General features: G+C 35.6%; 4 protein-coding genes across 5 annotated transcripts; 2 read left to right on the top strand and 2 right to left on the bottom strand.

Annotated features, from left to right (window-relative positions):
- Positions 1-35,180: 35,180 nt before the first annotated feature.
- Positions 35,181-37,201, top strand: LOC123553427 (uncharacterized). Its single transcript, XM_053542434.1, has 2 exons — positions 35,181-35,504; positions 36,130-37,201. Exons 1-2 carry the CDS (start codon positions 35,231-35,233, stop codon positions 36,720-36,722), a joined length of 867 nt encoding a protein of 288 aa, XP_053398409.1. The 5' UTR covers positions 35,181-35,230; the 3' UTR covers positions 36,723-37,201.
- Positions 37,202-37,904: 703 nt separating this feature from the next.
- Positions 37,905-43,173, bottom strand: LOC123551947 (uncharacterized). Its single transcript, XM_045341264.2, has 3 exons — positions 43,060-43,173; positions 42,579-42,750; positions 37,905-42,282 (listed from the first exon to the last, which is right to left on the bottom strand). The coding sequence occupies exons 2-3, from the start codon at positions 42,722-42,724 to the stop codon at positions 37,905-37,907; spliced, it is 4,524 nt and encodes a 1,507-aa protein (XP_045197199.2). The 5' UTR covers positions 42,725-42,750; positions 43,060-43,173.
- An 8,574-nt stretch (positions 43,174-51,747) lies between these two features.
- Positions 51,748-115,727, bottom strand: LOC123551946 (uncharacterized). Of its 2 annotated transcripts, XM_045341262.2 has the most exons (9): positions 115,382-115,727; positions 76,270-76,505; positions 67,712-67,835; positions 61,923-62,081; positions 59,789-59,932; positions 56,476-56,640; positions 55,035-55,160; positions 54,325-54,423; positions 51,748-54,071 (listed from the first exon to the last, which is right to left on the bottom strand). In XM_045341262.2, exons 1-9 carry the CDS (start codon positions 115,470-115,472, stop codon positions 53,758-53,760), a joined length of 1,458 nt encoding a protein of 485 aa, XP_045197197.2. In that variant the 5' UTR covers positions 115,473-115,727; the 3' UTR covers positions 51,748-53,757. The 2 variants fall into 2 exon arrangements, with proteins under 2 accessions (XP_045197197.2, XP_045197198.2); XM_045341263.2 differs by lacking the exons at positions 76,270-76,505; positions 115,382-115,727 and adding an exon at positions 69,123-70,504.
- Positions 115,728-118,020: 2,293 nt separating this feature from the next.
- On the top strand, positions 118,021-133,985 carry LOC123553426 (protein AMN1 homolog). The gene is made up of 7 exons (XM_045343139.2): positions 118,021-118,169; positions 122,698-122,830; positions 123,932-124,076; positions 125,329-125,546; positions 128,236-128,292; positions 129,804-129,915; positions 131,058-133,985. The coding sequence occupies exons 1-7, from the start codon at positions 118,102-118,104 to the stop codon at positions 131,135-131,137; spliced, it is 813 nt and encodes a 270-aa protein (XP_045199074.2). The 5' UTR covers positions 118,021-118,101; the 3' UTR covers positions 131,138-133,985.
- Positions 133,986-134,897: the final 912 nt, after the last annotated feature.

The raw sequence follows: 134,897 nt of genomic DNA, 5'->3' as shown, positions 1-134,897 counted from the left end.
ATATATAAGAGTGACCTCTACTTTATTTTGCAAATGGCGTCAATTGACCGAGTAACTTCGGATGTAAAGAAATAGCGCCGGTATGAGTGAACATCCCTTTATTTTGCAAATGGCGTCAAAGGGACAAGGGGAGGTACGAGTGACCTCCCCCTTATTTTGTAAAAAATAGGATCGGTTAGAGTAATCTCCCTTTTATTTTGCAAATGGCGTCAAGGAGACTAGGGGAGGTAACTTCGGATGAAAAAATAAGGTTGGTTACAGTGATGTCCCCATTATTTTGCAAATGGCGTCAAAGGGACAAGGGGAGGTAACTTCGAATGTAAAAAAAAATAGTCGTAAGACGGACCTCCCTTTATTTTGCAAATGGCGTCAAGGGGACAAGGGAGGTAATTCGGATGTAAAAAAAATAGTCGGTAAGAGTGACCTCCCCTTTATTTTGCAAATGGCGTCAAGGGGACAAAGGGAGGAAACTTCGAATGTAAAAAATAGTCGGTAAGAGTGACCTCCCCTTTATTTTGCAAGTGGGGACAAGGGGAGGTAACTTCGGATGTAAAAAATAGTCGGTAAGAGTGACCTCCCCTTTATTTTGCAAATGGCGTCAAGAAAACTAGGGGAGGTAACTTCGGATGTAAAAAAAAAAATAGTCGGTAAGAGTGACCTCCCCTTTATTTTGCAAATGGCGTCAAGGGGACAAGGGGAGGTAACTTCGGAAGTAAAAAAAATAGTCGGTAAGAGTGACCTCCCCTTTATTTTGCAAATGGCGTCAAGGGGACAAAGGGAGGTAACTTCGGATGTAAAAAAAAAAAAAATAGTCAGTAAGAGTGATCTCCCCTTTATTTTGCAAATGGCGTCAAGCGGACAAGGGGAGGTAACTTTGGATGTAAAAAAATAGTCGGTAAGAGTGACCTCCCCTTTATTTTGCAAATGGCGTCAAGGGGACAAGGGGAGGTAACTTCGGATGTAAAAAAAAAAAAATAGTCGGTAAGAGTGACCTCCCCTTTATTTTGCAAATGGCGTCAAGGGGACAAGGGGAGGTAACTTCGGATGTAAAAAAAAAAAAAGTCGGTAAGAGTGACCTCCCCTTTATTTTGCAAATGGCGTCAAGGGGACAAGGGGAGGTAACTTCGGATGTAAAAAAATATAGTCGGTAAGAGTGACCTCCCCTTTATTTTGCAAATGGCGTCAAGGGGACAAGGGGAGGTAACTTCGGATGTAAAAAAATAGTCGGTAAGAGTGACCTCCCCTTTATTTTGCAAATGGCGTCAAGGGGACAAGGGGAGGTAACTTCGGATGTAAAAAAAAAGTCGGTAAGAGTGACCTCCCCTTTATTTTGCAAATGGCGTCAAGGGGACAAGGGGAGGTAACTTCGGATGTAAAAAAAAAAAAATAGTCGGTAAGAGTGACCTCCCTTTATTTTGCAAATGGCATCAGGAAAACTAGGGGAGGTAACTTAGGATGTAAAAAAAAATAGTCAGTAAGAGTGATCTCCCCTTTATTTTGCAAATGGCGTCAAGGGGACAAGGGAGGTAACTTCGAATGTAAAAAATAGTCGTAAGAGTGACCTCCCCTTTATTTTGCAAATGGCGTCAAGGGACAAGGGGAGGTAACTCGGATGTAAAAAAAAAGAAGTCGGTAAGAGTGACCTCCCCTTATTTTGCAAATGGCGTCAAGGGGACAAAGGGAGGTAACTTCGGATATAAGAAATAGTCTGGAAGAGTGACCTCCCCTTTATTTTGCAAATGGCGTCAAGGGGACAAGGGGAGGTAACTTCGAATGTAAAAAAATAGTCGGTAAGAGTGACCTCCCCTTTATTTTGCAAATGGCGTCAAGGGGACAAGGGGAGGTAACTTCGAATGTAAAAAAAAGTCGGTAAGAGTGACCTCCCCTTTATTTTGCAAATGGCGTCAAGGGGACAAGGGGAGGTAACTTCGGATGTAAAAAAAATAGTCGGTAAGAGTGACCTCCCCTTTATTTTGCAAATGGCGTCAAGGGGACAAAGGGGAGGTAACTTTGGATATAAAAAATAGTCGGTAAGAGTGACCTCCCCTTTATTTTGCAAATGGCGTCAAGGGGACAAGGGGAGGTAACTTCGGAAGTAAAAAAATAGTCGGTAAGAGTGACCTCCCCTTTATTTTGCAAATGGCGTCAAGAAAACAAGGGGAGGTAACTTCGGATGTAAAAAAAAATAGTCGGTAAGAGTGACCTCCCCTTTATTTTGCAAATGGCGTCAAGGGGACAAGGGGAGGTAACTTCGGAAGTAAAAAAATAGTCGGTAAGAGTGACCTCCCCTTTATTTTGCAAATGGCGTCAAGGGGACAAGGGGAGGTAACTTCGGATGTAAAAAAAAATATAGTCGGTTAGAGTGACCTCCCTATATTTTGCAAATACCGCCAAGGGAACAAGAGGAGGTAACTTCGAATGTAAAAAAAAAGTCGGTAAGAGTGATCTCCCCTTTATTTTGCAAATGGCGTCAAGGGGACAAGGGGAGGTAACTTCGGATGTAAAAAAAAAAAAAAGTCGGTAAGAGTGACCTCCCCTTTATTTTGCAAATGGCGTCAAGGGGACAAGGGGAGGTAACTTCGGAAGTAAAAAAATAGACGGTAAGAGTGACCTCCCCTTTATTTTGCAAGTGGCGTCAAGGGGACAAGGGGAGGTAACTTCGGATGTAAAAAAAAAAAGAGTCGGTAAGAGTGACCCTCCCTTTATTTTGCAAATGGCGTCAAGGGGACAAGGGGAGGTAACTTCGGAAGTAAAAAAAATAGTCGGTAAGAGTGACCTCCCCTTTATTTTGCAAATGGCGTCAAGGGGACAAGGGGAGGTAACTTCGGATGTAAAAAAAAAAAAAGTCGATAAGAGTGACCTTCCCTTTATTTTGCAAATGGCGTCAAGGGGACAAGGGAGGTAACTTCGGAAGTAAAAAATAGTCTGGTAAGAGTGACCTCCCCTTTATTTTGCAAATGGCGTCAGGACAAGGGGAGTAACTTCGGATGTAAAAAAAAAAAAACAGTAAGAGTGACCTCCCCTTATTTTGCAAATGGCGTCAAGGGACAAGGGAGGTAATTCGGTAAAAATAGTCGTAAGAGTGACCTCCCCTTTATTTGCAAATGGCGTCAAGGGGACAAGGGAGGTAACTTCGAATGTAAAAAAATAAGTCGGTAAGAGTGACCTCCCCTTTATTTTGCAAATGGCGTCAAGGGGACAAGGGAGGTAACTTCGGATGTAAAAAAATAGTCGAAGAGTGACCTCCCCTTTATTTTCAAATGGCGTCAAGAAAGGGAGGTAATGATGTAAAAAATAGTCGGTAAGAGTGACCTCCCCTTTATTTGCAAATGGCGTCAGGGACAATAGGGAGGTAACTTCGGATAAAAAAAGGTCGGTAAGAGTGTCCTCCCCTTTATTTTGCAATGGCGTCAAGGGGACAAGGGGAGGTAACTTCGGATGTAAAAAAAAAAAAAAGTCGGTAGAGTGACCTCCCCTTTATTTTGCAAATGGCGTCAAGGGACAAGGGGAGTAACTTCGGATGTAAAAAAAAGTAGTCGTAAGAGTGACCTCCCCTTTATTTTGCAAATGGCGTCAAGGGACAAAGGGAGGTAACTTCGGATATAAGAAATAGTCTGGAAGAGTGACCTCCCCTTTATTTTGCAAATGGCGTCAAGAAAACTAGGGGAGGTAACTAATACGGATGTAAAAAAATAGTCGGTAAGAGTGACCTCCCCTTTATTTTGCAAATGCGTCAAGGGACAATGGAGGTAACTCGATTAAAAAAGTCGAAGATGACCTCCACTTTATTTTGCAAATGGCGTCAAGGACAAGGGGAGTAACTTCGGATGTAAAAAAAATAGTCGGTAAGAGTGACCTCTCCTTTATTTTGCAAATGGCGTCAGGAAAAGTAGGGGAGGTAACTTCGGATGTAAAAAAAAATAGTCGGTAGGAGTGATCTCCCTTTATTTTGCAAATGGCTCAAGGGGACAAGGGGAGGTAACTTTGGAAGTAAAAAAATAGGTCGGTAAGTGACCTCCCTTTATTTTGCAAATGGCGTCAAGGGACAATGGGGAGGTAACTTCGGATTAAAAAAAATAGTCTGGTAAGAGTGACCTCCCTTTATTTTGCAAATGGCGTCAAGGGACAAGGGGAGTAACTTCGGATATAAAAAATAGTCTGGTAAGAGTGACCTCCCTTTATTTTGCAAATGGCGTCAAGGGACAAGGGGAGGTAACTTCGGATAAAAAAAATAGTCTGGTAGAGTGACCTCCCTTTATTTTGCAAATGGCGTCAAGGGACAAGGGGAGGTAACTTCGGATTTAAAAAAATAGTCGGTAATAGTGACCTCCCCTTTATTTTGCAAATGGCGTCATGTACAAGGGGAGGTAACTTCGGATGTAAAAAAATAGTCGGTAAGAGTGACCTCCGTTTCATTTTGCAAATGGCGTCAAGGGGACAAAGGGAGGTAACTTCGAATGTAAAAAATAGTCGGTAAGTTTTCTCCCCTTTATTTTGCAAATGGCGTCAAGGGGACAAGGGGAGGTAACTTCGAATGTAAAAAATAGTCGGTAGAGTGACCTCCCCTTTATTTTGCAAATGGCGTCAAGGGGACAAGGGGAGGTAACTTCGGAAGTAAAAATATAGTTGATAAGTGACCTCCCCTTCATTTTGCAAATGGCGTCAAGGGGACAAAGGGGAGATAACTTTGGATAAAAAATATGGTGGGTTAGAGTGACCTCCACTTTATTTTGCAAATGGCGTCAAGGGGACAAGGGGAGGTAACTTGGATTAAAAAAATGAGTGGTAGAGTGACTCCTTTATTTGCAAATGCGTCAAGGGGACAACGGGAGGTAACCTAGGATGAAAAAATAGGGTCGGTAGAGTGACCTCCACTTTATTTTGCAAATGGCGTCAAGGGGACAAGGGGAGGTAACTTCGGATGAAAAAGGGAAGGTCGGTTAGAGGTAACCTCGGATGTAAAAGGTAATGTTGGTTAGTGTACCTTACCTTTATTTTGCAAATGGCGGCAAGGGGAAAGGGAAAAGGGAATGTCAAGTGGGTGGGGAAGTAACTATGATGGACAAAAGCCGAGTAGGAGAAACCTCAATACATTTTGCATGTATCGTTAAGCTAAAGACGCATTAGGTGACAAAGTATAAGTTGGCAGGAGTAAACTGTCCTGTATTTTGCAAATTGCGTCAATGAAAGAACTCTGTATTTTGAAATAACAAGGAAGTATAACCAACTGACCAACTGGACACACACCTGCATTTTGCAAATGCTATAAGGAAGTAATCTTACTAAAGGAAAGTCACATTTAATGTCTGTTAAATTTCAGAAACATTAATATTTAATGCAATTGCATGGCCTTTTTATTTTTTAATAAAGTAATCAACACAACTGTATGGCATTTTATTCATGTTTCAAACAGCAATAAATAGCAAAAATGACACTGTAAAGCAAATATTTATAGTGTTAAAGTTCTGAAAATTATTTTCAACATTTAATACAAATACAAAAATGCACTGACTTGAACTATGTTCTCACCTCAAACATAAAACTCCTTGTGAAAAAATTGTAAGCTTACGAATATATCTAAAGTTCTGTCATTAAATGTCATTAAAAAAACAACCAGCGATCAGAAAAAAATATACATTACTATAATACAAAAAATAAAATGTGTATAATTAATATTTCTGCAAGATACACGTGGTTGATAGATAAGACTTGGAAACAGTTAATTTTTAAATGTGAAAATACACTTACCTAGGATTATAAACCAACAATTGTGCAGATAATGAAATTTCGACAGTCATTTCAAAATACATGTAGTAAATTTTCAATTTTCTTGGGATTATAAAACAAGAAATATCTAACAACAGTTACTAGTGTATGACTTCTGCCCTAGGTTGTGTCAACTTATTTTTAGTTGTTTTTCCTCAAAACATGCTTATCACCTACTACTGCTGTTAAAAGAATAAACATAAATCTGGTGTTCCCGAGAAAAGCAAAAGTTCAGTATTACACGTTCTTTTTAATTCTTACATTAGTTGGTTAAAGAGCTCATTCAGGGCCATGCTGTTTTGTTTTATTTTTAGTAGAGTTTATTTTATTTATTTCATCTTGTCCAAATGCACAATGCGTAACGTCACGCTATATTCAATGACGTAATAATGCTTATGTTGAAGGAAAAGTTATAAAGATCTACGAGATGTATATGTTTCTTTAACATTTTAATGTTTTGATGTGTATTTTAGTATTTTTCTATGCATCACTATACATCTTTGCCTTTTTGAAGCACATTTCTAGTCCTTACAATTCATATCCTTTCGTGTTAACGTGTAGTTCCATACTAGTGAAAATCGTATTTGGATTTCTCTCTGTTTGAAACAGTTAGTTTAGTTTAACACGTTATAATCTAATGTTATATTGCAGTAATCCTTTAAAAAGCGCGTATTAAAAACCTAAAATGTCCACAATTCTACTAAACTATTGATCAGCGCATCTTTTTACCTTTGAATCCTAAAGATATACCAGTATATAAAAGACATGTCGCTTTAAAAGTCATTTCAGCCCTAAGTGTAAATGTTAGTGCTCAGTTAGGTGCTAGTTTAGAGTTATGTCAGTGTAAAGTTCAGTATAAATGAAATGAGGCCAAAATGACTTTAAAAAGCTACATCTAGACGACCCAGTCTAAGGACGGTAGAATGTGTTTAAATAAAAGAGCTGTGATTTTATCAGTATATGTTGTAATTAATAGAGTATGTAACATCATGTCAAGCTTTCCAAGTATTACTGAAATATAACTATATTATACCTTAATAAACCCACTGTTTAAGAAACGGAAAATCCAAATACAATTTCCACTTGCACGTAACATTAATTTAAAGAGAATTCCTATAGCTTTTTTCCTTTCATAGAATTTTTTTTAATTCACATATATGATAGGAAATTTTGTGCTGAAAACAACGAACAAATAAAAACAATAGGTCACCAGGCTTGTTTTTGTGAAAAATTGTTTTGAACACACCCACTGTTGCTGAAACTGCCAGCGATTTTTCAACATTTTCATAATTTTCTGCTTTTTTAAAAATACCAACCAAAATATACATCAAGACAGCACAATACGGTTTTTTCTTTTTACAGATTTTATTATATATTTATTTGATATCATAGTCATACTTTTAATACTCTATCTTTACAATAATGGGTACAAATGAATAAAAAATGTTGTTTCATATTTACTTTCGTGAACTTTTTCAACGAAAAATTCCCATAGTGAAGAATATTTTTTTAAATTTTGAAAAAACTCTTTCATAGAATTTTTTCCTTTTTTTCTTGTGTATAGACAATTGTATTGTGAGCATAAAAACGGCTAAAAATGTATGGGTCACCAGGCTAAATTTTATGTTAAGACCGCTAGAATACAACACCTGTTCTGACGGAAATGACTCGAACCTGGCCAAATTGATTACATGTATGTCTGCTAAAACTTAAAAAAAAAGTTTTAAAAATTCTTAATTCTTTCTATAATTGAATACTAAATAATCTGAAAGGTTAATTGTCTTATCAGTACTAAGTCAATTATCTTATATTATATGAACAACACTGTCTTTGTACTAAAATGCGATGTGAAAACACAACCACAAAAATAGCAAGATACCTGTCAGGCATGATACTTGTCAATACAACATAAACCAGTATCAACATTTGATTACTGATAAAACTTATCAAAAATGTTATTTCATTCAAGATTCCTCATATTTAAGATTGTCTGTAACATGTTTCAACAAATTTTGACTTCAGTTCAGTTTTCCATAGAAAGTGTCGGCTGCGCAGAAAGATGCGCATAAAAAACTATAGGAATTCCCTTTAATGCGAAAGAATATGAAATACATATAATGGGATAGTCTTTTAACGAAAAAAAAAAGACATTAAAATAACTATATACTTAAATGTAAAAAAATTCAATTTCGTAGAACACTATATAACTTTTTTCCAACATAAAAATTGCCATTAGAGTAGAGTAACGTTGCGCATTGCATGTGACTTTACGCTGGTAAAAGGTGTCAGTTTAGTTCACAAATACTTAAATGCATTAAATAAAGATTCTTTTATTTGTACGTAAAATCTAATTATTTCTTTCACGAGTAAACACTAGAATTTACATTTCCCAAAGCTGCATCTACAACGATTCGATAGTAACCTATTTCTGCTTCTAAATTATATGATGTTAATTTATAATGTTTAGTGTATGTTATGCTATGGTAGGTAATGTATTGATTAGTTATGTTCAATTATTTAAGTTGTAATATGTATTCTTTTTTGTCTTGGCCATATTTGTTTGTATGCTTTGTAAATGGTCAAATGCATTATTATGTGCAGATTAACCAATAAATGAAAGGAAATGAAATGATATTTCGACCTTGCACTGAAACAGACAAATATCAGAACTAATCTCTTGTCCCAAAGTTTATTATTCGTGAAAGTGGATTTTTGTACAAAAACGGATCTTTTAAAACTACCCCAGTCCAGTTTAAAACAATTATTATAAAGGGGTAAAAAATTTAAACGCTTTAGAATTAGTGAACCAAATCAGTATTCTGTGTGTCTTCTTACATATATTGGCTGTCCTTGAGTTTTTAATCATTAAAGTTAAACGTGAATTTTTAATGATAATTTAAAACAAACAAAACTCCGTTAAAATATAGATGCATAATTTCACGAAGAATAAGAACTCAAGCTAGAAATATTCAATGTGTCTAAAATAGTCCAACTGTTTCAGTGTTCCGAAAAAAAATCCTTATTCTTACTCAAGATAATTATCTTAAAATTAAGCAAAAACATGTCAAATAGTTTATACACTTATGCAAATCATACACATTTCGGTCGCTTTAACATGATCAATTAGAAAGAGTTACTACTGAATGCGATTAATACCCCTAGTCGCCACTTTGACAGAAGGAAAGTCAAAAGCTTTGATAGTAACAGAGATATTTGATTTTATAAAAAACTTTAACAAAAAATAATAAGTTAAAAAGGCGTATAACTCTGTCAAAATCAAATCAGAGCTATGGCGATTGTTTCTCCTGGTGTAGACTTTTATAGTAATTATTTTAAGTTTCAAGTCAGAAGCTTTGACAGTAACAGAGATATTTCACTTTATATAAGAACTTTAACCAAAATAGTCTAAGTTAAAAAGGGGCATAACTCTGTCAAAATTCAATCAGAGTTATGGGGATTGTTTCTCCTAGTGTAAACTTTGATAGTAAATAACTATTTTAAGTTTCAAGTCAATAGCTTTGATAGTAACAGAGATATTTGACTTTATCAAAACTTTAACCAACGGCGACGCCAATGCCAGCTCTACGTTTTCTTCAAAAAGTCGAGCTAAAATGTTTCTGGGTAGATGTAGGGATGGGGATAGAGGAAGTGTGGGGCTTAAACGTGTGGGGTATGAGGGATACCATTTGTATATAAGACACATTATGAGGTTTAAGTCAAATTGCGAAGTGTTCCAAAGAACTTTAACCAACAATGTTACAAAATATGGCCCCAATGACCTTGACCTTTGAACTACCTGACCCTTAACCAAAAGATTTCTGCCCCTTTCTAAAATCAATCCATATATCAGGTTCAGTGATTATAGGGCAGTAGTTAAGAAGATATACAGTAAAATTTAGAACCTAAAAATAAACTTTAACCAGCACTATTTCAATATTTGACCCCAGTGACCTTGACGTCTAGGATGCTTGGCCCTAAAGTTATAGATGTCTGCCACTTTTCAAGACCAACACTTATTGGAGTTTTGATGTTAATAGGGGCAGAAGGTAAGAAGATTTAGTGACACTTAGTAGCTTGTCATACATTTTCAACTTGAATGCAACGGTGACAGTGGCGCCGACGCCAGGGTAAGTACAATAACCCTCTTTATTCTTCGAATTGTCGAACTAAATATCTTCAAAGCCATGAAGTTAAGCTATTTGACCTTTGACCTCCAAGAGCAACCTTAACTTTGGGCCTAGTGACCTGGGTTGTGCGCTCTAAACATCGTTTTAATGAGGTTAATAACAGATGCCTATTTTATGAAAACCTTCTCAGCGGACATGACTGACTGATAAACGGACCGGCGGACATGCGTGATCCCAATATAGCCCCATATACTTTGTACGTGGGGTATTATATACATGTCAACTTATGCCTAAATTGTTTAACTATGCTTGTGTCAGGGCGGCCGTGGTAGTGTCCTGCTTATATGCTTGTACCAGGTCTGTCGTGGATTCATCATACTTGCCTCTTCCTTCTACAGATATGTCTCACTTGTGTGTTTGAAATCAATCTGTAAAATGGTGATAAATATTTTTAAGACACAAAAAACTTGAATTAAAAAAAATTTAAAAACAAAAAAAGGAAAGGATGAATCAGATCAAACTAAATCTTATGGCTAAAAAAATAATTATTAAGACTTGAAATATTTTAAAAGGACAGTATATTAATAGTAATAAATAATGTGACGAAGAGTAAACAAATAAACTAGATTACAGGTGTGTTTCAAAAGCTCTGTAGTCATGTACATACTTTGCAACAGCTCTGTACGTACCTTTCAACAGCTCTGTACATACCTTTCAACAGCTCTGTACGTACCTTTCAATAGGCCTATATATATATGTAATTACTGCAGGCGTCTTTGCAGACCTTTTTTACAAAATGCAGACGAAAGTATATTAAAATAACCTGCTTCAAAATGCAACTAAACGGCTGGAAACAATGAATTAAAACATGTAACAAGAGGGTCATGATGACCCTGGATCGCTCACCTGAGTAATATGAGCTAAATGTTTCAAATGTCAAACTGATGATAAAATATTAAGAAAGTCAGTAAGTCACATTCATGGTCAATGAAATTCAGTTTTACGATTTGTGTGCAAAACTGTGTATGTCATCAAAATTTCAAGACTGTATCTTAAAAAACAAGAAAGTATGTCAGTAGGTCAAGGTCAAAGTCAAGTGACATCATATTACTTGGGGTCATCAGGTAATTATAATTAAACAGTCTTGGAAATAGGATCAAAGATTTTTTAAGTAATTTTCCTATTTAACTCACATAATAACTAAGTGACCCCAGGGCGGGGCCCATTTAAACCCCAGGGGCATAATTTGAACAATTTTGGTAGAGGACTACTAAACAATGCAGCATACCAAATATCAAAAGCCTAGGTCGTATGGTTTCAGACAAGAAGATTTTTAAAGCTTTTTCCTATGTAAGTCTATATAAAACTTGGGACCCTCAGGGCAGGGCCTCTTTTCACCCAAGGGATACAATCTGAACAATTTTGGTTGAGGACCATAAGACAATGCTAAGAAGATTTTTAAACTATTTAAAATTTCCTATATAAGTCTATATAAAACTTGGGACCCCCGGGGTGGGGCCATATTTAACCCTAGGGGAATAATTTGAAGAATCTTGGTAGAGGACCACTAGATGATGCTACAATCCAAATATCAAAGCCCTAGGTCATGTGGTTTTGTACAAGAAGATTTTCAAAGTTTTCCTTATATAAATCTATATAAACCATGTGACCTCCGGGGCGGAGCCATATTTGACCCTAGGAAGATAATTTGAACAATCTTAATAGAGGACCACTAGATGATGCTACATCCCAAATTATCAAAGCCCTAGGTCATGTGGTTTTGTACAAGAAGATTTTCAAAGTTTTCCTTATAAAAGTCTATATAAACCATGACACCCCCGGGGCGGGGCCATATTTGACCCTAGGGGGATAATTTGAACAATTTTGGTAGAGGACCATTAGATGATGCTACACACCAGATATCAAAGCCCTAGGCCCTGTGGTTTTGAACAAGAAGAATTTTAAAGTTTTTCCTTTCGGTTGCCATGGCTACCAGAGTTCTGCATGGAATTCAATTCTTTGAACAGTTTTGAAAGGGGGGCACCCAAGGATCATTCCTGTGAAGTTTGGATGAAATCGGCCTAGCGGTTTATGAGGAGATGTCGTTTAAAGTAAAAGTTTACGGACGGACGACGGACGCCGAACGAAAAGCGATCACAAAAGCTCACATTGTTACTCCATGACAGGTGAGCTAAAAACAAGAGCATCGCCTTGCGGGTGCAGATGCTCATCTGTTGGTGTTTTTTTTCTGTTTTGTTGTTTGTTTTTGTCGGGGGTGTGTGGCGGTTGTTGTTGTTGTTTTGTTTTGTTTCTATATAGTAGAAATATTATCCTACCCATGATTTTCTAAGTCCAAAAGGGGCCATATTCTTGCAAAAAGCAATGTAGAGTTACGGTATTTGCTGTGCAGAGTCAGCTTTTAATGACAAATAACTGCTCCAAGTTTTTAAGCAATAGCTATGACCATTAAGGAGAAAAGTTGACCTATATGCAAAACTTGACCAAGAAATCTAATAAAAGTCCAAAAGGGGTCATAATTCTTGCAAAAAGCAGAATGGAGTTATATGTCTTGTTGTACAGAGTCAGCTATTAATGGTGAACAAGTGATGCAAGTTTTAAAGCAATAGCTTTGACAGTTTAGGGGAAACGTTGACCTAAACTTTAACAAGAAATCTGATTTTCTAAGTCCAAAAGGGGCCAAATAGTAATTTTTGCAAAGAGCAGGATGGAGTTATATTTCTTGCTGTACAGAGTCAGCAATTGATGGTGAACAAGTGTTGCAAGTTTTAAAGCAATATCTTCCATAGTTTAGGAGAAAAGCTGACCTAAACATAAAACTTAACCATGCAAGAAATGTGATTTTTTTCTAAGTCCAAAAATGGCCTATAATACTTGCAAAAAGTAGGATGGAGTTAAGTTTCTTGCAGTATAGAGTCAGCCATTGATGGTGAACAAGTATTGCAAGTTTTAAAGCAATAGCTTTGATAGATTATGAGGACAGCTAACCTAAACATAAAAAATAATCAGGCAACGCCAACGCCGACGCTGATCAAGTGATGACAATAACTAATCATTTTTTTTTTAATCAGATGAGCTAAAAACGTTCAGATTGCATAAAGAAAATGGTGCTTTATATATCTGACAGAATGTAATGTAATAACAAACACAGTTGTGTGTATCCATTTTTCAAATTCAACACTGAATAACAAGAACCCGCTCCCCTCCTCCAACAACAACTATATATGCAAACGCTCGTCTGTATGTGTTTGCCATAAGCCAATATTCAAGAAAAGGTGTACGGTTTATGACCTACCTTTTCAGCATAAGATAATGAACAAGAGCTGTCGGAGGACAGCTACACTCGACTATTCAACAGCATTGTCATTAAAGACAGTTAACTGAATGAATACATAAGCCGAAAAAGGCCCATGCTTTTGTAAAAATGCAAAACAGTTGTGGAACCTGTACAATGCATGTCAGCTCAACACAGTGGACAGTTATTTGGAATTTCAATCCATTCACATATGTGGGTACTGAGAAAACAGCTTATATACAAAAACAACCAAATATGGCTAAGCCGAAAAGGGGTAATAATTTTGTAATAAAGCAAAAACAGAGTTATAGAACCTCTTCATTGCAAGTCATTTAATTTCAATTAAGCTTCATAGAAGAAGTGTGTGAAGTGTCAGTCCATCCCCACAAGCGGTTACTGAGATACCAGCTTGACCAGACTAGGATGTGAACCCCGACGTGGACACAACGATGAATATTGGTGCAAAAGTTCTACCTATTTTTCGAATTGTCGAGCTAAACAATGTATATATTTTCAAATCTATAGCTTAGAGTATTCAGGGAAAGTGGACCGAATCAAACATTTTAAACAAGAAATTTCAGTCTTCTAGGTACAGTAAGTACAATAATTTTGACACAAAGTTTCAAAACTATAGCTTTTATAGCATTATAAAATAAAAGGCCTAATCCAAGAAATTTCAATTTTCTCACTATAAAAACGGCCATATTTCTCACAAATCGCAAGGGTTCCCTGTCCTGCTTACTAACTAAACGTATGATGATTAACAAACATACAAAGTTCCAAAGCCAATGCGCAGAAAATGTGAACCTAAACAAAACCCTAAATCAACGTTAAGGATCAATCTGGTAGATTTATTTAATGAAAATGAAAACACCACCGCCTGCTCGTTCAAATGATCGTCTTAAGTGTAAGACAAGGCAGTCTGAAAGACAACTAAATCCCCCGCCACTGTTATGGATGGTGAATGGTAAACCTTTGACCTTGAACTGTGACCTTGACCTTGAACTGACCCATGAATTCAGCACATCGTCTTGATGAGATGATCATTTGACCCAAATTTCATGAAAATCCTTTAAGTGGTTTAGGAGATACAGAGCTCAAACCTTTGACCTTGAGTTGTGACCTTGACCTTAAGTTGACATGGCTGACTCATGAGTTCTTGACGAGGTGATTATTTGACCCAAGTTTGATGAAATTCCTTCAAGGGGTTTAGGAGATACAGAGTGGACACAAAATGGAAGGCTCAAACCTTTGACCCTAAGTTGTGACCTTGACCTTGAGCCGGCATGGCTGACTCTTAGGTTCTGCACATCGTCTTGATAAGGTGATAATTTGACCTACGTTTCATGATTATCCTTCAAGGGGTTTATAAGATACAGAGCGGACACAAAATGGAAAGCTCAAACCTTTGACCCAGAGTTGTGACCTTGACCTTGAGCCAACATGGCTGACTCATAAGTTCTGCACATTGCCTTGATGAGGTGATCATTTGACCCAAGTTTCATGAAAATCCTTCAAAGGGTTTAGGAGATACAGAGTGGACACAAAATGGAAGGCTCAAACTTTTGACCTTGGGTTGTGACCTTGGCCTTGAGCCGACATGGCTGACTCATGGGTTCTGCACATCGTCTTAATGAGAAGATCATTTGTTCTAAGTTTCATGATTACCCTTCTATGGGGATTAGGAGATACAGAGCGGACACGAAATGAAAGGCTCAAACCTTTAACCTTGAGTTGTGACCTTGACCTTGAGCCGGCATGGCTGACTCATAGGTTCTGCACATCGTCTTGATGAGGTGATAATTTGACCTACGTTTCATGATTATCCTTCAAGGGGTTTAGAAGATACAGAGCGAACGAAATGGAAGGCTCAAACGTTTGACCTTGAGTTGTGACCTTGACCTTGAACCGACATGGCTTATTTATGGGTTCTGCACATCTTCTTGATGAGGTGATCATTTGACCCAAGTTTCATGAAAATACTTCAAGGGGTTTAGGAGATACGGTGCGGACACGAAATGTTACGGACGGACGGACACCATTTCTATAACCCCCACCACTCTTGGTGGGGAATTAACTAAATCAAATCCAGTAGGTAATAGGAATTATATACATGCCCTTTGAAAATGCTTAATGGAATACAATCATGAAGTCCAAGAACGGGACATAGCTTATGAAACAAATAATCATGCATTAAAATTCCGACCATATGGATATATCTATTTAAAGTTGATGACGTATCCAATGTTGCAAAATCCAAATAGGAGCATAACTAAAACATAATAATCGGACATGCGCACGCACACTTAAGGTTAATGATGTAACTTGATCAAGTTACAATTTAAGTTGGATTAGATAAGTACACAGCTACAAATGTGGTTATAATAGCTTTACCGTAAAGTTTTTAAAAAGTTGCATAACTAAAAAAATCGGACATTAAAATCCGGACAATAGACCCACATGCTCACTTTATGTTAATGACGTATACCGAGTTTTACTGAACTGGAAGGAAAGTGCACGAGGAGTTGAATGCAAAGGGTATGTATGCAGCTGTTTGATTGTTAATTTTAGAGAGAAAAAAAGCATTACGTAAAAACAACAATGGAACATGGAAGTCCCGACAATATATTCCAGAATAGCCAGACAGTGAGTAGGATAGCTCTCTATGCTATCATATAGCCGTGCTTTTAAGCAAACTATTGCGGCATAAATGCAACAAAATTAATCATACAGTACTAACAGACAGAGCCAATATCAAACAAACAAATTTAAAAGATATTACCTGGCATGTATCAGACTGTCAGATGTCGGAAACAACAAGCACAGGGCGGCATGATGATATTTGTGTTCTGCAATCGATTCTTTTTCTTCACCTTTCAATAATGTCAAATACTGTCTTCTTGCCTTTTTTAACCTGAAATAAATAATACGTTATAGACTTGAAGCTAGAATAACCAGTTCAATGGAAATATGCTAAATATTGCTTACAGACTGGCAATCGATTGTCAGACATGTCTTTTAACTGTAATTCTCCACACAACTCTTGACTATTATATATGTTGTTAAGGTCGTAAACTTCGGATCATTTACACATCCCTGCTTTGGGTTCGAGCCTTGCTCGAGGTCGTAGAATTCTTTCACTTCAAGTGTTTTCTGAAGGTTGATGGCCAATATTAAGGACATGCTTACTTTGGAATGGCTTAGTTACTAGTATTCACAAGTAAGGAATTCTGACCATTCGGATAGTTGCATATAATTCAGTTTTTAACCTCATATGTCCTAAAGGGATGCAAAAACTAAAACATTTTAAAGTTTCATTTGAATACTATATTGATACTTTGGTTTAAAAATAAAATTTGTGGTTTCAAACAGGGAGTTTATGATAAAGTCCGAGAAAAGTGTAGCGGTAACCCGACTGAAAATTAGTACCACTTTGCAATGTTTCGGTCGTATCAAAAGTACGAATTACCAGTCTTGTGCAAAATGTGCGTTTTATTTCCAGATATATAGAAAAGATGTATAATTACAAACGCAGAATTTCTCAAGACCATCTGAATCAATGTCTTTAAAACCAAGTAAACAAACTAAACAATGGAACTGTATAAATATGTATAGGTAAAATTACAGTCGTCCATAATCATCGAAAGTAAAAATAAAATGTTGTCAACATTGTATTACACATATCCCCTGAAAATGTTTCATAGAATAATACTAAAAATTAAAAATGTGGCAAAACTCCAAAAACATAACATGTGACATCGAACTCCAGAAACTTTGAAATGCATACTACTGAACAAGCTGATAATGTTGACCAAATTTTATTTGATTTGAAAGATTTGAATACACAATATTCTAATGTATTTGCAATTTTTTCGATGTCAGAGAAAGGGCCATAATGTGAGAAAAATAAACAGAAACGGAAGTTCCGATGATATCTGCATATCCACTTCATGTTTCATTTAAATTTGATGTAAACCATATGAGAAGCAATCGTGAAACATCGGGTATTTCCATATTCTCCGTATAATACACGTAGCACAAAGGCCGAGGTAATCAGGTTGTGACGTAATGCTGTGTTGCAAATATACTACTGACCGAAAAAAGGGCCATTACTTCAACAGAAAATGACATGTAATCCTGACAATATACGTATGTCAATTAAATGTTAATGGTGTATACCAAGTTTCATTTGAATTAGATTTATCATGTAAGAGAAGTTAAGTACATAAGAAAACTGAAACTGAATAATCTAATTAAACGCCTATTTTTATACAATGATATATTCAATGGCGTTGTATATAATAATAATAATTATTATTATAACAATATTAACAATGACAATAATAACAAGAGCCATGTTAGACATGGCCAATCCCCCCGCCGGGCATATTATAATTGAAGGCTGAAGTTCCTGGCAAGTTAGTGTCTGAAAGTATTCATTTTGGGACAACCTTTGAAAAACCGTTTAGTTGTGGTCCACATCAGGGGTTTTAAAGATGTGGAAGAAAGAATTATTCAGTGGTGAGGTGGTTTACTGCTAAATTTTATTAATTTTCATGAACAGTATAGCTGTATGATGTTTTTCTATATGGCTACTGTAAAAAGAAGGAATGGAAAGCTAACAGGGAACAAGAGTGCCAGAATGTCACAATATATGCCCGTCACAGCAAATTTCTTTATTCTAGCAGCTGTATTTGCAAATGGAATTTTAATTTTGTGGTTGTTTAGTAATCACTGTAAGTCTTTTGTTTTTCTAAGTCCACAAAAAAACTCCTTACCAGGTAGAGATGTCTTAAAATACACCTAAAATTGGAAAGTAACATCCAGGTTGTACAACAGAAAAGTGGTCTTGTTTTTTCCCTGTGGTCAATTATAAAAATGTTACAACATAAGTTATTTATAGTAACAACTAATGGAAGTAAATTTAAAAAAAAAAAAAAAAAAAAAAAAAAAAAAAAAATTGTAAGTCCACACAAAAATCTTTACTAGGTAGGGATTGGTCAAAATACACCTCAAAATTGGATGTAGCATGCATGTTGTACTACTGAAAAGTGGTCTTGATTTTTCCCTACGACTAGTAATGAAAAAGTTACAATAAAAGCTATTTAAAGTAACAACAAAGGGAAGTAATTCTAAAGAAGGGAACTGCGCATGACACTTCCGTCTCATGATGGTGTATAATTGTGCCAAGTTACATCAAAATCCCTCCATGCATGAAGAAGAAATGCTTCAGACAAAGTCATTCTTGTATCTGACCTTTGGCCTCTAAGTGTGACCTTGACCTTAGACCTAGGGACCTGGATCTTGCGCATGACACTCTGTTTTGTGGTGGTGAACATTTGTGCCAAGTTATATCAAAATCCCTCTATGCATGAAGAAGAAGTGCTCCGGACGAGGTTTTCATTCTTGTATTCTGTGACCTCTAAGTGTGACCTTGACCTTAGAACTAGGGACCTGGTTCTTGCGCATGACACTCCATCTCGTGGTGGTGAACATTTGTGCCAAGATATATCAAAATCCCTCCATGCATGAAAAAGATATGCTGCGGACAAATTTTTTTAAGAAAATATGATAAAGGGGAATAACTCAAAAAGTAGGCATGGTAGAGTTATTGTTCTTGCACACTGCACTTCCTCCCAATGTGTTCTATCAGTGTATGAAGTTTGAAGAAAATCCCTCCAGTACTTTTGGAGTTATGCTCCGGACAAAAAATTTAAAGAAAATATGATTAAGGGGAATAACTCAAAAAATAGGCAGGGTAGAGTTATTGTTCTTGCACAATGCACTTCCTCCCAATGTGTTCTATCAGTGTATGAAGTTTGAAGAAAATCCCTCCAGTACTTTTGGAGTTACGCTCCGGACAAAATTTTTTAAGAAAATATGATAAAGGGGAATAACTCAAAAAATAGGCAGGGTAGAGTTATTGTTCTTGAACACTGCACTTCCTCCCAGTGTGTCCTATCAGTGTATGAAGTTTGAAGAAAATCCCTCTAGTACTTTTGGAGTTATGCTCCGGACAAAGATCGTTGCGGACGGACGGACGGACGGACAGACGGACGCACGGACGGAGAGCATTTCTAATATCCCCTTCACCTTTGGCGGGGGGATAAATAACAAGAGCTGTCCGTAAGACAGCGCGCTCCACTATTCGGGGATTTGACAGTAAAATGAATATATGTCTCAATAAGAGACCTCTACTTTAAAAGGAAGATACACCATGGGGCAATATTCTGTCAAGAACACAAAGTAGAGTTATTGGGATTGTTACAACACATGCAGATGATGATGGTAAAGATATATTATGAGTTTCAAGTCATTATCTTATATAGTACCAAAGTTATGTCCAGAAAACGAAGTTTGTTAAAAAAATTAAGTATAAAAGGGGCATAATTTGGTCAAAACTACAAATAAGAGTTACGGGAATTATTACCACACATGCAGATGATGATGACAAAGAAACATTTTAAGTTTCAAGTCTTTATCTTATACTGCATTAAAGTAATATCCAGAAAGCGAAGATGGCAAAGAAAGTTTAAGTACAAAAGGGACATTATTCTGTCAAAAATATAATTAGAGTTATGAGGTTTGTAACCACATATGCAGATGATGATTATAAATTATAAACAAATATTTTTAATGTCAAGTAATTATCTTTTAAAGTACCAAAGATATGTCAATTAACAAAGCTTTCGAAAAAATTTAACATGAAAATAATTCCAAGTATAACAACTTTGTGACCTTGACCTTGGGTATAATAGGCCCAGCCCCTGCCTGCATATACTTTGTTTGTATGCTGGACAATGTTTAAGTGAAGTTACAGTAAGATATAAGCAATATTAACAAAGATAAGACAGAAAAACAAAGGTTGCCGAAAATTTTTAACCTTACAAATAACCTAAGTATAACAGCTTGGTGACCTTGACCTTCGGTATAATGGGCTCAGCCCCTATACATACATTGTTTGTATACTGGACAATGTTCATGTGAAGTTGCAGTAAGATATAAGCAATAGTAACAAAGATATGACAGAAAAACAAGCAAATTCGATGAATTGGTATCCCCCGCCGAACGGGTTTGTGGTGAGGAATGGCAAAAAGATATATCCGGCAAAAAGTTAAGGATGTTAATAAGAAGCAAATAATTTCATTAGTCAAAATCAAGTTAACAGAAAACAAATGTTTAATTAAAGAGTACATAATAAATGTATGATACTTTGATCCTGACTAAAGAATTTATTTTGAATGGGATATGCTTACTGTAATAAGCTTAGCTTTTAAAATTAAATGCAGTTAATTGAAATGTGAGCTTGAAGTTTAACTGGAACGAAATATTGTCTTTGAGTGGTTTGGCACCAGGTGTTGCTGTTTAACATGTACATTTGAACTTAAAAGAACAGATGTCCTTAAGAGAACACAGGTAAGATATCTTGAACATGGCTGAGGGCAAGGTTTGTACAGTCACAACTTAACATGTTGAAGGTTTGAACATTTAAAAAAAAAAAAAAAAAAAGGAATGGAAATATATATATATGTATAATTATATAGATATATGTATATATTTATTTTTTATGGGGTGGGGGTGCAGGGGAACGGGAGAGGAAACAAAATTTCACATGTTGATTATAAATATTGATTGAAAATTAAAAATGAAAAAAAAAAAAAAAAAAAAAAAGGGTAAAAGGGTGAAGTTGGTGGGGGGGGGGGGGACAGAGGATGCATGATCAGTGGTGGGCATGACTGGGTGGAGAAGTGAGGTGGGGGAATGGTACAGCTTGGAAGGTTTGAAAAAAATCTAAAATAAGAAATGAAAAAAAAAAAATTTTTTTTGGGGGGGAAGGGGGGTTGGGAGGGGGAGGGGGTGTGACCAAGGCAAGTGGGTGACCAGGTGTGGGTGTGCAACTTCACATGTTTATAATGAAGGTTTGAAAAAAATCTAAAATAAGAAATGAAAAAAAAAAAATTTGGGACGGGGGGGGCGGAGTGGGGTTGGGAGGGGGAGGGGGTGTGACCAAGGCAAGTGGGTGACCAGGTGTGGGTGCGCAACTTCACATGTTTATAATGAATGTTCACAGAAAAGAATGAAAGAAATTTACTGAAATTCTGCCAAATGGTAAGTTTGTTATGTACAAATATGTGGATTTTTAGACAATTAAGGCCACTAACTCTGAAATTACAAAAGAAATCCGTACAAAATTGTCTGTGCACAACCACATTATAGTGCTCTAAATTCTGTTAAAGTTTCATAGTTCTAGGTCAAATATATCAAAAGTTATGATGCAGAAATTGCCATATCTATAGATCTACAGTACCCTAGATATTAGTTAACACTAGAAACTTCTAAGGGCCATAACTCTGGTGTTACTTGGGCAATCTGTCTGAAACTTGATGGGCCCCATAACCTCATAGTGGTGAACATGTATATGAAGTTTGTTTGAAAAAAATCTAAAAAAATTTTTTTATTTTTTTTTGGGGGGGGGGGGGGGTCGGGGGATAGGGGGGAGGTGTGTGATCAAGGTAAGGGGATGACCAGGTATGGGTAAACAACTTCACATGTTTACAATAAATGTTCATGGAAAAGAATGAAAGAAATTTAATGAAATTCTACCAAATGGTAAGTTTGTTATGTACAAATATGTGGATTTTTATACAATTAAAGGGCAATAACTCTTTAATTTACAAATAAATCCGACTAAAATTGTGTGTAAACAACCACATTATGGTGATCTAAATTCTGATTAAGTTTCATAGTTGTAGGTCAAATATATCAAAAGTTATGATGCAGAAATTGCCATATTTATAGTACCCTATATAGTTAACACTAGAAACTTCTAAGGGCCATAACTCTGGTGTTACTTGGGCAATCTGACTGAAACTCGACGGGCCGCAAGAACTCATAGAGGTGAACATGTATATGAAATTTTAAATAAATATTCCCAACCATTTCCTAGATATGGCTCCGGACGGACGGACGGACGGACGGAAAGACGGAAGGACGGACGGACGGACGGACGGAAAGACGGACGGACGGACGGACAACGCCAAAACTATATCCCTCCGACTTTCGTCGGGGGATAACAAAGGTTGCCGAAAAACTTCAACCAAGAAGGGTAACGCCGACCCCAACGCCAACGCCGGGGCGAGTAGAATAGCCCCCCTATTATCCGAATAGTGGAGCAAATAACAGCCTTATTGTAACAAACAGTGAAAACCGCGCCCCTCCCCTTGAGGTCATTTTACCCCTATTGCGAATACCAGTGCTTAAAGCATCACATGGTACGCCCAGGCAAGCTGCATATAGAGGTTCAAACCCCCGGTTAATGGTGCCATCATATACTATTTAAGAAAGAAATACTACACACTACCTTGCCCATAGAGCCTTACTAACAAGTGCGTTTAATTAAACAAACCTCGGAAATATAAATGTTGAAATGTAAAGCCTTTTACAAAAAAAAATTAAGAACTATCACCTGCTGTTTTCGCATAATAAACAGATATCAAAAAAATTAAAACAATGCCGCGAAATCTCTGATATACAGTGTCTTAAGATTTTTTTTCCTGTGTCAAGTGATTTACTTTTGTGTAGTTCTAACGGCAATTCATTCCAAAGTATTGGACCAATAGTACAGAAACTTCTATCATTGAATGTTTTGCACTGTTGTATGGAACAACATAACGACATTCAGAATTTTCAGACGATCTCAAACCTTGTCTACTAGGAATATAAAAAAAGTGACTGAAGGACGTACAGACAGACGCTAATAGACACCATAAGACATATGTAACAATTTACGTCGCATCACAATCCACGGTCTGAATTTCAGAAATATTAAACTATATTTAGTCAAAACAGAATTCATTTACATAGATTCATAGAAAGAAGTTACTGATATCCCTTTTATTTTCATAATTTGCGAGCTGGTTTCCGCACCTCATCAGATACCAAGGCCAAACTCCTCTCTAACTGGGGTCAAATGATCTTCCATTATAAACACTTAGGCCAGCCTTGGTGAGAACATTGTATTAAGATTTTATGTATCAATCTAATTCATATAATACATACATGACAGAAAAATTGTTTGCCGCAGTAACATGCTTATGGAACTTTCTTTTAATATCTGCATACCAAGCAGGTAAAATAACTATGAAGTATGACGAAATATTATTCTTTACCTTAATAAAGTCTTCGTCTGGCCGGCGATCAAGGATATTCTGCATGGGGCGTGGAAAAGTGCTCTACTATCAATACGACAGTGCAAATACAGACGATATGTCCATCAAGACTTGAATTCCACTAAAACCACTCTCTCTTGTCCATCGTACAGTGCTGAAAAAAATATTTATTACATATTCAGTTATAAAATCTGTTAAGTTACAATGAAACATAAAACGTCAATACTTTTCCATTTTATATCGTCGTGTTTAAAATGTTTTTAGCGATAATATTTTCATTTTCACTCATGTTAAAACATTTATATATATATTTGTGTAGGATGCGTATGTAATAAAAACATTAGATTTGTATAGCATCAAGAAATACTAGTACACAGTCGTACGTTCACGAGCATAAAGTCGCGCAAAATTTCCGCTGCAGAACTAATACAAATCTAACAAATAATAGAATAATAATCCTACATCTGTTATTTTTTATTGCAATGTTAGAAATGGCAGTATATGATACTAAGGCAATTTTTAATCCAGCTAATCTTGTGAGTCAGTCGATTCATTAGTTGCTAGGTGATTCACTCGTTGGTATTTGTATTTCCGAAACAAACACCAGGTACAAATTTGCCTGTATGTTATACAAGCCAGAATCAGTGTACATAATGGCGACAATTACAAATGTATATTCGAACATTTTTTCGAAGTTTTATATAGGCATTACTTCCGCCACTGGTGTCGTCTGCTAGAAATTTAAATAACTACCAATAGATGTTGCATAACTACACAAATCTCTCAGTACATGTGTTATGTCACAGAACCAGAACAGCAGCTTTGAAGTGCCTGTCACATTTCACACTGTTTCAGATAAGTCAATGTGCTCAAGAAAATTGCATTAAGTTCCTTAACCATTCCAACAATCACGCGTCTACGTCAGAAACCATTCATTGTAATACAAATTCTGGCTCTAACTCGCACCGCGTAAATAGCATTTTTAAGTAAATTATTTAGTAGCATACCGTGTTGAAAATAGTTGACATAAGGGGTCCAGCACACCTCTGATGACCGGCATCGATAGGGTACATCGGAATCTAAACAGTACCAACAAGGTAGTCCTAAGGCAACTGTAGCTCCATATACTAAAAATTCTTCCTGTTAATACAATGAAATAAGTTACCATCTTGTTTTTCCTGGGGTTCTTACCAGTTCTTCCATACAACAAAGCCACTTATGGAAAGCTAAGTACTTCTTTTATTATATACCTATATAAATTCTGTAAAAAATCGGCTTGTATTTCACAATTAAATATGAACAGACAGACAAAAATTCCGTATTGTACCTCTTAAATTCCGTATTGTACCTTCCGTATTGTATGCTGCCGGACTATTTTCATAAATATGCATGACCCGACACATTTCTATAAATAGCGCACATAAAAACTTCACTAAGTTCCATTTAATATCGATATAAACATTGAAGATGTCGTTCAAGAACAAAACAAGAATCAAAATGGTAAAGGTATATAATAAAAGGGTCATTATAACAGTAGCTAGATCTGGGACTTAGTATTCGGCTCTCGTGGATTTTGCAAGGTCGGATCACACTCGGCGCTTGCGCGCCTCGTGAGATCCGATCTGGCAAAATCCACTCGAGCCGAATACTGCGTCCCAGATCAATCTACTGTTATAATAACCCTATTGTATTTCAACTTTCTTTACAAATGAAAAGACACTTTAATTCCTGCTTATTCTTTACTGACCGAAAATAAAATTTCGTGTATGTAAAACACGGGTCTCAAACTCGCACTCAGACGATCGTGGATTCGAACCTCGTCTCAGGCTGATATAGTAGCAAACACTTGCCTTATTTAGACCACATCACTGCAGAAAGTCCAATAAGATTTTCTTAACCTAAAACTACACCAATCTTGGAAATCCATGACACTTCATAGTGTAACTAAACTGAATTACCGACTTGTATTTAAATTGCGTTAAAATTATAAGCAAGTCCTTACGTGTATGGTCCAGTAAACTATTTCTCGCTAGATAGTTGGGGATCCTCGTCGGACAGTTTCTCATCACATAGTTTTGAGTTTCTTGTCCGATACATCGACTTCTATTTTCACCAAAGCCTGAAACTGTATGTGCTTTCCTACTCTCTCCGGACGGAAAAATCGACCTTTGCTTTGTAAAGGTTTAAAGTTATGCATTGCTGACTGAAAACTGGTAGTCATTATTTAACAATTAATAATAATGGGCTCAAAATAAAAAAAAAAGAAATAAAACAATTGATGTAGGCTTATGCAATAACCAGAAAATACCAAATTTGTAGTAAAATTAAATTAAACTGAATGGGCATAATTTAATAGAAAACTGCACGCCAAATGTAAAGCCACTAATTTTACAGATAAATTACTTACCTCATTGTGCCCGAGAAAAAGGACCAAACTTCACCATCCACTAAACCATTGTGAAATCAACATGACATCCTTGAACATGCTTGCATAGTCAACATCAATTAACATAGCTGCACGGTCCACGAAACCATTATGACATCCATGCACCATAGCTTCATTATCAACTCATCCATTGTTATGTGGCAGTCAACATCAACCAGTTTTTGAAAACTCTGCAGAGAAATGCACATGAAAGATGACAATATAAGTGCCAATATACATACCTGTCCATGATAAAGAGAAGCGCACATCCTGTTTGATCTGCATCTCTATATCCGTCTGCGACTTAATTCTCCAAGTACCCAAACATTCTGGCAGAACAAAAAATAGCGATACAAAAAAAAGCAATAATAAAATAGAACAATATGGCACACATTTACCAAGATGTCGTCTGCACGTTTTAATCTCTAGTCTGCATATATCATGGTATGTCTTTACAGCTATCTGAAATTGATAGGACATGTATAATCATTAAAACGCACCGTAATATTCAACTTATTCTAATAACTGTGTACAGGAATAAATCTAGTAATAATATATTGCTAATGGCAAAAGAAAATACATTGTAACGGAACGAAAGACAAAGAACCAAAAAAGACAAAAAATCGCACCAACAAACACCCTTTTAGAAAAAAAACACAAACCATATCGTATAAGACCGAGAAGACCACATTGAAGAAACCACAACCACCACCACAAACGCACCAACAAACATTAAAACATCGCAACAAACACCACCGTAGACACACAAACACCACCATAAAACCACCAAAAACACCACAACAAACACCGCAACACCACAGACACACAAACACCACCAGGTAGCCACTGTAAACAAATCCCTGACAAAACAGCAAACACCAAACACACAGTATAAAGAAACCAGGTAGACTTATTATTTATATTTTTAGTTTAAATTAAAATTTTGCATGAATTCATTTACAGATCCCAGCAAGGCTTAGACTATCTAAATCCAAACGTTTACCGCGTGATCTGTTGCATGATTTCTCTCACTGCCGTGTGTAGACTTGGACGTCAATCATCAGTCTTTATCATTGCCCAGATGAAGAGGTCAATAGCCATGGTAACCCTGTGTATAGATACAGAGAGGCATGTGTTAAAAGTGAAACAACTATCAAAGTGTTGCCCCAATATGCTGCATAATCTACTGTATAACTTTGTACATCTGAACGTCCGTCATTATTCCATTGCGTAGATATGTTTTCATGGTAAACCGTGTATAGATGCAAAATGCATGTATAAAACAGGAAAAAACATATCATTTACACAAGAAACAAAAAGTAAACATACACACCCTATATGTTCTGTTGTATACTTTAAAATTGTACATCTGAAAGTTGGCCGTTCATTTATTTCATTGTCTAGATGTAGAGGTACGTTTCCATGGTTAACCTGTTGAGTGTGGGATCTACAATATGACATCCTTGCACGTGCTTTTGAAGTCAACATCAGCCACCACAGCTGCACCATCAACTTTACCATTGTGAAAACTACAACATGACATCAATGAACGTGTTTGTAGTCAATATCAAGCACCATATATATAGCTGCACCATCCACTAAAGTATTGTTATATCTACAACGTGATATCTTCACACGTGCTTGTAGTCAACATCACCCACCATTTTGGAAAAAATCTGCAGAAAAAAAATGTATATAAAAGTTGATAATATAAGATAGAGGAAAATACAAGTAGCAATATATATACCTGTTCCTGATAAAGAGAAACGCACATCCTGTTTGATCTGCATCTCCTTATCCGTCTGCGACTTAATTCTTCTCAAGGTAGCCAAACATTCTGGTAGAAAAAAAAATAGCAGAAATAAAACAGAACAATATCGCGCGTTTACCCAGATGTCGTCTGCACCTTATGTCTGTCGTCTGCATATTTCATGCTATGTCTTTGCAGCCATCTAAAATTGATGGGACAAGTAAAGTTATTTAAATTCACTGCAATATTTAACCTATTCTAATAATTGTGTAAAGGGATAATATACATGTATTGCTAATGTGCATGTAACGGAACGCAAGACGAAGATCCCAGAGCAAGAACAATTAGCACCAACAAATTCCCTATTTAACAAAACAGAGTTATGGGCCTTGTGTAATATGATGTGGGTGATAAGGTGGAACAACTATTTCAAGTCTGAATCAAATCCATTTAGTAATAACTGAGATAGAGTGAAAGTGCATCAAAACTTAAACCTGAAATTCTAAGTAAAAAGGGGGGATAATTCATGAAATATTGGTGAAAGAATTGCGGACTTTGTGTCATATGATGTAAGTGATGATGTTGAATAACTATTTTAAGTTTGAATCAAATCCATTTAGTAATAACTGAGATAGAGTGAAGATACATCAAGACTTTAACCTGAAATTCTAAGTAAAAGGGGGGATAATTCCTGAGATATTGGTACAAGAGTTATGGTCCTTGTGTTATATGACGTGAGTGATGATGTTGAATACCTGTTTCAAGTTTGAATCAAATCCATTTAGTAATAACTGAGATATAAGTAAAAGTGCATGAAAACTTTAACCTGAAATTCTAAGTAAAAGAGGGCATAATTTATGAAATATTGGTACAAGAGTTATGGACCTTGTGTCAAGTGATGTGGGTGATAAGGTGGAGCAACTATTTTAAGTTTGAATCAAATCCATTTAGTAAAAACTGAGATAGAGTGAAAGTGCGTCAAAACTTTAACCTGAAATTCTAAGTAAAAAGAGGGGATAATTCATGAAAGATTGGTGTGAGAGTTATGACCCATGTGCCATATGATGTGGGTGATGATGAGGAATAACTATTTAAGTTTGAAACAAATCCATCAAGTAATTACAGAGATAAATTGAAATTGCATCAAAACTTTAACCAAAGTGCGGACGCGAAAGGACACCGACACTGACGAAGGGTCGAGTAGGATAGCTCTCCATACTTCGTATAGTCGAGCTAAAAATGAGCCATAATATGTATCAAATTCAACCGAGAGTTGTCTAACTTGCTTATTTAAGTACGCTTCGGCCAAATACATGCAATAGTTACTGAGATATGATCATTAACATAAGGTGTGGCGCCGACGTCAGGATGAGTAGAATAGCTCTCACTATTCTTCGTAAAGTTGAGCTAAAATGTATACTGGCGTGTGTAGAACACAAACAAATGTTACTATTAGTGTTCATGACAAAAAAGGGAAAAGAAAACACACACACACACACACACACACCCGATATGCTCCAAATCTGAAAACTTGTCGACCTACGACTTCTATATATCATTGTTTGGTTTTGATCATTGCCAATGAGACACAACCTAAAATGAAAATAAAATAAATAAAAAATATAAAAAACATGATTTTGATAAATGTAATTATCTCGCTTATCAATAAAATTGCCAAGACCTTAAAGCAATGTCCGTGGCAACATCACTTGTATGATAAAATGACTCAAAATCAAAGGTTTTCCATGACAAAAATGACAGACAAGTTACTGAACTACCCTTATGTAAATGTAAACAGACAAGTTACTGAACTACCATTATGTAAATGTAAACAGACAAGTTACTGAACTACCATTATGTTACTGAACTACCATTATGTAAATGTAAACAGACAAGTTACTGAACTATCATTATGTAATTGTAAACAGACAAGTTACTAAACTACCATTATGTAAATGTAAACAGACAAGTTACTGAACTATCCTGATGTAAATGTAAATTTCCTTGGTCATCAAGTATAAAATACAGAAAGACATGTATAAAACAGAAACAAACATATATCTTTAGGTTGCCTTTAAACAAACACGAGCTGTCTGTTGACAGCGCGCTCGAATATTCGAAGAATTAATGGAAGTATGGTGCCAAAATATTACCAAATTTGCAGAAAAAAAAAGACAAATGGATAAGGCAAACAATTCACCTGTATTTGTGGATCTGGATAAGCCTTGCACTATATGGCAATGTCTGATCGTATGTAAGCAAGTGTTCAAAGTTTCAAAGCCATATATCAAAAAAAAAAAGTTTGGACAAAATATGGATATGCGAAACTTAGCTAATTTCTATGTCAAAAAAGGGCCATAACTGAGCTGAAGTCCTTGTTGTTCTAGTTATCTAATCTTGCATACATATGTAGAATATATACGATAGTAAATAAGTGGCCAAAGTTTCGAAGCCATATGACAAACAGGTTAGGCAAAATATGGACTGGTATGAAAAATGTAACTGATTTCCAAGTCCAAAAAGGACCATAATTCAGAACAAAAAAAAACAGAGTTATGTACTCTTGCCTACAGATGGAGATCATAACGATAAACAAGTGTTCAAAGTTTAAAAGCCACGTGTCAAATAGTTTTGAGAAAACGTTGACTTGTACGAAAACTGAACCAATTTGCAAGCTCAAAAAGAGCCATAATTCAGCCAAAATAGTTGACAGAGTTAGGTACTCTTGCCTACAGATAGAAATCATGATGATAAGCAAGAGTTCAAAGTTTAAAAGCCACGTGTCAAATAGTTTTGACAAAACTGACGTAGACTTGTAGGAAGTTTCCAAGTACAAAAGGGTCATAATTCAGCCAAAGGTAGTTGACAGAGCCAAGTCGAAGGAGGCCATAATTCAGCTAAAATCCTTGATGGAGTTATGTACGCTTGCCTAAAACTGGACATGTATAGTGATGGTACATAACTGTTGAAAGTTTCAAAGCGTTATCTCAAAAGATTTTGTCAAAATGTCGACTGGTACGAAAAACTTAATCAAGGTGTGACGTCGACGCCGACGCCGTGCACAGGTGGCAGTAACGTACCTAGGATACAGTATGGATCCATGAGCCATATGCACTTAAATTTACTACAATTATAATGTTTTCTTAGGAAAAAAATGACAAAAAGCCATTTTGAAAAAAATTTTGCTCCTGTGACAATGAGCCATGAGAAAGGTGATCAAGAACAGTTTGACATGTGCACTGCTTCCAGGTCCGTATTTTTTTTTCAAAACAATATTTCCTTATCAATGGTTGGCCGCCTTTTCGGCAAAAGATTAATCTTTCAGAAAAACCTTACTTCAAAACCCAGTTCCAAACCGTTTACGCATCACAAGCGAGCAACGGCATACGAAACGATAGCGATTTCTCCACCCGAATAAATCCCACACATTTTTCGCACCGAAGTCTCCCCCGTAAAACAAATCAAGTACACCATGTCAGTTAAAATTAGCACTGCAAGCAGTCAGAATAGGCTAAATATAGGCTTACAAGACTGAAAATAAGGTTCAATTCTACTTAATTACTTACCAGTTGTTATTTATTTGAATTTGGTAAATAATCCTCGTGAGCCATCGCTGCTTGTTTATATTCGGGTACTCTTTGGATTTTATCGCTACGTTTGAAATACGTAAACTGTCTCCGCCAATGAAAACGTTCTTTACAACCACCGTCTTGTCAACGGCAATCATGGCAGGCGAAGGTAATTTCCGAAAGTGAAAATGTTAAATAGCGAATTTGTAAGTAACAAAGTAGGGTTGAACCTAGTTTTCGGTCATGTCAGTTTGTGTTTAGTCTGTTATGAACGGTTATATCGTTATTTTAAACTCGCACTGTGAGCTTGATGTGTTTTAGGGGGGAGACTTCGATGCGAAAAATGTGTGGGATTTATTCGGGTGGAGAAATCACTATCGTTTCGTATGCCGTTGCTCGCTTGTGATGCGTAAACGGTTTGGAACTGGGTTTTGAAGTAAGGTTTTTCTGAAAGATTAATCTTTTGCCGAAAAGGCGGCCAACAATTGATAAGGAAATATTGTTTTGAAAAAAAAATACGGACCTGGAAGCAATGCACATGTCAAACTGTTCTTGATCACCTTTCTCATGGCTCATTGTCACAGGAGCAAATTTTTTTCAAAATGGCTTTTTGTCATTTTTTTCCTAAGAAAACATTATAATTGTAGTAAATTTAAGTGCATATGGCTCATGGATCCATACTGTATCCTAGGTACGTTACTGCCACCTGTGACGCCGTGGTGAGTAGGATAGCTCTACTTATTCTTTGAATAGTCGAGCTAAAAAGGAAAATAACATACACAAATGATATGTAGAATAACATACACGCCTAATATGCTCCAAATCTGCAAACATCTTCGTCAATGTTCTGTTTGTTAGGTCTTCGATCTTATTTCCATTTTCCATCTGGAAAACTGCAAAAAAATAATAATAACATGCGTTTGTTAAACGTAAATGTCTCGCTCGCAATTATAGCTATCAAGGCAATTTTAAAACATTTATTTCTTGGTAATAACACTTAAAAATTTATGATTCTTAGACAATCAATAGATAGACTCAGAACCTTTGCTAAATTTAACTTCCAACAAACACTCATCGTTTTCATTTGCAAGGTAAGTATAACCTTACTAGTGACCCTAATTTAAACTAATTTTGAGTTAATTGCCTATTGCCACGGAACACCGTATTACGTGGCTTTAAAACACGGGTGTAACCTAAAGGGACAAGAGTAACAGGAAAGAATAAAACTTTAAGTCAATATTTTCAGATTAATTTTGTATCTTCGTGGGAGACCGGAAGTCTGAAAGCCAATATATGCGCTCCCCTTAGCACATTTTTTCATGGATGCCAGGTGTTGGCACGGTAAAAAAATTGACTTAAACATGTTCCCTAAAAAAACACTTACTATTAAATTACATTTGACTGTTTCCATGGCAACCTTCATTTCAGGCAATAGCAACATGTACTGCTACAGGCGATAATTCTATCACATCTATCCAAGTTGGGCATAATGATGGCATCGTCCTGTGTGTATAAAACATCTCTTCAACAATTTGAGCCGCGCCATCAGAAAACCAACATAGAGCTTTTGCGACCAGCATGGATCCAGACCAGCCTGCGCAACCGTGCAGTCTCGTCTGGATCCATGCTGTTCGCTTTCAAAGACTATTGGAATTAGAGAAACTGTTAGCAAACAGCATGGATTCTGACCAGACTGCGCGGATGCGCAGGCTGGTCTGGATCCATGCTGGTCGCGAAGCCACTATGTTGATTTTCTCATGGCGCGGCTCAATTTGTCTTTTCACTCCAAGTAAAATCCATCAAAACTATGAATATTCTCTATTAGCACAAAGAAAACAATGGTGTTCGCCATTTCTCAAAAATCAATTTCTTGCGTTTATCACAACTTGAATGATAATCACAGGAAAACTGGAAGAAAACACAAAATGAATCATTTATAAACTTAACTAAAGAAATGAGAAAAGAAAGAACGACAATAAATGAAAGAAAATAGAAAAGAAAGTACAGAAAGAAAAAAAAATACATACCATTTTAACATGTACCTCTGACAACCCACACTAGCGCTAACAATAACAATATGTAGTCATGAAAATCACGTGCTAAGTGAGCTGAACATAAACAGCGCCCCGGGAATCATGGGAATAACGTGTTGATTAAATCACAAAGGGTGAGTGAATTGTATAGGATTGTGTCAAACATGTTTTGTACGAGTTCAGTATAGTTTCCGGGTCATTGGATCCCATCGCTGTTTTGTGTAGCAATATACTTTCCCAAATGATCAAGTTGATTTTTTTTCCTTTTACACCATTTTTGGAGAGATTTCATACAAATACCAGTTAAACTCCATGAGTGATAGACTTTGACCTGTAGTTGAGCATCGCACTTAATTGCTGTATCAAATATGGCGATACCTTTGGCCTATGTCGGTGGTGACGAGCAGCCGAAGGTCACATGCACAATATCTGGATGATACAGCACTAATTGGTCAACTTCTCTTTTCATAGTTTTTTTTTTCTCTCACACCCCTTTAAGTTTAGAACTACACTGATTGGGTGTTGTAGGCTTATAAGACCCAACCCGTATCGCTCCGCCTCACCCCTTGCACCGTATTCTTTCCAAATAAGATTTTCTCAAAAATGACACCCTACAGAACTAACCGTGCCGGGTAGGGACAACTTAGGGTCTGGCTGGAACTTGGGGCTCCCGAACTTAAAACAGTGAAAACCCGCTTACAAAATATTTAAGACACGCTCACGAATACGTAAGATTTTTGGGGGGATAGCTACATATCTATCAGAATAGCTTGATGTATGGTGAAAAATTAAACAAAGTAGTTTAGGTATAGCATGCAAGCAAGTTCATTAAAATGTTGTTTTTTCTGTCTTTTTTTTTTCTCTTTTAAATAGATATGACTTTGATCTTACATTGATTGGATTTTTCTGTACATACCCTTTATGTACACAACAGTGTACCCTACTGTTGGTCGGTGTCTACTTTTTGCAGTGAGCACAATGCCAACCTCACTCGAATATCACGCTGTAGACACGTGACATGGCATCCCACTCAGTCATATTATACTGACATTGGGATGGTCCCTCTAAATGGTAGGGTTTGTTTTACTGGTAGTTGTGTTATTAGAACGCGAGTATTCCTGTTGGATAAAACTCTGCATGGTTTTCACGTCTGTTACGAAGCTGGAAATATGGAAGTTATTTCGAAATATTATGATTTCGTTGCTTTTCTATTACAAACTGTATGTTAGCCTTGTTATTTGGCATCTTTACCTATGATACGACCTGGTAAGTGTGAGCAATTTGACATTTAACCTAAATTTATACGGAAATAGTTTTCGATTTTGATATGATAAAATGATTTCACAGTTCCAAGGAGAGACAATCTTTTACGGTTTTGTTATTTAGAACAACTGGAACTACTCACAGTACAAAATTTCAGGTTATTTAGTAGCCATAGTAACGCGCTATTGGTCCAATCTTAATTGTAAAACCATGAAAAATTGCAATTATCTGCAATAGGAAATGGCCTCAACCCGCGTAACTATAAATGTATTTGCATGTTCAATATAGTTCTAATTATTTGTTCTGTACGCAAGAAGAGTTTTGTAGTACATGTTTACAGTTTGAAAATATTGATTGAAATTTATATCAATTGAAAAATATCGTTAAAAAAATTGAAATCATGATGACGTCACTGACATAGGTCAAGACAACATCCCCTTAATTAAAAAATGTAACAAAATGATGATGTAAGAATATGCTATATATGTGGCAATACATTTGCAGTACCTTTTCCCGAAACTCACAAAACCTGATTTTGTATGATTATCTAACACTGGTATCAACGCCTATTTGCAGTTTACAATCCCTAGCTCCCATAATGCTAACTGGAGCAATTGATTATTCACTTTGCATGTTTTACAGACTATTTATTTTGCAGGTACGTGCAATTCATGTCTGTAACGAGTTGTTTTAGATTTCATCAATATTATTGTTGAATTATTATGTAAAATCAATATATCCATGGTAACTAAAATTGATCTCAGCAAATGGATACGTGTTACAGCACGGCAATTTAATACGCCAGTGAAATCATCATGGCAGAAGGCGGAAATGTAGATATTGTAAATGTTGAAGACAAGGTTGACTTACAAGAATTTACAGTGAAATCTAAGAATAGTGATGTAACTTTTATTGTTGAAGACCAGCAGGTGTATGCCTCTAGGGTTGTTTTAAGCATTGCTTCGCCAGTGTTTAGTGAACTGTTTGAAAAGAATAAGAAAAAAGAGGTTGAAGTGCCTGGAATTAAACTGGGGCATTTTGTGGAATTTTTGAAATGTATCTATCCAGACATCTTGCAAGACATAAATGGTAAGGCACTATACAATAGTTTGGTATATTATTAAATGTCTTTCATTAAATTAAACTAAAGATTATCATTTGTGGAAGTGTAATATTTGCAAAAGTGTGTTCCATAATTTTAGATGATCTGATCTCGACATAATTTCATTTTAGACGTTATTCTTATCCTTTAATGTAAATGTAACGAAACAAACTATGAGAAAATAATTCCCTGACTAAATTTTAAGAACTTTTAGGATTAAACCTGACAGTACCTGTACGAATTTTCAACACATGAAACAAATTTTAGATTCGGGAATCCACTTAACTACAAAGTCAGAAATATCTAAATCAACCGAGTCAACGAAATATCCTTCAATAACAAGGGATTAAAAAGATATAAAACGGTCTACATAACAATGATATTGACCTTAAGTGGACATGGCTGTATATCGTCTCATGATGCCGAAGATTTTTTTTTTTGCCAGGATATGGAGTACGAAATTATGACTAAATTACGTTTTTGTTAAAGCACACGACCATTTGAATTATAGGGGTAAATAAAAAGAACGTTAATAAAGTGTTCCATACATCATAATATGGAATATGTTATACGATAGCGACCTCTTAAACTGTATTATTGTGTTTCTTACAGAAACTACAGTATACTGGGTAGTTCCATTGGCACACAAATATCAAGTAAAGGTTTTACGAGGAAAATGCATCCAGTTGCTGTTAAATATTATCAAGAAGAATTATGCCAAGAACGCAGAGGAACTTTACCGACACATCAAGCTCTCGGAGCTGCTCGATTTGCAGGAAGTGGTAACTTTGTGTGTTGCGATGGCGTCTGAATGTTCTCTAGACGAATTGGTAGAAGCCAACACGGAATATCCTATCCTTCATGAAACTGATGATAAAATTATTAAAATGGCTTTACGGAGGCATGAGATTGCACGTCAGGATGAGGAAATTTACAGAAGTAGATCTACTTGTAACGCATACTTAGAAAAAGATATCCATTGTTTGCTTGAAAATAAGTCATACTACCAACAATATGCAGAAGAGGACAGAGCAAAGAACTGCATGCAAGCGCTAAGACTCTGCTATCGCTATGTTTCTGGAAATAGGAAAGACAAAGCCCTGAAGGAAGTCCGAGCACTTGGACACCTGGAAGGTCCCGATATGGAAATCTACCGATTACTTCCTGAAGTAATAAAGAGAGATCTCGAAAAAAAATTAACTTAACACAATGATCTATCAATGTGTATAATTATTCGGACGAAGCCGACTTAGTAGTCTCTCCAGAAACCATATGAACAGTTATTATGGACAAATTTATCAAATATACATTTTAGTCTTGGAGAACAAAGATTAAAGAGGGATACGTTGGGAAATAGACAGTTTTACAAATAATTACAAATACTACAGTAAATGTAGAACAGCAATTTATTTTGTCCACCATGCAAAATACTTGCAACTTAGAATAAAATGATTATTTTCAATTGTTTAACGTAATCAATATATGGTTTGATAAACGAAACGTCAAGAAATTTAGTGAATTTCACATTCAAACAAGGAATAGAGAAAAGCAAAGCATTTTACAAAAATAGAAATGTTATCTTTTTATTTTCAAACGTTTTAAATTGTTTAGTTATTGACGTGTACAATACATCATGTACTATAACTATATATGTTTGTATTTCTACATGTATTGTAATAACTCACTACGAACATTTAAACCATTTATAAAGATGTTTATATAGAAGTTTAAAAATACTTGGAATATTCTATCTTTTCTACCGCTTTTAATCTGTGTGTGAACTCATTGAAACCTTTTTCCTTTCTCTATTTTTGTGGAGGCTACGTTTTGGGAATGTGGCTTTCACTGGTTGGCATTCATCCTTTTTGCATATTCTCAATACAATGAAACAATTTTTATAGTCTACAGTTCATTGCCGAAATTAATGTTATTTATTACAAATAGTTATATAAAAACTTTTTATTTAAAAAGCAAACCTAAAGTCGTATGTTCTCGATGTATGTCGCAAGGTCATCTTATGTTATAGAATACATATACATACAATACATTTTGGTATAAATAAGAAATATTCTAAAAGCATACATATACATCATAACCGACAAATAAGGCTTCCTCATGTCGAAAACAAAATGAGCCGTGTCATGAGAAAACCAACATAGTGGGTTTGCGACCAGCATGGATCCAGACCAGCCTGCGCATCCGCGCAGTCTGGTCAGGCTCCATGCTGTTCGCTTTTAAAGCCTATTGGAATTGGAGAAACTGTTAGCGAACAGCACGGATCCTGACCAGACTGCGCGGATGCGCAGGCTGGTCAGGATCCATGCTGGTCGCAAACCCACTATGTTGGTTTTTCTCATGGCACGGCTCAAATCATTATTTGCATCATTTCAGTTGCCTAATTGCAAAACTTCTGCTTCAGGATTTGCAAAGAATTCTTCTAGCTCACTGTCTGAATCAGTAAGTCCATTATTGGTATGTTCGAGATTCAGAAATGTATCTGCTTTTACATGTGACTTGTAACTTTGTGGAATCCTGTTTGTTCGGTCATGTTCTTTTTCAGAAGTGCTTTTACCACTGTCAAAGTACCTGTTTCCTTCTCGCATTTGTTTACTCTCATTTCTTGCTTTAAAATTTCTCGGAATAGTTAGAACTGTTTCCATTGTGGTTGATCGAGGTGCTGAACGCAGTGACATGGCGGACTTGGGACGTTCTCTTTCAGATGGTTTCCTAGAATTAACACTTCCGCTCAGTGTGTTGTCTTCTTTCATTCGTCTGTTCAAAAGTGTGCTTGCAGCTGTGTCATGTTTTCCAAGGACGACTGTATTTGATCTTTTATTCCTAAAAGAAGTTAAAGATTTTCTCCTTTGATGGTCAGAACTTCTAAATTGACGTCTATCAATAGGAAAATTAGGGAAATTCCTACTAAATGATTCTATGTAATGCGTTTGATGTTTTGGTTTCAATTCATCGATTAATATTTTCTTCGGAGACGTTTCCGTATTACTTTTGATAAACGTTGGGACAGGTAAAGGTGTCTTTGATCGTTTTTGCTCCAGAGGGTATTTAGGTGAACGTTCTATCTCAACAGCTGGTGTTTTTGACCGACCTTTGAACGACCCATTCCTCAAATTGAACGTGTGTCCTTTTATTGAATCATTTTTCTCGTTTTCCTGTTCTAACCTACCGTCTATGCGCGTTTCATCTTTTGACACAACATTCGCTCTTTCGGATACTTTTAGTTCGTCTTTATTAAGTGTGCTCAGCACATCTCGTTTTAGTTTGCCAGCGTGGGTTGGCTTTTTAACAGACGCACTACCGTTAATGGATGGTTTCTTTTGAAGTTCTGTATTACGAAACTGATGTGGATCTCCTGCCAAAGGACGTTGATATTTAGAATGTTCATTCAATGATGTCAGATTATTTTTGTGTGTATTTCCTTGTCTTATTTTTGCCTGTGTTTTCGAAGGTGGAGTTATAGGCCTGTCCATAGCTGATTCACTAGCGTCTTTTTTCAAGATTGGCGATAGTGACCTTGTTAGATGTGGAGGCGAGATTGTTGAATGGAATGACCGCTTCGTTTCCTTGGGTGTAGTTTCAACTCCGATGCAGTCGAACAAAGGATTACAGTTATTTCGTTCGGTACTATGTGGTATACTTGCATGTTTGGGCTGACCCAATGGCATTTTCAAACCTCCACCTGTCAAAACTGGTGTTCTGGAACGTTCATCATGAACCAAAAGAGTGTGACGGTGTTCTTTTTTTAACGATAACGTACTAGCGATTTCTCTTTTTGACAAATCAATGCGACGACTATAATCGTTAAACACTGTTGAATTTGCATATTCTGTTAGTAAAGATGTAGGCACATTGTTATCAGTTAAATGGGTTTTAGTAAATTCTTCTTGCAATAAATCTGCATTTTGGCATCTTGTTGTCTCATCTGACATGGCGTCGCGATCATTTGCTCGAAGTTCATTCAATATCAGTGTACGTGTGAACATAGGTGTTTGGCCTTGATTCATGTTAACTTTTACTGTAACATCATCTTTTATATTCACCTCTGAATAAGCTTTCACCGGTGTCATTGAAGATTCATCAGTATCACCTGGTGTATTTTGTTCTGAAACTTGTCTCTGTTCAACATTTTGATCAATAACATGCGTAGTTGGTGACGGGGACGCGGTTGTATAAAAGTCCTTAGAAAATAACAAACCTCTTTCGGACACGTGTATTTGAGCATCCTCTAACTTGTCTGCTTCATTCTCTTTACATTGAAATGTTCTTTGTTCTGTTGCAGTTCTCGTGCTATCATGGTTAAGATTAAACGACAATTTTGATTGCTTTTCAGCTTCTCCCGAAGAATACTTGTATCTACTTTGAAATATACTCGTTTCTTTGTCATCCGGTATATTAATAGATTCTACTTTATCAGACAAGTTTTGCATTTTAATATTTTCCGTGTCGTCGTATTGGGCAGTCTGATGATGATTCCCGGAAGTCTCTTGTTCCTTTTTATCATTAGAGCCAACTTCTAAACTGATCATGTCATTTGATTCCGATCTATTATCAGAAACATTTTCCTTGATGATGTTCACTACATAAGAATCATCACATTTTCTGTTTGCCTCTACCTCTGGTTGTTTTTCATTTAAATCCGTCTGTGTCAATAACTGCGTGAAGCTTTCAATTCCATCCATACTAGGTTTTGGAAAATCCAATATGTCCGTGTCCTGTAGCGTAGAGATATCGTCAGAAGTTGCTAAAAGATTTGAAGACACGATTTCAGAAATACTGTCATTTTCATTACCAATTCTGTCATGGTTTATCCCGTGGTTAGTATCTTCATGGATATTCAGACTTGCAAAAGCAATTGTCTCTGTATCTTTAGATTTTGTTTTGTCAGTTCTTTGTGGTTTGTTATCTCCGCATTGCTGACTTTGCTCTAAATCAGACCCGGTTTCTATCGTTGTTGCATTAATCTGGCTTTCAATATTACTCTCATTATTTTCGTTCATTTGATTTGATTTTGAAGTTGCAGATTTATTCTCTTTTGAGGTTAAACTGGTGGTACAAGCTTCATAAGCAGTGGGATACACATTATTTATATTTATTTTGCATGTGTCAATATCTTTTGTAAAATGTACATACGACAAATTCATTTCTTCTTTTCCTTCATCTGTAAAGATTGTTGTGCCTCCTTCATATCTTAAGGATTCTGAATTTTCTTTACCTTTGGACTTTAAATGTAAGCTTTTCGACTTCTTCAATATGCTTTTCTTTGGAGTCTTGTCAAGTGTCTTTAAAACATCAAACACCGACTCCTTCTTCGTCTGTCGTAGTGACTGGTATTTCCTTTTCCGTCGTCTCGAATATGTTTCATCTTTATGTAAATCCATTTCATTTAATGAAACTGATCTATTTAAACTAACTGTTCCACGTTTCATGACCATCCTCTCAAACTCCTTATAATTGTCATACGATTTCTCTTTAGGTTCAAAACTTTCATTACTGACACCGGTTTCCCCTTGAAAAAAATCGTGTATATTCAACTTACTGCTGTGTCTTGTTGCATTTATGTCGCCAGTCTGTTTTTGTTTTTCACCTTTATAAGCGTCGGCTTTCTCTTCCACATTCGACTTAAAAGATGACGTTGCTAATGGACCCTGTCTTTGGACGTGTTCATGTGTTGCCTTTGTTACTTTTTTCTTCATCTTGTTTTCAGAACTTGTACTCGTTCTCTGCTCAGCCTCTACGTCATGTGGGAGTTCTGAGGTCAATGTGGCCTCGGATGCTTCATTTCCTGACACAGTAAGTTGATATTTTGGAATACTCTCCTTTCCTGTAAAAAGCTTGGAATCTTTCGATGACTTACTTTGGATATTTGTTTCCTTGGCTTTTTCATTCTTTATATTTCTTTTGGTTATATCAGCTATTGGCGTATCGCCAGTATTCGGTTCCTGATTGCTTTTACCATTTCTGATACTTAATTTTGACATATTTTCATTTGCTTCATTTAAGGTTTCTCTTTTCAGCTTCTTAGAATGTCTTGAAGTGAAGTTATCAGTACCTGAATCTTCGTCATCGGTTATACAGTCTTCATCTCCACTTTGTACAAAACTTGGATCAATCGCACTCTCCTCTTCACTAGCTGTGACGACGGTTGATGTACTTCCGTCAGTCGTTTCATCGATGCTTTCATCAGTGTCGGTCTTTGGTCTGTTTAGTTTACTTTTAATCAGTTTCATATTTCTTTTCATTGCTGATTCTTTACACTTTCGTCGTCTTCTTCTTGACAACAATATCCTGCTTGTGTCTTGTAATGTTTTTGATTTTGAAACGCATGCATTTTCTGGTTTGAACGTATTAATCAAACTTTTGTTACGGTTTGTAGTTACATGTCGTTGTTTTAATTGTCGAATCCCTTCGTTAGGTGCCGATTCTTCCTTCAAGTGATTAAATGCATTTTCACTGACTGCATCGCCATGAAAGTTATCATCTGTCCTCTCTCGTTCTTCAGTTGCTAGGTCAAGTGCTCTGTTCAAATTCTCTATACCTGGTTCTCTCTCTCGTTCAGCAGATGGCGTCGAATCTTTTTTACCCAAACGGTTAATTGCTTTCTTTGGTTTTTTCGATATTTTGCTTGCTTCGTGTGAAACAACAAAATGGTCTAAGGGTTCAGTAGTGGCTTCATTGCTGTTGTTCAGGTCATTGATGATGTGACTCTTTTCTGGCTCACTTTTCGGTAAGACAGACACATGTCTTTTGCTGCAAGACGGGAAATGAATCTAGAGTTTTGAAGACATAAAATTTCGTAATTATTTCTCTATGAAAATATTGTTTAGTAATCTTATATTGACGTTTTGAAACCATTTGGCCAGGAAGACGATACTTTTTGACATTTTATCTTTTCACAAGAAGCTTTCACTTTTATGCAATGAGTCTTAAAAAGTGGTGGACAAAATGTTTTCAAATAGCATAAATTACTTTTGACAAACCATTTCTTTAAAATGTAAACGGTTTTCCTAACAGTAGACATGACAATGAGAATACTAGAAACTTACTTGCAGAGCCAACGGCAAAGAATTAGAAGTGCAGCAATGGCGGCTATAGCAATGATAGGGAATATTACAGCATAAATTATCCACACTTTTATTGTTATCGTACCACTGGACTCGGTCGTCGTCGTCGTTACCGTCGTCGTATTCATTTCCTCTGCTGCCGATGATGCTGCAACTTTAGAGTATAGTTAAATAGATAATATCAGAACATTTTATTTGAACATCTTACCATTAAGATATGTAAATTTTAGTGGATTATTTTGAAAATTTCATTAAAAATCTGTGACTCCCCTGCAATGTTATCTTGTTTATTTCATCTATTTGCAACCGAAATATCCAAAACAACTGAAAAGATCAAGCAACAACGAAGAGAACATTAGTTAAATATCCTTAACTCTAAAACTTTATGCAAATACTTTATATTAGTGTACATAAATTGTTAGAAAGTCAATATGATATAATGTGATATAAAATACAAACGTACTTGAATCAATTTACTTGATATTGTCATTTGTGTTCAGAAGCTCTTTTTTTACCATATATTTCGAAAAAAAAATCGAACTGAAAATCCAATTTTCACTTGCTGACGCCATATTTTAGTATTTTTTTCTTATATCGGGTCATTGTCACATTTTAACGAAAATCCTTTACCTCCACATAATGAGAATAATTACTGGTATTGTAATAACTCGTGTAAAGAAAAATATACTCGAACAATGTAAATATTGTATAATTATTCTAATTTTATTCTAATTGCTACCCTCCAAAGTAGAAGTAATTACGAAGTAGAGTCAGTCACATTGTTAGAATATATTTAAATACTAAAAGTACATGAAAGGTTTATTTTTATATTTTATCTTTTTTCGTGCTGTTTAGAAAAACTTACTGCTCAAAATTTGATATCGTGTCAATATCTAGTAAATATTTTAGTATAAACAATTACGAGACTAGTTTATGATGCTGAAACTCTGTTATATCTGTCACTGTTATCTGCGTATCAAGTTTTAAATATAATACTAGATCTGTCGGAAGAAATGAGTGTTCAACTTTTAGAAAATATTTGAAAATAACGCGATTAATGGATTTGCAAGAAGTCTCAATGTGGTTTCTACCATGGTATAAGCACACAAAATTTGCATTCATAAAGAGTTTACGGTTGGTTTCTTCAACAATCATTGGTTAGTAAATGCCAGCATATTGATCTTTTCAACATCTAATTAGAACAACCAAAGGAACAGTCATGTCGATTCAGTTTTGATCTTAACCATAAAAAATGGTTTAAGTTATAATTTGATGTTCTTTTTTAAATTTAGGTGACCAATTTTAAAAGAATTTTTAACGACGCCATTTTTTTAATGATTTTTGCAAATGACGTCAGTTTGCACTTCCAATTTTGCGGATTTCGTTACGCCAATGATGTTTATACGAAAATAAAATCGTTTTTCCTTTCCATACAGAACATATAGTGAAAATGCATCAAAATTAACATAAAACTAGAAAACGATTTTGTAGAAAAGCGCATAACTCCCCCAATGCATAATTATAATAGGTAAGAAGTCAATAGAGGACAGGAGCGAAACTCAAAGAGACACTGATGGTTGGCTACAATACGGACAGCCTACTTGGCATGTCCAATCATCCTATGAAATTTCACTATTCTGGGTCAAGTGGTTCTCAAGTTATTGATCGGAAACCGTGTTCAAACTTCTGTCACCTTGGCCTTTGATCAAGTGACCCTAAAATCAATATAGGTTATCCTATGAAGTTTCAATGTTCTGGGTGAAGTGGTTCTCGAGTTACTGGTCAGAAACAGTTTTCCATATTCAGACCCTCGTGACCTTGACCTTAGCTCAAATGACCCGAAAAGAGGGTCATATCTGCTCTGATAGTCCTATCATCCTATAAAGTTTGAAGATTCTGGGTCAAATGGTTCTCAAGTTATTGATCGGAAACCGTTTTCCATGTTCAAGTCCCTGTGACTTTAGCCTTTGACCAAATGACCAAAAAATCATTAGGGTTCATCTACTCTACTTGTCCAATTATCCTATAAAGTTTCGATGTTCTTTGTCAAGTAGTTCTTGAGTTAATGGTCAGAAACGATTTTCTATGTTCAGGCCCTTGTGATCTTGACCTTGATCTAGTAACCCCAAAACTAATGGCGGTCATTTACTCTGTAAGCCCTCTCATCCTATGAAGTTTGAATGGTTCTCCAGTTATTGATCAAAAATGAAGTGTGAAGGACATATGGCCCCTGTGATCTTTGATGGAGTGACCCTAAAATCAATAGGGATCATCTACTCTGTAAGTCCTATCACCCCATGAAGTTTGAAGGTTCTATTTCAAAAGGTTCTCAAGTTACTGACCAGAAATGGATTGCCATCTTCTGGTCACTGTGACCTTGACCTTTAATGATGTGACCCCAAAATCAATAGGGGTCATCTACTCTGCATGTCCAATCACCCTATGAAGTTTCAATATTCTGGGTCAAGTGGTTCTAAAGTTTTTAACTGGAAATGATTTTCCATGTTCAGACCCCTGTGACCTTGACCTTTGATGGAGTTACCCCAAAAACAATAGGGGTCGTCTACTCCATAAGCGCTGCCACCCTATGAAGTTTGAAGGTTCTAGGTCCAATGGTTCTCCAGTTATTGATCAGAAATGAAGTGTGATGGATGAACAAGGCAAAAGCGATATTTCTGGGGGAGACATAATTCTAAGTAAAAGGGGGCATAATTCATAAACAAATTGTGTCAGACATATGTTTAGTTGGATTTACCACCACACTGACACAATTACAGGTCATATGGTGACTTTCCAGCTTTTAATGGTGGAGAAAGACTACAGGTGCCCCACATGCATTACTTTATCATGAGCGGACACCTGGGTAGAACCATCAACTTTCTGAAAGAAAGTTGTATGGCTTCCTCACATGAAGAATTCAACACCCCGACTGAGGCTTCCACATCGGTGAGGGGCAAGTGATTTGAAGTCAGCGACCATAACCATTCGGCCATGGAGGCTCCCTGTCAGAGTTAATGACCTGGTGTCATATGATGTGTGATATTGTTAAACAGATATTTTAAGTTTGAATCAAATCCATTTTGCAAAAAAAAACAGGGTCATGATGACCCTGAATCGCTCACTTGAGTAATATGAGCCACATGTTTAAAATGGCAAACTGATGCTAAAATATTAGAAAGTAGGTCAGTACGTCACATTCATGGTCACTGAAGGTCAGTTTTAAGATCGATGTTCAAAACTGTACATGTCATACAAATTTCAAGGCTGTATCTTAAAAAACAAGAAAGTAGGTCAGTAGGTCAAGGTCACAGTCAAGTGACTCCTTATCGCTTGGGGTCATCAGGCAATTATAATTAAACAGTCTAGGATATGATCTGATAATTTTTGAAGTATTTATTCCTATAGAACTCATATAACAAGTGACCCCAGGGCAGGGCCTCTTTTCACTCCAGGGGCATAATTTGAATAATCTTGTTAGAGATCCACTAGGCAATGCTACATACCAAATATCAATGGCCTAGGCCTTGAACTTTCAGACAAGAAGATTTTTTTCCCCAATTAAGTCTATGTTAAATTTGGTACCCCCAGGGCAGGGCCTCTTTTCATCCAAGCGGCATAATTTGAACACTTTTGGTAGAAGACCACAAGGCAATGCAACATACCAAATATCAAAAGCCTAAGTCTTGCAGTTTCTGGCAAGAAGATTTTTAAAGTTTTTTCCTATATAAGTCAATGTAAAACTTGAGACCCCCCACCCCCACCCCCGGGGTAGGGCCTCTTTTCACCGCAGGGTTATAATTTGAACAATTTTGGTAGAGGACCACAAGGCAATACTACATACCAAATATCAAAGGCCTAGGTCCTGTGGTTTTAGACAAGAAGATTTTTCCTATATAAGTCTATGTAAAACTTGTGACCCCCGGGGCGGGGCTTCTTTTCATTCTAGGGGCATAATTTGAACAATCTTAATAGAGGACCATTAGATGATGTCACATGCCAAATATCAAGGCTCTACACCTTGTGATTTTGGACAAGAAGATTTTTTAAAGTTTTTCATTTTGGTTGCCATGGCAACCAGAGTTCTGCATAGAATTCAATTCTTTGAATACTTTTGAAAGGGGGCCACCCAAGGATCATTCCTGTGAAGTTTGGTGTAATTCTGCCCAGTGGTTTTCAAGATTTGTTTAGAAAATGTTGACGGACGGATGACAGACATTGAGCAGTCACAAAAGCTCACCATGAGCCTTTGGCTCAGGTGAGCTAAAAGCAGAGATAGAGTGACTTTAACCAGAAATTCTAAGTAAACAGAGGAGAAAATGCACAATAGTTACGGCCCTTGTGCCGTATGATGGGCCTTGTGCCATATGATGGATGATAAATGAGGAATAATTTTTTTTTAATTTGAAGCGAATCCATCAAGTTATTACAGAGATAAAGAGAAAGTACATCAAAAACTTTAACCATGGTGTGCATGCGGAGATGCAGACACTGACGCCAGGTGGAGTAGGATAGCTCTCCATATACTTTATTTAGTCAAGCTAAAAATGAGTATCTTTAAGCCTGGCAACATTAACCTGGATACCTGGCAGTATTGTTCAATTCTGCCAATAAAAGGCCTGAAATCAGTTCCGAAAAATTCCATGATTGTTCAAATAAGCCTGCAAAATGTAAACTGTATAGCTTGCAGAACGTTCTTTGCCCGTTTTTACTTGATGTACTGTCCAGGCCAGATGGCTGTAGGACTGGAAAGCACACTTAAAATATTTAACATAAAAACAATTCAACAACTAGTCCATGTTTATTGCACTTTTATTACTTATATAATAGAATATATTCTTAACAATCATAAAACCAACAGGTTTTAAAATAATATATACAGAGACACTTTGTAAAAACATGCTAGCTGATTAAAAACAGAATAATATAATAACTATTAAACGATTTTTTTCATGATATCAGAGTTTCGTTTTTTCCAAGTCAAAAACGGAATAAAAAAGTTACTTTGGCATAAAGAGGCATTTAACCAAATTATGATAATTGTATAACGTCTTGTACTCTGATAAAAGAAATGAAGAACTAAATCAAAACCAAGTCCTCCTCAATTAAGTTTTGCAAATAAGTATCTCCTTGAGTAGGTTTGTCAAAAGTAAAACTAAATCATCAATTCTAAGGTGGGTTAAGAATCAAGTAGCAATTTTAAGTTCTTTTACCCCATCAAGTCTATTTAGTCTTATATATTTAAGTCATTCTCGTTAAATTTTCATGATAAAAAGCTTGAAATATAAGCTTGGGATGTTTAAAGAAATTAATTGCGTGAAAAAAGCTATCTTCAATATAGCAAAAGATATAAATATGGTTTTGAATCATGTTGTATTAATCATTCTAACATGGCTCAAATTGATTTCCAGTTAAACAAAGAAGAAAATCAAACGCAATATATCCTGCGATAAACAACGGTTGACGCACGGACCGGTAAGAGAGCATTATGATGTCAATTTTGACGTCATGTAGCTGCCTGACGTCCGATACATTACTCCTTGCGTAAATGAATTCCAGCATAATATCTATTGAAATATATCAACGTGCATGTCAGAATGAAAACAATCAAGGCCTTCTTGTGATTTATCGTCTAATTTACCACGGTTCATCGTTCAGATGCTTCAGTATTTAACCACTCGGGCTAACGCCCTCGTGGTTCAATTCCTACACATCTGAACTCTGAACCGTGGTAAATTAGACGATAAACAACGCGAAGGCCTTGATTATTTGTTAAACATACTGAACTGAAAATAAAGTCTTTTACACTGTGTAGCTAGTTACTTCCGTGGCCAAGCAGTCTGCATTTTTGACAATGAAACGTAGAAGCCTTTCTTCAGTCTGGTTCTAGTTTTATTTTTATCATCTTTGAATTTGGTCCAAGATTATTAAACTGAGACTGCAGCCAAGTCTGAAAACTTACACATCTGATTGGTTGATTTTTAAATCAAGTCTTGAAATTGACCAACGATAAAGCTGATTTCTTGGAATGGTTTCATATAATTGCTACTATGAAAATTTCATCATCATCATCATCATTTACTTCTTTTCAGGGGGGTCATTATGTAAGCACTTATCCAGAGGTCGTGGGTTGAGTACTACAGGGTCATGACCATGACCTCTCATATGACACCAGTACTAGTTTTTCCAGGGCAGACTCGAGAGTGGTTCCAATAAGCTTGAAGCTTTCATCACAATCGAGCTAAAACAAATTAGTATAAAATTTATCATAGAATCAATGAATATCTATACCAAAGAAATAACTAGCCAGGCAGTATATGCAATGTGTTTTTATACTGTAAATATATATAAATCAACAGTGAAAGGTGAATATTAATGAAATGAAAAGCTACTGATGTTGATGCCTGTACAACAGTTACTGATGATAAACATGCTAACTTGGATGTCAGATCCAGACTTATGTCCTTGAAAAATATCTGACAAATTTCTAATGCTATATATATATAAAGCAGGAAGGAGTCATAATCAAGAAATAATTCAACTTTTTGATACAGCAAATAAAATAGCCTGATTGTGATAAGATGAAATAACAATGTGAGCAGCACCATGAGAAAATCAACATAGTGGCTTTGCGACCAGCATGGATTCAGACCAGCCTGCGCATCCGCGCAGTCTGGTCAGGATCCATGCTGTTCGCTAACAGTTTCTCTAATTGCAAAGGCTTTGAAAGCGAACAGCATGGATCCTGACCGTGCAGGCTGGTCTGGATCAATGCTGGTCGCAAAGCCACTGTGTTGGTTTTCTCATGGCGCAGCTCAATGTGGAGATGAGTTACAATTGCAAGTTAAATTTACCCGTGTTAATCCTGAACAAAACAAGCCATTTCTTTGTTCAATACGATTAATAAAATGTTTATGTATAAAAACTGCTTTTTAAACTTATTTTAAATGACAAAATATCTATAAACATCAATAATTCAGATCTATGTAAGATATACTTGTTGACAACAGTCCATTCAGGTCAGATAATCTGACAAAAAGAATTACTGGTAAAATTCTTTCTATAAAAGATATTTAACCATGACAGTCTTTTTCACCTTAACTAAAGCATGGCTTTTTAAATAAAGAAAATGAATGACCCTGACTATAACGTATATATATGTATAAAGTAATCATGTTGAAATGAACCTCCTAATGACATTTTTCTTCTTCGGTGTAAATTTACATATATTAATAATTTCACACACCGTACATATGACAATGTTTACGCGCTTGTAAGACGGGAGTGCCAACCTTGTCCCTAAAATGGTTTCTATTTTAAAGGCAGGAAATGCTTCTTCCTTTTCTCCAGCAGGAACTTTGCTAACAACAAGCAGGCCATGATGACCCAAGATCGCTCACCTGAGTGAACAGTTCTAGTAGAGGGTTTAACATAGAAAATATATGTGAAATTATTTTGAAACTGCACCATTGTTTTCTGACAGATTTTTTATTAAAGAATATTTCGTAGAGACATACATTATGACTACACCCTGTGTACTTCATGTTGGTCATTAAGCAAGTTGTTTTTTTTTTCAATGGAATGACCTAGTGACCTAGTTCTTCACCCAAGACACCAATTAACTATGAATCCTAGATTTTAAATAGGCAAACATAATAACCAAATATCATGAAGATTCAGCAGAAAATGTGGCCTCCAGAGTGTTAACAAGGCTTTTTATGATATAAGCTAGGGACCCAAGTTTTTAACCTCTGGAATACCACTTTTCAAGTTGATTTCATAGAGACAAACATTCTGAAAAAATATTTATCAAGTAGAAATTGTGGCCTCTAGAGAGTTCACAAGGGTTTTCTACGATTTGACCTAGTGACCTACTTCGACCTAAATTTCACAGAGACTAACATTCTGGCAAAGTTTTAGTAGAGAATGTGACTTCTTGAGTGTTAAGGTTTTTCTATGATTTGACCAAGACTAAGTGACCTAGCTTCAGACCTCAGCTAACTTAGTTTTAAACTTGAAATACATTTTCACAAAGACAAACATATTATGATCCAGTACAAGATAATGATGACTGCAGACAAAGGGTGATCACAATAGCTTACCTTTAGTCATGCTCAGGTGAGCTAAAAGTTACTAAAATATGTTCATGCTGCACTAAATTTTATCTTCTATTTTATCATAACAATATTCCAAATTTATCAAACCTAAAAAAGGTTATTTTAAAAAAAAAAACAATGTGAGCCATGCCATGAGAAAACCAATATAGTGGCTTTGTGACCAGCATGGATCCAGACCAGCCTGCGCATCCGCGCAGTCTGGTCTGGATCCATGCTGTTCACTAACAGTTTCTCTAATTCTAAGAGGCTTTGAAAGCGAACAGCATGGATCCTGACCAGACTGCGCGGATGCGCAGGCTGGTCTGGATCCATGCTGGTCGCAAACCCACTATGTTGATTTTCTCATGGCACGGCTCATGTAATTTTCACAAGATGATTTATTTCAATATGATTACTCACAAATGTAAACAAACAAAAAAAATCAGATCTTTGGTAAAAATAAACACCATTAACTCCATAGCCTTGTTATTTGGACTAACGTAGCAAATTAATTATCTCAGTCTTCGACCTTTACTGTTAATAATTTCAATAAAATACTGCACAATCTTTGTTGCATCTAGAGTCACAACGATACAATCTAGGTCATATGGCAACTTTTGATAATGGATGAGGTCCTCAGATTTCCTCAATCATTTCTATGAGTAGGCAGCACATGGGTAGACCACAATGGCCTTCTGTAAGCCAGCTGGATGGCCTCCTGAACCTAAAGAAAAGTTCTGATCCAACCTCTTTGAGGGGCAAGTGATTCAAAGTCAAGTGATCTAAACCGCTAGGACACAGAAGACCCCCAATTCAACATTCAAATCAACACCTGATCAAGGTAGTAAAAGAAAGAATGATATTTTTCATGTTTTAAAACCTACAGTTATTTGGAAATGTTTTATTAATTCAAAGTTTGAAAAAAGTTTGAATGAAATGAGAATGAAAATAAAACTTACTTTAAAGTTATTTTACCCTTCAATTTCCTCTGCAATGTAATATAAAATAAATTGCAAATGTTAAAAAAATTCAATTATATATAAAAAGCTCACACTGTGTAAAATTTCATAATTGCTACAATTAAAAGTTGACAATCATAGCACCTTCATACAAAATCCACACATCGCCATTGCTTCAGACAAGTTGCATGTAGAACATACATGACATTGTATATAATATAAATATGATAATATCATCTTCAATTTTTAGAAAACAACACACTCTTATAAGTCCTATATTTTTTATTTTTTTGAAAAAAAATATAGAAGACTAAATTTAAGACTGAAAATTCAAAACACTCGATATTCAAGTTTCAGAGGAGATCATTTAGAAATTTGTAAATGATAGATACCAAACCATCACCCAATACTAAAAACTCACCCAGAATCTAGTCTATTGTGAGACTTAATTTCACAAAACAATCAATGCTGGATTCACTTATTTTTCTGTATATCACCAATATCGGCAGTAATTGTAGAAGATAATGAAGTATTCTATACTGAAATTCATTTAGGGTATTTTGAATATTAACTTCATTTGTAAAATAATTTTTCATGCATTAATGAAAGTGTTGAAAATTTGGTGACTTAAACATGCACAGAGCCATTGGGCTGGATGCAGTTTTATCTTTATGTTAAAAACTGTATTGTAAACAATATTCAGGTGTAACATTTGTAAACTATTTACTTATTTACTTTAATCAAGTTAATACTTTTTTTAGATTTTCATCAGAATAACGAAAACTTGTGTAAAATACTTTGAAATTTCAGACTGCTTATCTTTTCTGACACCAGTGATATATAAAGAAAAATTGACAACAAAATAAAATTATGTCATTTCAAGCAAGGAATAAAAATCATAAATGTGTTGAACACATGCAAAAAAAATGCTATATAAATGTGGCATAATAATTTTATGTCATTATATAACAATTCTCTAACTTTTCATTGTTTTAACTATGTTGGAAATAAACAAAATCTTCCAAACATTTGTTCTGTGAACTTTAATTTGGCACCTGGCTTGTGTTGGTGGGGTATTTATTTTTATACCTTACAGAGAACATGAAAAGTATTAAAATGCATTGTATTACAAATGTCAGTAAGAAGCTCCTTTGAATGCATAGAACTCAACAAAGTAACATAATAGCAACTTTGTCTGACAGAGTTTGTTCATGGGAGGAAATGGAAAATACAACACAAATCATGTCCCCAGTTTAAGCGGAATTCTACTACACAAAAACTGAATGGACTTGATGATCCTACAGGACCAGAAAACATAACAACATTGTGTCAGTCAATAATGTATGCAAAAACATTGTAATAAGAGTATGTTGTTTTCTAAAATATCTTTAAAAACATTTTAAAAATTGCCATTTAACACTGATATGTTTGTAACACAATAACTTCATATCAATATCTAACATCAACAATATATCTGCCATTTCAGAGTATAATTTGATTAAAAGATGTATATGAATGAATAATGATTCTGTGATGCAAATTTTTAACTGAACCAAGTCTATCCAGACAAAATGTTCATGTCAACAAAAATGCATCATTAAAGAAGTCAAGTAAGTTAAACAATAAAGTGAAAGAATTTACAGATTCTAAAATGTAACTCCTTTCCGAAAAATTGTAAAAGTTTGAATTGTGTTCAAAATCTGCATTTTTTTTCACTCTGCTTCTGACCAGCCATAAACTTTTCTAATTCTTGTGGTTTGTATTTATATTTTTTGACCTCGTAGCCTGTAAAGCTTTTTTAATCTAAAACCTTTTACAATCCTGCCCACATACTAGAGAATGTGTTGGTGGTAGCATTTACTAGTAATTTTTTTTATCTGGGAAGACCATGTCAGGAGATTTCTTTGGGAATAAAATCCTCTGCTGAGAAAGCAGAAAATTAATGGCATATTGCATCATCCCAACACTGTTGAGGTACTATATCACATTTATAATCCAACATGGGAGGCAACTCTCAGTATCTCTCTTCTCTAAGTTTTCACTGTTATCCCCCTTCATCTGTATCTGCTCTGTAGCTCTTTATAAAAAACAACTTGTTTTCACTTAGAATCATCCATAGTAATTTGTTAAACTTCTGTTTCCAATATCACTTCTTAATGTACACGTAGCGAAGTCTCGACTACGCATTGGATTAAATCGAACCACTTCAATCCTATCTACAGAGTCTGTTCTCTCTAAGGTCGGAGCCTCGATATGGTTTGAAGGGGCCGGATGATCAGCGTGGGTTGGTTCCGTAATATCAAGTTTAGCTTTCGACTTCCGTTTGTTCACTATTGCAAGTCTAATTATCACAAGAAAGAGTAGCGATATTATTCCAAACGCTACACCTAGCACTAAATATAACACAGCTTTCTCTCTATTCTCTGAAATAAAACAAAAACAAATCTTTTTGAATTACACATTCCTACTGAAAATAAATATTCATTTTAACTGAAACTTGACAGCAATAAAACACAACGAATTAATATATCTGGTTCAATTAATTGTTTTATTAACTGATTAAAAGCTTAACAACAAATTTCCATCTTCAGTGGTGAAGAATTGCCTAAGGTACTTCTCAAGCATGTAAGAGAACTTGAGAGAAACAACAGCATTAGCACATGGATATAACCATACCTTTTATAAAATTAAATGCATTTAACCAGTCTGTAAGCAGACCTGTTGCAGTTGGCCCATTATGTCCATGCGACTGGTTCATACATGGAGTTGTGTTTCCTGAAATACAGATGTATACATTGGCTTGTATGCAAACACAAATAAAATTCATATTACTATCTATATTTCCTGAAGTATGTCAATATATGCCTTCCTAAATTCTCTCAATACATGCAGACCTGAAGTATCTCAATATTACTCTTCCTAAAGATTTTCAATATATGTGTTCCTAAATTATCTCAATATATGTGTTCCTAAAATATCTCAATATATGTGTTCCTAAAATATCTCATTATATGCGTTACAAAATATCTCAATATATGCGTTCCTAAATTATCTCAATATATGTGTCCCTAAAGTATGTCAATATTTGCAAAGACAGGTTAATTCTACAGATTTTGTTTACTTAAACTTTACTGAAGAATTCCCTCTTCCAAAAAATACATTTCTGATGTTTCAAAATGATCACATTTTACATCAACAATCTAATTTCAGGACACATTTCCTGGACAGTATATAACAACCTGTAATTATTCCCAGAATTTGGCACAGTACACGGACAGTTACAACAATAAATGTCCTGTCTGCATTTTGTCTCAAATACAATATAATGCTCTCCTTGGGAAATACTTTGTGTTGTTTCATTGCACTTAGTAACATGTTTAGCATACCTGTTTCTAAGGAACTGTCTTTGCCTGGTTTTAAATCATATTTGTTATTTTCCTTGAAATTCTGGGAATCTTTGCTTTTACCAATCACAGGATCGCTGGGATGCTGCCTGGCAGTGTCAGGGAAATCTGAAATATAAAATCACAAATAAAGGTCAATTCCTCAACAATACAGAGAATCAAATATACATAGCAATTCAGTCAGACAAACTGCTATGAAAAATAACTGAATGTTATATAACATATAATGTTAAGTTCCAATAATATTGCTTTAAATAGTTGTTAAGTCAGTATCTGGTGTATGTTGCAATAGATTAAGTTTTGGAGTATTTATCTGCATAGTGCCAGCATCTAAGATGTGTGTAAAAACTTTCATAAATTTTCACTCTTGACAAGTTGAGTTTTATTGAACCTGAAACAACCTACTGCAAGCTTCTGTGTAGTATGAATAGCACTGGGTGTGTTTGAGTGATAGCAATACATGCAACAGTAACAGCTTTAAGCACAATGTAGGGGCTACTTTTAGTTAATGACCCTGTGCATGTTACACGTGTTGTGTTGGTGGGGGAGGGGGGGGGGAGGGGAAGGATACATCTTTTTTATTAACTATGGGCAGTAAATCAAACTTCTGATGAATGGATTTAACAATTATTGCAAGTTCATCACACTGGTATTCCTTATGACATAACAACTTTTAAGAAAAAAGCTGTTTTTTTTAACCTTTAGCCTGCTGACAGCAAGTGATTCTGCCTTTGAAACCAGTACAGACCGAGAAGAGTCTGGTATCTTGGTCTGCACTATTCAGTCAGTAAATTTTCAGTGAACACCCCTTTAAATAATAAGTGGCACTGTCCAAATTGAAAGATGGACCAGTCCATTTTAGAAATTTAGCAGGTTAAATATGGTGTGAGCATAAATTATAGTGTTATATGTTATTGTCAATCAGTAAAAACTTACAATTAAGATTTTTAATTACAAATGTGAACTAATTGTTAGATGCAATTCTGTCAGCAAAATTATGCAAAATCATTCTAAAACTAGACATGCTTTTGAGAAAAGCGCATGTCTCCCACAACTGCCCAATCATCTGAATAGTAAGTCTGTCTTTCTATACTGTTTGTGGCCTATTGGTATTCACATGTTGGAGTAACCAGTCTATAACGCTGTATTGGTAGTGTTGGTAATTATGTTCAAGGGTCATAATTCCGAACTTCCTGGGCTAATTTGGCTAGTTATCGAACTTGGCCGAGGACTTATGGTCAAACACATTTTGTTCAAGTCTGGTGAAGACAGGATGAGAAATGTTAAAGAGTGCAGAGAAGATTTCTGACAGACACACAAACAGACAGGAGTAAATCAATATGTCTCCCACACCACTGTGTGGAGGGAGACATATGTTACTAAAGAACAAGAAAATAACAGTTCAAATATCAAAAAGACAAACCTGCTGAAGGTTTTTCAGGAGACTGGGTGGTATGAGGTGATGTTTTATTATTTACATGTGTTGATGGAATGTTTTTGTTTTTGTCTTCTACATCATTCGTCTTGTGTTTATTCTTATGTTTTCTGTGATTATGCCGCCGTAACGGTACCAGCACCCTTTTTGGAACTGAAATAAAATGCATATTAAGGTTAAACATTAAGCCTTACCTTTGACAGCAGCATAAAAAAATTAATTTGAAATTCAAAGTAAAATATTGACATAATTCATGATATATTTGAGCTGGGGTTATGGAACTTGTATCATATGATGTTGGGGATGACATATGACAACTATTTAAGTTTAAATCAAATACATTTAGTAATAACAGAGAGAGTGAAAGTGCATTAAGACTTTAACTTGTAATTCAATTAAAAGGTGGACATAATTCATGAAATAATAGTGCCAGAGTTATGGACTCTGGGTGATATAATGTGGGTGATAACGAGGAACAACTATCATTTAAACTCTGAAGCAAATCCATCAAGTAGTACCAAGAGATAAAGTTGAAGTGTATCAAAACTAACTCTCTGGTGCCAATGTCGCCAGACAGTGTATTGGTAACTTGGGGCAGACTGCTGATGTCGCCATACGGTGACAGGACATGGTATTTAACTATAGTCATTGTTAGGTAGATGGAAGTGAAACAAGAGCACCGCCTTGCGGGTGCTGACGCTCATCTGATTTTTTTTGTATAATAGAAATATGTCCTACCATGATTTTCTAAGTCTAAAAGGGCCATCACTGTGCAAAAAGCAGGATAGAGTTATGTTTCTTGATGTACAGTGTCCACTTATGATGGTGAAAAACTGTTGCAAGGTTTAAAGCAATAGCTTTGATAGTTTATGAGAAAGTTGACTAAACATAATATTCAACAAGAAAAATGATTTTTCTAAGTCAAAAGGGGCAAAATTATTGCAAAAAGCAGGATGGAGTTATGTTGCTTGCTGTACAGGGTCAGCTTATGATGGTGAACAAGAGTTGCAAGTTTTAAGCAATAGCTTTATTTGTTTAAGAGAAAAGTGACCAAACATAAAACCTAACCAAGAAATCTGATATTTCTAAGTCCCAAAAGGGGCCATAAATCTTGCAAAAAGCAGATGGAGTTTTTGTTTCTTGCTGTACAGGGTCAGCTTATGATGGTGAACAAGTGTTGCAAGTTTTAAAGGAAAGCTTTGATAGTTTAGGATAAAAGCTGACCTAAACATAAAACTAAACCAAGAAAATTGATTTTCTAAGTCCAAAAGGGGCAATAATTCTTGCAAAAAGCAAGATGGAGTTATGTTTCTTGATGTACAGGGTCTGCTTATGATGGTGAACAAGTATTCCAAGTTTCAAAACAAAAGCTTTGATAGTTTAGGAGAAAAGTTGACCTAAACATAAAACTTAACCAAGAAATCTGATATTTTCTAAGTACAAAAGGGGCCATAAATCTTGCAAAAAGCAAGATGGAGTTATGTTTCTTGCTATACAGTGTCAGCTTATGATGGTGAACAAGTATTCCAAGTTTCAAAGCAATAGCTTTGATAGTTTAGGAGAAAAGCTGACCTAAACATAAAACTTAACCAGGCAACGCCGACGCCGACGCCGACGCCGACAACCGCTCAAGTGATGACAATAACTCATCATTTTTTTTCAAAAAATCAGATGAGCTAAAAACAGAAACAAATAAAAAATCTGATATTTTGTCAAGGTCAAAGATCAAACAGATGGGATATCATAACAGAATGCCTATTCTTAACCTGTTTATTGTCAGTCTTGTTCAGTGAAAGTTTCATTACAATATTTCCTTTAGAATAAAAGCCACATCTGAGTTCATGCACTGTTTACCCTAGTATTTCCCATAAAAATACTTAGCTTAATAAGCATTTACTCAGAAATATGGCACCAAAAGAGTTTTATTCCGTCAGTGTACGCAGATGTGGCTGCAGAAAACCTATGGATTCTAGAGCTAGTAAAACAGCTCACCATATTTTATATAGTTCAGCTAACATTATTCATAATTACAAAATTATAGAGTAATTAAGGGAATTTAAAATAATCATGTATAATTAATTGCACTTTTGCCTAGCTATCAATTACAGAGATACCTGTACATCAAAATTTGCCAAGTGAGTAAATTGTGAATGAATTTATGACTTATTTAGTCTAGGGCTTGACCTTTCGTGCTTGCACATGATAAATGGCTTCAAATATAATCAATCAAGACAAACATACAACATCAATTATAAATACCTCCAAAACAAACCTATCTTACAAATAATTCATCCCAGAAGAATATCTGTAAATATGTGCCGCACCATGGGAAAACCAACATAGTGCGTTTGCGACCAGCATGGATCCAGACCTGCCTGAGCATCTGCACAGTCTGGTCAGGATCTATGCTATTCGCTAAAGGTTTCTCTTATTGCAATAGGCTTTGAAAGCGAACAGTATGCATCCTTACCAGACTGCACAGATATGCAGGCTAGTCTGGATCCAATTGCTGGTTGCAAACGCACTATGTTGATTTTCTCATGGCGCGGCTCAATTATGTGTATCTACAAAACTAGCCACTCTGCATTCCTATCTGTCAGTGAGTAAATTTATAAGGTTCTTGACTTTCAATTAATACTTCCATTTTACAATAAAAAAATCAAACCTGTAGACTGCATGTAAAACAGTCCCCTCCTAAATCTCCCGTTTTTATGACTTTAACCCCTAGATTAATTATCTTAACTATACATATTAATGGCTCATTAGAGACTGGTTCAACAATAAACAAATATTTTAGTACCAGTCCAATTATTGTTATCAGGGATATTTGACCTTTGTGAACTCAGGTGCCAAAAGATTAAAGAGTGCTTAGGAAGGTTTGTTCTAATGATGCATTAAACTGAAGATGACATATAGCTACTTCCTGCCAGACCCAATTCATTTTCATATTTCCTTCTATAGAAAATGAATTTGGCCAGGTAATATGAACAGTTTTTAAACTCAAAATTTTGATATTTCAAAAATACTATGAAATTTGTTATTTTGTGAACAGGAAATTCTATGGTTTTAGCCTCAAAATTTAGACTATTTCTAGGGGCTATGTATTTGTGGATTTCAAAAATAAAATGGATGGGAACTTTCTTTTTCATTTAGTATCAAGGATTATTTCAACCAAATCCTCACTGAATATCAATGATTTTTCACAGAACTTGGCATAGGCAACCATATAGGGCATAATATATGTATCTTTTTCTTTCACTTTTGTAGCAGATTTTGGAACTAAACAAGACTTTTATCTTACCACAGGTATATATAATATTGAGGTATTTATTGACACCAGGAGGACACGGATTTCCGAACACATATTCCTCCGCCTCTATGGTACATCTCTTCCTCCCATGACACTGCCGCAGTAACTCCTCTACAACAACTTTTGACTGGCAAGCTGGCAACGAATAAAACAACTGGTGAAAATATGCAAACGAAAATATACTTTGAACAATTTTCAATACCTACCTACAAGGCAGGAAGAAACAAACAAATTGTTGATAAACAAAATCTACTGTTACTTCCTCATTTCTTATACACCCATGAAAAAAAATATTGATAACAGAGGTAAGAAATATAAGCATTCTTAGAGCAACTGTAACATTTACTTGATAAGTTGAAATTTAACTTAAAACTGATGTTACCTGTATTCTGTAATGAATTGTGATTACATTTTATTTGTTATCACTGATATTTGTTAAATTTTCATAACTTTTGAAACTTAAACTTACTTAGTCCTATAGGACACTAAACATAGATCAAATTTCTTTTGGCCTAGCTAATGCCACTGGAGTGAAGAGTGAGCCAATCTTAACAAGGCAGCCTGAAAGACAGCTAAATCCCCTGCCATTGCTATGGAAAGTGAAAGGGTACACCTTTGACCTTGACCTTGAATTGACATGGCTGACTCATGAATTCTATACAATGTCTTGATGAGGAGATCATTTGACCCAAGTTTCATGAAAATCCTTCAAGGGGTTTAGGAAATACAGAGCTCAAACCTTTGACCTTGAGTTGTGACTTGACCTTGAGTTGACACAGCTGACTCATGAGTTCTTGATGAGGTGATCATTTGACCCAAGTTTGATGAAAATCCTTCAAGGGGTTTACGAGATACAGAGTGGATACAAAATGGAAGGCTCAAACCTTTGACCCTAAGTTGTGACCTTGACCTTGAGCCGGCATGGCTGACTCATAAGTTCTGCACATTGTTTTGATGAGGTGATCATTTGACCCAAGTTTTATAAAATTCCTTCAAAGGGTTTAGGAGATATAGAGCGGACACGAAATGGAAGGCTAAAACTTTTGACCTTACAGTTGTGACCTTGACCTTGAGCCAGCATGGCTGACTCATGAGTTCTGCACATCGCCTTGATGAGGTGATCATTTGACCCAAGTTTGATATGAATCCTTCAAGGGAATTAGGACATACAGAGCAGACACAAAATGGAAGGCTCAAACCTTTGACCCTCAGTTGTGACCTTGACCTTAAGCCGGCATGGCTGACTCATAAGTTCTGCACATCGCCTTGATGAGGTGATCATTTGACCCAAGTTTGATGAAAATCCTTCAAGGGGTTTAGGAGATACAGAGTGGACACAAAATGGAAGGCTCAAACCTTTCACCCTAAGTTTGTGACCTTGAACTTGAGCCAGCATGGCTGACTCATGGGTTCTGCACATCATCTTGATGAGGTGATCATTTGACCCAAGTTTTATAAAATTCCTTCAAGGGGTTTAGGAGATATAAGGTAAGATGTTTAGAGGTATATCAAACAAGATATCTGACAAGAAAAAAACTCCTGTTATTTTATTCTGGCTTACTAAAATCATGCTAGAGTCCTCTGGCACCAAAAGAGGAAGTTTTCAGTGATCTCAGTTAAGTAGCCAGTACCTAAACCACTAGACCATCGCTCCATTATGGTTAATGTCACTGGTATTTACTTCTTCCAGAATCTTTACATTATATCAAAGCATAATTATGTTAGAACATTAACCAAACCAAAGAATACTTTCACATTAGAGAACTATGATCTAGCTGGATTGTATCAGTTCAAGCGTCCTACCAATGTACCCAACAGTGTCTGAACTTGCCGACACGGGTATCCAGAGGTCTTCCTGCAACATTACAGCTGAAAGAAGCTTGCTAGGAGCTAGCTAGTCTGTGTTCAGACAATTTGTTTTATTCACAGGAGATAACTCCTGAGGCTATTCAAATTTTTGTATAATTATGTCCCTTTTTTTCTCAAAACACTAATCAGAGCCAAGAAAGATCAGCCAAAATATATAAGAGAAATTATTATAATTTTTTTTAAAAGATTATCTAGTAGCCAGACTAGGAGCAAACATGTTAATCAAATAAAACAAAGAAACATGACCAATACTTACTTGATTTTATAGCCGACGTATTTCTTAACAATTCTGGACATTTTTTGTCTCCTTGAGGAGTTCTACCAAACAGACCAGATGATATTGCAATACGTGTAGACCTGCTACATCGTAGTTCTAACTGGTCACCTTCACAAACTGTTTCGCTTGAAAATTCACCTGAAACAAGAAACAATTCATTAAGTTCTCGGGTTTTATTAAATATAGTCCGACTTTGTTTGCTCAAACAGGACAGGCAAAATTAGTTTGAGATCAATAGTTCTATAGCACTGGCACAATATACATTATATAGCTAGAATTTTGCCGGGACCCGATGTTAAGTTTGAGCAAGGGTGGTATTCTAATAATCAGAGGTCAAGCTATCAAAGTTCAACTGCATCCCTGTAGTCAAGAAATGACAAACAATTTAAAATATCTCTGTAAGCAAGAAATAAAAGAATTAATGAGAATATGTTGCTTACATTTTTTCAAGCTTTAATATTGCAATGGTGAAGGTACCATCTGTTGATTGAATCAAATGAAAACAATTAAAACAACCAATGCAGCTGTGAAATGCAGACCATAATCTGATTTTCTTACATTCTATGTTAAGATGTTCTATAACTTTTGAGCTACTGCACAAAATGAATAAATATAACATGAAATACAGCAAAACACTGCTCACTCAAAACTGTAAGGGGATGTGTAAAATGCTCAAGATATATCCCCAGATTCCAGCAACTCAAACATTGAAAATATCAAAATAACATATTTCCATACAACTTTCTTGAGTAAGTCCATGTGCACAAACCATCAATGCTCCATCAGCAAGCCATGTTTTGCTGTAAATAAGAAATGGGGCAATGCCCTTAACCCAGATTTGCAATGTTTGAATACAAGTGTTCGTAATGCTACCAACAGAGGATAAGCTGATAACACAATCCAGTCCCTTTCTCTCACTATTATATTAACCCTTAGCCTGCTAAATTTCTATAATGGACTGGTCCATCATTCAATTTGGGCAATACCATTTATAATTACTAGGGGTGTTTACTGAAAATGTACTGACTGAATAGCGAACAGTGCAGACCATGATCAGACTGCACGGATGTGCAGGCTGATCTTGGTCTGCACTGGTCGCAAAGGCTGAATCACTTGCCGCCAGCAGGCTAAAGGTTAAAAAGATATCTACATACCAAGTTTGGTGACAATATGTCTATCTAAATGAGCTACCAGTACCTGCAAACCAAATTTCACCAATATATCTCATTCCAAAAGCACTGAGTCCCTCACTTCCCCAAACAATAACACGCCATTCTTATAAAACGTTTCTTACAAAAATGGAACACCACAAAGGCGGGCACCATCAAAACTATCGTTCCCGTGTTCTTGACTTTCCTATACCATTCAAACTATAATATATTTTGATTGTTAAAACTAAACATGTAACATAAGCTTCTTGTAACTGCTTGTATATTTCTACAAAGAAGACAGAAAACAGCTGGAAAAGAAATCTTTTTACAGATGTGATAAAAAAATCATTCAGCCCAGACACAATCAGTTGTACCTACAGAAACTCTGCTAAGTATCAATACTGATGCAGAGATATGTCTGCCATGTATCAATACTTTATGTGAGAGAAACTGTTTGAAATCTGTAAGTATCAGCACTTATAGAACAGAGTTTGTTCAGACATTGGTTAAGTAATTCTTATAGATTTTTACATCACAGACATATCCAGAAGGACTGGTCACAGAGGAACCCTACAGGGATAGAAGTCAATCTAATTTATCAACAATATAGAGGTAATGAATAGTCTGGTAAAATGAGAACCAGACAAAAATGTGTTGTCCCCAGTGTCTCCAGAGAGGACAAAAGCAATATAGAGGTAATGAAGAGTCTGCTAAAATGAGTACAAGACAAAATGTGTCGTCCCCAGAGACGAAAACAGCAATTCCCTTTCTGTCACCAGGAAAACTGTCATTACAAAAATGGCCCTCTTGCATGATTATGTGACAGTTGTTGCAAAAACACTTCTATGAAATGTGAATAACATTTTTTCTTAATTTGAATGCAACTGTGAGTCACCATCTGGAAACAGAGTGTATGGAAAAATATTGAAGTTTCTGGTACCATTGTAACTTAATGGAGAATAGCAACAAGTATGTAATAATAGTTCTTGTTATACCCTATTTCTCATGTATTTGTTATAAAATTTTATTAACATAGCAATTAGTTATAATTACTAAATCCATTATTTTCTATTACCTCCCTTTATGGCATTGACTGCAACAGTGGGAGTAGTGCTTTATTATTCAGACTGCTGCATTATCAACTGAAAGTATTATCCTAATTTCTTTGATTTGGTTATGATATTATCTGAATTTCATTGATTTGGTTATGATATTATCTGAATTTCATTGATTTGGTTATGATCAATGAAGAGGTACTGTTAATAATGCTACATTTTCGAATATCATTATTTCTGCCTTTTCCTGATCAGAAATGCCACAAAACTTTGTTAATTAGAGACTTCAGTTTAATACCTGTTAATGTCATATAAATTTATTCAACAAAATTTCCTGGTAGGCAACAATTTTCTTGCCAAACCTATTAAAATCCCATCACATTAATCATTCATTGATTCTCAAGTAATTTGTTTATACAGCTGGTATACAGTTTACATTTTTAACAGGTCTGCAATAATATAAAAGATTACTATTTAGATGGATGAAAATCCATGTTGAAAGATTCATTTCAGCACAGACTTCTCATCATCAGCATGTGCATGTGCTGCTGCACGTATTTTACAATTTATCAGATTCTACCCAAACTTCATCTGTTTAGCAGATATCAATTACCTCACTCAAGTTTATGTTCCAAACATAACTTAACAAAAACTGACACTTTTCTTTCTGTCCTAGACTAGCAACAATTCAACTTGTCTTAAGCTGTCAATCAATTTCAAAGGCCACAGAACCGATGGGGCAGAAAACCACAGTGTTCCACCTCTGATTCATGTGGAGAAGTTGGAAGTTATTTTCAGAGCACAGGTTTGTACTAGGAACACTGGTTAGGTTAACTGCATGCCATTACATAACTGAAATATTGTTGAAAAATGGCATTAAACCCAAAACAAACAAACTGGGATAAGAACAAGAGCTGTCCGTAAGACAGCGCGCTCAACTTTTCTCAGTGATTGACTCTGAATTAGAGCTTTGCCATTAAAAAAAAATCCAAGTTAAAAAGGGACATAACTCTGTCAAAATTCAAATCAGAGTTATGGGAATTGTGTCTCCTGGTGTAGACTTTGATAGTAAATAACTATTTTGAGTTTCAAGTCAAAAGCTTTAATAGTAACAGAGATATTTGACTTTATCAAAAATTTTAACAAAAAATTCTAAGTTAACAAGAGCTGTCACTAATGGTGACAAATGCCCCGGCAGCACCTTGACCTTTGACCTGGTGACCCCAAAGTCAGTAGGGGTGGTGCACTCAATAAGTACTATCAGCATGTAAAGTCTGAAGGTCCTGGGTGAAGTGGTTCGCATGTAAAGTGCCTTCATGCAAAACGTTAACGTTGGCCCCTGTGACCTTGACCTTTGACCTGGTAACCCCAAAGTCAGTAGGGTTGGTGTACTCAAAAAGTACTATCAGCATGTAAAGTTTGAAGGTCCTGGGTGAAGTGGTTCGCGAGTAAAGTGCCTTCATGCAGAAAGTTAATGTTGGCCTCTGTGACCTTGACCTTTGACCTGGTGACCCCAAAGTCAGTAGGAGTGGTGTACTCAATAAGTACTATCTGAAGGTCCTGGGTGCAGTGGTTCGCGAGTAAAGTGCCTTCATGCAAAAAGTTAACGTTGGCCCCTGTGACTTTGACCTTTGACCTGGTGACCCCAAAGTCAGTAGGGGTGGTGTACTCAATAAGTACTATCACCAAGTGAAGTTTGAAGGTCCTGGGTGCAGTGGTTCCCGAGTAAAGTGCCTTCATGCAAAAAGTTAACGTTGGCCCCTGTGACCTTGACCTTTGACCTGGTGACCCCAAAGTCAGTAGAGGTGGTACTCAATAAGTACTATCAGCATGTGAAGTTTGAAGGTCCTGGGTGCAGTGGTTCGCGAGTAAAGTGCCTTCATGCAAAAAGTTAACGTTGGCCCCTGTGACCTTGACCTTTGACCTGGTGACCCCAAAGTCATTAGGGGTGGTATACTCAATAAGTACTATCAGAAAGTGAAGTTTGAAGGTCCTGGGTGCAGTGGTTCGCGAGTAAAGTGCCTTCATGCAAAAAGTTAACGTTGTGACTAACGAACTAACTAACTAACTAACTAACGAACGAACAGACGGACAGTTGAAAACTAATATGCCTCCCTTCGGGGGCATAAAAAGGGACATAATTCTGTCAAAATTCAAATCAGAGTTATGAGGATTGTTTCTCCTGGTGTAGACTTTGATGGTAAACAAGTATTTTAAGTTTCAAGTCAAAAGCTTTGATAGTAACAGATATTTGACTTTATCAAAAATGTTAACCAAAAATTCTAAGTTAAAGAGGGGCATAATTCTGTCAAAATTCAAATCAGAGTTATGGGAATTATGTCTCCTGGTGTAGATTTTGATAGTAAATAACTACTTTGATTTTCAAGTCAAAAGCTTTAATAGTAACAGAGATATCTGACTTTATCAAAAATTTTAACAAAAAATTCTAAGTTAAAAAGGGGCATAATTCTGTCAAAATTCAAATCAGAGTTATGGAGATTGTTTCTCCTGGTGTAGACTTTGATAGTAAATAACTATTTTAAGTTTCAAGCCAATAGCTTTGATAGTAACAGAGATATTTGACTTTATCAAAAACTTTAACCAAAAATTCTTAGTTAAAAAGAGGCATAATTCTGTCAAAATTCAAATCAGAGTTATGGGGATTGTTTCTACTGGTGTAGACTTTGATAGTAAATAACAATTTTAAGTTTCAAGTCAATAGCTTTGATAGTAACAGAGATATTTGACATTATCAAAAACTTTAACCAACAGCGACACGACGCCGACGCGAGTACAATAGCTCTACTTTTTCTTCGAAAAGTCAAGCTAAAAATTATGTTATTACTGTGTTTTAATTCTTGCAATGTCTACAAAAATCTGTCATTTATCTTACATCTTCATCAATGCATTTGAGATATAAAACTCTAAAAATCAGGTTAATTAACAAAAAAATGCTATGAAGTTTAAAGATTGGGTGGAAAGATGTGAGATAATGTTGTGGGTGTTTCAGTGATAACTTCCCTGATTATAATCTACCACAGTAATTACAGAGATGTTTTTACCTGATAAAGGTGTGCAGTGGTAACAATATATTGCAAGACTATTCCTACCATCTGATTATTTGTTATCATAATTAAGAATGAAAGAAAATCACAGGAAATGCCTGATATAGATGATTGAACTCTCTACCCCTTGAAGGGAAGTAATAAAAAAATAAATTTATTATATGCTGTCAGGTATACTTTTATCTGAAGAAATGGAGGTTTTAGGTTCAACCCAAAACTGCCCTTGACTGGATTGATGCTGAATGGGTTATACAGTGTTCCCTCTCTTCAGCGGCGCTCTGAACAACAATTCCCTCCTTGCAACAACGCTTTCTACTCCAAAATATGCTAAATGTCCCTCTGAACAACAACCAAATTTTCTGTCTCCCTAAGGCTGTTGTAGAGAGGGAGCACTGTATATTTATATATATGGACTTCCTTTAACAGTTGTAGTTGAACTGCCTAATAACAGTTTGAATTCTTACCAGACTCAACTAAAGAAAGAAGGGTTAACGTACTTGGTTTACACTTGTAAGAAACTTCGAGGTATTTCCTGGTTCCAGGACATGGATCTTGCTGGAATGTTTTTGTACTGGCCACTAGATGGCACTGCTGTCTATCCTGACACGCCTCTAATATCACCTGAAAATATAAATTAAAAAAAGTGGTCTACCAATATGTAATATGAATTTCAAGATGATTTCAGGGGGGAGGATGGGAAAGCCTCAGGCGAAGCCGAAGGCAGCTACATATAGGCAATACCCAGCAGCTGCCTTGGTGTTTTTACGACTTCATAAATTAAGAACAAAAAGTTTTTGCAAAAGCCTGTAAAGGGTCTGCTTCTGTTATTCAAGTGGCTACATCACTGGGGTGAGAGGAAGAGCAACAGTCTAAGCTATTAATTTCAAAACAGAAAAAAAATAATAAAATAATCTCAATCTGAATGTATATATAAAATGGATAGAAAACAATACAGGAAAATAAAGAAATATGCTCTTTTTTAGTTTTTCTAAACCACATGGCCACTTTTCTATCTTTGCCCCTCCTAAAACTGTTTCAGACATGAGCAATGAGCACTAAGCCTTCCTGACGTGAAGAGTTCTGCACCATGACATTTTAAACCTGTACCAGGGACATGTGATTCATATACTCAGTCATCTCCCAGACCACTCAGCCAAAAAGGACCCAAAAAGAACATTAAAGTTTTCACTGCATTTTTTGTACCTGTATTACTATAGCACTCAGCGACTGCCTTTTTTAATTTATCAAAACAGCAAAAACACACAGCATCATTTGCCAAGAAAAAAACAAAATTTATCTTGTTAAATCCATTCGAAAACAGAAATCAAGGATGAAAGATATTATAAGTCTACAGGTTCATTCAAGTAATAAGATATAAGTTTAAATGCCAACAATGTTTTCATCAGAAACTGAGTAATGATTCTTGGAAGACACTCCCGTTTTCAGAGAACTGAAGTATGTACTCCTTTAACAGAACCGTGTACTGTACAGATCGAACCGTGTCAGATCATGCATATTATTTAGTAGTCCAGTAACATACAATACAAAAGGTACAATACAGACTTTTCTGCCCATTCATATTTACTTGTGAAATAAAAGCCATATTTTTGACAGAATTTATATACATGTATATGATTGTGCTCATGTAAGCTGAAAGCCTGTAGTTAGCAAGTTTATAGAACCAATTCTGAAACAGAGAACGGTCAGAATAATGGCTGATTTCACTATCTTTATGAAAATAATCCTCAAAACATACGACAGGTAACAGTAACAACATGTTTATCATTATTTAACAACATCTAACAGTGTTATGATTGCATTAATTACTCCACTAATTCAAGCTAATTTCCAGAAGGTAAGCCTTAATTGAGAGTAATCAAAATATTGACGTAGTAATAAACTACCTACCAGTGATAAGATCAATCTCAGGATCCAGTCTCCATTCATAAAACTACCCCAACCAATCATAACTGCTCTAACTGTTCTCCTATTTTCTTAACATCTCAGAATTACATTTTACAATAAAATCACAAAATATTCAAAAGCCACTTTCTCTCAAACAGAATCACATTTCAGAATGATTTCTACTGAAGCCGTCAATATAATTTCCATGGACCACTTTTTTTTAATTTTTCTATTTGCAAAAATTCACAATTCACATTTGTTATCCACGAGGAGGAAACACAAAATGCATACACTGCTTATAAAATATGCATGTTTCATGATCTGATAGGTAATTTATTCTAAATCTTCAAGCAAATTAAAACAGTTGTCATTAAATGCCTAAATTTTATTCAATTTATGCTAATTAGCAGGTTTATTCTAACTCATTCACAGCTCTAGTATTCTGTTAAATGTTTAAGTCAATACAAGTTATAATATGATCACAACTCAGTAGAACATACTTAATACAAAATCAATTTTATTCATTAACACACATTATTTCAAGTCAAAAAGAGGCTCTAATTTCATCCTTTTTTTAAATTCAAGCTGTCATCCACACAACACTTTGCACAATATGTAATCCAAAACAATATGAATAGCTATAAGAAAAACTCTAAAAGAATCATCTGCACTAAAAACCTAAAATGTATGTCCCCACTGCACGTTATCATGTTTTAATTTTCCAAATTAGCTGGCATCTTGGTGATAAATAATTAGCCATATTTCTACATGCTCCAGTGACAATCTCCCTTTCACTGAGGTGTTACATCGCCTGCAGCAGACGCCTTGTTCCCCCCTTCATTATGCCTGTTATACCATATGATACCATGTGATATCACTGTTGTTATCATACCTGGCAATGTGCTGCAAGCATTTAATGGCCCCTGATATCTCCAGATGAAATCAACAACAATCTGTTGCTAAAATCTCTCCAATATAAACTTGCAATCCATTAAAGTTGTTTTGCTTTCAGTAAGGTACATAATTAACTGAGATCTGTCAATATTGAGTTAAAATCTCCTAATATTCAATTTAAAAATCTCAGCATCATAATGTCAATCAATGTTGTTAGGCCAAACAAACATAATAAACTTTCAGGTCTCCCAAAAGAACTTGAGATAATTCCTTGATGAAACCAGAGCTATCACAGAAGCTGATTAACAGATGAAGCTTTGATACATTCACTGTAAGGTAACATGTTGTGATCATGACCTTTGACCTCCAAGTGTGACCTTGACCTTGGACCTAGTGACAAGCATTTTATCTTGATGAGGTCAATAACTGAAAATTCTACCACTGATGTACAGACAAACTTTGACAACTTGAACTCGCAAGACCCATCAAAAATTTGTTTGAGCCACTGGTAGCAGCTCTGTATTTTTAAGTTTGGGTTTACCACAGAAACATTGTAGATTTATGACCTTTAAGCACGTTAAGTACGTTAATTAAGAATATACGAAAAAAAATGAGGCAAAAATTATTTTTTACCAATTCAAAATAATCATAATAAAGCATACAAGTAAAATAATACTTATTGTATTCGCCTCGTCTCAAATATGGGTTATTACTGCTATGTTTTCCAATAAATTCAGTACTCAATACTGTTAGATAACCTCATACCAGAGATATGGGAGTTGAGTTTGAGTAAAGGAAGGTGTTTGAGCCATGACAGTTTGAGAGAACAAAGTTTAAGACTGTATTAAATATGGTTAACATATGGACCCTTGGACATACAAACAGACATGTGCATCTTCAACATTATAAGTCTGCATATACTTTTGTATCTGGGGGTATATTAAAATATTTTGTAATATAATAAAGTTGATGACAGTCAATACTGAGAGGGGCCTTTTTGGATAGCTAATGATATAAAAGCCTTTTAACCCATTTATTAACAATTAAGAATAATCATACAGAAAATGTGCATTAAGCAAACACTCCAATTTCAAAGCAAAGCATTTAAAACTGTAACATCCTGTGAATCAATTAAGACACAGTTATTGCATAATGAAATCAATGACTGGTTGCCAGACAATTCTAACAGAAAATTTCAGTTAATCAATGGATATAACATTTCTGCAACAATCTGTGCATACTTTGATTAGGGAAATTAATTAAGTTTCCAGACTAATTAACTGATTTCCAGACAGATCTTCTCATTTCACTATGGTAACTTATTACAACATTTTATTTCAGTATGTTAGCACTTGATGAAACTTTAATAGGGGCCATCTGGCCTACCTAAGTTCCATGATTCTACCCAGGGTAAACCCATCCTACTCCATCCCCTTCTCTCACCATGCCTAAAAAATACCTTGAGGGGACAGTCCTGAGGTTTTCTCCAACATCAAAGCTCAGGGAAGTCACCATATTATCTATCTTTCATTGTGTCAAAGTAAAGAAATTATAACAATATGGATGAAGACAGGTATTACTATTCATTTTCAAACAGTGCCATCAACAAATAAAAAATATTCATAAGTAATATTTTCATTCCATATAATTCCAGATATTATTTTTTAGAAATTCCTGGTCACACAATAAAATGCATGCTGCAAACTGTCCCTTCCAGTAACACTTAGGAAAACAAAGTAACCTGTAGATGACCAACAATGTTTACAACTACATCCTGGGTCACTGAGTACATTTAAAAAAATGATAACTTCACAATTATCTATTATAGCACTCAACCTTAAACTCAACAGTTTGAAAATAGCAACTTCCTAATTTCTATATATACAGTGAAAATCACTCAAAATAGACCGCTAATGTTTCTGTTGCTTATTAAAACTGTTTCTACACAAGCTGCAAACAGTTAAAACTGACCAATAAACAATATAGTGTAGCAGACAGTTTGTCTTGGAGAAAATAATGGACTCCGCTTGACAGGCCATTATTTAGAAAGCCGTCTGGCATTCTTCTAAAGGTAACATAGGTCAAACTCATTTGGTAAGTAGATCAGAAAATGTATTCCCTCAGTGAAAGTCACATGAGATTTGTCTAAAAGCTATTTTCATGATTGAATGTTTTTGCTGTTAGAGATCATTGTAAAGGTCGATCACAAAGCTTCCACAACATTACCGAAGTTTCCATTATCTTTAATTATCGTTATTATATTTCTGACTCCACCTTCCTCATTCCATTCATTTATAATACCACAAAACAGAACAACTAATTGTTAATAATTGCCATTTTTTGGTGACAGAATATAAGGGGTATACCAATATCTCACATAGTTACAAAATGACTTGTTGACCATTGAATAAGTAGATATATCGGTATCTCTGTACAGATTTTATAGAGATCACATCACTGACATACAGGTTACTGTCCTTTAACCAACAGATACAGAACAATAGGTCATGCACTGTCTCTTGACCAACAGATACAGAACAACAGGTCATGCACTGTCTCTGAACCAACAGATACAGAACAACAGGTCATGCACTGTCTCTGAACCAACAGATACAGAACAACAGGTCATGCACTGTCTCTTGACCAACAGATAGAGAACAACTGGTCATGCACTGTCTCTTGACCAACAGATAGAGAACAACAGGTCATGCACTGTCTCTTGACCAACAGATAGAGAACAACAGGTCATGCACTGTCTCTTAACCAACAGATACAGAACAGGTCATGCACTGTCTCTTAACTAACAGATACAGAACAACAGGTCATACACTGTCTCTGAACCAACAGATACAGAACAACAGGTCACTGTCTCTTGACCAGCAGAGAGAGAACATTTTACTGGCCGCTGTCTCTTCACCAAATGACCACTCTCTCTTGACCAACAGATAGAGAACAACAGGCCACTGTCTCTTAACCCACACATTTAGAACAAGAGGTCATTGTCCTTTGACCAACAGATAGAGAATAAGAGGGTATTGCCTCTTGAGAACAACAGGGCACTGTCTCTTGACCAAATGACAGAGAAAAACAGGCCACTGTCTCTTGACCAACAGAGAAAACAACAGGATAGAGTCTTGACCAACAGGGAGAGAAAACAACAGGACAAAGTCTCTTGACCAACAGAGAGAGAGCAACAGGACAGAGTGGTTTGAGCAACAGATAGATAACAACAGGATATAGTCTCTTATAGAGAGAACAACAGGATAGAGTCTATTGACCAACAGATAGAGAACAACATGATATAGACTCCTGTCCAATAGAAAGAACAACAGGATAGAGTCTATTGACCAACAGATAGTCTTTTGACCACCAGATAGAGAACAACAGGATAGTCTACCAACAGGTAGAGAATAACAGTTCACTGTGTCTTGGTCAACAGGTCACTGTCTCTTGACCAGCAGGTAGAGAACAACAGTTCACTGTCTCTTGGTCAACAGGTCACTGCTGTCTCTTGACCAACAGGTAGAGAACAACAGTCTGCTATCTTCTGATATCAATTTTAACAGGACAGTGGTACCGTGTCAATGATATTGGCTGAAAGTGGGGAAGCATCCAAACAAGATGAAAACTACTATAAAACCAAACTATATTCCATAATACATTTGGCTGTTAATCCAGAGTCCTTCATGGAGCTTTACCCTTTACCAACTAGCTTCATCTTCCTAACACATCATCTATAAATGAATGAGCTGAAAACTGTCAAATAATTCAAAACAAAGACAGTTTCATAACAGAATGCAGACTTATAATTCTTCATTGTTCAAACTGTCAAAGCATTTTCATAAATTTACAACTTCATGAACTCATTTCCATCCAAATTAGCATTGCATTGTTTAACTGCAGCACACTGTGAAATCATATGTATTTATTTGTAGGGGATTCACTTTTCGCAGTTTTCATGGTTGTGTCTACCCAACAAATTAGATCAGACATAGAGGATATTACATGAGTGTCTTTTCATATTGAATTTATTAAACGAGTTGAATAAAATAATAAAATGCGAGGGTGTGCGGAGCATTTTATTAATTTTATTCAACGAGTTTAATAAATTCAATATGGAAAGTCACAAATGTAATATTCTTTTTATCACATGTTAGCCTTTCTTGTCGAAACATTAAAAAAATTTGACTTTCTTTTACCAAACAAATCAATTTGACCAACGTCTCCTATACTATAAATGACGTCGACGTCAAAGCTTTATTACACTAGTGTATTATCATTTTTATTCAATGGCTTTATTACACTCCCGCGACGTCAAACATGTGATAAAAATGTATAAAATTCACATTCATTTTATCTTTAAAAGTAAAAGAAATCAGTGAATTCATATCCCCATGAACTTACTCATTCGTGCTCAGTCACAAAATTTCATGGCCACAGAATAAAATGATTTCACAGTATACAATAAAACACATTTTATATAAGTCATTTGCATACTATTATGCTGACACAACAACCAAAAAGTAGCATCTGACTTCCAAGCTTTTTTAAACATCTATCATGATGATATAATTATAAACACTGTCTTACAAGTCCCTATAAGGTTAAGACCTCAGATCTGGTTCAAGTCCCTGTCGAGTAAGCGCTTTTATTATGTTCAAGTTGCACTAAGGAAAGTGTCTATTTGAGTAGGTTAGAAGAAGCTTCTATGATATATCCAGAGACTGAAAAATTCCTAACATTCTCCCACCAGTGTGCCTTAAATATCAACACTGGACAAACTTGTTTATAGCAATGAATGTGGCAAAGTCAGAAGTGAAGCTGCATAAGAAATATATAATGGACAAACAGAAGTCTTGTATGAATCAGGAACAGGTTTCTTATCACAAGGTCATTATAAGTGAATTGCCTGCACACACCTTCCTGAGTATGTAATCACAGAAACTGTAAGTACAGAGATTAAAATGCAATTACAATATCATTTCAAGCACACTGGTTGCAACATGAGTTGAACCTCTTGTAAATTCAAGGTCTTCCTGTAAAGTCTGGTACAAATTCTCCACATAAAGATAAGGAAGAGTAAGTCAAAATGAGAACAAATCTCATTTCCCAGGCATCAAAACAGGATACTTAAACTTTCACTCAAATACAGAGTAATCTATATTATCTTTACTTCCTGAAATAAAATCAAGATTATGTTCCTTGCCAATTAACTTTGAAGTAATTGAAAGTCTACAATCATGAGTATACCTCCCTCTTCATGGCAGCATTAAAACTTTTATATCCTCATGCTGAACAGGTGGTCTCTGCTAAAAGATGGACAGCCTGGGAAGGGTACTGATGTTACAACCAGCAGATTTCTAAGTATTTACAGCCAGATTTTCATGAGGAAATGGTGCTTGTGTTATATCAGGTTTACCCCTTACATCATGTCAGTACCAAACTGGCTACTGGCAAACATTCCCTAATAGATAAAATTTCAATTTATACCTCATAAAATTTTGTCCCTGCCAACATAAAGATCAAGGCTGTGAGAAACCTTCAAAATTCACTCTTTTTTTACTAAGGGGAACAACTTGTACTACAAAATCAGATCAGGTAATATATAATTATTTCCCTTAGCACACCTGAATAAAACACAGCAGGCTTTGTTTTGGTAATCCAATCTGATTAAAGTACATCTCCAATGAACACTACGCACACTTGATCTGAAGACGTGCTATTGATAGCCTCGTTCTGACGACCCTTCCGCTAGCCAATCAGAGCCTTACTTAACAACATTTTGTATGTGAAAGTATAAGTTTAAAAAATCTATATTTAGCCTGTTTTTTTTCATATTTACAATTCTTAAGACAACCACATCGCGGCTACGCCCTCGTGGTTTGAGAGAAATCATATGTCATGGTACGGACTTGGTCACGTAAAGAGTCAGACAGAAGGTTAGCTCAGTCGGAAGGGCACCCGACGTATTATTTACGGTTTCTGTTCAATATTTTTCCAGATGTTTCTTACAAAGATACATGACTAAGGTTTCTCTGTTTGATTTACATAATATAACATTTCCCATCAGACAGATTCATAAGGAAAAGTTTGTGTTCATTAAAAACATCATGCAATTCTAACAAATGAAACGAACAACAGGCAACTTATAATACAAAAAAACCTACAAAATTAAAGTAACTGACCTTTAAAATATAGAATCTGAAACATTTTATGAAATACATTTAGAATTGTGGTTAAAAGAAATTTCACATACTGTTAAAGATGTTGTTGCTAGGCAATTTGTGTCTTCCCATAAAACATTGGACCTGTAACGTCTAGAGAATGGTTCGTCGCTCTGCATATCTGGTGGGCACATCTCGGCGCTCGGAACTTGTCGCCCGTATTGTGCCGACTGAATACTGATTAGCATGCCGGGTGGGCATGACATTTTCATGGATTCTCCTTCACAACTTGTCTTTGGAAATGTTTTTAATGTACTTGTAAGTAAACCTAAAATAGAGAAAACAATTTTAATAGTAGACCTAAATCAGAACAATATTTTACAGAATATTCAATTAAATGCTTTAAAATGATAGGCACTATGATCTCTAAAACTTTGAGAAAAGAAAAAAACATAAAAGGAAAATGATATAGAGGAAAACCTGAGCCAACGTTAGGACAAAAACAACTATGTAGCTGGGAAAACATGATAGAGATGAAAAAGCTAAGCCAATGTCTGCTCAGAAAGAACATCAATCAACAATATAGAAGAAAATCCCCAGTCAGTGATACAGAGGAAAATCCCCAGACAGTGATACAGAGGAAAATCCTCAGTCAGTGATACAGAGGAAAGTCCTCAGTCAGTGATTCAAAGGAAAATCCCCAGTCAGTGATACAGAGGAAATATCCAGTCAGTGATACAGAGGAAAATCCTCAGTCAGAGATACAGAGGAAAATCCCCAGTCAGTGATACAGAGGAAAATCCTCAGTCAGTGATACAGAGGAAAATCCCCAGTCAGTGGTTCAGAGGAAAATCCCCAGCCAGTGATACAGAGGAAAATCCTCAGTATATTATACAGAGGAAAATCCTCCATAAAAGATACAGAAGAAAACCTGCTATCAGTAACAGAGAGCAAAATCATTACAGAGAAAAAACCTGTCATTAATGCAGAGGAAGAACCTCATCAATGATTAAAGAAGAAAACCCTCAGTAAACAATACAGAAGAAAAACCTTAGTTAGTAACATAGAAGTAAATTCTCAGTCAATGATACAGAAAAAAACTCAGTCAATATGTAACAGAGGAAAAACCTCAGTAAATGATACAGAGTAAGGACTTAAATCTATGATACAGAAGGAAAACATCTGAGTCATTAATACAGAGGAAAAAACCTCCGTCAATCAGAAACCTTAAGATTAACTGAAATTAAAGCTTAGTAATAATATATGGGCAAATCTTTCACATGTTTGGTTTATGATTTCAACAACTTTTTGTAACTATATCAACATTTATTACTGTCTCTTAATTCTGCAATCTATAAAACAAGTGTTGGAATAAGCAAACTGAATGTCACTGTACATGTGTAAAAACTACGCATACTATTATCCAATAGAAAAGAAGGGAGATATTTGCGTTGGTTGATAGTAAAAACCACAGAATTAATTGCAGTACAAATGCGGTTGTCCACAAAAAATGCCTGTAAACCAGTCATATAGAAAATGGAGTAATTTCATCACTTCTCATATGTGAAGCAAAATTTCTATCAATTCAATAAATAATCTTTTAACTTATAAATGTTATTTATTTACCTGCTGTACAAATAGATGTACAAATATGAAAGGTCTAATATTGTTTGTTTTGTTTTGTTGGATTTTTAGTCACACCCACACATCAAGTCATACTGGCTACTTCCAATTAAGCTTTTAAAGCTAGAGGATGACCAAAGCTGCCCCTCCAGGCACTGGTTAAGGCATTGGCAGACACCTAGCTGGGTAGAACTTAGCCAGTCATACCAAAGAATACTAGGTAGTACACTTAACCCTTACAATGCTGGACACGATTGATTCTGCCTTTGTGACCAATGTAGATCATGATCAGCCTGAACATCCGTGCAGTCTGATCATGATCTGCACTGTTCGCTATTCAATCTGTATCTTTTTGGTAAGCACCCCTTTAAACAGTTAATGATACTGCCCAGATTAAAAGATGGACAAGTTCATTACAGAAATTTAGCAGGGTTTCAACAAAGACTAGGCAGCCGAGACCCTCAACAATTTCAGGTCATCAACAAAGAAAACAATACAAAAAAACCAGTGAATATGACAAAACTTATTAAGTCATAATGGTACCCTCCCATTTCAATGTCATTTATATTACAAAAAATGTTATTCCTGAACAGACATGAGTAATATCAACAGATTTAAAACACTTGAAAATATGCACCTGCCAATGGCAATACTGTTAACTGAAATTTTATTATTCTTAATTAGAAGAATTGCAAGTAATTGATTATATGGAGCCTGAAACTGAAGTCCATCTTTAAAATGGCATCTATTAAATCTTGGGATCAAATGAACACCAAAGTATTGAACCTACCACCCTGGGATGTACAGGTCAGTCATTCTACCTCTGTAGAATCTATTGTTAACCACATTAGGCCTAAATTTACCCTAATCCAACCTATTCTAAGAGTTTTTAAAACCTAAATATCTTAACCTTTAGCCTGGTGACGGCAAGTGATTCCATTGTGATCAGTGCAGACCAAGATCAGCCTGCACACCTGTGCAGGCTCATCGTGGTCTGCACTGCTCGCTTTTCAGTTAACACCCCTATAATAATAAATGGTATTGGCCAAGTTGAATGATGGACCAGTCCATTTTAGAAATTTAGCAGGGTAAAGGTTAATATCTAACTCAATCCCCACAGAAATCTTAATTGCGAATATTAATGATTTCATGCCTGTAAAAAAAAATGAAGAAAAATTTAAATGACTTTCAACAAAAAGTTTCAATTTTATGAAAACAGCTGCAAAAATAGGTGTTGACATACCGTGCAAGGTTTTCAGTTACATTTGATGTTGGCGATAACACAAATTACATAACAGCGGAATGACCTAGGGTGGAGGTAAATACAAGCATGTGACACAAGATGACTGGTGGATGTATGCAATTTCTTCAATCATCATCGGTAACACAGGTAACACAATCTGTCAGGCAGTTTAGACACAGAGAAAATGTAACTAAAAAGTAAAATGATCTGCACGGCAATTCATTAGTCAAAATATAAAAAGTGACAACGATACTGTTAAATTTACCTGACAGATGTGAGAATGATATCATTAAAACAAAAGAAAAATCTGATTTTGTTTTAAAGGCCCACAGGAGATAATATTATGGCCTATAATTGTCAAAAAAAGATGAAATGGCAAACAAAATAAAAATGACCAAAGCGAAATGATGACCATTGTTGACCATGGTCACCACGTTTTTTTTTTATGGCCGACCAAGTTTTAACATGGTCAACCATCAAATACCATGGTGAAAACATGGTCAGGAGCATGGTCCGCAATGGTCGACCATGGTGAGAGAAGATTGGCCATGGTTGACCATGGTCAGAAAAAGACGATCAACAGTTTGACCATGGACTACTGTGGTCAACTTTTTTTCAACCATGGTCATGTTAGTAATTTTCACACATCAAATTTTACACTTGACTGCATTTTGGCTCCAAAAGTTTTCCTAGTTATAGAATAGTTTACCTGCATTTATAGTCAGATTCAAAGGTAAACTTTCATAGTCTGACTATAATTTGATATTATATCGTACCAAGTTTTATTTGAATTGGATGGAAACAGTATGAACTGAGTACACAATGTACAGTATATAACTGATGTAGTTGTAATATTGTTATGTCCCCAAAACGGCAATCATTCAAATCGCTCAAGAAAAAATAATTGGACATGAATTTTAAAGCCTTAATATAAATAGTCCGCTTTATGATGATGATGTATACCAAGTTTCATTGGATGGAAATGAGTACACAAGAGTGTGTTACAGATGGAATGACAAGACGGATGGACAGTTCAAACAGCCTGCTGTCAGCCAGTTATTCTGCCTTTGCGACCAGTGCAGACCAAGATTAGCCTGCACATCCATGCAGGCTAATCATGGTCTGCACTGTTCGCTATTCAGTCAGTAAATTTTCAGTAAACACCCCTTTGAATAATAAATGGTATTGCCCCAACTGAACAATTGAGATGGACAAGTTCATTTTAGAAATTTAGCAGGCTAAAGGTTAATATGCCATCCTAAAATAAAACACCGCTGAAACTGTTCAAGAACCAGTAAGTTAAAGAACATTTCCAAAACTCAAACACTATTAACCTTTAGCATGCTAGATAAATTGTCGTCTGCTGGAAATGTCGTCTGCTAAAATTGTAAAGTTCATTCAATTTGCTCCAAAATTGGAAGAAATATTGTCAGAGTAGCAAACAGCTTGGAACCTGATCAGACGCCGATTTAATCGGCGTCTGATCTGGTTCCAAGCTGTTTGCAAAGGCTGTTAAATTCGCCTGCAGCAGGCTAAGGGTTAAAGAACAATTCTTTACTAATCTTACAATCAAGAACCAGTATTTACAGTACCTGTGGTCCTTTCATTTTAGGTATAACAACCTATAACCCACAGCAAATATAAGTCTAGCTCTTAAGCCTGTTTAAAGAAAAATATTTTAACAAAAAAACACTATATTACATAACACTATACAGAACTTAAGGCATTTTAATCTATCTTAAATCTTACATCAAACAGAAGTTGAGATTTAAATTTAAATTGCCTACAACAGTAACAACAACATTTAAATAAGCTCCAGAAACGCTAAACCAAATTTGATACACGTTTAATTAAAAACTGTTCAAGAGAGTCCTTTAAATGCATTTTTGTACCTTAACAACTGAAGCCAGAGTTTTAAATAACAGTTTAGATTACATAAAATGTCCCAAAATACTGTTCAAATTGATATTTTTGTGAAATTGAGCAGAAGTTTTAATGCGATTTTTGGTGAGAATTTCACATTTCGTTAAAGAAGTTTTTCAAAAGCAGTTATCTATCAGATAAAGAGGAATGTTTCATCTCTCATTCATGATTTGTCATTGTCAAATTAAACTCTCGTCTTGCACTTGAAAACTTTTAAAGGAAGTGATGGCAAACCTGCGAAGCATTACATTGAAGACAGAATGGCTGAAAATTATTGTCAACTGGTTTAAATATAACAGAGAAAATACAAAACAAATATGAGGAACAAATACTGCCAAATGTAGATACAGACAGTATGGTGTAGCGTTTGAGTGAGACTTCTTGTATCTCATCGAAAACCAAGAAGCATGCCTGACCAGATGAGATCACAAGCATTATAAATAGATATGAAGGTATTTAAAAGTATATTAAATCAGTGGTCTGTCATAATACATTAATATATCTATTTATTATTAAATCAATCTTCAAGCACCTGCAGGGGGAAATGTACATAAAAAATTATGCCTAACCATACGTACATCAAGGCATATGTCTGACCAGATTTACATTAAGGAGTATGCCTGAGCAGATGTACATCAACCCTGTCGAAATTTTCATGAACTGTTTGTGAATTTATTCATGAATAAATTCATTAACTATTCATGATCCAATTAATGAACTGTTCATGAACACATTTTAAAATTTATTCATGAATAAATTCTTAAAATATGTTCATGAACAATTCATCAACTGGATCAAGAACTGGATATAGTCCCATTTTCAGTTTACGAATAATTCATGAGCATTTCATAAACAGCTCATGAAATTTTCTACAGGAACAAAACATCAGATCTTGGCAGGGGCCACAAACATTTTTTTTTTAAACTACAATTATCTAGCAGACTGACTATAGTCAATGGCACATCCTATGAAATCTGACAGCTGTATAGGTCAACAGTTGTTCAGTTAGTGGCCAGAGACAGTTTTTTGAGTCTTAATCACTGTGACAGTGACATTTACACACATAACAAATGACAGGAGTAAAACAGTAAACTCAGAGTGCGGTGTGGGGGGGGGGGGGGGGTGTGCATAATAGGAAGTAAACAATTGCTGCTTAAAATACAAAACATTAAGTTAAATAATGTATAATTTATTTTAATCTCAAGATTGAAATTCAGATACTTGCTTCAGGGTCATGAAAACTTGCAACAATTTAAGGATTCTATATTTTTTTTTAACTCAATGATAATGACAACACCATAATTACTTATTTTAATATTCAGTGTATTCCTTTTATTATAAACCATTCCTTGGTATGATAAATAGTTCCTTATTTGCTACACAAACTTCTCAAAAATTGCTGAATTACATGTGCAAAAACTTTCCCAGCATGCAACAAAATAATGGAAACTGATCATGTGACATGAATTTAATGTTCATGAAAGTTCATGAACAGTTCATGAACTTATTCATTACTGTAAAAGGTAATAAACCTAAGTTTTATGTATAATGAATGAATACTTCAATGTTCATGAAAGTTCATTAACTGTTCATGAATCAAGTTTGCTAAAGATGTTTTGTCCATGAAAATTTGTTCATGAATTTTACAAGATTGATTTTTCATGAACACATTTTATGAACTGATCAGGAGCAATTCATGAACTCTTCATGAATGCTAATGAACTGTTCATAAACATGTCATAAAAAGAAACATGAACTCATGAACATTATCTCGACTGAGAAGGAGTATGCCGAAGCAGATGTACATCAAGGAGTATGTATGCCAGAGCAGATTTATATCAAGAAGTATGCCTAAGCAGATGTACATCAAGGAGTATGTCTAAGCAGATATACATCAAGGAGTATGCCTGGACAGATGTACATGGAGGAGATTGCCTGAGCAGATGTACATCAAGGAGTATGCATGAGCAGACGTACATCAAGGAGCAGGTGTACATGAAGGAGTATGCCTGAGCAGATGTACATAAGGAGTATGCATGAGCATATGTACATCAAGGAGCAGATGTACATGAAGGAGTACGCCTAAGCAGATGTACATCAAGGACTATGCCTGATCAGATGTACATGAAGGAGTATGCCTGAGCAGAGGTAAATCAAGGAGTATGCCTGAGCAGATTGAGCAGACGTAAATCAAGGAGTATGCCTGAGCAGATTGAGAAGATGTAAATCAAGGAGTATGCCTGAGCAGACTGAGCAGATGTAAATCAAGGAGAATGCCTGAGCAGATGTATATCAAGGAGTGTGCCATAGCAGATGTACATCAAGGAGTGTGCCTTAGCATATGTACAAATAGGAGTATGACATAGCAGATGTACTTCAAGCAGTATGCCTGAGCAAATGTACTTCAAGGAGTATGCCTTAGCAGATGTACATCAAGGAGTATGCCTTAGCATATGTACATCAAGGAGTATGTCTGAGCAGATGAACATCAAGGAATATGCCTGAGCAGATGTACATCAAGGAGTATGCTTGAGCAGATGTACATCAAGGAGTATACCCAAGCATATGTATATGAAGGAGTATGCCCGAGCAGAAGTACATCAAGGAGTATGCCCAAGCAGATGCACATCAAGGAGTATGCTTAAGCAGATTAACATCAAGGAATATGCCTGAGCAGATGTACATCAAGGAGTATGCCCGAGCAGATGTACATCAAAGAGTGCCCAAGCAGATGAACATCAAGGAGTGTGCCCGAGCAGATGTACATCAAGGAGCAGATGTACATCAAGGAGTATGCTTGAGCAGATGTACATCAAGGAGTATACCCAAGCATATGTATATGAAGGAGTATGCCCGAGCAGAAGTACATCAAGGAGTATGCCCAAGCAGATGCACATCAAGGAGTATGCCTGAGCAGATGTACATCAAGGAGTATGCCCGAGCAGATGTACATCAAGGAGTGTGCCCGAGCAGATGTACATCAAGGAGCAGATGTACATCAAACAGTACGCCTGATCAGATGTACATCAAGGAGTATGCCTGAGCAGATGTACATCAAGGAGTATGCCTGAGCAGATGTACATCAAGGAGTGCCCAAGCAGATGTACATCAAGGAGTGTGCCCGAGCAGATGTACATCAAGGAGCAGATGTACATCAAACAGTACGCTTGATCAGATGTACATCAAGGAGTATGCCCAAGCAGATGAACATCAAGGAGTTTGCCCGAGCAGAAGTACATCAAGGAGTATGCCTGAGCAGATGTACATAAAGGAGCATGCTTACCACATGTACATAAACAAGCATGCCTGACCAAATGTACTTTGTCACCATGTATTGCATCTGACATAATATATCAAATATTATAAACATACCAAGTTGGTATTTTGTCTGTTTGTCAGTTTGTTTTGGGTCTAGCGATGTTTTTCAACTCTAACCAGTGTTTCCTGTTTCTGTACCCATTTACTTAAACCTTTTCTCCACAAGTAACTGTCAACTTCTCCATATAAATCAGATTAGGAGGACAAACAACTTAAGACACAATGTCTTTCATCAGATTGTTAGAAGAACATATGACCTGCCCTGGAAACAAACTCACGACCCTACAATCTGTAGATCTGTGCTATCACTATTGAGCTAATTTAGTGGGTACACAGATATGAAGAACAGTAAAATTTCTTCTTTTACAAACTAATAAAAAAAATCTGTAACATACAAATGGAACGATTTTTTTAATAAAGGTTGTCTAACTGAACGATCATCTCATAATGCTCATCTATGTTTTACTTGAATCCCAAAATGTTTTAGCCCTAACCCCACCTTGTTTTCCACAGATTTTTATCTTGATCTTGGAGATATGCTCATGACTTCTGGACACACCACACCAGTCCTCATCAAGCTTACTGTCGGAATTAAGTTTCATTTGAATCTCAACTTAGCTAGCACGCAAAGTGTGTCAAACGGATTAATGCAGAATTACGTATGGACAATGCAATTACTATTTGCCTCCCTCCGAAGGAATAAAAAATGTAAATCATCAGGAATGACTGACAAGACTAGTCTTATATCAACGGAAATAATTGGAAGCAAAAAATTCACAGTAGTAATCCAGAAGATTGATTTACCCAGGAATCTTAACCTAAGGTTATATCAAACAAACTTTATTATTAGCTAATCAATACTCTCTTCTAGAAAATATATATGAGCCGCACCATGAGAAAACCAACATAGCGCGTTTGCGACCAGCATGGATCCAGACCAGCCTGCCTGCGCATCCGTGCAGGCTGGTCTGGATCCATGCTGTTCACTTTCAAAGCCTTTTGCAATGAGAGAAACCATTAGCGAACAGCATGGATCCTGACCAGACTGCGCGGTTGCGCAAGCTGGTCTGAATCCATGCTGGTCGCAAACACACTATGTTGATTTTCTCATGGCGTGGCTCATATTGTCTTTCCAAAATGACTTTTTCCCACTGGAAATGAACTTGCTAAATGTGGTCTCTCGATTTCCTTACACTTCATTTATTTCGCATCATTACATGCAAATAATGAGTTTCATTTTAGATTCACTATTTAAAGGTAAATGGACAAGACAGCTATAAATTTATTTTTCAAAGCATTAAAGGTGTTTAAACTATTTCATAACAGAAAGACTATTATGGTGTAATTATAGGATGTACTAACAAAGTCCTATTGAAAGCGACAATACGGTCCCACAAAAATCCTCGTCTTATTTACTTTAGTGGCGGTAATCCGTGCTTGCATTTTTATGTGTTTGATTTTCAAATATTTTCACTACCCAATGAAAGATTTATCAAGGTCAGTGACTAGAAGATGAAAATGCTTGATTTTGTTTAAAATAAAAATTAAATAAAGGCATTAAAAAATATTTCATGAAAGAAGTATGCATATTTTGGCAAACTTATTATATTAAAGACATTTATAAATTATATTTGAATGTTGTAAGAATGAGGGCAATTACACAATGCACACACCTGTGCATAAATAATGAAGCTCTTTAATTAAGCTCTAGCCTGCTAAATTTCTAACATGGACTGGACCATCATTCAATTTGGGCAGTACCATTTATTATTCGAAGGGGTGTTCACTGAAAATTTACTGACTCAATAGCGAAAAGTGCAGAGACCATGATCAGCCTGCATTGGTCGCAAAGGCAGAATCACTTGCCGCCAGCAGCTAAATTTAATGTTAACATGATTTTAAAATCAACACATCTGCAAGGTACATTAAGATCCTTATCGAAGATTTAAAGATATATTATGCCCAAATTTCATATCTGAAAAAATTAACAAATTTGTGTTTATTAATAGTTTTAACATGATAAAATCTATAAGAAGATCTTTTGGAAGCGCAGAATGCTCCCAAGCAAAATTATGAATAGCAAACTCAATTTGATCGAGTCTGTTCATGAGAGGTCCAAACCAATTCGAACTAGCAGAAATTTTACTTTGGCTATCATAATATTTTACTTGGGCTTTATCATAGACCCCGTGTTATCAAATCTCAAACTTTAAATTAAAACCAAGTATACCATCAATATAATAAATATTTAAATGAAACTTCAAAGATTTGTAGTCTGTAACATCCTTTAGGGCTACAATGATAACAAACAAATTCGATGAATTGGTATCCCCCACTGAATGGGTTTGTGGTATGGCAAAGAAATACATCCGGCAAAAAGTTAAGGATGTTTGTCCTTAAGAGAGCACAATCAAGTAAGAAATCTAGAACACTGATTGGGAAATGTGTGTGTGGGGGGGGGGGGGGGGGGGGGGGGGGCAACAACAAAATATAAAATATTAATGGAAAATGACATTTCCTAGCTGAAGTGGTGAACATGTATATGAATTTTTATTTAAATATTCCAAACCACTTCCTACATATGGCTATGGACGGACAAAAGATGGACAGAAGGACGGACAATGCCAGAACTATGTCCCTCTGACCTTGGCGGGGAATAAACAAGAGCTGTCCATAAGACAGCCAAGCTCGACTATTCGAAATATTGTCACAGAAGCAGGAAATTATTACCCAAAATGTTAAATATCAAAAGAGTTTTAAGTTCAAAAGGGGACATAATTTGACCAAAATACATATCAGATTAATGGGACTTGATGTTATCAACTAGTTTTATGACCCCGAAGAAACATGTTAAGTTTCAATTCAATATCTGCATTAGTTTTGGGGATAGTAACTTGCATGTAAAACTTTAACCAGAATTTTCTAAGTCCAAAAGGGGGCATAATTTGCTCAAAATACATGTTAACAGTTATGGAACTTGACCCAGTGAGGTTGGTAATTGACCTAGAAAAAGAATAAATAAGTTTCAAAGCTATATGCCTTTTGGTAACAGCTGTATGTACTTGCATGCAAAACTTTAACCAGGATTTTCGAAGTCCAAAAGGTGCATAATTTGCCCAAAATACATGTCAGAGTTATGGGACTTGGTGCTATCAACTAGTTTTATAACCCCGAAGACACATGTGAAGTTTCAATTTAATATCTGTAGTAATTTTGGAGATAGTTACTTGCATGTAAAACTTTAACCAGGATTTTCTAAGTCCAAAAGGGGGCATAATTTGCCCAAAATACATGTCAGAGTTATGGGACTTGACCCAGTGAGGTAGGTAATTGATCTAGAAAAAGAAAAAATAAGTTTCAAATCTATATGCCTTTTAGTAATAGCTGTATGTACTTGCACGCAAAACTTTAACCAGAATTTTCTAAGTCTAAAAGGGGGCATAATTTAGCCAAAATGAAGATCAGAGTTATGGGACTTGATGCTATCAACTAGTTTTATAACCCCGAAGACACATGTGGAGTTTCAATTCAATATCTGCATTAGTTTTGGAGATAGTAACTTGCATGTAAAACTTTAACCAGAATTTTCTAAGTCCAAAAGGGGGCATAATTTGCTCAAAATACATGTTAGAGTTATGGAACTTGACCCAGTGAAGTTGGTAATTGACCTAGAAAAAGAATAAATAAGTTTCAAAGCTATATGCCTTTAAATGATAGCTGTATGTACTTGCATGCAAAAACTTAACCAAGGTGTGACGCCGACGTTCAAGAGTTACAGAGCTATCACCTTTGACCCCTAATTGTGACCTTAAAGCTAGCCATCTGAAACATGCGCTCTGCACAATGTCTCGATGTGGTGAAAATTTGTGTCAAGTTTCTTTGAAATCCTTCAAGTAATTAAAGAGTTACAGAGTGGACAGGAAACACTCATATGACCTTTGACCCTTAAGTGTGACCTTGACCTTGAAGTCAGCCATCAGAAACATGCGCTCTGCATGTTGTCTCGATGTGGTGAACATTTGTGTCAAGTTTCTTTGAAATCCTTCAACAAGGGGGTCAAGAGTTTAAGAGCGGACACAAAACACACTCACATGACCTTTGACCCCTAAGTATGACCTTGACCTTGAAGCAAGCTATCCAGAACATGTGCTCTGCACGTCGTCCTGATGTGGTAAACATTTATCTAAAGTTTCTTTGAAATCCTTCAAGGGGTTCAAGAGCTATAGAGCGGACACGAAATTGCTAACGGACCAGACTGACCGACACCGGGGGTATAACATAATACATATAAAAATCACAGTACCGGTATGAACTGGTACGGTCACTAAAGACACTGGTAGTTTTCCAACGCAAAAAGATGACAGTTACTACATAACTTTAAATTGTGATCGCAGCTGTTTAAGTTTTGTATATTTACCAAAGTTAAATATACAGCTGAAACTTAGTATCTTGAATTCCAAGAGATTGAGATAACCGTAATTTGAATTATACGATATTTTTTGGGAGTGTTTTCGGGATGGCAGTTGAAATATGAGCCGTGCCATGAGAAAACCAACATAGTGGGTTTGCGACCAGCATGGATCCAGACCAGCCTCCGTATCCACGCAGTCTGGTCAGGATCCATGCTGTTCGCTTTTTAAGCCTATTGGAATTGGAGAAACTGTTAGCAAACAGCATGGATCCTGACCAGACTGCGCGGATGCGCAGGCTGGTCTGGATCCATGCTGGTCGCAAAGCCAATATGTTGGTTTTCCCATGGCACGGCTCAACTGTATTTGATAAATAAATGATTTTCTACAACGAAAGCGAAATACTTAAATAAGAACCGAGTATGGCATATCATTAACAAAGTATGAAAAAAAAATCTTGGTTATAACTCTGGCTTCTGCAGATATGAAATGGTGGCGACACAACTTTGGAACGCTATAAGGTAGGTTTTTGTAAAGCAAGACAGCATAAAGTGTCTTCTTTGACATTTCTGACACGATAGTGCGATAACACTGAAACAGATCAGTTCATACAATATTCGTACCAGTTACGAACAATTAGATACCAATATATCCATTTTCATATTTCTTAAAGGGTCAGAACGCTCTTTTAAGGTGATCTTATATTGGACTCCTAAAAGTTCAGCTAAATGTCTATAGATATCCCCGTTAATATTATACCTGCCATTCAAATCTGTCAAAATTCACAGGTTAACCGCAATAATTCATTTTTATTCTTTTTAATCACATTTCAAACAGTAATTACCTTTCAAACCACATAATTTTATGACTGTTCCTACATAGTAATCATTACATTGTTGATAAAACTTATCGGAGATATGGTTTTTGCTTCTTTTCACTGTTTTTCCTCTAATGTCAACTGACAAAAAAACATTATAGCCTTTAAATGTATTTAAACTACATGTCAAATGGATGATTACATGGTACTGACTGAAAACTTGACTTTGATAAATCCCCTCCTTGTTGAAGTCCAAGCTATAGTTTTTTCACTCCACCGTTGAATACCTTCGGTAAACATGATGAGAAACTCAAACAAAACAAATATCTAATTGTATCATGTCCAAACCAAAATGATGCATGTTCTTCCAAAAGTCACTTAAATAAATACATCATGTCCAAAAAACATGATGCATGTTCTTCCAACAGTCACTTCCCAGTCGAAATTGATGGTAATTCATGGTTTACCATGGTAGTTCATGGTCATGGGACAATGGTTGACCATGGCTGTGGTAATTCCAGGCACCACAGTCATAAAACATGGTATCAGGCTATGGTAAAAAAACATGGTCGACCATGGTTGTGGACCACAGACAACCATGGTCGACAAGGTCCACGACCATGGTCGACCATGGTGATTATTGACTATCAAAAACTGTATAAATATGAATTTGAAAGGGTTGTGAAAATACACGACAATTGCAGTCTATATCTATTTTTGCAAGTCAGTCATTTATTTGTCATAAAATTGCTAAAATGACAACAAATTATAGTCAGACTATGAAAGTCTACCTTTGAATCTATGAAAGTCTATCTTTGAATCTGTCTATAAATGCAGGAAAACTATTCTATAACTAGGAAAACCTTTGGAGCCAAAATGCAGTCAGGCATCTTTGGTGCATTGTAAAACTTGATAAGTGTGAAAATTACTAACATGATCGACTATGGTAGTCCATAGTCAACTGTGGTTGAAAAAAGTTTTTTGTTAATCATCTATTCTGACCATGGTCTACCATTGTCAATCTTATCTCACCATGGCCGACTGTGGTCCTGACCATGTTTTCACCATGGTGTTTGATGGCTGACCACATTAAAACATGGTCAACCATCAAAAACTGTGGTGACCATGGTCATCATTTCGTCTGGGTCAAGTGGTTCTCAAGTTATTGATCAGAAACGGTTTTCCATATTCAGCCCCCTGTGACCTTTGATGGAGTGACCCTAAAAACAATAAGGGTCATCTACTACCTTAAGCCCTATCTCCCTATGACATTTGAAGATTCTAGGTCAAATGGTTGTCCAGTTATTGATCGGAAACGGTTTTCCATGTTCTGGCCCCTGTGACCTTGACCTTTAATTCAGTGACCCCAAAATCAATAGGGGTCACCTACTCTGCATGTCCAATCATCATAATTATGAAGTTTCAACATTCTGGCTCAAATGGTTCTCAAATTATTGATTAGAAATGGTTGGAATTTCACAGTTATTTTGATGAAAAATTGTTCACATTCATTCACTAGATGTTAATTTTATAGCTAGCTGTTCATTTACATAATAAAACAATAGACACCTTTCTCCTTTTTGGAATTGGGAGCCCTAATTAAAGGCCCCTTTTTTAAATATAATATTCACATTTTAACTGGCATGAAGTGTAAAATATCCCCTGGAATGAGACTCAGAAAAACTGAATGCATAATAAGGCATTAGAGTGTTTTACACACATAGCAACAGAAATATCTCAGATGTTGAGAGCCATACTAAATTATTGAATTCACTTTAGGTTTCTCATTTCACTTTTTAACTTCAAGTGATTCAAAGACAATTTAAAGCAGTGTTCCTTTTACTATGATAAATGATAGCTTTGCAATAAAACTATTCATATCTTTGAACTGGGGTCTTTTTTGAAACAATTTACAACTTTGGAAAATGAAGTTTTTAACTTCCTTCACAATTTATGAAGTGCAACTGTCCTTCAATCACTTGATTTTGCAAACCATAAAGTATTTAATAGTTTAATATTTTCAAGTGCTATACAAACTCTTGACAAAGTTAAGCAATCTAGATTATCACGAATTGTGCAACAAATCCACAGGTACCGCTAGGTGTTTGCTTTTCTTACATAAAATCGTGCAAATTCAATACAGACAGTTATAAATATGCAGCCAAAAAACTTTGATTTACCATTTAAATAAACAGATTTTAGTTCGGAACTATATATGACATACTCATAAACTTTTTTTTAAAAAGCTAAACAAAGAAAAACTGAGCTGGTAGCAATAACATATCCCCAATGTAAAAGAAACAACTCAGTAACTATGCAAGCTCTGATCTGTAACTTTTGAATACTGAATCAACATGATTTCAGTGGTAACTGTCCCCAACCAACATGGCTGTCTATTGAAACTGTACTGAACCAAAATGGTTGTCAAAGATAACTGTACTCAACAATCATGGATGGCAGTGTTACCTGAATTCAACAAAGATGGCTGGCAATGATATAGCTGTTTTCAAACAATATGGGTGGCAATGGAATATGTATTCAACCAACATGGTTGTCAATGGTTGCTGTATTCAACCAATTTAATTGCTGTCAATGGTAACTATATTCAACCAACACCACTGTCAATGGTAGCTGTATTAAATCAACATGGTTATCAATAGTAGCTGTATCAAACCAACATGGTTGTCAATGGCAACTGTATTCAATCAGCATTGTAGTCAATGGTAACTGTATTCAACCAACAACATTGGCAATGGCAGCTGTATTAAACCAACATGGTTGGCAATCAGGTAACTGTATTCAATCAACATATTGATGGTTGTCAATGGTTACTATATTCAATCAATATCAGCCCTTTTTTTTATGCCGTTTTTAGGGCCGATATTCGGCCCCATTCCCCAACCTGAAAAGTATATATATTTTCCCCACCTTGTGAAAATTTTCCCCAAGCAAAAAAAAAATCGATTTCAAACATTTTTGCTCGTTTTTTACGTCCCGCAATAATTTTTTCATCTGCCGACTTTAAACCTTTCTATGACGTCATTGATCAATATCGCAAGGCGCTATTAAGGTTTATGAATAGAAAACAAGCGTCAGTTCGGCATCGCTAGGCGCTTATTATTTTTTTATAGTAAATCAAACGTTTCGTTGTCATACAAAACAATGTCACATAATTCCCGCTGTTACGTGAAAAAAATAAATAAATCGGTAGCAAAAGGAACAAAATGCATAGATCTTTTGTTTAAGCAAGGAGCACTGTCAGGTACAAATGAAAAATCCGACGACAACACTGAATCAACACCTGTTCATGTCGTTTCTTCGACCGGCAGTGAATCTCAGCCTCCGGTTAACTTGAGTGAGTCCCCTACGGCCAAGAAACCAAGGGTTGAAGCTTACTTTGGTTTCTATTGATTATTCATGAAATTAAGTTGCTAATATTCTTCATTGTCACATTTCATTTTCCCATAACCAAGGGTTTCGCGATGTAAATTTCCCCCCTCAAAGGGTCCCGGTACCTTTCCCCAAATTCTCAAAAAAAGGGCTGAATATGGTTGTCAATGGTAACTGTATTCAATCAATCAATATGGTTGTCAATGGTAACTGTATTCAATCAATATGGTTGTCAATGGTAACTGTATTCAATCAATATGGTTGTCAATGGTAACTGTATCAAACCAACATGGTTGTCAATGGTAACTGTATTAAACCAACATAGTTGTCAATGGTAACTGTATTCAATCAATATGGTTGTCAATGGTAACTGTATTCAATCAATATGGTTGTCAATGGTAGCTGTATTCAACCAATATGGTTGTCAATGGTAACTGTATCAAACCAACATGGTTGTCAATGGTAACTGTATTCAATCAATATGGTTGTCAATGATAACTGTATTCAATCAATATGGTTGCCAATGGTAACTGTATTCAATCAATATGGTTGTCAATGGTAACTGTATTCAACCAAAACCTTTGACAATGGTAGCTGTATCAAACCATTGACATGGTTGTCAATGGTAGCTATATTCAATCAATATGGTTGTCAATGGTAGCTATATTCAATCAATATGGTTGTCAATGGTAGCTATATTCAATCAATATGGTTGTATCAATGGGTAACTGTATTCAACACAAGGTGTATGGTAACTGTCAATGGTAACTGTATCAACAACATGGTTGTCAATGGTACGTATTTAACAAACTTGTCAATGGTACTGTATCAACAACATGGTTGTCAATGGTACATGTATTCAATCCAATGTGGTTGTCAATGGTACTGTATCAATCAAATGGTTGTCAATGGTACTGTATTCAATCAATATGGTTGTCAATGGTAGCTGTATTCAATCAATATGGTTGTCAATGGTAACTGTATTCAATCAACATGGTTGTCAATGGTAGCTGTATTCAACCAATATGGTTGTCAATGGTAACTGTATCAAACCAACATGGTTGTCAATGGTAACTGTATTCAATCAACATGGTTGTCAATGGTAACTGTTGGTAACTGTATCAACAAATGGTTGTCAATGGTAACTGTACTCAACCATAGATCATGTAGTGTATCAATCAACTGTGTCATGGTGCAGTATCAAACCAACAAAGTGGTTGTCAATGGTAACTGTGAAATTATAACAATTTAACAAATTCCTATTTTCTAAGAACAAAGGGTCATTATTCTGACAAAATGCAAGTCAGATTGTGATTCTTAGCCTACTTACTAACCTAATAATGCATACAAAGATCTGAAGCTTTTTCAAGGGAAGTGCACCTAAAACAAGCTAAACTATACACAAACTCTGACAGAGACCATAATGTTATAACAGTATGTTAAATTGTTTAATCTGACAAAATAAAAGTTACAAGTTTGATAATCTGTTCATTTCTGTACCTTCAAAACAGTAAAAAGTATGTTATATTTGCAAAATAACACAGACCTCTTGCAACATGCAAACTGAACAATATGACAGGTTTCGCCTAGCCTCTACCAGTGAAATCGAATGAATTAGTACAGACATTCAAAGAGTAAGTTACATTTGTGTCAAACATTATGTAATAAAATCTAAAAGATTGAATGCTGACAACATATAATTTTGTTTGTTCTTTTCAAGCTACAGTGACCAAATTTGATGAAAATGTGCGATATTTCTGCAGGAATGCGTTTTCAGTATTATATTGAGGTGACCTTTTAATGTTGTAAGACATATCATTTGCCCAATATGATTTCTAATTTACACTGGGGTTAATATCAAGTGAAACAAATAGGTATTATTTTACATACAGATTGTACAACTGTTTATGCTCCAGGCACAAAAACTTAATAGAATTGATATACGCCTTTTTGCCTCAAAATAATTACTGATATTAATTACAAACATAATTTAGTATTAATTGTTTTTCCTTGTTTTCTTTTTAAAAATATTTGTCCTTCGTTTGGCACCCGAAAGTTATTCATGGTTTTTAGCATCCTTTAAATGCTTAATTTATGGGCATTAATGTAAAAACCCATAAACATTTTATATCATAAAGTGAAAATAAAACTCTATGAAAAGAAACTGTTGACCCATGGACCATTTTCGTTGATAAAATCTCTAATAATACATCAAGGTCACGGTATACATGAAAAAATGGGAGTGTCTAAAAACAATACCCACTTTTATAGAATATCTCAAAATATTGCATGTTTTCGATAATTTTTCAAAATATAATGCTTTTCCAACATTTTATTATTCATTCAAGTATTTTGCAACAGTTAAGACATATGATACAGTAATTAAAATCAGATTTGTAGCCAGTGAACTATCCTAGTGTTTGAAGTATCACAGTGTACGGGCTGAAGTTACAGTCACGGGGGACTAAGATTAGTTGAAATAATTCATCGGCAAGACAAGATTATTTTTTAAGAAGAAAACCGATAACAAAATCGCAAAAAATATGTTATTTGTTCAATCCTGAAGAAAATAATCTCCTTGAATACCCATTTTTGCTTGTTTAATTGTCGCCCGATTGTAAATCCTGCATGTAATTTAAGAAGCTAGTTTACAGAAGTAAAAATTGAAAACATTTGTATCCTCTTATTTTTTCATATTTTTTTGCAATGATAAAGACTTCCCATATCAGTTTTACCTGTGACCTTTCAGTGAACTTGCTAGAAATGGCAACATGCTGTTTTTATCTTCAAAAAAGTACCTTCTACTTAAAGACAACAAACAAATTTAAGGAGGAGTGGTCTTCACTAATTACTAACATGCATAAATCCAGCAAGTTGAAAACAAACATCCAACATGTGTCAAAACAAAAACCACAAATGACAGAGTGTTTACTGCTGTTAAATCTTCAGCTAATAATTCAGTTTTTTTTTGTACTCCAACAATCTAAAAATTCTTCTGTTTAGCTTCTTCTGAACAGTCAGTTATTTTTTAGTACAGCTGAAACCACCTCCCTTATTTTGAAATTCCGGCTAAATGGCGAAGGGTTTCTTTTTAAGTCTGGTCTGAGTTATAGTTCTTCTTAATGTATTTTTTTCACTCAACTTCATTTAACACAAATTCAACATACTGTGACTTTGCCAAAGTAAATTTGAAGTCTAATTGGTGCAATTTCATTGGTAATAAGTCTAACTAAAGTCTGGAATAAGTCTAGAACAAGTCTAGAGAATAAGTTGAGAATAAGTCTAGAGAATAAGTTGAGAATAAGTCAAGAAGAAGTCTAGAATAACTTTAGTAAACTGCAATGTCATTCATGCTCACTGATCTGTTACAGTAAAATCTGTTACAATGAAATACCTTAGAATAATAATCCTGTTACTTCTTTAGTGTTACAATACCTCTTATGAAGGACTGAACCCTGGTCACCCTGACTCGAGATGGTGGTCAAGTGTTTTATATTTTACATGAGGAAAAGAATCAACAATAGATCTGCAGGAGATATTTAATGAATGTCTTGATCCATTCTATAGACACCTTTATCACAAATGTCCTCTCTATTCAACTTAAAAGTGCTTTACTACCTGTGGAACTTCAAGTGGGTATTGAACAAGGCTTATCTGGTAAGATATTGCACTTACAGGTAATTCTTTCCTACAAAATTTTAAACTGAAATATACTATTGACTGTGATTTCATCAATATTTTATACCTATTTTTCTCTCACATTTGTGCCATGTGACCATCCAATACATTTCCATAACTGATGCTCCATACTGGATTGAATATTATTCCGTATTGGACAAAACAATGACTTGGACTTGAATCTCCATATTATGATTAACTGCATGAATTATAAAAGCTCACTTTAATGATAAAATTTATGTGCTCGCACAGCATGTTTGTGCTGTGGGTATCCAAAGTGTCATCCAAAGTGGGTATAATATCTGGACTGTTCTCATCCAAAGTGGGTATAATATCTGGACTGTTCTCATCCGAAGTGGGTATAATATCTGGACTGTGCTCATCCAAAGTGGGTATAATATCTGGACTGTGCTCATCCAAAGTGGGTATAATATCTGGACTGTTCTCATCCAAAGTGGGTATAATATCTGGACTGTTCTCATCCGAAGTGGGTATAATATCTGGACTGTGCTCATCCAAAGTGGGTATAATATCTGGACTGTTCTCATCCAGAGTGGGTATTGCATACGGGTATACAGACTATCCATTATGCTTCTTTTATCTTAATATGTTAGTTTATATTCTTTTTTTTTCTTCCCCAAGAAAACATCATCACATCATCCCATTTCTATGGCAACTGGCCTTTTCATAGTGGAAACTGCATAACAGAGCTTGAGCAAGACTGGTTCACCCTAAAAATGGTGTTTCTGGTGGAGAATACACCCAGTCGAAATTGACGGTTTATTACAATGGTAACTCATGGTTTACCATGGTAGTTCATGGGCAATGATTTACCATAGTTGACCATGGCTGTGGTAATTGGCACCATGGTCAAAAAATATGGTATCAGACCATGGTAAAAAAAAAACAACCATGGACCACAGACATCCATGGTCAACGAAGGTCCACGACCATGGTCGACCATGGTGATAATTGACTATCAAAAACTGTATAAATATGAATATGAAGTTCATGAAAATACATGACAACTGCAGTCTATATCTATTTTTGAAAGTCAGTCATTTATTTGTCATGAAATTGCTAAGATGACAACAAATTATAGTCAAGACTATGAAAGTTTACCTTTGAATCTGTCTATAAATGCAGGAAAACTATTCTTTAATGAGGAAAACCTTTGGATCCAAATGCAGTCAGGTGTCTTTGGTGCATTGTAAAACTTGATAAGAGTGAAAATTACTAACATGACCATGGTAGTCCATGGTCAACCATGGTTGAAAAAAGTTGACCACGGTAGACCATGGTCATACTGTTGATCGTCTTTTCTGACCATGGCAGACTGTGCTCCTGACCATGTTTTCACCATGGTATTTGATGGCTGACCACATTAAAACATGGTCAACTATCAAAAACCGTGGCGACCACGGTCAACCATGGTTATCATTTCGCCTGGGAGCACTTGTTGTGTAAATTCAGTCAAAAGAACACTTATCAATTATTCATTTAAATTAACCTTCCTTTACCACATAAATTTAAGATTACTCTGTAACTTATAAGCATAATCATGATAGTACTTAAATGTACTTGTAACTTAAGATTGCACTTTTTTTAATTAATGTTCAACAGTTTTTCATTATAATCTACAAAATTCTGTATACCTTATATTACTGATTGATAAACATCAGTAAATCTTTTCAAATATACTTCTTTTTGATGAACATAAAGAAAGAGTCAGTGTGTCTCCTTGATTAAAGCTAAACATTCATTGACCAGTTTGAAGTTAATCTTTAAACTTCAGAATGGAATTTAGTGACCAGAGTCAAACATAAGAGTGGTGACAAGCTTAAAGTCATTGCATTGTGTATTTAAGATTAGACTTTTATTGACTTTTTACATAACATGATAATTATGATGTAACACCATGGTGTACCACATAACCACAACAACAAACCGCAGACCACAGAAAAATGTGATACGAATGTCTTCAATTCATAATACCAGTAAAAGAAAATTGAAAAATAGAAATGACTGAAAATTTTGGGACTCTGACCAGGCAACTTCCTTTAAAAGAAATCTGGAACTTTAAAGGGGCATATAGCCATGTTTCCAATCAAAATTTTAAAGATAAAAGCTGTTCAATGATAAATGTGTGTAGGTAAATTTCATTTACTGTTGCTCTGTGAAACAAAAAATACAGATCTGTAGAGCTTTCGAGGGTCCATATTTGTAAGAAACAGTTAAAACCCAAAATACCTTACCTCCAGCAAATTTACTGGTGGGCCAAAATAGTCAGTCGTGAACGAGTGCCTTGCTGAGGGACATCGTAATGGGAGAGTCCATGATAAAAACAAATAGCAACTTGTATAAAATATGAAAAGTCAGAAATTAGTATTTATATTTATTCATACATTTTTGAGTAAAATAAAGGTAAAGTCCAACATTAATATCCTATTATAACTGCATGACATAATGTTTTTGAAGCTTCAGCATAACTTAATCCAAAATAATCATGCTTCACTGTGCCTTTCAGATTTTACATTACTAACAAAAGAAAATAATTTAAAATTTTCATGAAAAATAATATTAAAATCAGGATAAAAGCCCCTTTTAATAGTATTGTATTTCTTTGAAATTTATCAATATGATATCACAACTGTTGTTGGTAGAGGATGCTGGCAGAGGTTATCACCATCAGATTTGATCAAGTGCTACTGTCTGAATTACCACTGAACAAATACTAACAGTGGCAAATTAATGCACTTTTATGATTCTATTTTAATGAACATACCCTTTGTGAACATTGGACATAACAGGGAATCCTAGGAAAATGATGTACACAAAGCCTGGTATCAATGACCATGACCCTTAAAGTCAACATGAGCTGAAAGGAGCCACCTGCCCCTTACACATGTTCTAATAAATTACAAAGAGTATTTGGTAATCAATATATAGAGAGGATAAAGGGTTCCAGCTACCAAAGTCATAATCAAATATTTTAATACTAGCTACCAAACAATAGCTCCAATTAATTAATATCGAATTTCATGTTGTGTGCAATGTGTGTGTATAAGGTTACACTGGTAGTGAAGAGCTTCAGTGTAACAGACTAAGGAAAGGGCTTCAGTGCAACAAACCAAGACAAGGGCTTTACTGCAACAGACTAAGACAAGCGCTTCAGTGCAGCAAACTAAGGAAAGGGCTTCATAGCAACAAACCAAGACAAGGGCTTAAGTGTAACAGACTAAGACAAGGGCTTCAGTGCAGCAAACTAAGACAAGGGCTTCAGTGTAACAGACTAAGACAAGGGCTTCAGTGCAACAAACCAAGACAAGGGCTTTAGTGTAACAGACTAAGACAAGGGCTTCAGTGCAGCAAACTAAGGAAAGGGCTTCAGTGCAACAAACCAAGACAAGGGCTTCAGTGTAACAGACTAAGACAAGGGCTTCAGTGTAACAGACTAAGACAAGGGCTTCAGTGCAACAAACCAAGACAAGGGCTTTAGTGTAACAGACTTAAAGACAATGGCTTCAGTGCAACAACTAAGACAAGGGCTTTAGTGTAACAGACTAATACAAAGCTTCAGTGTAACAAACTAAGACAAGGGCTTTAGTGTAACAGACTAAGACAAAGAGCTTCAGTGTAACAGACTAATACAAAGCTTCAGTGCAACAAACTAAGACAAGGGCTTTAGTGTAACAGACTAAGACAAAGAGCTTCAGTGTAACAAACTAAGACAAGGGATTCAGTGTAACAGACTAAAACAGTGTCAATGTAAAAGACTAAGACAATGCTTCAGCGCAACAAACAAGACAATGGTTTTAGCGAAACAGACTAAGTCAAAGAGCTTCAGTGAAACAGAATAAAACAGTGTCAGTGTCAAAGACTAAGACAATGGCTTCAGTTCAACAAACTAAGACAAGGGCTTCAGCGCAATAAACAATTTAAGACAATGGTTTCAGCGAAACAGACTAAGACAAAGAGCTTCAGTGTAACAACTAAGACAGGGGCTTAAGTGTAACAGACTAAGACAAGGGCTTCATTGTAACAGACTAAGACAAGGATTTCAGTGTAACAGACCAAGACAAGGGCTTCAGTGTAACAGGCTAAGACAAGAGCTTCATTGTAACAGACTAAGCCTAAGAGCTTCAGCATAACAGACTTAAGACGGACAGCTTCAGTGTAACAGACTAAGATGATACAGTGTAACAGACTAACACAAATTCAGTGCAACAGACTGGTGTTAGGCAAATCTCTGACTGTCTCTTCTGTGTGTTGAAAAGATCCCAGATTCCACATTTTATAATTGTTATATAAGGACTGATTTATCAAAATAAAAAAAATTCACCCTGTTAACAAAAGTTATCCCAATCTTCCAACTTCTGAAATTCAAGTTCTATCAGAGTAAATGCCAAATCATAAGTATAATTTAACTAACGGACAGTGTAATTAACTATATTTGCTTTTTGGGGGCATAAATATTTTGTATTTCTGACTTAATATATTCTAATTAATTAACACTGTCATTTTAATTATGTATATATTATAATGTCCATTCTTACTAATGAACAGGTAATGATTCAAGCTGACCTAGGTAAGTATAATTGTAACAACTGGGGTCATATGACACTGACATTGAGTAGCAGACATTAACAACAGATCTAAAATGAAAAAATAATACAAATTTACAAAAATCAACAGGATAGAGTAACCATTGTTTATGTTTAGAGCTGTCGTTGACAGAGGTGTAAGGATACACAAATGTACACGTTACTAGGTCAAGTTAATGATGGCCCAAACTATCGTGGATTGCGATTTCACATTAATAGTGACCATCTGGAATAATTTTATTAAAAGCCATGCAAGACCTGACTTATGCTCCCTTAATAATATAATAATACAGTTACAATTTTCCTTTCTGAATGTAAATCTAACCTACATTATCCCCAAGTTCCATATATTTGTGGCTAGCTTTCAGGTAAAAGTGTCCATCTGTCAGTGATCAGAATACCTCAGCATGCTTTTGTGACAGTGACAACTAGTCAGCCTGTCACACTGGTCACTCTCTGTCACTTTCAACACTCTTGGTAACTCTCTAAACAAACAACAGCTGGTCATCTCTACCTTAATGTCAACATCAAACAAAACAAGAGTCATGTTGATGCAGTATACTAATTATGTTACCATAACATTCAGTTTCCACATTATGTTAGAGTTCGGGGTTTCTCCATGAACTCCAGTTTGTCCTCAGTTATCAAACTTCCATCTTAAATGTCCTTAGAACAAGATTGGTATCAGATAATGACTTTGTCATAAATATTGAATTAATGTTTTTATTAGCTTATGAAATATTTTACAGGGGTTAATGCGGTGGAAAAGGAATAAATATAATAGAACGTGCAATTTGTTTTTTATTAGTTCTATAAATATTTTGCAATGAAAAAATAACATAAAAAAAAAAAGATTATCAAAGGTCGAGAAATGAAAAAGTATATAATTATATTCGTAAACTGAAAGCAAATGGAATTATTCCAAGAACCATGAAAGAACATACTCTGGTTTGCAATCACTCAAGAGTAAGCAGAAAAGAAGGAAGTAAAAATGTATACATTTAGCTGCAAATTCTGTTAAAAGATGTTAACTATCTTAACTAGAGCTATCACTAAAGGTGATGAATGTACCCCCCCCCAACCCCCTGCATGCACTGACAAAGTACATTGCAATTTGACGCACACAAGATTGCATAATTATGTGGACTGTATGTATATAGACTGTATGTATACAGTATACACACTGGATAACCGGCTATCTTGACGCCCGCTGGAAATGTAACGCAGCTGGAAATGTAACGCAGCTGTAAATAGGTAGGTAAAGTTTTTCATTTATTTCTATTAAAACGAAGCCAATTCTTGCAAATCAACTTGACAGTTTTATCAAGGAATGACCATTGCTTACATTTACAATTTCTGGGCCAAAAACGATCGTTATGTTTTGAGATATTCGCTAACAATTTCTTCACTTTGAAAAATCGAGCAAAAATCCAAAGTTTTGCGCAAATTGTTTTGTTTATGAACAACCTGTGAACAAATTTATCATCTGGTTGAACAGATGTGTCCTTTCGGAACACCTGTGTGAAGTTTCCGGGTTCTACGTTATTCCTGAAAAAGTATATTAGCCGTTAAATATGCATGGTCGAAAAAAAAAGACTGTCGAAAACGGCCGCCGTATTTGCAAAAGGCAGTCGTTGAAGTCAGCTGTCGGCTATCGAGAATACAGCTGTATCAAAGTAAAAAAAATGTCTTGTAGACATGTAATATGCCCCGTAGAGTCTCTTCTTTATGTATATTTTGGATCTGTTTTGTCTGTCTGTGTTTTTGCGACTTCTTTCGTCTTTAATTTGTGTAAAATGTGTATACTTGCAGTCCGTAAACAGTTTGAATATACTTATGTATGGTCCTTATTGCCTTGTCGAGTAATTCTGGTTGATTTCATTATCATTGTCCGTTTGGTTTAGGGTCTAAAAGTTGCTTAGTTCCTTTCGTCTGTCCGTTCGTCCGCCCGCAGTGTCTTGTCCGGAATCTGATTCTACATGCATGGACTGATTTTTAACAAAGACCTATAATACTTCTTTGTTTTTAAGTATTAATTTTTAAACTTCAAACATGTGTTACCAATGATACAAGTATTGCTGAGGCCCATTCATTAATGGCCACCTCCAATGTCAGTATAACAAAAAAAAAATAACACAGACCTATATATAAGTATTTTGTGTCAGACTGGCAATTTCTACATGCATAGACAAAATTTCAAATATATGGTATTAATTCCATTTTTTCCATAGGTTTATAAAGCAACATTTTGTTTTGTCTGGCGTATGACTTTATCATTCATCGAGAGATTTTGAAATATGTTACGCAAATGTTTACTACAGCCAAATTATCTTAGACATGCAAGACACAGGCACCAGTATCGGACCTGGGACAAAAATATGTTTGTTTTCATCCTAAATGAGTTAAAAATAAAAAATATGTAGTGAAATATGAGCCCCCATCAAAATATACATAATGTCTACTGAAGGCCAGAATCTCGAGAATCGAGCCTGCGAGCAATGGGTTCACTTCCCGGGCCGTTGTGAAATAAATTCTCTAGACAATTAAACAAACTACCTATCAATATTTCACGTGTACATTTAGCTACAAAATGAGACCGACCCCAAGTCTCTAGCCCTTCCCGTTCATGAAAATATCTATCAGAAAACGAGTGCCTATCTGTTGAAAGTTCCAGGTAGATAGAAATGTGGCACAACGGAACGGTACGTTATCACGGACTAAAAGATGTTTGTCAGCCTAGCAAGGGTCAAATTCATTTGACATTAATAACAAGTATTACTAAATATGCAAATTATGGCCACTCACCACCGTCAGTATTATCTGCTACACGCGATATTTACTTTTTTATTTTTCCGTCGGTCTTTCAATTGTATTATCCGCCATTGAAACCGATACGATAATATCAGAGTAATTTTGTGCGAAACGATGCGGTTCTGTCGGAGGTGTGTCGCTATTGGCCAATCAGAAATTGCGTTTAAAAATACCTTACGAATTCTGTTCAATGGCGTAGCATTCAATTGAAAGACCGTGGAAAAATTTGAAACGCCAATATCGCGTGTTTGAGATGCTACTGACGATTGTGAGTGGCCCTAGTTTATGTATTTATTTATACTATTTAGTATTTTTTATTTAATTTGACCCTTGCTTGGCTGACAAACATATTTTAGTCCGTGATTTCGTACCGTTTCGTTGTGCCACATTTCTGTCTACCTGGAACTTGCAGCAGAAAGGCACTCGTTTTCTGATAGATATTTCATGAATGGGTAGGGCTAGAGACTTGGGGTCGGTCTCATTTTGTAGCTAAATGTACACGTGAAATGGTGATAGGTAGTTTGTTTAATTATCTAGAGAAATTATTTCACAACGGCCCGGGAAGTGAACCCATTGCTCGCAGGCTCGATTCTCGAGATTCTGGCCTTCAGTAGACATATGTATATTTTGAAGGGGGCTCATATTTCACTACATATTTTTCATTTTTAACTCATTTAGGATGAAAACAAACATATTTTTGTCCCAGGTCCGATACTGCTGCCTGTGATGCAAGAGTCGTCGTCCTTCCTTGAAAATTAAGGTCGCAGTTTCGAGTCTGGTCTCCAAGCAACAATTCGTGTCCGGAGCATAACTTTGTTACTCAGTGTGGTATTTTGAATTAATTTTATATTATTAATTACACAGTGAAACTCAGGAAGGTCAAGGTTGCATTTTTGATTAATGTTTGTACTATAGTGTCGTATAGTAAAACTTTTATTTGCATGTGGTTTTATTTGATTGCAAACTATGTATTGCAGGGCAATTTAACTTGTTTCAATATGAGATTTTCCTTACCTTTTTTTCAATAGAAAAATATGCTGGATGAAGTAGCTGATTTACAGTTGGTCTGCAATGATATAATGGGTTTATTTCTTTTTTTCACGTAATACATGATTTATAATTTCAAAATTCAATTCAATTCATTGTTATATTGTTTATGGATCATGCATGTACTTATTTATTAAGTTGCCAGTCGTTTCTCGATAATGTATATAGTTTACATTTGATTTCAGAATGATGTACATCTGTTACTATTGTTCAGCGGTGTATGAGGTGTACAGAGACATTATACACATAATACTGTGTATGCGTAAAACTTTTATTTTTAAACAAAAAGACATTATGTATGTGAAACAATATACAATACCTAGCGTTGTACAAAATAACAGTGTAAGACAGAAAGAGCAAATGCGTAAACTGCACAAAAGGGGGATAACTCTTGTGACATAAATTCTGGGATCCGTTATCGTAAGATCGTAAACAAGCAAAGAACAGTTCCGATCTACCTTGTTATATGTTGATTAAAGCTACATGTGGCTGCCATGCTAAGAAATAACTAATTAACATTCATGTGAGATTTTGCAAAGTACTGCTTATTTAGATTTGAAACAATCGTTTTCAATCGTTTGCCTCTATACATCAACAACTTGCAGTTTTAGACCATGAATAAACTGGTATTTGTTGAAAGGGTATTTATGAATAAAACAAAATAGCAGATTTACATTAGGAGCAATTAAATAATTATGTATGAGCAAATAAAATTATACACCATCTAGCACCATCAAGGACTGACGGCCAGAAGCAATCATTTGCACTTGCAAAACCCGAGGTGAAATTACTTTCTGTAGTAGCCCGGAGGCACCTGTAGTGGTTTTCCTCCACCATCAAAAGCTGGCAAAATTGCAATATGTACTATATTGCTTCGGTGTAACTGCAAAAAAATATATGGTTGGCTTTCGCATGCTGGAAAAATGGCAAGAACGCGTGAACTACGTTTAAATTCAGCCCGGGTGTGAAGGAATATAGTCCTAAAGCCTCTTGAAATGAAAGTGCCAATTTTAAAAATAATTACGTTTCCGTCAAATCACTGCCAGTAATACTTTTTACTTACAAAAGTATTCAAAATCATCGGAGTTAATGGATAGTCTATAAATGCTAACATCTGAGTTCAACGACAGCACTAGCGGCCGTTTTCGACAGTCTTTTTTTTCCGACCATGCCTATTTAACGGCTAATATACTTTTTCAGGAATAACGTAGAACCCGGAAACTTCACACAGGTGTTCCGAAAGGACACATCTGTTCAACCAGATGATAAATTTGTTCACAGGTTGTTCATAAACAAAACAATTTGCGCAAAACTTTGGATTTTTGCTCGATTTTTCAAAGTGAAGAAATTGTTAGCGAATATCTCAAAACATAACGATCGTTTTTGGCCCAGAAATTGTAAATGTAAGCAATGGTCATTCCTTGATAAAACTGTCAAGTTGATTTGCAAGAATTGGCTTCGTTTTAATACAAATAAATGAAAAACTTAACCTACCTATTTACAGCTGCGTTACATTTCCAGCTGTGTTACATTTCCAGCGGGCGTCAAGATAGCCGGTTATCCAGTGTGGTATAGTAACAAAAAACAAAGTCCCATAACTATGCAGAATATTTATCTAAAAGAACGTAACATGCACCATGCACAACTAGGCTTGGTACTGATCACTTGTGTGAAGTTTCATTAAATTGTGTGCAAGGGTTCGGAAGATTAGGCACGCACAAGACTGCATATGCAGACTGTATGCACATAGTATGTTAACAAGAAACAAAGACCCATAACTCTGCATTTTTTGTCGTTAAATGAACCTAACATGCCCCATGCACAACTACTGTTGTTACTGATCCTTTGTGTGAAGTTTCATTAAATTGTGTCAAGAGGACAAGGAGAGATGGTGCGCACAAGATTGTGTCTATGTATATAGTTAAGTAACAAAAAACAAAGTCCCGTAACTCTGCAATTTTTTTTTCTGAAAGAACCTAACATGCCCCATGCACAACTACTGTTGTTACTGATCCCTTGTGTGAAGTTTCATTAAATTGTGTCAAGTGGATGAGGAGAGATGGTGTGCACAAGATTGTGTCTATGTATATAGTATAGTAACAAAAAAAAACAAAGTCCCATAACTCTGCAAATTTTTTTTCTGAAAGAACCTAACATGCCCCATGCACAACTACTGTTGTTACTGATCACTTGTGTGAAGTTTCAATTAATTGTGTCAAGTGGATGAGGAGAGATGGTGCACACAAGATTGTGTCTATGTATATAGTATAGTAACAAAAAACAAAGTCCCATAACTCTGCAAGTTTTTTTTTCTGAAAGAACCTAATATGCCCCATGCACAACTACTGTTGTAACTGATCACTTGTGTGAAGTTTCATTAAATTGTGTCAAGGGGATGAGGAGAGATGGTGCGCACAAGATTGTGTCTACGGACAGACAGAGGGACGGACGGACGGACAGACAGACAGACTGAAACCAGTATACCCCCCCTTACAACTTTGTTGCCGGGGTACAATAATTATAAATATCACATCTCCATTTGTAACCACTATGTAGCCGCTGGTATAACAGGTTATGGGATAGGTCTAAAATCAATTCAGAAATAATTAACAAGTTGTTTACTTTTCTATTCAAGGCCATTTTGTAGCTTTATGGATGCCAAATCGGGCATTTCGCAAGCTGTTCTCAGCATAAACAGGCTAGTTCATTATCATAATGCTGATTTGTTTCACATGGCAATCGACCATTTAAGGCCATTCAAGCTCATTTGCACATAAATACATGAACTTTGTGGCTTATTTTTCCCATTACCAGTAATTAAATTCATTAATGTTTCAGAAAAAAAGCTATTTTGTTTTCAGTTAGCGAAGTCACAGAAGGCAATTTTCACTTTATAAAACTGAATCTACTGTCCCTTCGTTTTCATTTGTACGAAAGCTGTGTCGAGGTGAAAAATAGACTTCTGAAAGTGCAAGAAAAAGAAAAAAAATCATCCAATTTATCTGAATTGAAAAAAACCCTGACCAAAACATGTTTTGTTTTGTCACAGTGATTCTACTTTTTTATTACGACTTTTATTAATATTTAATACTGTTCCGAGGCAAATAAATCCCATACTTAGTTGAACTTAAGCAGGGAGCTGCCTCTCCTAGTTCAGTATGTTACTTATTTTTAGAGCACTCTAAGTCTGAGGATGGTGCATGTTTTTGTGATAATTTGACAGGAAGACATTTTCTCCTCAACTCTGGAGTCATGTTGAAAAGATGTCATTTACTTGTGGAGAACATAATGTTACAGAATCAAGGAAGTCACTGACTTTTATTGCTGAGCGAAATAATGTTGAAAAAGAATTTTAAACTGTAACGTCTTTAAGCATCAAACTTTGATGCAGTTTATGTGACCTTGAAATACAATGCAGATCATGTGACCTTGAAATACAGCTTCCGCTTTCTGTTGTTTATTTCACCTTGAGTTTCTTGGTTTTGGTGGGTGTGAATTGTAACTGCTACAAAAAAAACTTTCATTGAACAAACAGTTCATGAAAGTACGAATAAATTAAAATAGATTAAATAGCTGAAAGAGTTTTCTTTTGTAAAAAAATTCAGATCAGATATAGAAATAAATCCGTTTATCTGTTTTGAACATCTCCGTAAGAGGTTTACTTCGAAATCTATCCCGATTCAATCTTGCCGAGGAATGGCCCAAGGAGCAATTAAGCTGAGACATCTTTTTATCACTGTTCAATAACTGTTTATTGATCTCAAGGGGCAATCTGATTGTGGTCAGACACATTCTCCTGTTAGATAGCAGAAAATAATTAGGAAAAAAAACTACAGCAAGATGTCTAGCTAGACCTAGCCTAAACCATAAGTGACAAATACAGAGGCACAGTGGTGCAAGTGTAGGGTACCTAATTCATTAAGGGTGGGCAGATTGAGTTTGAATGCTATCACATGCAGCATTAGATACTGGTCTGAAAGACAAAGAGGCAGTCGATCATTTAATGTAGATACTATTATGCAAAAGAATCTCTTAACTTTCTTAAAATTATGATGTATAATAAAGGAAAAATAATACATGGCACTAAGTGTGTATGAGGGAGGCCCCTCCTATAAGCTTAGTTAAGTTTCAACTGACATACAATAATCTATGTTAATGTATTTTTTGACAGTTACATTGATTTTTGTTCACCTTGAGGTCACTCCGTTCAACTTATTTCCATATGCTAATGCTGTAAGACACCCTAATCATTGATTTTTATTTCTGGTCAAATAAAACTGTCAAAAGTTCACTTCTGACCCCTGGGGAAAATGATTTACACCAGCCCTGAGAAATTTTCCTTATTTAATGAAGGAATAAAAATGTCATCAAGTTTTTAGAACTTACAAGCAAAAATGACAAAAAATACCCCTTGAACATTAAAATTTTATACTTGAAGCCACAAGTTTACATAAATTACTGTCAACATCTCATTTTTCATGAGCAAAACATAAGATGAGATGCCTGGACTAGCCCTAGGTCACCTACTGAATGTAAAACAACTGTCAACTTGTTAGCTGAAATTAAAAAAGTATGTTATCTGTTTTTTTAACATTTTTCTTTCAGATTCACTTGAAAATATTTTTTGTGTGGGGCTATACATCCTGCTCATTGTGGCTCCTTTTATAATAATGACCTATCCCTATGATTTTTTATGAATTATAAATGACTACAATAAATGTCCCAGGCAGGACTTTGTGTGAGAATACCTTTTACATTTTTTTCTGAATTTTCTTTCAAAACAATTTTAATAAAAGTACTACGATGGCCAACTTTTCTCAACTTATATTAAATATACACATCATGTTTTACCTTTAAATAATACACCTAAGCATTACTGTCACAAACAACGTGTTGTTTTCAATTGTTTGTATCAATTTGTAATTAAAAACAAATTTTTTCCCACTAAAGGTTTCTCCGCAGTCAGGTAACAGTCAAAACTAAATGTCGCTAAAAATATGTAAATGAAGTTATAAACGTTGCGATTTCACAATCTTAAAGTACCGCAGTTCAACAAGTTGTATAGTAAAGTTCATGGGAGAGTGCGCTTTCTTATTATCAATTATGTCACGTTTAAAGTAACAAAATGCATCTTTAATCCATTTTCACACCATTTGATATAGAAGTTAATATCTATTTGCACATCATGTCATGCACATAATATTTATGGAATTTTTTGTGATGTAAATTCAAACTTATGTCATCGGTATAATAACCTACATGTATTAAATTAATATACTGTCAACTCATTGTAATAAGCTTACAAGATACGGAAAATGATGGCAGCTTGTAAATCATCTAATTTATTATAGCAAGAGTCTGCACCATCACTTAAAATCTGTCTGACCTTCATTTGGAGCTCAGGTTGGTATGCCCTAATGTCAAGCCAACAACATCAATCTGGGATTCTTAGTACAATGTACCATACATACTGTTGCACACCATCATACGTGCCCTTATTGCTATTACTGTCAATTTCAGTTTAAAGCCGTATTACAACGTACTGCCACAGGTATTGGAAGGCATTTGGGCGGTTAAAAGCACATAAAAATGAATTTTCAATAAAAATCTTGACAGAGACATTCTTTCCTTTTTTCTTAATGGCAAACTATGAGGAGAACGAGCATCAAACATGGCCATGAAACACGTTTAAAATCTTGAAGGCTAATTAATAATCCTAGCGAACTACATACTTCAAACGTAGCGGCAATGATAAAGTCCTTACTCAAATACCATTTTCCCCCCAATAAGGTGATATATCGAGTGTTAATATTGATCTTAAGGCACTACAGATTCAAATTAAATTGTTCCAAGATCATGTGGGACATGTTTGAAAATAGCAAATTAGACAGGCTTGTCAGCAGGTATCAAAACAATCTAGTCAAATCGGCCAAAAGGCTTAAAATTTGGCAATTCTGGAAATAAATTGCATAATTTTGCTGAATGTCATAAATTTTGCTGATTATGTTCTTTTTTGTGTGTTCTTTTTTGTGTGTTATGCCACGTTCCCTTAGTATAATGTCACTACCACATCCCTGAATGGAATTACATTAAATGCGAATTGTAATATGCAATGGTGTCTAAAATCATTTTTTAAGTATAAATCTGAAGAACTTTATATTTAATATAGATAGCTATCATCTCTAGATAGGGCAAAAAAGGCTTACATTTATTTACGCCAAATATGATCAATTTCACGCTTTGTGATAATTTGAATATCAAACTTCATGCTGCCTTTGGAAAAGAATCTTCACAGTAATTGTTGATGTATACCTGATCACCAGGTTATCGACAGCCACACAGCGTGTCGCCCAGGTGGGGGAACAGCCCGTGTCACAATATTTATAGTTATATATCACTTTTCATACAATATTGTATAAACATGTTGACATTTCAAACAGAAGAAAAAATCTATCCTACAATTCTTGATTAATAGTTTTCTGAAGAAAACTGCTATTTCATTGAGATTAGTAATAAATTCCTGTTTCGGATATTAAATGGTAAATATTGCATTAACTATCAAATGGAATAAATCATTTGTCATTTTAATAACATTTATTTTCGAACATTAAAAATGAAAAATTTCAGCAGGTCATTCATGTCAAATACTTATTAATGATACTTTCACATATGCCAATGGCAGAACCAATTATACAGCCACAATGATTTTCAGTTTCAACTAACCCCATCTTGCTGCAGCCTTGACCTTGTGGCTGCTGTGCCTTGTAGTAAAATTATTTTACCTCTAATTGTAAATAATTTTGACATTAAGGTAATTGACATGTATTGACAATCGGCAATTTACGTGAGATTACATAATCCGGCATTCTTTGGCTGCTAATGTAGCTCGTTCAAGCTACCAAACGTAGATTGCCACAGTCCTATACCGAGAAAACGTAATAACGTGAAAATTACCAATATTCATTCACGGGTCCGCTACCTTAATGCAACACCTTCCAATATAGGGTGCAACAAGGATGTAAAAAAAATAACAGTTTTCGATGATACCTGCAGTGAATGTTTAAAATATTTCGGAAAGCCAAATACCTGCCGTACGTTTGATCTTTGGGATCTAATTTTGCCAATAAAACATTCTGCAGTTGTTAAGCTAAAAGATAACAACTATTTCATGAATTTTGTTTATATCAAAATCATGAGTTCAAATGTGTTTGAGCTTCGATCATTTATCAAAAGCTCTTATTGCATAAGTTACACATCAAGGCCATGCATCCTATAGTTCAATCTTTTTTTCAGATATAAACATACCATAATATCAATACATCAAGTGTTCAACCAGGAACTTCAACCACATGTTTTACATTTCAAACAAACCTTTATCAACAAAATAACTCAAAACAGCCGTATGATTCACATTCTTAAAATTGACAATTTCTGCGGCAAGAAATAAATTATACAGAAGACATATTTTCAAAAAATTACTAAAATTTGATTTTGAATGATAAAAAAGTTATTGAATTATTAAATCATAACGTCACATTTTCTTAAGAAACGTAGAAGATCAAAGTGGCGTGTATTTTTATCATAAAACGCTTGAGCAACCAACATCAAATGATTATCCACACCATTTAGTATTTCATATTTAGAAATAACCACAAAAATATTGAACTTTGACAAATAGTTTACCATAATTTTACTTTATTACACTTTAAGAAACTGTGATCTTTTAACTTATTTCAACTTTTCAATGAATTTATATTTATAGTCAAATTAAACGGTGGCAATGTTACTCATATAGATTTAAAAATTAAAGGAAAATTAAATTTTTTTTTACAAATCAATAGTTCCTTAAAAAAACAACACATGACTAGTGTATTTTTTTTTTTTTTTTAATTTCGGCTACGAGGTAACCCATTTATTGTCCCCGTCAAAGATGTGCGAGGGTATTTAATGACAATTCTAGTATAACAGGGCAATTAACTGGCCAAAAGAAACCACAAAAATACACTTGATGGAAAATATGTTACTGATATACTCTTACATGATTGAAGAAGTTGATAACTATATATTTTCCACCGAAATTCTCCTCAAAATTTAATGAAACACACAATAAATAAAACAGAAATTTTAAAAATTTAAATGAAAATAAAAATTTGTCCTGCCATCCAGTAATTATTAAGTTCACTGTTATTTCCCTTCTCAGTCTGGGGCCATTTATAGGTTCTCTCCCCTGGGAAAATGTCCTTCATTTCCTGATTGACTGTCAGCATACATCAAGATTTTCTTCCATGTCTGCCCAAATATTACCCTATTTCCAGTAAATAAGGCCTAAAAAAACATTCTTTGTTTCCGGTAACATGCTCAAAAAAATTAGGGTAGGTAGGACAGAATTTTTTTTGGGGGGGAGGTATTTTTTTTATTAAGTGAGACTTTTCGAAAATTATTTTTGTGACAAAAAATGAATACAAATAAGGGGGTTATGCCTTTTGAGCATCAGTAAGTTGATTTCTAACATCACTGACCATGTTTAAAGCATAAAAAGTGCAGTTTTGCAACTTTTTGTTAAAAAGTTGAAAAAAATATTCTCCAAAAACATCTAGGGTCGGGCCAAAAATCTAGGGTAGGTCGGGATACCGGAAACAAACAAGTTTTTTTTAACGCCTAACAGGCATTGGCCTATAATTCCCCAATGTATATTTTCTATAACTGCAAATTGTTTTAATTATGTACATGAAAATCAGTACTTTCTGCTCCCATTGATTTTTTAATAAATGGTAAAAACTACTCCCAAACATTTATATGAAAGTATCTTTTATAATTCAACATCAACAACATTTTTTAGCATCCAGTTTAGTAACTCATTAATAATGATAATCCATGGGAAGGACTTTGTTCAGTTTAAAAAATCTGCAGGAGGTGTTTTGTCCCGCTGGTGGAGTGAAGGGGTTGGGTTTGTGCTACTTGTACACTTTTTGAAACATGGTCAGAACTAAATCTCCCTTGGATCAAAACAGCATGATCAAAAAGTACCATCTAAAAGCTCAAAAATTTAACCTTGTTTTACCAAATACTTGAATCGAGCATAGAAATTCCTTTACCTTCGACACTCTATATGATGTTACTTTTACAATCTGTTTAATCATCTTTTAATCGCTGGGTTTGAAAGAAAAGCTATAGGCTTTGTAGGCTCTCCTGAGATTTTATGTCCCCAAGTCCCATTTGTGGAGGCAATTAAACTTGTAAGATGATAGGGGGGGATCCTACTAAATTGATTTGACTATCCCACAAGCACAAAAATGTCTATCATTAGAGGGGTAAGATTTTAGACAAAACTTATAATTATACAATATAACTTTACACCAAATGAGGTGTGATCCTTGAAGAATACGTGTAGTTTTATATCTTTTCTGTTGCGTTCCGCAATACATTATGTTTAAGTGATTAGTTCATTCGAATTTAAAGAAATAGTCCCTCATTATTAAGTCTTTAATATCCTAATAAATGATTTATTAAATATCATTTGTCATAAGACAGTAACATTTAAAATTTATAAGAAGCCATGAGAGCAAATACATCAAAACTCTTTTTTTTTATCAAGTAAAACTATAATTGATGGATTCTAGATATCACAAAAGCCTTGCCTGAATACCTGATTTTGATGAAATATCCAGGGAAATATTCAAGTTTTGATGGGGAAAAATTAATCCAGCAACATGCAACATATTTTGTGTTTGTTTTGTTGGAATTAGAGTCACATCGCCACAATTGAGGTAAATTTTGGCGACTTTTCCAGCTTTTGACGGCAGAGGAAGACACCAGGTTCCCCTCCATAATTATTGTTTCATTTGCAAAGGTGGGCATCTGAGTAGATTCACTGACCTTCTGTAAGACAAGTGGATGGCTTCATCACTTGATGCAAGGTTTCTATCAAATCAACATCTTTATGGGCTAAAGTGTTTCAAAGCCAATGTCAACAGATGACCCCTCAAATATGTTAATCACTCTATTGAATGGGCCTTTATCTATACATCATGATAATTCATTTACAAAATACAGATGATGGCTAGATTATTAATTATAGGCAATTAAAATAAATGTTTTTATCATTTTTTATATTATATTGCCTTCTGATTACACAAATATTTTGCCTTCAATTTTCCAGTACAAAATATGACAGTACTTGTGTCACAAAGCTGGACAGGTCAAGTGTCAAAGTAAACAATTTACATAGAAGACATCCCTGACACCTGTGACATACTTTTCGTTCTTTTGATCTCACCGCCCTTACTATAGAAATACACAATGGCCATGTACGGCTGACAGCAAGACTATATAATTATTTACCTGAACTTGTTGTTGCTGGGTAATATAATATTAATATCTGTAGAAGGCACGAGATAACAGCGCTGGGCGAGCCCCAAGATCGCCAGGGCATGTTTATAACACATTCAAGTCACTATACACACTTGTTGAAATGACCGTACGTCCAAAAAATTAAATAAATCCATGAAATTGGAGCATAATTTAACAAAAAAATACATTATGTATTCCTGTCACGTAAACTCAAACCGGTAAATCCATCGTGTCGGCCAGTATCAAAGAAATCAAGGTAATTAATCGGGCTCTTGTCCGATTCACAGGTTGACATGTCCGAAATGTCGCGTAACGCAACACAGTTTTGTTTTTGATTGACATCACGTGGTGTTTACACATACTATCAGAGGGCGGGGCTTGAAATAGCGCGGGAATTCATTGATTACAGTCGGTTTCAGTTTTCGTATTCCGCTTATTTTCCCGTGCTGCCATCCCCACAGCCCCAAAACTGCTTTCTATCAGAAAGTTTTCAAAATGCAAAATGACACTGACAGCTAGATACATGTAGAAACCAAATTTGTTTTTTTTATTATAATTTCAATAATATTACTATTCTTAATATTATTTGTTCTCCATTTTTATTGAAAAATAAAGAAGTCGGAATTTGGAGAGGATTTTAATTTTTTACTTTGTGAAAGGTTTGAACTCTAGTGTGTATTTCGAGTTTTTCCTTTCAGACTAATTACTTTTTTGTTGATTATATGCGACAGTAAACAAGCATACCTTTACATTTTATCTTTACCCATGTACATGGTGGAAGTGGGACATTAATAGGGGAGGCAATTAGATCAGAATTTAAATCAGTAATTACATTTTTATTTCCCTTCCACGTTCAGAATTTAAATGTATGTGTATGGGTTTCTCCAAGTCTCTGTATTTATTATACTACTTTACCACTTTATCTAAAAATGTCGAACTAATGGCTTTAATTTAAATACTGGGAAAACATGTAATTTCATTGGAATTATTTCTACCGACACTACTAAACATGGTGATATTTGAATAGTAAAGCCGTTTCTTTATTTTTTTAATGAAAACGTATCTGTGAGGTTTTGGAATACAGTTTTCCTACAAAAAATTAGAATTTCAATAGGAACATGGGCATGGGAAACGGGTTACACTTCACATATTTTTTTATAAGTTGTAATATTAAGCATTTCTCCCAATACACAGGCAAACGTTACATTAAAAACTAAAATTTGCGTTAATAAATTAATAAAAATATACTTGGTTGAATAGTAAGGATTTTCGCCTCATCCAACAAATACTCATTGCAACAAGAGTACATGCAAATATCACTGAACGAATGAAACAACATGAACAACACACCATCATACAGAAAGTTCCAGAAATCCCGTATTTAGGAATCACCCTTACTGAGGACCTCAAGTGGACATCACACATTACCAATTAAGATCAACAAGAAAACCCAACCCCACCTTAGGTAGGTCTTGTGTAGGAATTTGAAGCCTTACAAGTCCATAGACCTGCAGCTTACCTCGCACTCGTACGTTCCACCTTAGAGTAACCCCTGCGGCATTCAAAGATTACTGACAATATTATAGAAGACAAACAATAAACAACTCAAAGTGCTTAAATTTGTACATATCATGCAGTGTAAGACTCTTAAATTATAGACTTCCCCCATACGACGAAAGAGTGGTGCCACTATGTACAGTAGACAGCTTCAGGAAAGCTGTTCAGCACTGGGACTACCAGTAGCGGACTCCTACTTTCTCTCCCGTTGTGTTAAAGGTGGTCAATCACATTTAAACAACATTTAATGACAATTTTTACTTTTGTATATTCTGGTAGAGAATTATTTAAGGAACAAAAAGACCGATTACATAGAGTTAGATTCCTATTTAAAATGTATATTTTATTATTTTTATAAAATTTTGTAATTACTCCCCTTTAATATGAAAGTATATAAAAAGCTGGGTATTTCTTTTTATTTCGATACAATGTCTAGTTTTACATTTGCATTTGATAGACATATCAACTATTGAACAATCTGAACCAAAATGCAAGTTTTAAAGCTGTGTGTAGCTTCTGAATTCATTTATTTCCAATCTATCTTGGTTGCACAACCAAGATAGGCAAAGGGAGGTAATAATAATTTTTCAAACTTGCGTTTCTAATGAATTCCGTCTAAATACATAATTTTTAATGCAAATACGTTACAAATATATTACAATATGTCTAATATTCATACATTTCCTTAGGAATAGTATGTTTATCAAATTTATACTTATGATAAAATAACTCTATCTTGGTTGGGCAACCAGGATAGGAAAATGAAATTTTAAAAATACCTCCAGTGAAAATCTAATTTGTATTAAGTGTTAAGTGAACATAAATGAGTGTAAATGATCAGATGCTTAAGTTTCGAACAAATCCGTTACATGGCCAAAATCTGATTATCCACCTTTAAAGTTTGAAGGCCCTGCAATCACCACGTTCAGATTTCTGATGAGCATTTGTTCAGATTTCAGATGAGCATTTCTCCAGCCAACTGGGGGCCACGAGCCCCCCTCCCCTCCCCTCCCCTCTCGGCACGGCATCGGTCCGGCCATGGATTTATCATTCTGTCGGATGCTTTACACCTAAGGGGCACCTTACGACAACGTTCAAACTCAATTTGTTTCGTTAATATTTCCCCATTACCAAACAAACGAAAAACTGCCAAAATGTCAGCAATGGTGAAACTGGACGTTTCAGGAATTGTTTATGGGTCTGTCTCTACTTTACTAGACAGGTATGATGTCTCTTTAGTATATTTTCCGAAAACCGATAACTTAAATTCATGCTCATTAGTGTATCGGGTTCATACCGGGTTTAATCAATGTGGCATATGTTTTCGCGACTGCGATCCGTCATTGAGATGAGTCACTGACACTGCTGTTGAGTATTCCATAGGCTTCCATTAAAAGAAATGACCCTGTCATATAGATAACCATTAAAATGTGAGACAAATAGCATGTCAGACAAATGCATTTTTCCTTTCATGTAGATAATATATGTTCAATAACATCTCTTTCATAAGTTTCAGCACTTTCTGTAAATTATAACGTTATATTTCGAGCTCATGCAAATTAACACACACTTGTGACAGGTAAAATTTAAAAACAAAAGCAGTTCTGACTGCAACTGTGTAATAACACTTATTGAACTGAAGAAGATGCTACTGTCTATTACCATTCATAACCAGATGCTCCATTTTGATTGGCTGTTATCTTCTACATCTTTCACCCAACCTTCAATTTCCGACTATCACTGGGCGGCACTATCAGAGAAACAGTTGTTAAAGAAATGATATGTTACAACGTTAAAAGAATAAAAGCTAAAAAAGACAGTATGCTACAGTTAAAATCGGACAGAGGCAATAGAATTACTTATTGACCACCGCCAGCCTCTCTCTAAAGATACTGAGACTGGGGCTAGATTTGACATAAGTTGGTAAGGAGTTCCAGAGTCGGATGGTCCTTGGGAAGTAGGAGTTAGAGAAGTACTGAGTGTGAGACATGGGGATTAAGTAATTTAGGTTTCTAGTTGGAATAAGATGAGACTGGTCGACTGCAACTGTCTGGGTCCTTATTTTATAAAACATTACCAATGAATTCTGTAACCTTCTATATTGGAGTGTATTCCATTCTAAAGTTTTCAACATTTGTGTAACACTACTGGTGTAACTGTAGTCGTATATGACGTACCTAGCATATGACCTTTGGACATTTTTGACTTTGCTAGTAAGGGCTTTTTGCCAAGGATGCCAGATGCTTGAACAGTACTCCAGTTGAGGGCGGATGTAGGTGTTATAGGCAGCAATTTTGACCTTTTTTAGCTCACCTGAGCACAAAGTGCTCAGGGTGAGGTATTGTGATCGCTCACCGTCCGGCGTCCGTCCGTCCATCCGTCGTCCGTCCGTCGTCCGTCTGTCCGTCCGTCCACACTTTCCTTTAAACAACATCTCCTCCTAAACCAACAGGCCAATTTTGATGAAACTTCACAGGGTTGTTCCTTGGATGGTCTTCTTTAAAAATTGTTCAAAGAATTGAATTCCATACAGAATTCTGGTTGCCATGGCAACCAAAAGGAAAAACTTTAAAAATCTTCTTCTCAAAAACCAGAAGCCCTAGAGCTTAGATATTTGGTGTGAAGTATTGCCTAGTGGACCTCTACCAAGTTTGTTCAAATCATGACCCCAGGGTCAAAATTGACCCCGCCCCAGGGGTCACATGATTTTACATAGGAAAATCTTAAAAAATCTTCTTCTCAAAAACCAGAAGCCCTAGAGCTTAGATATTTGACATGTAGCATTGCCTAGTGGACCTCTACTAAAATTATTCAAATCATGACCCCGGGGTCAAAATTGACCTTGCCCCAGGGGTCACTTGATTTTACATAGGAAAATCTTCAAAAAATTTCTAAAAATAAACCAGAAGGCCTAGAGCTTAGATATTTGACATGTAGCATTGCCTAGTGGACCTCTACAAAATTTGTCCAAATCATGACCCCCGGGTCAAAATTGATCCCACCCCAGGGTCACTTGATTTTACATAGGAAAATCTTCAAAAATTTTCTAAAAATAAACCAGAAGGCCTAGATCTTAGATATTTGATATGTAACATTGCCTAGTAGACTTTCTACAAAATTTGTTCAAATCATAACCCCCCGGGGTCAAATTGACCCCGCCCCCTGGGATTACTTGATTGTACATAGAAAAATCTTCAAAATAAACCAGAAGGCCTAGAGCTTAGATATTTCATATGTAGCATTGCCTAGTGGACCTCTACAAAATTTATTCAAATCATGACCCCCGGGTTAAAATTGACCCCACCCCAGGGTCACTTGATTTTACATAGGACAATCTTCAAAAATTTTCTAAAAATAAAACCAGAAGGCTTAGATCTTAGATATTTGACATGTAGCATTGCCTAGTAGACTTCTACAAAATTTGTTCAAATCATGACCTCCGGGGTCAAATTGACCCCACCTCATGGGGTTATTTGTTTAGCTTTAGCAAAGAATTTATTTCAAGAAAGCAATTAAACTCAGGTGAGCGATATAGGGCCATCATGGCCCTCTTGTTATTGTCAGTTTTGACATTTCGTTGTATGAAGCGAAGAGTGGAAGTTGATTTGGAAGTGATATTGTCAATGTGTTTGGACCAGTTTAGATCTTTGGAAATGGTTATGCCTAGGTATTTAGCTGCCTCACAAGTTTTTAACTCTATATTGTGAAGTTTGTAGGGGTAGACCACAGGATTTTTCTTTCATAGGTAGGACCAAACAGTCATAAAGCACCAACTCTGCCCCAAGGCATTGAAGATCCATAAATCACAAAGTTCTAATTGATAAGACATAAGATTATGTAATAACATTCCATCTACTAAATGGTTGGTGAACAGAAGCAGAGATTCACAGACTTTTTCCTATTACTAGTATTAGAAGAACATATTTGAAAAAGAAAACCAGTTTTTGAAATATATTAAATTAATGCATATATATTCACCTATTCTTATAATCCTCAATCAAAATATGGAAGCAAGAAAGAACAACTAAAAGCAACTCACCTCACTTGAGATCTTTTATAACATCCAAAAACTGTCCAGTATATCTGCAAGGCTGCCGTGTAAACACTGCTAATGAAAATCTTTGAAAACTTTGTACATACATTGATACAAAATAAAACTGTTGTGCAATAAAGCTTAAATTTTTTACTTCACTTCAGTCTACAGCAGTATATAACTTTCCTACTAAAAATGAAAAACACCAACATAGATTGTATAAAAAAAGAAACTGTCAAACAATCCAGTTCAATACATCAATTTCAATGCAAGATGATAAAAGTTCAGTCTTCAATGTAATACAAACAGCAGTAACCAAAGTCATACAGTAAGTAACCCTAGTAACCAAAGGTACATAGTGGGTCAAAAATGGATACCTGTCTGATCATTTGGAACACTGACACTGGAAGAGTAAGTAACCAAAGTAACAGATTAAGTAACCCTAGTAACCAAAGGTATATATAGTGGGTTTACAAATGGACACACTTGTGCAGTGGTGCACTTTTGGGCCATTATATGGGTAATAAGTGTGAAATGAATTATGATTTCAGAAGCTGGCAGTTTCTCAGAAATTTCATATAGATAAAGAACTTCAACTGGAATTCTTTGAATTGGCCACATTTTTCTAATTCAAAATTTTCCTTATTTTGGATAAAAGCGATTTCTTTGCAAAGTTCAAGCTGCAAGATGCGCATGAGCTGCAAGATTAGTAACAAGTAATTATAGCAAGACCCCGGGCACAGTCTCAAATATCATAAAAGACTTTAATTGGAATACATTGCAAATTAGAAGACTATATAGTAGACTAATTTTATTTCATAAAATAGTTTATTATCATGTAGATGTTGAGCCAAAGCAATATGTTACACCTTACACAAGACAGTCCACACAGTACAATCAGATCTGGCATTTCAGATTCCATCTACTACAGCTGATTATTACAAAAATTCATTCTTCTCCAGAACAGTTGTCCAGTGGAACACATTACAATCTCATTTAGTTAGTGTTGAAAAGTCTCCGGATTCAAATCAGCACTGGCTACATTGATGTTTACAACATAATTCCAGTACAAATCCTTCCGCATTTAACCTGTTTTTAACCCTACTAACTTCTTCCTTTCTGCACAGCAGTTTATGTGTATATATATTTTGCAGATAAGGGAATTAAGGTGTAAGGTTTTTGCACCTTTTTTATTACAACTGTTAGGAAACACTAGGTGGATTGAGTAGCCTAGGAAACCTGACAGTCTTTTACTTTCTCTACCCCCCCCCCCCCCCCCCCCCCCACCCCCCCCCCACCCATGCATGGCCATAATAATAATATAAATGTATCAGTATTGAACATATGCCATTACTATAAAAGAAGAAAGAAGAAGTTGTATTACCCAATTCAGAATGCTAAATATTAAGATTAATAAGACAGATGTATTTGTTCCTGACTAAGCTGAAGACATATACCACTTTAAAAAGCTTTGTTGACATTAAGGGTTAGGGTTATTGAAATACATACCAAAATAGTAATTTTATGATTCTAGGCTTATACCCCTTTGAAATTGTTGAATGTCAGAAATTCTCACTGACAAAGGGACAATTAAAAAGTCAGCCAAACACAAAGAAATATCTGTGACCCTGAACAAGATGTTTCTTTTAAAAGGATGCTCGTTTAAGGTTTACATATTGCTATTGAGATATTTTTGTATTTGCTTATTTACATGTAGCTGTATCAAGTCTGTTGTTAACAATTTTGAGAAGAATGCAGATCACGTTGGAAGTTTACCGGCAAACTTGAAGGATAAATGTATCTATCTGATGTCAAAGCGTGGACTTCTCACAGATTATAACATTGGAAAAGTAAGTGTAATTTTTCAAAAGACAGCATATTTCATTTATTTGTTAGCTCACCAGAGCACAACGTGCCAAAGTTGAGCTAGTCTGGTTACTCGTTGTCAAGTGACTACGAGTGTTCTTATTTTCTGCTAATAACACCCCCTCTCAAATCAGTAGATGGAAATTGATGAAACTTGGCATGGAAGTTCCTTGTATGGTTCTCTTGGGAGTCTGTGTGCCAGGAGTGTTCTGTTTTGTGAAAAGATAATGGCTGCCAAGGGGGTCAGCCATTTTTACCTATTTGCATATAGATAGAGATGTAAATATTTTGAGAACAGGTTAACTGTTAAATCTTCCAAATGGTTAACTTGTTTACCAAATTCAATGTTCTGCATCTATTTCTGTATTGACAGATGATTATTTTGTCATGACCCTTTAAAACTAAATTAATATGTACTTTGACTAGATTATTACTTATGCCCCCTTCAAGAATAAGTTGTATATCAAATACTAATTTTCAGTTGTTAAGTTGGTAGATCGTTCAGTTTCTGATCAATAACTGGAGTACGCTTGGTCTGTTAGTTAAGGTGTGGCCCTTCATCCAAGAGATTCAGCTCCACTGTGGTCACAGTTGTCTGTTGATTAAAGCGTAGGCTATTCATCACAGTGACCTTTTGGTTAAGACACTGGCTGTTCATGTTGAAGATTTGAAATCCACTGTAGTGACAGTGGTTTGTTGTGGTTTGAGCTCAACTTGGGTCACAGAGTGTAGTTCATTCATCAGGGAGATTAGAACTGCACTGTGGTCACAGTAGTCTGATGGTTAAGGTGTAGGCTTTTGTTTCACTAGAGTCACAGTGGCCTGGTGGTGAAGGTGTAGGCAGTTCATCCTGTAGGTTTGATCTCCACTGGGGTGACAGTAGTCTGATTGTTAAGATGAAGGCCGCTCATCCTAAAGGTTTGAGCTTCGCTGGGGTCCCAACCACACCTCATATGGCACCATTACTGTTTTTACCAAGACTAAAGACCTGAAGAGTGATTCGAACAAGTTTTCATGTCAGTCAAGCTAAATAAATTGGTATGAATTAAATACAGGAAGATTTTTACCACTTGGTTATTTTTCAGGTTGTACATGACAAAGTGAAAGTGTTAGACCTCGCAGATTGTGAGATCTCAGATATTGGCCTCTCAGCAATGTGCAAATGTCCGCAGCTACGGAAGGTAGATCTCAACTCTAATAAGCAGTCCAGAACTAATATCACATCAGAAGGTATTGTTAAAATGTGTTACAACATTAGGAGAGGTTATTGTTACATGTACATTGTAAATGTAAATTCTTGTCTTTTTCTACTAACAATAAAACATTACTGATACTTCGGCTTCATTTTATAGATATGTGTAATACCTCCCACAGAAAATGTGGGCTTTGAGAAAATCACTACTTGTTTCAAGTGGTCACCTGTCTTAAGCAACCAATTTGGTCTTTTCCATTGTCTGCTTTACATGGGTTTGAGTCAAAAGTGATGCTTCATTGTTTAACTTGTTTATATCTGTGTTTTCATTATTAACTGTGTTAGATCTTATCATGCTGGACACAATTGATTCTGCCTTTGCAACTAGTGTAGATCTTGATCAGCCTGCACATCCATGCAGTCTGATCATGATCTGCACTGTTCACCATTCAGTCAATATCGTTTTGGTAAGCACCCCTTTTAACAGTTAATGGTACTGTCCAAATTGAAAGATAGACAAGTTCATTATAGAAATTTAGCAGGGTAAGTGTTAAGACTGAGATAATAGTATATGGGTGGTTCAGCACCCCATGGCATCAGTTTTACTAAACTACTTGTCTGAATTTCACCAAATTTGGTCTATTGCCTGATACTGACCTCTCCAAGTTTTTTCCACTGGTTCCATTTGACTCAAAGGGTATGCCAGATTTTAAAAAAAATCTGTTTAAATTGTTCTGTAGGCTAACAGAGCTAAAAAAATAGAAATATTTTGATTAAACCGCATGGTGGATCATCACCTTTGATCTCTAGCATCTTTGGATGGACTTGTCTCAAGTTTGTTGAAGTGGTTCCACTTGATCCATTTGAAAGGCTACCAGAACTGTGAAAATAAAACAAATTTGATTGAACCATTTTTTAGAACTTCAGCCAACTTTGTAGCATCCTTCTCTAAAGTTTGTTCAAAAAGATCTTTATTCCTTATTATGGGCCGTCAGCTAAACAATGGAAGTAACCTTTTAATAGCTCTCTTGTGAACTGATTGATAGATTTTTCACCCAACTGTTTGGGGTATGTTATTTCTTTAACAGCTGTATGCTTGAATTTTTATTCGACTGATTTTAGAATGGGGACTTCAAGGCAGTTTCGTAGTAGGAGTATGTGGGAATATCATTGTTTTGAAGACATTTTGACTTGTAGAGAAAACATTTCACAGTTGTAAATATTTGTTTCTTTTATGATAATTATATTACTGGATAAATTGATTTCTTTTACGGTGTAGTGTTATTTCAGGGATATGCAGGCTAGCTAGATCATGCCGACACCTACAGACAGTCTATCTGCGGAGATGTATAAATATAACAGACATTGCCATAGAAACGCTGTCAAGGTCATGTCCTCAGTTAAGATTGCTGAACATTGGTGGATGTCAGAATATTACAGATTCTTCACTACAAGTTCTTGGAGAAAACAGCAAATTCCTAAAAAGCATAAATTTTGCAAATACCAAGGTATTTACCCTAAATCCTTGTTGCCAAACAATCTGTTAATGTCTCAGATGCCAAGGTATTTACCATAAACCCTTGTTGCCAAACAATCTGTTAATGTCTCAGATGCCAAGGTATTTACCCTGAACCCTTGTTGCCAAACAATCTGTTAATGTCTCAGATGCCAAGGTATTTACCCTGAACCCTTGTTGCCAAACAATCTGTTAATGTCTCAGATGCCAAGGTATTTACCCTGAACCCTTGTTGCCAAACAATCTGTTAATGTCTCAGATGCCAAGGTATTTACCCTGAACCCTTGTTGCCAAACAATCTGTTAATGTCTCAGATACCAAGGTATTTACCCTAAACCTTGTTTGCCAACCAATCTTTTAATGTCTCAGATACCAAGGTATTTACTCTAAGGCTGTTATTAAAAAATTGTTTGTTTGTGGTAACGCAACCCAAAGTTTTTGTGTTGGTAGGTAGGTAGGGAAATTTCTTTTGCATGTAATCATACAGGGGGAAAAAATTCATCTGACTGGCCAGAAAAAAAGTTGGGTTGCAGCAATTTTTGTGGATAGGTCGTGTTACCGCAAACAAATGTTTTTTTTAATGATAGCGTAAACCCTTGTTGCCAAACAATCTGTTAATGTCTCAGATACCAAGATATTTATTCTGAACCAGCTGCCAAACATTATATTCATCTCTCAAATACGAACCCTAAACACTATAAACTTTCAAATGATCTGTTTATCTGTCAAATATCAAGATATTTACCTTTAACTGTAGTTGCCAAACAGTCTGTTAATAACTTGCCAAGACTGACTTGTTTGCATAAAGAATCGTAAATACAACAGTTTTTTATATTTTCCTGCTTGTTGCTATGGTGGGCTGATAAATAAGAATTACATGTACAGTAGCTGGCAATATTAGGTAATTTGGTGAGTGTTGGGAAAAAAAATTGGAAAGGCCATAATAAATTAATTTCTAGATTATCATCCCCACCCACCCCCTCTTTTTTATGCCGCCCAACCTTTTTATTATCCCTCCCTCCCCCGAAAAAAAAATGGAACCAAAAATTACAAGTTTAGCAAGCCTTTTAATTTTCCAACTTTCCATGCTTTCTAACCTAATACTGCAAGCTACTGTATATCTGATTCTTTTATTATGCATTGTTAAAAGACGCTTTTTGGGCCAATTTAAACAAGGTGTGGGAAATTTTCATTCATAAACAGAAATAATGTTGTGATGTTTTCAAGGCAAAAAAAGTGTAATTCTGGTTTTGATTATTAATCCCCCGCCACAAGTGGTGGGGGTTTATAGGAATGGTCTCATTCCGTCCTTCTGTCCGTCCTTACGTCCGTCTGTCCGTAACACTCGTGTCCGCTCCATATCTCCTGAACCCCTTGAAGGATTTTTATGAAACTTGGGTCAAATGATCACCTCATCAAGATGATGTGCAGAACCCATGAATCAGCCTTGTCAGCTCAAGGTCAAGGTCACAATTTAAGGTCAAAGGTTTGAGCCTTCCATTTTGTGTCCGCTCTATATCTCCTAAACCCCTTAAAGGAATTTTATAAAACTTGGGTCAAATGATCACCTCACCAAGACGATATGCAGAACCCATGAGTCAGCCATGTCAGGTCAAGGTCACAACTTAGGGTGAAAGGTTTGAGCCTTCCATTTTGTGTCTGCTCTATATCTCCTAAACCCCTTGAAGGATTTTCATCAAACTTGGATCAAATGATCACCTCATTAAGGCAATATGCAGAACTTATGAGTCAGCCATGCTGGCTAAAGGTCAAGGTCACAACTGAAGGTCAAAGATTTGAGCCTTCCATTTTGTGTCTGCTCTGTTTCTCCTAATTCCCTTGAATGATTCATAGGAAACTTGGGTCAAATGATCACCTCATCAAGGCGATGTGAGAACTCATGAATCAGCCATGCCGGCTCAAGGTCAAGGTCAAAACTCAAAGTCAAAGGTTTAAGCCTTTCATTTCATGTCTGCTCTGTTTCTCCTAAACCCCTTGAAGGAATTTTATAAAACTTTGGTCAAATGATCACCTCATCAAAACGATATGCTGAACTTATGAATCAGCCATGCCGGCTCAAGATCAAGGTCACAACTTAGGGTGAAAGGTTTGAGCCTTCCATTTTGTGTCCACTCTGTATCTTCTAAACCTCTTGAAGGATTTTCATCAAACTTGGGTCAAATGATCACCGCATCAAGAACTCATGAGTCAGCCATGTCAACTCAAGGTCAAGGTCACAACTCAAGGTCAAAGGTTTGAGCTCTGTATCTCCTAAACCCCTTGAAGGATTTTCATGAAACTTGGGTCAAATGATCACCTCATCAAGACGTTGTGCAGAATTCATGAGTCAGCCATGTCAGTTCAAGGTCAAGGTCCCAGCTTAAGGTCAAAGGTTTACCCTTTCACTATCCCTAGCATTGGCGGGGGATTTAGCTGTCTTTTAGACTGCCTTGTTATCTGTAGCATAATGTTTTCAAAATTTATTTTTCTTAAAGGAACAGAGCACAGCTATAAAGTTATTTATTTTTATACCATTTTATATGGAAATTGAAAAATTACTGCATAAGTCTACTAGCAGAATACGGCTTGGAATAATATATGCCAGTAGATCAATGCTGTAGATAAATTGAATATGACATTGCCATCATAGTGCTCTGGCTCTAATGCTGACATTACTTCAGGTGTCAGATGCTGGTATAATGAAACTTGTGTCAGGACAGTGTGCTGCTTCATTGACGGTAAGCTTTACATGTCCATATATTTTATGTCAGTAACACAGTGCTAGTTTTGGTTTCATTTCAGTTACCATTTATTACTATATATCAGTCAGTTTACCTTAATTGACTTTATACATATGATTTTTTTCCAAGTTATCAGAATATTTGGCTAGAGTGACTTCTTATTTGCACTTTCTAGAAATTCTAGGACAGAAAAAAATACATGTGTTTAGGGTTACCTGGCCGACCATAAAATTGAGCTTCAACCCTAAGTGAATTTAAAGGATATTTCGTAAATGTTTGTTAAAACTCCCTTTCATAAGAAGTTTGTATACAAGCTAACCGGAGTTAAATTGACTACTTAAAGAGAATTCCTACAGTTTTTTTCCTTTCTTAGATTTTTTTCAAATTCACATATATGATAGGAAAATTTGTGCTGAAAACAAAGAACAAATAAGAATATTGTTTTGAACACACCCACTGTTGCTGAAACTGCCAGTGATTTTTCAACATTTAGGTTTATTCTCTCCCACTGTGATACGGGAAATATGACAGTTACTTGAGAACTGGTTTATACTCGCCCCCTGTAATTTGGGAAATATATCATTTAATTGAGATAAAAGTAGTGATGTAGGAAATGTAATATTTACTTGAGAACTGATTTATACTCTGTCCTTTTGATGTTGGAAATATACCCATGTTGATGGGAATTTTACTTACTTGTGAACTGGTTTATATTCTCCCTTTTTGATGTTGGAAATATATCCATGTTGATGGGAATTTTACTTACTTGTGAACTGGTTTATACTCTCCCCTTTTGATGTTGGAAATATATCCATGTTGATGGGAATTTTACTTACTTGTGAACTGGTTTATACTCTCGCCTTTTGATGTTGGAAATATATCCATGTTGATGGGAATTTTACTTACTTGTGAACTGGTTTATACTCTCCCCTTTTGATGTTGGAAATATATCCATGTTGATGGGAATTTTACTTACTTGAGAACTGATTTATACTCTTCACTTGTGTTGTGGGAAATATGTCATTTACAATTGATTTATACTCTGCACATGTGGTTGGAGAAATGTCACTTCAGAACTGGTTTATACCATTCACCTGTGATGCAGGCAATGTCACTTACACCCATGACATAGGATTATGACAGTCATCTCACAAGTGTTAACATTGCTATATCTTGAAAACCAACAGCGACATTTAATATGTTTGACCTTTCAACTTGACAAAAGCAGCTATGATAATGTCATTGCAAGAGCGGTGCCCCTGCCTGCAGTAGGTCAAGGTCACCAGGTCAAAGGTCAAGGCGCTGTTGGGGCATTTGTCACCATTAGTGACAGCTCTTGTTTAAAACTCATTCTCACCCCTGATATACAAAACTGTGCGAATAATGCAGTATTCCCAATTTTATCAAAAGAAACATCTCTTGACATTACCCTTAGAAAGAAATCTTCAAGAAAATTTACATATGCATCATTGTGGTAAATACTAACTAAATAGTGTTTTCTGATACAGGAAATGCACATCAATGGCTGTCAGAAAGTAACAGATGAAGCTGTAGAGGCAATAATGCAGTTCTGTCCTCAGATAAACATCTTGATCTTCCATGGTTGTCCCAACATCACAGGTAGGTTTTCTGTAGGCTATCACAGCAATATGTTCAAATATTACAATTTTTTCCAACAATGGTAATATATCAGCTTCTTTTTAGTTTTGTTTGGTAGTCTCACTACAACATTATAGAAAACTTTACCCTTCTATAAATCTGATAGATATCTTCCTCATATATTTCCACATCCCATTTAGGCTTTTGAAGCCACAGCAGTGCAAAGCATGTGATTCAGCCACTGACCTTAACCCCTCAGCCATAGAGACCCATTCAATCACCTTGCAGAAAAAAATTGTATTATGGTGGGCCAGTGGTAACACACTTGACTGTCAATCCAGAGGTCCAGGGTTCGAATCCCGGTCGGGGCACTGGAAATTTCTGAGATGCTCTTGAGTGTCTCCCACCTAACTTAGAGGCCTGTACTGGTTCTTTCCAGGAAAGACTGCTTCACGTGTAACGGTGCTATACACCGGGCATGTTAAAGAACCAGACTGTCTATTCGCAAAGAGCTAGGCTAAGTTAGCCTGACAAGTCTGTATCTAAAAAGGATTTTCTCTCTCTGTTCTGGGGTCTCTATCTCACTCTGTCCCTCTGGACAGATCGCTCTGTGTCTGTACTAGTAGAGGATGAATTTCGCACTCTGTGTGGCTGCGTTTGCTATATGTAAAGCGCCTTTGAACGTGTTTATCATGAAAAGGGCGCTATATAAATCTGGTAGAATAATAATAATAATTATAGGTGAAAAAATGTTTTTTCTTGCTGCTGTACTCCAACAGGAAATAAGTAAATATTTTGAACATGACATGCACACAATTGTATATAAATAGATATAAGAGACAGCTGTATAAGGATGTGAAGACTGTTAATAGATATAAAAGAGGCACCTGTACAAGGAAGTTCATTTTTTTACGATTCATACAGCTGTGGTAAGAGGTTTCATACTCCCATTGAACTCTTAACCTTGATTATCTTGGAGTGAATTTTGTTCACTAGTATTCAAAGTAGTAAAGCAGGGTATTGAGAATAGTCACAAAACACCAGTATTGTTTGATTTTGAGAATGTGTTTTATACTGACCAATGGCAAAGTAGCTTTATCAGATTTGTCTTCAAACTCTGTTTTATTAACTTGGAGGAAATGTTCTCGTTCTTTTATTTCCAGAACAATCAAGACAAGCTCTAGAAGATCTGACAGTATCACGGTCCTCCCCTATGAAACAAGTGACATGGACAATTTACTGAACAGTGGTGTTGTTGTATACAGGGTCAGTCCATATATAGCTGTGATACAGACATTACATTGTGCTGAGATTAACTACTACAATATTTGTCTTTACTGTTCTGTGATTTTATTGTTGAATTCCAATAGGGTTATTATTATAGTAGCTCGATCAGTGTGATCCAACCTTGCAAAATCCACGATAGGCGAATACAAAATCCCAGATCCAGTTACTGTCATAATGACCCTTTTTAGCTCACCTGTCACAAAGTGACAAGGTGAGCTATTGTGACCGCTTGATGTCTGATGTCCGTCGTGCGTCAACAATTTGTAAAAAAATCTTCTTCTTGAAAACCACTGGGCAGAATTACACCAAACTTCACAGGAATGATCCTTGGGTGGCCCCCTTTCAAAGTTATTCAAAGAATTGAATTCCATGGGGAACTCTGGTTGCCATGGCAACCGAAAGGAAAAACTTTAAAAATCTTCTTCTCAAAAACCAGAAGCCCTAGAGCTTAGATATTTGGTGTGAAGCATTGCCTAGTGGACCTCTACCAAATTTGTTCAAATCATGACCCCCGGCCCGGGGTCAAAATTGACCCTGCCCCAGGGGTCACTTGATTTTACATAGGAAAATCTTAAAAAATCTTTTCAAAAAGCAGAAGCCCTAGAGCTTAGATATTTGACATGTAGCATTGTCTAGTGGACCTCTACTAAAATTGTTCAAATCATGACCTCTGGGTCAAAATTGACTAGAACTGTGTCAGGTCATGCATATTAATGAAAGTAGTCCGGCAACATACAATACAAAAGTTACAATACAGATTTTTAGCTCGACTATTCGAAGAATAGTCTAGCTATTCTACTCACCCTGGCGTCGGCGTCGGCGTCGGCGTCACACCTTGGTTAAGTTTTTGCATGCAAGTACATACAGCCATCAATTAAAGGCATATAGCTTTGAAACTTATTTTTTCTTTTTCTAGGTCAATAACCAACCTCTCTGGGTCAAGTCCCATAAGTCTGACATGTATTTTGAGCAAATTATGCCCCCTTTTGGACTTAGAAAATTTTGGTTAAAGTTTTACATGCAAGTTACTATCTCCAAAACTAATGCAGATATTGATTTGAAACTTCACATGTATCTTTGGGGTTATAAAAGTAGTTGATAGCAGCAAGTCCCATAACTCTGACTTTCATTTTGGCCAAATTATGCCCCCTTTTGGACTTAGAAAATTCTGGTTAAAGTTTTGCGTGCAAGTACATACAGCTATTTCTAAAAGGCATATAGATTTGAAACTTATTTTTTCTTTTTTCTAGATCAATTACCAACCTCACTAGGTCAAGACCCATAACTCTGACATGTATTTTGAGCAAATTATGCCCCCTTTTAGACTTAGAAAATTTTGGTTAAAGTTTTACATGCAAGTTACTATCTCCATAACTAATGCAGATATTGATTTGAAACTTCACATGTGTCTTCGGGGTTATAAATCTAGTTGATAGCAGCAAGTTCTATAACTCTGACCTTCATTTTGGCCAAATTATGCCCCCTTTTGGACTTAGAAAATTCTGGTTAAATTTTTGCGTGCAAGTACATACAGCTATTTCTAAAAGGCATATAGATTTGAAACTTATTTTTTCTTTTTCTAGATCAATTACCAACCTCACTGGGTCAAGTCCCATAACTCTGACATGTTTTTTGAGCAAATTATGCCCCCTTTTAGACTTAAAAAATTTTGGTTAAAGTTTTACATGCAAGTTATTATCTCCAAAACTAATGCAGATATTGATTTGAAACTTCACACGTGTCTTCGGGGTTATAAAACTAGTTGATAGCAGCAAGTCCAATAACTCTGACCTTCATTTTGGCCAAATTATGTCCCCTTTTGGACATAGCAAATTCTGGTTAAAGTTTTGCGTGCAAGTACATACAGCTATTACTAAAAGGCATATAGATTTGAAACTTATTTTTTCTTTTTCTAGATCAATTACTAACCTCACTGGATCAAGTCCCATAACTCTGGCATGTATTTTGGGCAAATTATGCCCCCTTTAGGACTTTGAAAATTCTGGTTAAAGTTTAACATGCAAGTTTCTATCTACAAAACTAATGCAGATATTGAATAGAAACTTCACATGTGCCTTCGGGGTTATAAAACTAGTTGATAGCAGCAAGTCCCATAACTGATATGCATTTTGGTCAAATTATTCCCCCTTTTGAACTTAAAACTCTTTTTATATTTAACCTTTTTGGATAATATTTTCCTGCTTCTGGGACAATATTTCGAATAGTCGAGCTTGGCTGTCTTACGGACAGCTCTTGTTTTCTGCCTGTTCATATTTACTTGTGAAATGCAAGCCCAATTTTTACAGAATTTATATAGGTATATAATAAATGCAATTATTGAACATTTTTATTCAATTTATTGTAGTTTTCGTTTTAAAGGGGAATGTGAAGATGAACATCAAAATTTCAAAGATAGATAGCAAAATCTTTAATCAATATTAGATGTATATACACTTATTCCACTTTCAAGTTTTTGTTATGTAACTAAGTGTTAGAATGCTTTTCTGCATTATTTTACAGGCCACACAAGTGTCTATTAAAATAAATGAAACATCAGAAGTGCTTGACTTTCTATATTAACTGTTTTTTACAACTTTTACTATTCAGTTCAGAGTAATGCCCAGAGTTATGGATAGTCATTTTTTTTATTTCTAAAATAATAAAAACATTTGTTTGTATAAATTTGATTTTTTATCAATTTTTATTAAGAGCTGTCTATAACATAGTGAGTTCTCAACAATTTGTAAGTTGAACAAGTGTTAGGTAAGACTTAAATGACCCAAGTTATTTTATTAAAACGTAAACTTTGAATAAATTGCAACCAAGAGCTCTCTAACTTGGATATATAAGTATATTTTTAGAGGATGCCTTCAGTAGTATTTAGCTGTTATTGAGATTTAACTCACAAAACTTCAATCAAATTTTCCAAGTAATTTATATCAAACTTGGTCAAGAGTTTTCTAACTTGGTTATGTAAGAATTTCTGATGACCAGGAAGGGTAGTGTGAATTTCCATTCCAAAATGTGCAAGTGTTACAACAGCATGATAGTTACACACAAAACTTTAAATTATCTTGGTAGATAATTTGTAAAGTTGTGACAGAAGTTCATTTTATTTTTAGCTCACCTGTCACAAAGTGACAAGGTGAGCTTTTGTGATCGCGCGGTGTCCGTTGTCCATGCGTGCTTCCGTAAACTTTTGCTTGTGACCACTCTAGAGGTCACATTTTTTGTGGGATCTTTATGAAAGTTGGTCAGAATGTTCATCTTGATAATATCTAGGTCAAGTTTGAAACTGGGTCACGTGCCGTCAAAAACTAGGTCAGTAGGTCTAAAAATAGAAAAACCTTGTGACCTATCTAGAGGCCATATATTTCACAAGATCTTCATGAAAATTGGTCCCACCTACGTTGACAAGCAACAAATTGGTAAATAATTAGTTGATAAGAGGCAAGTGAATGAAATTCCAGAAACAATTGCCCAAAAAATAAACACAAATCTGAATATAAAATGGCTTCTAATGCATAATGGAAAAAGGATGACACTGAAAAGATAAATGATTTGAGATTTGAGCCGCGCCATGCGAAAACCAACATAGTGCGTTTCCGACCAGCATCCGCGCAGTCTGGTCCATACTGTTCGCTAACGGTTTCTCTAATTGCAATAGACGTTGAAAGCAAACATCACTGATCCTGACCAGACTGCACGGATGCACA

This window comes from Mercenaria mercenaria, chromosome 4 (genome assembly GCF_021730395.1).
Source record: "Mercenaria mercenaria strain notata chromosome 4, MADL_Memer_1, whole genome shotgun sequence".
Lineage (NCBI taxonomy): Eukaryota > Metazoa > Mollusca > Bivalvia > Venerida > Veneridae > Mercenaria > Mercenaria mercenaria.
The sequence above is the reverse complement of the archived record's forward strand: the minus strand, read 5'-3'. Positions and strand labels throughout refer to the sequence as shown.

Coding starts and splice junctions, on each gene's coding strand:
- LOC123553427 (XM_053542434.1), top strand. CDS start 35,231: ATGGCAGAAGGCGGAAATGTAGATATTGTAAATGTTGAAGACAAGGTT. Junction 35,505..36,129: donor CATCTTGCAAGACATAAATG/GTAAGGCACTAT, acceptor TGTTTCTTACAG/AAACTACAGTATACTGGGTA.
- LOC123551947 (XM_045341264.2), bottom strand. CDS start 42,724: ATGAATACGACGACGGTAACGACGACGACGACCGAGTCCAGTGGTACG. Junction 42,283..42,578: donor CTTTGCCGTTGGCTCTGCAA/GTAAGTTTCTAG, acceptor CCCGTCTTGCAG/CAAAAGACATGTGTCTGTCT.
- LOC123551946 (XM_045341262.2), bottom strand. CDS start 115,472: ATGCCCTGGCGATCTTGGGGCTCGCCCAGCGCTGTTATCTCGTGCCTT. Junction 67,836..76,269: donor TAGCAACAACATCTTTAACA/GTATGTGAAATT, acceptor TTATATTTTCAG/GTGATATTAGAGGCGTGTCA. Junction 54,072..54,324: donor TGCATTTAATTTTATAAAAG/GTATGGTTATAT, acceptor GTTTTATTTCAG/AGAATAGAGAGAAAGCTGTG.
- LOC123553426 (XM_045343139.2), top strand. CDS start 118,102: ATGTCAGCAATGGTGAAACTGGACGTTTCAGGAATTGTTTATGGGTCT. Junction 122,831..123,931: donor CAGATTATAACATTGGAAAA/GTAAGTGTAATT, acceptor GTTATTTTTCAG/GTTGTACATGACAAAGTGAA. Junction 124,077..125,328: donor AACTAATATCACATCAGAAG/GTATTGTTAAAA, acceptor GTGTTATTTCAG/GGATATGCAGGCTAGCTAGA.